The sequence below is a fragment of the Catharus ustulatus genome, chromosome 6 (genome assembly GCF_009819885.2).
Source record: "Catharus ustulatus isolate bCatUst1 chromosome 6, bCatUst1.pri.v2, whole genome shotgun sequence".
In the NCBI taxonomy this organism is placed as follows: Eukaryota; Metazoa; Chordata; class Aves; order Passeriformes; family Turdidae; genus Catharus; species Catharus ustulatus.
In genome coordinates this window covers 2,701,588-2,844,638 of record NC_046226.1, presented here as the reverse complement: position 1 = coordinate 2,844,638, position 143,051 = coordinate 2,701,588, and the positions used below count along the sequence as shown (strand labels likewise).

Sequence of the window (143,051 nt, the reverse complement as noted above, 5' to 3'; positions counted from 1 at the left end):
TCATTGTGGGCAACCAGAGGCTGCCTCATTACATCCATTTGCCCCCAGACATTCAAGCTGCTCCGCCATACAATCTCTTCCATCAGCTGGCAGAGGAACCGGCCGCCCACACCCAGGCCACATATGACTGCCGCATTCTGCTAAAGGGGCTCAAAAGAATCCTTCTCGGTGAGCAGTGAATGAACGTGCCAATGCACAGAGCTGTGCTTGTGCTGCTCACAACTGGCAGCAGAGAGCCGCCTCATAGCAGAAATTTTGTGCTTGAAGGAGAAGAGGCTGTGGGCAAAGTCTCAGGCCAAGGTCCCACAGACCCTGCTGCCACCTCAGCAGGTGGAGGGTCACGGGAGGGTTTATTCCAGCTCCTTCTATCATTTCCTTTTCCAAAGAAGGCACCCGGATCTGCAGAAAACCCTGCTGGAATTTCCACAGCCTTAGAATATGCATGAAGAGAGAACAAGCCGTACATGCAGGGCCAAAATCACCAAACCCCACTTTTAATATGGACTTGTGCTCGGCCATTGAGAAGTGCCAAAATTTAGAGCATGAAAGAAGCGGGAATGTGGGTCAGAAAAAGAAAAAAGGAACAGGGCGAAAAAGAGCAAGAGGAAAAGTCAGCGCTGCTTGGTTGGCATCACCCAATGGACGGTGTCTCTCCTTCTCCCTACAAGGGACACTTTTATTGCAGCATTGGACAAACTGTCTTGGAGCTGACCTGAAATTGTCTCTGCCCCTCCTCACTGCGTCTGTTACCTCCATCTGCATGAACTGCATCTATCAATGCTTCTCCATGCAGAGGCTTTGTGCTTCCTTGAGGATGGACCCATTTGAAGGAGGATTGGGCCAGATAGCTGGACATTGCTTTAATTCCTTGATTAGTTTAGAAATATTTAAATATTTAAGTTATTGTATCTAAAAATTACAGTAATGCATAATAATACTTTTGTACGATATTATAATTCTAATAGAAAAAAATACTGATTTCATTAGAACAGTTATGCATTCTATTACATACAAATTATCACTCTTAGTAATAATTACTATGAATTACATTTATAATCCGCAATTTAAATGTGTTATATTTTTACCATAACCAAATAATTTTATGTAATTTTTAATGTTAAATTAAACTTCTTCTTTTTATTAATTTATAGATAATAAGTAACATTAAGGAAAATAATTGTAATATAAGAATGGTTATAATTACTACTTGTCATTGAAAATGTACAAAATACAATATTTTTTGTTCAAAATGACACTGACTGCCCTCCCATCTTGGAAGAGTTTCTTCCCTCTGGGAGCTGCAGTCAGTGCAAAATTCCAATAAAGGCGGTGCTTAAATAAACCTTCTGTCTGTGAGTGTCCAGAGTGACTTCCAAAGTCATCCAGTGTGGGCTATGTGCCATGGGCTGGGACAACTCAGGTTAGACCAGGTTGCTCCAAGGCCCATCCAGCCTGGCCTGGAACACTTGCACGGATGGGGCACCCACAGATTCCCTCGGGAAACTGTGCCAGGGCCTCACAGCCCTCACAGCCAAACCTTCCTTCCCCATGGCCCATCTCAGCCCTGGCTGTGGCACTGGGAAGCCACTGGGCCTGGTGCTGTCCCTGCAGGCCCTTGCAAACAGCCCCTGTGCAAGTCTGTGCAGGCCCGGGCAGGCACTGAAAGGCTGCAGGAAGGTGTCCCTGGAGAAGCCCTGGCAGAGCCCTGGGGCCAGGAGTGCCACCATGAGGGCAGCAAGCGGGGCCTGGCACGGCCGGCGGGGCGGGAGGGCACAGGGCGGGCGCCGAGGCCCTGCCAGCTGGAGCAGGAGCTCTGCAGTGCGGGCGGCACAGAGCCGTGGGCTCCCGCAGCTCTGCATCCCTCACGGCTGAGGCAGCTGCCCAGGCACAGCCGGCTGGGGACACGCGGCCACCCCGGGGCCACCCGCAGGGGGACCCTGCTCTGGGGCCAGGCCAGGCCGCAGCAGGGAGCGCCCATGGGGCTGTGCCCGGGGAGGGAACGGCTCTGCCCAGGGACAGGGCTCTGCCAGCAGGGACAGCAGGGACAGCAGTGCCGGGCACAGGGACAGGGGGACACGGGGCTGCAGTCACTGTCAGCAGCACACAGGAACCTTCTCACTCTCTGCAACTCCCACACAGGACACTTGGGCTGCTGCAGGTCAGGCTCTGCTCCCAGGGAACAAGGGAGTAGACGAGAGGGAATGGCCTCAAATTCTGCCACAGGAGGCTTAGATTGGGTGTTTCTCCTCTGGAAGGGTCAGCAAGCACTGCAGAGACTGTCCATGGAATTGTTGCAATTGTCATTGCTTGAGGCACTTGGGGAATGTGTGGATGAGGCACTTGGGGACATGGTTATGAGGTGGACTTGCAAGGGTCAGGTCTGTGCCCTCTGCCTTGATGGCCGGGCCTGTGTGGGGTGGGACACAGCCCAGGTGCTGGCAGCTGTGAGCTGACTCCAGCCATACAGATGAGCCTTCCATGTGGGCCAGCACCGGTGCTGGCAGCTGAGCCACTGGCAACAGGCCCCCTTTACCCTGCTGCAGAACACTTTTAGGGTCAAACTGGGGTTGGGGCAAGGGAGGGAGGTCAGCGACTCTCCCAGATCCTGAGCACAAGGTGAGAAAAGAGAAACCCTGTTACCCATCAAGCCCTTGCACTGACACCTGGTAACAGAGGAAAGAGAGGGGCAAAGGCACAATTCTGAGTTCCATCTAGGCAGCACCAAAAGGGCACCACTCTAATCCAGGTCACCAGCATTGAAAATGTCACAGGTTTCCCTGGGGGGTAAAAGTCTGCACACCAAAGACAACACAAACCCCAAACCCAAAGAATAATGTTTCAATTTTCTGTGATTTATGGCTGACAGGAGCTGCTGTGCAGTGCTGATGGTCTCTTCTCTGCACACTCCTCCTCTTTGCTCGTCTCAGGGTCTACAAAGCCAGGTGAGGGTTTCTGCCTGCTCTTGCCTGTGCTTAGACCAAACAGCCTTGGGGTGCCCAGTGCTGTTAGCAGGAGAGCTGCTGAAGGTCTCTACAAGCCACGCAGCTTTCCCCGCCAAGGCTCCAGAGATACAAGGGCACAAAGCTGTAGCCTGAACTGGATTGCTGTAGCACTTTGTTGAGCTTGTCTATCCTGTGGCATCCCTCCTTCAGGCTGGGCAGTGTCAGTCCGAGCTGCTTTCATAGGGAATTCAGGGTTTGTCCAAACTGGGGCCTTGCTGCAGGTACCATGAAGGACGGAGAGCAAGAGGCCATTTCTTGTCTGCCAGAATCCCCTCTTCACAGTCTGGCCTTGCAGCTTCTCGAAATCCACATGGACATGTGGGGGGATACCAGCACTGACTTTCACTCCAAACCTTTCCCTTTTCTATTAGGAAAATTCGGATTTTTCCTTCTGCGTGGAAAGGAATGGATTCCCTCGGTTGATGAATTTGAAAAAAAGGTTCTCTTCACGTGCAAATGCTTCCGGGCAGAATGAAACTCTCCTGCCCTCTGACAACCCATTTTGTCCCACTGGATCATGGGAATCACAGTGCAAAAGCACCACCTTTCACTCCTGTGAGAGGAGATGGATTCACAGCCCAAGGGCCTGACAGCCTAAGGGCATATGGTCCCTCAACAGGTATTGTAGATCTCTGGGGATCATTATATTACCCCCAGGAACAAACAAAATGACCAGAGGAAAATGACATCAAGTGGAGCCATGGGAGTTTTCAATTGGATCTCTGGGAAACATTCCTTCACCTAAAAGAATACAAAGCTTGCCAAGAGGTTGCCTAGGGACATGGCAGAGTTACCATCCTCAGAAAGGTTTCAAAGTCATGTGGATGTGGCATCTGGGGATTGGTGCAGCAGGCAGGGTTACGTTTGCTGTTGGTCTGTGTGATCTTCAGGGACTGTATCAACCTCACTGACTATGAGATTGACGTGTAGCTCAAGCAGTGAGGAGTCAAAGTTTAGATTCAATGATCCTCAAGGCTGCCTTCCAACATGAATATCGCTGAGATTGCCAATGGAGGGCAGATGAATACCAATCCAAAGAAAGAGCCTTGGGAGATCTTTAAAATGATTCATTCAAAGGCAGTCTTAACCAGTACACCAGGGCCAATATGAGAGCCTGAGTCAAGGTAGGAAAAAAGGGTGGGGTTGGTTGGGTTCTGACATGCTGTGACACCTGTGACATCACGGGGGACATGTCACAATGGGGACAGTTATGCAAGGCCCCAGCAGGTAACGCTGGCCCAGTGTTGCTTGGGCAAGCGGTGAGTGCACACGTGGTGGGGAGGCTGGGCTGGGGACAAGGGTCGGGGCAGAAACGCTGCAACCAGGGCTGGGTTCTCCCTCTGCATGCAGGGAGAGCCCCCATGGGAGAGCCTTGGGCAGGGCACCATTCTACTCCTGCTGCTGTTGCTGCTGTTGGGGCAGCAGGACAGGCGTTGCTGCCTGCCAGCTGTCTGGGGCCCTGTCCTTCCTGCCCTCAGAGCCCTCAGCATTCCCATCCCTGCTGCCCCCACTGCTCGCTGCCTCCCTCACAGCCCCACTCAAGGCCTTCTCTCCATCTTCCTGCAGACCATGAATTCCATTGTGCTCCTTTTTGTGCTTTTGAAAAGCCTCATCCACTACCCACAGCTCGTGGGCGATGCTTGGGATGAGGAAACACGTTTTCGCATGGAAGTGCGTGCGAAGCAGTTGGAATGGGAGAGGATTCGGCAGGAGCTGGAGGCGGAGCAGCTCACCCCAAAGCAGGTGCAGCTCTTGCAGCTCTTAGCTGTTGCTGTGCTCCTGGTTCTTGTCTTCATCCTATGGTTGCTGGGGTGCAAAAGGAGCCTGAGGAGAGAAGGCCATGAAGAAGAGAACAATGGTGCCAATGAAGAAGAAGTGAGAAACGGGGATGCAAATGAAGGCGCAGATGTTGGAAATGCAGAAGAAGGTGATGCCAATCAGGAGGAAGATGGCAACGATGATGGCAATGTACAGGAAGATGGCCATGTCGCTGCAAACGGAGAAGATAATATTGAAAATGAAGGTGTCAATGAGGCTGCAAATGCAGGAAACAATGATCTTGCACTTGTAGTCTATGAAACCGGCACTGTTTTTGATGATAACATTGGTAGAGTTCTCATGGAACGCATACAGTGGCCGGTCCAGGAGCTGCAGGCAGGCTGCCAGTGGACACAGAACCTCATGGACAATTATGGGCTGTACTTTGGACACGTCTTAGCAAACAGCTTCTACCCAGGCCTGCAACGAGCCATCGGGGTGGGCAGCGCCTTTGAAGGTTGGAGTCCACGTGAGCAGGATGTTGTCTACCAGGTGCTCATTCCCATGACTCCTCCCCGAGGCCACAGCTTCCACCTGGAGCTGGACTCTGCAGAGCAGAGGCACGTGAGGAACTTCCGTGTCCGCGTGCAGCTGGAGTGCACCTGCACCAAGGAGCAGCAGGCTGAGGGCATGCTGTGCTTCCTGCACCACCCCGAGGAGGAGCTCAGGAGCAATCAGGATCCCAGCCTCCTCGACACCGTCTGCACCGACTCCTACCTGGATGTGCAGAAAACTGCCCGCTGGTTCTACCAGCTGGTGAGAGCCATCTGGCCAGCACTGCCCCAATCACACAACTGGCATTTAAAGCTGCTGCCCTCCACACGCTCCTGCCAATTCCAGGTGACCAATGGCAGAAAAAGCTTCCGGATTGAGATGCTGTTTGGGGTGCGCAGAGGTGACTCAGACATCTTTGTCAGCAGCCAGCCTAGAGAGGCTCACACCCAAAGCACAGCCTGGCCTGAGACTTATGCTGTGGCAGAGGCCAAGTTCTTCAAGCACATCGCCAAGCAGGCTCCCCAGGACAGTTTGCACCTCAAATGCCTGCAGTTCTTCACCCGTCTTCTCCTGGGCTTCACCTTTTCCACCTATAGTATGAAGACCATTGTCATGCACATGCTCAATGTGGGGCCCGTGTCACAGTGGCGCAGGAGACATTTCCTGAACCGACTGCTGGATATCAGCAGGTGCCTGCGCGTATCTGTGCTGGTAAAACGCCTCAACCATTTCATTGTGGGCAACCAGAGGCTGCCTCATTACATCCATTTGCCCCCAGACATTCAAGCTGCTCCACCATACAATCTCTTCCATCAGCTGGCAGAGGAACCGGCCACCCACACCCAGGCCACATATGACTGCCAGATTCTGCTAAAGGGGTTCAAAAGAATCCTTCTTGGTGAGCAGTGAATGAAGGCGCCAATGCACAGAGCTGTGCTTGTGCTGCTCACAGCTGGCAGCAGAGAGACACCTCATAGCAGAAATTTTGTGCTTGAAGGAGAAGAGGGTGTGAGCAAAGTCTCAGGCCAATGTCCCACAGACCCTGCTGCCACCTCAGCAGGTGGAAGGGCACCAGGAGGATTTTTTCCAGCTCCTTGTATCATTTCATTTTCCAAAGAAGACACCCGGATCTGCAGAAAACCCTGCTGGAATTTCCCCACTCCTGAGAATATGCATGAAGAGAGAACAAGCCGTACATGCAGGGCCAAAATCACCAAACCCCACTTTTGATATGCACTTGTGCTCGGTCATTGAGAAGCGCCAAAATTTAGAGCATGAAAGAAGCGGGAATGTGGGTCAGAAGAAGAAAACAGGAACAGGGCAAAAAAGTCCAAGAGGAAAAGTCAGCGCTGCTTGGTTGGCATCACCCAATGGACAGTGTCTCTCCTTCTCCCTGTCAGGGACACCTTTAGGTCAGCATTGGACAAACTGTCTTGGAGCTGACCTGAAATTGTCTCTGCCCCTCCTCACTGCATCTCTTACCTCCATCTGCATGAACTGCATCTATCAATGCATCTCCATGCGGAGACTTTGTGCTTCCTCGAGGATGGACCCATTTGAAGGAGGGACATTGATTTAACTCCTTGATTAGTTTAGAAATATTTAGATATTTAACTTATTTTATCTAATAATCACTGTAATGCATAGTAATAATTCTGTACAATATTATAATTCTAATAGGAAAACATACTCATTTCATTAGAACAGTTATGCATTCTATTACATACAACTTATCACTCTTAGTAATAATTACTATGAATTACATTTATAATCCACATTTGAAATAGGTTATATTTTTACCATAACCAAAAAATGTTATGTAATTTTTAGTGTTAAATTAAACTTCTTCTTTTAATTAATTTATAGATAATATGTAACAGTATGGAAAAGAATTGTAATATAAGAATGGTTCTAATTATTACTTGTCTTTGAAAATGTATAAAATACACTATTTTTTGTTCAAAATGACACTGACTGCCCTCCCATCTTGGAAGAGTTTCTTCCCTCTGGGAGCTGCAGTCAGTGCAAAATTCCAATAAAGGCGGTGCTTAAATAAACCCTCTGTCTGTGAGTGTCCAGTGACTTCCAATGCCATCCAGTGTGGGCTATGTGCCATGGGCTGGGACAACTCAGGTTAGACCAGGTTGCTCCAAGGCCCATCCAGTCAGGCCTGGAACACTTGCACGGATGGGGCAGCCACAGATTCCCTCAACAAACTGTGCCAGGGCCTCACAGCCCTCACACCCTAAACTTCCTCCCCCATGGCCCATCTCAGCCCTCGCTGTGGCACTGGGAAGCCACTGGGCCTGGCGCTGTCCCTGCAGGCCCTTGCAAACAGCCCCTGTGCAGGTCTGTGCAGGCCCGGGCAGGCACTGAAAAGCTGCAGGAAGGTGTCCCTGGAGAAGCCCTGGCAGAGCCCTGGGGCCAGGAGTGCCACCATGAGGGCAGCAAGCGGGGCCTGGCACGGCCGGCGGGGCGGGAGGGCACAGGGCGGGCGCCGAGGCCCTGCCAGCTGGAGCAGGAGCTCTGCAGTGCGGGCGGCACAGAGCCGTGGGCTCCCGCAGCTCTGCATCCCTCACGGCTGAGGCAGCTGCCCAGGCACAGCCGGCTGGGGACACGCGGCCACCCCGGGGCCACCCGCAGGGGGACCCTGCTCTGGGACCAGGCCAGGCCGCAGCAGGGAGCGCCCATGGGGCTGTGCCCGGGGAGGGAACGGCTCTGCCCAGGGACAGGGCTCTGGCAGCAGGGACAGCAGGGACAGCAGGGACAGCAGTGCCGGGCACAGGGACAGGGGGACACGGGGCTGCAGTCACTGTCAGCAGCACACAGGAACCTTCTCACTCTCTGCAACTCCCAGACAGGACGGTTAAGCTGGTGCAGGTCAGACTCTGCTCGCAGGAAACAAGAGAGAGGACACAGGGAATGGCCTCAAGTTCTGCCACAAGAGGCTTAGATTGGGTGTTTCTCCTCTGGAAGGGTCAGCAAGCACTGACACAGACTGCCCATGGAATTGGTGCAATTGTCATTGCTTGAGGCACTTGGGGAATGTGTGGATGTGGCACTTGGGGACATGGTTATGAGGTGGACTTGCCAGGGTCAGGTCTGTGCCCTCTGCCTTGATGGCCGGGCCTGTGTGGGGTGGGACACAGCCCAGGTGCTGGCAGCTGTGAGCTGACTCCAGCCATACAGATGAGCCTTCCATGTGGGCCAGCACCGGTGCTGGTAGCTGAGCCACTGGCAACAGGCCCTCTTACCCAGCTGCAGAACACTTTTAGGGTCAAGCTGGGGCTGGGCAGGGGAGGGAGGTCAGCGACTCTCCCAGATCCTGAGCACAATGTAAGAAAAGAGAAACCCTGTTACCCATCAAGCCCTTGCACTGACACATGGTAACAGAGGAAAGAGAGGGGCAAAGGCACAATTCTGAGTTCCATCTAGGCAGTACCAAAACGGCACCACTCTAATCCAGGTCACCAGCATTGAAAATGTCACAGGTTTCCCTGGGGGGAGAAAAGGCTGCACACCAAAGACAACACAAACCCCAAACCCAAAGAGTAATGTTTGAATTTTCTGTGATTTATGGCTGACAGGAGCTGCTGTGCAGTGCTGATGGTCTCTTCTCTGCAAAATCCTCCTCTTCGCTCGTCTCAGGGTCTACAAAGCCAGGTGAGGGTTTGTGCCTGCTTGTGCCTGTGCTGAGACCAAACAGCCTTGGGGTGCCCAGTGCTGTTAGCAGGAGAGCTTCTGAAGGTCACTGCAAGCCACACAGCTTTCCCCTCCAAGGCTCCAGAGACACAAGGGCACAAAGCTGTAGCCCAAGCTGGATTGCTGTAGCACTTTGTTGAGCTTGTTTGTCCTCTGGCACCCCTCCTTCAGGCTGGGCAGTGACAATCTGAGCTGCTTTCATTGGGAATTAAGGGTTTGCCCAAACTGGGGCCTTGCTGAAGGCAAAGGCCAAGGAAGGGCTCTCACTTGTGCTGCAGGTGCCATGGAAGGCCAGAGAGCAAGAGGTCATTTCTTGTCTTCCAGAATCCACTCTTCACAGTCTGGCCTTGCAGCTTCTCAAAATCCACACGGACATGTGGGGTCGCACCAGCCCTGACTTTTATTTCAAACCTTTCCATTTTCTATTAGAAAAATTCCGATTTTTCCTTCTGCTTGGAATGGGATGGATTTCCTCATTTGATGAATTTGACACAATTATTCTCTTCAAGTGCAAATGCTTCTGGGCAGAATGAAACTCTTCTGCCCACCAAAAATCCATTTTGTCCCACTAAATGAAGGGAATCACAGTGCAAAAGCACCAACTTTCACTCCTGTGAGAGGAGATGGATTCACAGCCCAAGGGCCTGACAGCCTAAGGGCATATGGCCCCTCAACTGGTATTGTAGATCTCTGGGGATCATTATATTACCCCCGGGAACAAACAAAATGACCAGAGGAAAATGACATCAAGTGGAGACATGGGAGTTTTCAATTGGATCTCTGGGAAACATTCCTTCACCTACAAGAATACAAAGCTTGCCAACAGGCTGCCTAGGGACATGGCAGAGTTACCAGACTCAGAAAGGTTTCAAAGTCATGTGGATGTGGCATCTGGGGATTGGTGGAGCAGGCAGGGTTACGTTTGGTGTTGATCTGTGTGATCTTCAGGGACTTTATCAACCTCACTGACTATGAGATTGAAGTGTAGCTCAAGCAGTGAGGAGTCAAAGCTCAGATTCAATGTTCCTCAAGGCTGATCACTGAGATTGCCAGTACAAAGCAGAAGAATATCAATCCAAAAGAAAGAGCCTTGGGAGATCTTCAAAATGATTCATTCAAAGGCAGCCATAACCAATACACCAGGGCCAATATGAGAGCCTGAGTCAAGGTAGAAAAAAAGGGTGGGGTTGGTTGGGTTCTGACGTGCTGTGACACCTGTGACATCACAGGGGACATGTCACAATGGGGACAGCTATGCAAGGCCCCAGCAGGTAACGCTGGCCCAGTGTTGCTTGGGCAAGCGGTGAGTGCACACGTGGTGGGGAGGCTGGGCTGGGGACAAGGGCTGGGGCAGAAAAGCTGCCCCCAGGGCTGGGTTCTCCCCCTGCATGCAGGGACAGACCCCATGGGAGAGCCTTGGGCAGGGCACCATTCTACTCCTGCTGCTGTTGCTGCTGCTGGGGCAGCAGGACAGGTGTTGCTGCCTGCCAGCTGTCTGGGGCCCTGTCCTTCCTGCCCTCAGAGCCCTCAGCATTCCCATCCCTGCTGCCCCCACTGCTCGCTGCCTCCCTCACAGCCCCACTCAAGGCCTTCTCTCCATCTTCCTGCAGACCATGAATTCCATTGTGCTGCTTTTTGTGCTTTTGAAAAGCCTCATCCACTACCCACAGCTCGTGGGTGATGCTTGGGATGAGGAAACACGTTTTCGCATGGAAGTGCGAGCAAAGCAGCTGGAATGGGAGAGGATTCAGCAGGAGCTGCAGGCGGAGCAGCTCACCCCAAAGCAGGTGCAGCTCTTGCAGCTCTTAGCTGTTGCTGTGCTCCTGGTTCTAGTCTTGATCCTATGGTTGATGGGGTGCAAAAGGAGCCTGAGGAGAGAAGGCCATGAAGAAGAGAACAATGGTGCAGATGAAGAAGAAGTGAGAAACGGGGATGCAAATGAAGGCGCAGATGTTGGAAATGCCGAAGAAGGTGATGCCAATCAGGAGGAAGACGGCAACGATGATGGCAATGTACAGGAAGATGGCAATTTCGCTGCAAATGGAGAAGATAATATTGAAAATGAAGATGTCAATGAGGCTGCAAATGCAAGAAACAATGATCTTGCACTTGTAGTCTATGAAACCGGCACTGTTTTTGACGATAACATTGGTAGAGTTCTCATGGAACGCATACAGTGGCCGGTCCAGGAGCTGCAGGCAGGCTGCCAGTGGACACAGAACCTCATGGACAATTATGGGCTGTACTTTGGACACGTCTTAGCAAACAGCTTCTACCCAGGCCTGCAACGAGCCATCGGGGTGGGCAGTGCCTTCGAAGGTTGGAGTCCACGTGAGCAGGATGTTGTCTACCAGGTGCTCATTCCCATGACTCCTCCCCGAGGCCACAGCTTCCACCTGGAGCTGGACTCTGCAGAGCAGAGGCACCTGAGGAACTTCCGTGTCCGCGTGCAGCTGGAGTGCACCTGCACCAAGGAGCAGCAGGCTGACAGCATGCTGTGCTTCCTGCACCACCCCAAGGAGGAGCTGAGGAGCAATCAGGATCCCAGCCTCCTCGACACCCTCTGCACCGACTCCTACCTGGATGTGCAGAAAACTGCCCGCTGGTTCTACCAGCTGGTGAGAGCCATCTGGCCAGCACTGCCCCAATCACACAACTGGCATTTAAAGCTGCTGCCCTCCACACGCTCCTGCCAATTCCAGGTGACCAATGGCAGAAAAAGCTTCCGGATTGAGATGCTGTTTGGGGTGCGCAGAGGTGACTCAGACATCTTTGTCAGCAGCCAGCCTAGAGAGGCTCACACCCAAAGCACAGCCTGGCCTGAGACTTATGCTGTGGCAGAGGCCAAGTTCTTCAAGCACATCGCCGAGCAGGCTCCCCGGGACAGTTTGCACCTCAAATGCCTGCAGTTCTTCACTCGTCTTCTCCTGGGCTTCACCTTTTCCACCTATACTGTGAAGACCATTGTCATGCACATGCTCAATGTGGGGCCCGTGTCACAGTGGCGCAGGAGACATTTCCTGAACCGACTGCTGGATATCAGCAGGTGTCTGCGCGTATGTGTGCTGGTAAAACGTCTCAACCATTTCATTGTGGGCAACCAGAGGCTGCCTCATTACATCCATTTGCCCCCAGACATTCAAGCTCCTCCGCCATACAATCTCTTCCATCAGCTGGCAGAGGAACCGGTCGCCCACACCCAGGCCACATATGACTGCCAGATTCTGCTAAAGGGGCTCAAAAGAATCCTTCTCGGTGAGCAGTGAATGAAGGCACCAATGCACAGAGCTGTGCTTGTGCTGCTCACAGCTGGCAGCAGAGAGACACCTCATAGCAGAAATTTTGTGCTTGAAGGAGAAGAGGCTGTGGCAAAGTCTCAGGCCAAGGTCCCACAGACCCTGCTGCCACCTCAGCAGGTGGAAGGGCACCGGGAGGATTTATTCCAGCTTCTTGTATCATTTCATTTTCCAAACAAGGCACCGGGATCTGCAGAAAACCCTGCTGGAATTTCCCCACTCCTGAGAATATGCATGAAGAGACAACAAGCTGTACATGCAGGGCCAAAATCACCAAACCCCACTTTTAATATGCACCTGTGCTCGGCCATTGAGAAGTGACAAAATTTAGAGCATGAAAGAAGCGGGAATGTTGGTCAGAAGAAGAAAACAGGAACCAGGAAAAAAAGTCCAAGAGGAAAAGTCAGCGCTGCTTGGTTGGCATCACCCAATGGACGGTGTCTCTCCTTCTCCCTGTCAGGGACACCTTTAGGTCAGCATTGGACAAACTGTCTTGGAGCTGACCTGAAATTGTCTCTGCCCCTCCTCACTGCAACTCTTACCTCATCTGCATGAACTGCATCTATCAATGCTTCTCCATGCAGAGGCTTTGTGCTTCCTCGAGGATGGACCCATTTAAAGGAGGATCGGGCCACATAGCTGGACATGGATTTAACTCCTTGATTAGTTTAGAAATATTTAGATATTTAACTTATTTTATCTAATAATCACTGTAATGCATAGTAATACTTCTGTACAATATTATAATTCTAATAGGAAAAAATACTCATTTCATTAGAACAGTTATGCATTCTATTACATACAACTTATCACTCTTAGTAATAATTACTATGAATTACATTTATAATCCACAATTGAAATAGGTTATATTTTTACCATAACCAAAAAATGTTATGTAATTTTTAGTGTTAAATTAAACTTCTTCTTTTTATTAAATAATAGATAATATGCAACAGTATGGAAAAGAATTGTAATATAAGAATGGTTCTAATTATTACTTGTCATTGAAAATGTATAAAATACACTATTTTTTGTTCAAAATGACACTGACTGCCCTCCCATCTTGGAAGAGTTTCTTCCCTCTGGGAGCTGTAGTCAGTGCAAAATTCCAATAAAGACGGTACTTAAATAAACCCTCTGTCTGTGAGTGTCCAGAGTGACTTCCAAACCCATCCCGTGTGGGCTATGTGCCATGGGCTGGGACAACTCAGGTTAGACCAGGTTGCTCCAAGGCCCATCCAGCCTGGACTGGAGCACTGCCAGGGACGAGGCACCCACAGATTCCCTCAACAAACTGTGCCAGGGCCTCACAGCCCTCACAGCCAAAACTTCCTCCCCCATGACCCATCTCAGCCCTGGCTGTGGCACTGGGAAGCCACTGGGCCTGGCGCTGTCCCTGCAGGCCCTTGCAAACAGCCACTGTGCAGGTGTGTGCTGGGCCCGGGCAGGCACTGAAAGGCTGCAGGAAGGTGTCCCTGGAGAAGCCCTGGCAGAGCCCTGGGGCCAGGAGTGCCACCATGAGGGCAGCAAGCGGGGCCTGGCACGGCCGGCGGGGCGGGAGGGCACAGGGCGGGCGCCGAGGCCCTGCCAGCTGGAGCAGGAGCTCTGCAGTGCGGGCGGCACAGAGCCGTGGGCTCCCGCAGCTCTGCATCCCTCACGGCTGAGGCAGCTGCCCAGGCACAGCCGGCTGGGGACACGCGGCCACCCCGGGGCCACCCGCAGGGGGACCCTGCTCTGGGGCCAGGCCAGGCCGCAGCAGGGAGCGCCCATGGGGCTGTGCCCAGGGAGGGAACGGCTCTGCCCAGGGACAGGGCTCTGCCAGCAGGGACAGCAGGGACAGCAGGGACAGCAGTGCCGGGCACAGGGACAGGGGGACACGGGACTAGAGTCACTGCCAGCAGCACACAGGAACCTTCTCACTCTCTGCAACTCCCAGACAGGACACTTGGTCTGCTGCGGGTCAGGCTCTGCTCCCAGGAAACAAGGGAGAGGACACAGGGAATGGCCTCAAGTTCTGCCACAGGAGGCTTAGATTGGGTGTTTCTCCTCTGGAAGGGTCAGCAAGCACTGCACAGACTGCCCATGGAATTGGTGCGATTGTCATTGCTTGAGACACTTGGGGAATGTGTGGATGAGGCACCTGGGGACATGGTTATGAGGTGGACTTGCCAGGGTCAGGTCTGTGCCCTCTGCCTTGATGACCGGACCTGTGTGGGGTGGGACACAGCCCAGGTGCTGGCAGCTGTGAGCTGACTCCAGCCATACAGATGAGCCTTCCATGTGGGCCAGCACCGGTGCTGGCAGCTGAGCCACTGGCAACAGGCCCCCTTACCCTGCTGCAGAACACTTTTAGGGTCAAGCTGGGGCTGGGCAGGGAGGTCAGCGACTCTCCCAGATCCTGAACACAAGGTGAGAAAAGAGAAACCCTGTTACCCATCAAGCCCTTGCACTGACACATGGTAACAGAGGAAAGAGAGGGGCAAAGGCACAATTCTGAGTTCCATCTAGGCAGCACCAAAAGGGCACCACTCTAATCCAGGTCACCAGCATTGAAAATGTCACAGGTTTCCCTGGGGGGAGAAAAGGCTGCACACCAAAGACAACACAAACCCCAAACCCAAACAGTAATATTTCAATTTTCTGTGATTTATGGCTGACAGGAGCTACTGTGTAGTGCTGATGATCTCTTCTGCGCACACTCCTCCTCTTTGCTCGTCTCAGGGGTCTACAAAGCCAGGTGAGGGGTTCTTCCTACTCTTGCCTGTGCTGAGACCAAACAGCCTTGGGGTGCCCAGTGCTGTTAGCAGGAGAGCTGCTGAAGGTCACTGCAAGCCACGCAGCTTTCCCCTCCAAGGCTCCAGAGACACAAGGGCACAAAGCTGTAGCCTAAGCTGCATTGCTGTAGCACTTTGTTGAGCTTGTCTATCCTGTGGCATCCCTCCTTCAGGCTGGGCAGTGACAATCTGAGCTGCTTTCTCAGGGAATTCCGAGTTTGTCCAAACTGGGGCCTTGCTGCAGGTACAATGGAAGGACGGAGAGCAAGAGGCCATTTCTTGTCTGCCAGAATCCCCTCTTCACAATCTAGCCTTGCAGCTTCTCGAAATCCACATGGACATGTGGGGGCATACCAGCACTGACTTTCACTCCAAATCTTTCCCTTTTCTATTAGGAAAATTCGGATTTTTCCTTCTGCGTGGAAAGGAATGGATTCACTTGTTTGATGAATTTGACACAAAGGTTCTCTTCACATGCAAATGCTTCCGGGCAGAATGAAACTCTCCTGCCCTCTGACAACCCATTTTGTCCCACTGGATCATGGGAAGCACAGTGCAAAAGCACCACCTTTCACTCCTGTGAGAGGAGATGGATTCACAGCCCAAGGGTCTGACAGCCTAAGGGCATATGGTCCCTCAACAGGTATTGTAGATCTCTGGGGATCATTATATTACCCTCAGGAACAAACAAAATGACCAGAGGAAAATGACCTCAAGTTGAGCCATGGGAGGTTTCAATTGGATCTCTAGGAAACATTCCTTCACCTACAAGAATACAAAGCTTGCCAACAGGCTGCCTAGGGACATGGCAGAGTTACCACCCTCAGAAAGGTTTCAAAGTCATGTGGATGTGGCATCTGGGGATTGGTGCAGTAGGCAGGGTGACGTTTGGTGTTGGTCTGTGTGATCTTCAGGGACTTTATCAACCTCACTGACTGTGAGATTGAAGTGTAGCTCAAGCAGTGAGGAGTCAAAGCTTAGATTCAATGATCCTCAAGGCTGCCTTCCAACATCAATATCGCTGAGATTGCCAATGGAGGGCAGATGAATACCAATCCAAAAGAAAGAGCCTTTGGAGATCTTTAAAATGATTCTTTAAAAGGCAGTCTTAACCAGTACAACAGGGCCAATCTGAGAGGCTGAACCAGGGTAGGAAAAAAGTGTGGGGTTGGTTGGGCTCTGACGTGCTGTGACACCTGTGACATCACAGGGGCATGTCACAATGGGGACAGCTATGCAAGGCCCCAGCAGGTAACGCTGGTCCAGTGTTGCTTGGGCAAGCGGTGAGTGCACACGTGGTGGGGAGGCTGGGCTGGGGACAAGGGTTGGGGCAGAAACGCTGCCCCCAGGGCTGGGTTCTCCCCCTGCATGCAGGGACAGCCCCCATGGGAGAGCCTTGGGCAGGGCACCATTCTACTCCTGCTGCTGTTGCTGCTGCTGGGACAGCGGGACAGGTGTTGCTGCCTGCCAGCTGTCTGGGGCCCTGTCCTTCCTGCCCTCAGAGCCCGCAGCATTCCCATCCCTGCTGCACCCACTGCTCGCTGACTCCCTCACAGCCCCACTCAAGGCCTTCTCTCCATCTTCCTGCAGACCATGAATTCCATTGTGCTGCTTTTTGTGCTTTTGAAAAGCCTCATCCACTGCCCACAGCTCGTGGGTGATGCTTGGGATGAGGAAACACGTTTTCGCATGGAAGTGCGAGCAAAGCAGCTGGAATGGGAGAGGATTCAGCAGGAGCTGCAGGCGGAGCAGCTCACCCCAAAGCAGGTGCAGCTCTTGCAGCTCTTAGCTGTTGCTGTGCTCCTGGTTCTTGTCTTGATCCTATGGTTGATGGGGTGCAAAAGGAGCCTGAGGAGAGAAGGCCATGAAGAAGAGAACAATGGTGCAGATGAAGAAGAAGTGAGAAACGGGGATGCAAATGAAGGCGCAGATGTTGGAAATGCCGAAGAAGGTGATGCCAATCAGGAGGAAGACGGAAACGATGATGGCAATGTACAGGAAGACGGCCATGTCACTGCAAACGGAGAAGATATTATTGAAAATGACGGTTTCAATGAGGTTGCAAATGCAGGAAACAATGATCTTGCACTTGCAGTCTATGAAGCAGGCACTGTTTTTGATGATAACATTGGCAGAGTTCTCATGGAACGCATACAGTGGCCGGTCCAGGAGCTGCAGGCAGGCTGCCAGTGGACACAGAACCTCATGGACAATTATGGGCTGTACTTTGGACACGTCTTAGCAAACAGCTTCTACCCAGGCCTGCAACGAGCCATCGGGGTGGGCAGCGCCTTCGAAGGTTGGAGTCCACGTGAGCAGGATGTTGTCTACCAGGTGCTCATTCCCATGACTCCTCCCCGAGGCCACAGCTTCCACCTGGAGCTGGACTCTGCAGAGCAGAGGCACGTGAGGAACTTCCGTGTCCGCGTGCAGCTGGAGTGCACCTGCACCAAGGAGCAGCAGGCTGAGGGCATGCTGTGCTTCCTGCACCACCCCGAGGAGGAGCTGAGGAGCAATCAGGATCCCAGCCTCCTAGACACCCTGTGCACCGACTCCTACCTGGATGTGCAGAAAACTGCCCGCTGGTTCTACCAGCTGGTGAGAGCCATCTGGCCAGCACTGCCTCAGTCACACAACTGGCATTTAAAGCTGCTGCCCTCCACACGCTCCTGCCAGTTCCAGGTGACCAATGGCAGAAAAAGCTTCCGGATTGAGATGCTGTTTGGGTTGCGCAGAGGTGACTCAGACATCTTTGTCAGCAGCCAGCCTAGAGAGGCTCACACCCAAAGCACAGCCTGGCCTGAGACTTATGCTGTGGTAGAGGCTAAGTTCTTCAAGCACATCGCCAAGCAGACTCCCCGGGACAGTTTGCACCTCAAATGCCTGCAGTTCTTCACTCGTCTTCTCCTGGGCTTCACCTTTTCCACCTATACTGTGAAGACCATTGTCATGCACATGCTCAATGTGGGGCCCGTGTCACAGTGGCGCAGGAGACATTTCCTGAACCGACTGCTGGATATCAGCAGGTGCCTGCGCGTATCTGTGCTGGTAAAACGCCTCAACCATTTCATTGTGGGCAACCAGAGGCTGCCTCATTACATCCATTTGCCCCCAGACATTCAAGCTGCTCCGCCATACAATCTCTTCCATCAGCTGGCAGAGGAACCGGTCGCCCACACCCAGGCCACATATGACTGCCAGATTCTGCTAAAGGGGCTCAAAAGAATCCTTCTCGGTGAGCAGTGAATGAAGGCGCCAATGCACAGAGCTGTGCTTGTGCTGCTCACAGCTGGCAGCAGAGAGACACCTCATAGCAGAAATTTTGTGCTTGAAGGAGAAGAGGCTGTGGCAAAGTCTCAGGCCAGGGTCCCACAGACCCTACTGCCACCTCAGCAGGTGGAGGGTCACGGGAGGATTTATTCCAGCTCCTTGTATCATTTCATTTTCCAAAGAAGGCACCCGGATCTGCAGAAAACCCTGCTGGAATTTCCCCACTCCTGAGAATATGCCTGAAGAGAGAACAAGCCTGTACAAGCAGGGCCAAAATCACCAAACCCCACTTTTAATATGCCCTTGTGCTCGGCCATTGAGAAGTGACAAAATTTAGAGCATGAAAGAAGCGGGAATGTACGTCAGAAAAGTAAAAAGGAGCAGGGCAAAAAAGTACCAAGAGCAAAAGTCAGCGCTGCTTGGTTGGCATCACCCAATGGACAGGTGTCTCTCCTTGTCCCTGCAAGGGACACCTTTAGGTCAGCATTGGACAAACTGTCTTGGAGCTGACCTGAAATTGTCTCTGCCCCTCCTCACTGCAATCTGTTACCTCATCTGCATGAACTGCATCTATCAATGCTTCTCCATGCAGAGGCCTTGTGCTTCCTTGAGGATGGACCCATTTGAAGGAGGATTGGGCCAGATAACTGGACATTGATTTAACTCCTTGATTAGTTTAGAAATATTTAAATATTTAAGTTATTTTATCTAATAATCACTGTAAAGCATAGTAATACTTCTGTACAATATTATAATTATAATAGAAAAAAATACTAATTTAATAAGAACAGTTATGAATTCTATTACATACAAATTATCACTCTTAGTAATAATTACGATGAATTACATTTATAATCCACAATTGAAATATGTTATATTTTTACCATAACCAAATAATTTTATGTAATCTTTAGTGTTAAATTAAACTTCTTCTTTTGGTTAATTAATAGATACTATGTAAGAGTATGGAAAAGAATTGTAATATAAGAATGGTTATAATTATTACTTGTCATTGAAAATGTATAAAATACATGATTGGTTGTTCAAAATGACACTGACTGCCCTCCCATCTTGGAAGAGTTTCTTCCCTCTGGGAGCTGCTAGTCAGTGCAAAATTCCAATAAAGACGGTGCTTAAATAAACCCTCTGTCTGTGAGTGTCCAGAGTGACTTCCAAACCCATCCCAGTGTCAGGCTATGTGCCATGGGCTGGGACAACTCAGGTTAGACCAGGTTGCTCCAAGGCCCATCCAGCCTGGACTGGAAGCACTGCCAGGGATGAGGGCAGCCCACAGATTCCCTCGGAACAACTCTGCCAGGGCCTCACAACCCTCACAGCCAAAACTTCCTTCCCCCATGGACCCATCTCAGCCCTGGCTGTGGCACTGGGAAGCCACTGGGCCTGGCGCTGTCCCTGCAGGCCCTTGCAAACAGCCACTGTGCAGGTCTGTGCAGGGCCCGGGCAGGCACTGAAAGGCTGCAGGAAGGTGTCCCTGGAGAAGCCCTGGCAGAGCCCTGGGGCCAGGAGTGCCACCATGAGGGCAGCAAGCGGGGCCTGGCACGGCCGGCGGGGCGGGAGGGCACAGGGCGGGCAGCCGAGGCCCTGCCAGCTGGAGCAGGAGCTCTGCAGTGCGGGCGGCACAGAGCCGTGGGCTCCCGCAGCTCTGCATCCCTCACGGCTGAGGCAGCTGCCCAGGCACAGCCGGCTGGGGACACGCGGCCACCCCGGGGCCACCCGCAGGGGGACCCTGCTCTGGGGCCAGGCCAGGCCGCAGCAGGGAGCGCCCATGGGGCTGTGCCCAGGGAGGGAACGGCTCTGCCCAGGGACAGGGCTCTGCCAGCAGGGACAGCAGGGACAGCAGGGACAGCAGTGCCGGGCACAGGGACAGGGGGACACGGGACTAGCAGTCACTGTCAGCAGCACACAGGAACCTTCTCACTCTCTGCAACTCCCAGACAGGACACTTGGTCTGCTGCAGGTCAGACTCTGCTGCCAGGAAACAAGGGAGAGGACACAGGGAATGGCCTCAAGTTCTGCCACAGGAGGCTTAGATTGGGTGTTTCTCCTCTGGAAGGGTCTGCAAGCACGGCACAGACGTGCCCATGGGATTGGTGCAGATTGTCATTGCTTGAGGACAGCTTCAGGGAATGTGTGGCATGTAGGCCCTTGGGGACATGGTTATGAGGTGGACTTGCCAGGGTCAGGTCTGTGCCCTCTGCCTTCGATGGCCGGGCCAATATGGGGTGGGACACACAGCACCGGTGCTGGCAGCTGTGAGCTGACTCCAGCCATACAGATGAGCCTTCCATGTGGGCCAGCACCGGTGCTGGCAGCTGAGCCACTGGCAACAGGCCCCCTTACCCAGCTGCAGAACACTTTTAGGGTCAAGCTGGGGCTGGGGCAGGGAGGTCGAGCGACTCTCCCAGATCCTGAGCACAAGGTGAGAAAAGTGAAACCCTGTTACCCATCAAGCCCTTGCACTGACACATGGTAACAGAGGAAAGAGAGGGGCAAAGGCACAATTCTGAGTTCCATCTAGGCAGCACCAAAAGGGCACCACTCTAATCCAGGTCACCAGCATTGAAAATGTCACAGGTTTCCCTGGGGGGAGAAAAGGCTGCCCACCAAAGACAACACAAACCCCAAACCCAACGAGTAATAGTTTGAATTTTCTGTGATTTATGGCTGACAGGAGCTACTGTGTAGTGCTGATGGATCTCTTCTGCTGCACACTCCTCCTCTTTGCTCGTCTCAGGGTCTACAAAGCCAGTTGAGGGGTTCTTCCTACTCTTGCCTGTGCTGAGACCAAACAGCCTTGGGGTGCCCAGTGCTGTAGCAGGAGAAGCTGCTGAAGGTCACTGCAAGCCACGCAGCTTTCCCCTTCCAAGGCTCCAGAGACACAAGGGCACAAAGCTGTAGCCTAAGCTGCATTAGCTGTAGCACTTTGTTGAGCTTGTCTATCCTCTGGCATCCCTCCTTCAGGCTGGGCAGTGACAATCTGAGCTGCTTTCATCAGGGAATTCCGAGGTTTGTCCAAACTGGGACCTTGCTGCAGGTACAATGGAAGGACGGAGAGCAAGAGGCCATTTCTTGTCTGCCAGAATCCCCTCTTCACAATCTAGCCTTGCAAGCTTCTCGAAATCCACATGGACATGTGGGGGCATACCAGCACTGACTTTCACTCCAAATCTTTCCCTTTTCTATTAGGAAAATTCGGATTTTTCCTTCTACGTGGAAAGGAATGGATTCACTTGTTTGATGAATTTGACACAAAGGTTCTCTTCACATGCAAATGCTTCCGGGCAGAATGAAACTCTCCTGCCCCTCTGACAACCCATTTTGTCCCACTGGATCATGGGAAGCACAGTGCAAAAGCACCACCTTTCACTCCTGTGAGAGGAGATGGATTCACAGCCCAAGGGTCCTGACAGCCTAAGGGCATATGGTCCCTCAACAGGTATTGTAGATCTCTGGGGATCATTATATTACCCTCAGGAACAAACAAATATGACCAGAGGAAAATGACCTCAAGTTGAGCCATGGGAGGTTTCAATTGGATCTCTAGGAAACATTCCTTCACCTAAAAGAATACAAAGCTTGCCAACAGGCTGCCTAGGGACATGGCAGAGTTACCATCCTCAGAAAGGTTTCAAAGTCATGTGGATGTGGCATCTGGGGATTGGTGCAGTAGGCAGGGTGACGTTTGGTGTTGGTCTGTGTGATCTTCAGGGACTTTATCAACCTCACTGACTAGTGAGATTGAAGTGTAGCTCAAGCAGTGAGGAGTCAAAGCTTAGATTCAATGATCCTCAAGGCTGCCTTCCAACATGCAATATCGCTGAGATTGCCAATGGAGGGCAGATGAATACCAATCCAAAAGAAAGAGCCTTTGGAGATCTTTAAAATGATTCATTTAAAAGGCAGTCCTTAACCAGTACAACAGGGCCAATCTGAGAGGCTGAACCAGGGTAGGAAAAAAGTGTGGGGTTGGTTGGGCTCTGACGTGCTGTGACACCTGTGACATCACAGGGGACATGTCACAATGGGGACAGCTATGCAAGGCCCCAGCAGGTAACGCTGGTCCAGTGTTGCTTGGGCAAGCGGTGAGTGCACACGTGGTGGGGAGGCTGGGCTGGGGACAAGGGTTGGGGCAGAAACGCTGCCCCCAGGGCTGGGTTCTCCCCCTGCATGCAGGGACAGCCCCCATGGGAGAGCCTTGGGCAGGGCACCATTCTACTCCTGCTGCTGTTGCTGCTGCTGGGACAGCGGGACAGGTGTTGCTGCCTGCCAGCTGTCTGGGGCCCTGTCCTTCCTGCCCTCAGAGCCCGCAGCATTCCCATCCCTGCTGCACCCACTGCTCGCTGACTCCCTCACAGCCCCACTCAAGGCCTTCTCTCCATCTTCCTGCAGACCATGAATTCCATTGTGCTGCTTTTTGTGCTTTTGAAAAGCCTCATCCACTGCCCACAGCTCGTGGGTGATGCTTGGGATGAGGAAACACGTTTTCGCATGGAAGTGCGAGCAAAGCAGCTGGAATGGGAGAGGATTCAGCAGGAGCTGCAGGCGGAGCAGCTCACCCCAAAGCAGGTGCAGCTCTTGCAGCTCTTAGCTGTTGCTGTGCTCCTGGTTCTTGTCTTGATCCTATGGTTGATGGGGTGCAAAAGGAGCCTGAGGAGAGAAGGCCATGAAGAAGAGAACAATGGTGCAGATGAAGAAGAAGTGAGAAACGGGGATGCAAATGAAGGCGCAGATGTTGGGAAATGCCGAAGAAGGTGATGCCAATCAGGAGGAAGACGGAAACGATGATGGCAATGTACAGGAAGACGGCCATGTCACTGCAAACGGAGAAGATATTATTGAAAATGACGGTTTCAATGAGGTTGCAAATGCAGGAAACAATGATCTTGCACTTGCAGTCTATGAAGCAGGCACTGTTTTTGATGATAACATTGGCAGAGTTCTCATGGAACGCATACAGTGGCCGGTCCAGGAGCTGCAGGCAGGCTGCCAGTGGACACAGAACCTCATGGACAATTATGGGCTGTACTTTGGACACGTCTTAGCAAACAGCTTCTACCCAGGCCTGCAACGAGCCATCGGGGTGGGCAGCGCCTTCGAAGGTTGGAGTCCACGTGAGCAGGATGTTGTCTACCAGGTGCTCATTCCCATGACTCCTCCCCGAGGCCACAGCTTCCACCTGGAGCTGGACTCTGCAGAGCAGAGGCACGTGAGGAACTTCCGTGTCCGCGTGCAGCTGGAGTGCACCTGCACCAAGGAGCAGCAGGCTGAGGGCATGCTGTGCTTCCTGCACCACCCCGAGGAGGAGCTGAGGAGCAATCAGGATCCCAGCCTCCTAGACACCCTGTGCACCGACTCCTACCTGGATGTGCAGAAAACTGCCCGCTGGTTCTACCAGCTGGTGAGAGCCATCTGGCCAGCACTGCCTCAGTCACACAACTGGCATTTAAAGCTGCTGCCCTCCACACGCTCCTGCCAGTTCCAGGTGACCAATGGCAGAAAAAGCTTCCGGATTGAGATGCTGTTTGGGTTGCGCAGAGGTGACTCAGACATCTTTGTCAGCAGCCAGCCTAGAGAGGCTCACACCCAAAGCACAGCCTGGCCTGAGACTTATGCTGTGGTAGAGGCTAAGTTCTTCAAGCACATCGCCAAGCAGACTCCCCGGGACAGTTTGCACCTCAAATGCCTGCAGTTCTTCACTCGTCTTCTCCTGGGCTTCACCTTTTCCACCTATACTGTGAAGACCATTGTCATGCACATGCTCAATGTGGGGCCCGTGTCACAGTGGCGCAGGAGACATTTCCTGAACCGACTGCTGGATATCAGCAGGTGCCTGCGCGTATCTGTGCTGGTAAAACGCCTCAACCATTTCATTGTGGGCAACCAGAGGCTGCCTCATTACATCCATTTGCCCCCAGACATTCAAGCTGCTCCGCCATACAATCTCTTCCATCAGCTGGCAGAGGAACCGGTCGCCCACACCCAGGCCACATATGACTGCCAGATTCTGCTAAAGGGGCTCAAAAGAATCCTTCTCGGTGAGCAGTGAATGAAGGCGCCAATGCACAGAGCTGTGCTTGTGCTGCTCACAGCTGGCAGCAGAGAGACACCTCATAGCAGAAATTTTGTGCTTGAAGGAGAAGAGGCTGTGGCAAAGTCTCAGGCCAGGGTCCCACAGACCCTACTGCCACCTCAGCAGGTGGAGGGTCACGGGAGGATTTATTCCAGCTCCTTGTATCATTTCATTTTCCAAAGAAGGCACCCGGATCTGCAGAAAACCCTGCTGGAATTTCCCCACTCCTGAGAATATGCCTGAAGAGAGAACAAGCCGTACAAGCAGGGCCAAAATCACCAAACCCCACTTTTAATATGCCCTTGTGCTCGGCCATTGAGAAGTGACAAAATTTAGAGCATGAAAGAAGCGGGAATGTACGTCAGAAAAAGTAAAAAGGAGCAGGGCAAAAAAGACCAAGAGCAAAAGTCAGCGCTGCTTGGTTGGCATCACCCAATGGACAGTGTCTCTCCTTGTCCCTGCAAGGGACACCTTTAGGTCAGCATTGGACAAAATGTCTTGGAGCTGACCTGAAATTGTCTCTGCCCCTCCTCACTGCATCTGTTACCTCATCTGCATGAACTGCATCTATCAATGCTTCTCCATGCAGAGGCCTTGTGCTTCCTTGAGGATGGACCCATTTGAAGGAGGATTGGGCCAGATAACTGGACATTGATTTAACTCCTTGATTAGTTTAGAAATATTTAAATATTTAAGTTATTTTATCTAATAATCACTGTAAAGCATAGTAATACTTCTGTACAATATTATAATTATAATAGAAAAAAATACTAATTTAATAAGAACAGTTATGAATTCTATTACATACAAATTATCACTCTTAGTAATAATTACGATGAATTACATTTATAATCCACAATTGAAATATGTTATATTTTTACCATAACCAAATAATTTTATGTAATCTTTAGTGTTAAATTAAACTTCTTCTTTTGGTTAATTAATAGATACTATGTAAGAGTATGGAAAAGAATTGTAATATAAGAATGGTTATAATTATTACTTGTCATTGAAAATGTATAAAATACATGATTGGTTGTTCAAAATGACACTGACTGCCCTCCCATCTTGGAAGAGTTTCTTCCCTCTGGGAGCTGCAGTCAGTGCAAAATTCCAATAAAGGCGGTGCTTAAATAAACCCTCTGTCTGTGAGTGTCCAGTGACTTCCAAACCCATCCAGTGTCAGCTATGTGCCATGGGCTGGGACAACTCAGGTTAGACCAGGTTGCTCCAAGGCCCATCCAGCCTGGCCTGGAACACTTGCAGGGATGGGGCAGCCACAGATTCCCTCGGGAAACTCTGCCAGGGCCTCACAACCCTCGCAGCCAAAACTTCCTTCCCCATGGCCCATCTCAGCCCTGGCTGTGGCACTGGGAAGCCACTGGGCCTGGCGCTGTCCCTGCAGGCCCTTGCAAACAGCCCCTGTGCAGGTCTGTGCAGGCCCGGGCAGGCACTGAAAGGCTGCAGGAAGGTGTCCCTGGAGAAGCCCTGGCAGAGCCCTGGGGCCAGGAGTGCCACCATGAGGGCAGCAAGCGGGGCCTGGCACGGCCGGCGGGGCGGGAGGGCACAGGGCGGGCACCGAGGCCCTGCCAGCTGGAGCAGGAGCTCTGCAGTGCGGGCGGCACAGAGCCGTGGGCTCCCGCAGCTCTGCATCCCTCACGGCTGAGGCAGCTGCCCAGGCACAGCCGGCTGGGGACACGCGGCCACCCCGGGGCCACCCGCAGGGGGACCCTGCTCTGGGGCCAGGCCAGGCCGCAGCAGGGAGCGCCCATGGGGCTGTGCCCGGGGAGGGAACGGCTCTGCCCAGGGACAGGGCTCTGCCAGCAGGGACAGCAGGGACAGCAGGGACAGCAGTGCCGGGCACAGGGACAGGGGGACACGGGGCTGCAGTCACTGTCAGCAGCACACAGGAACCTTCTCACTCTCTGCAACTCCCAGACAGGACGCTTGGGCTGCTGCAGGTCAGACTCTGCTTGCAGGAAACAAGGGAGAGGACACAGGGAATGGCCTCAAGTTCTACCACAGGAGGCTTAGATTGGGTGTTTCTCCTCTGAAAGGGCTGTCAAGCACGGGCACAGAGTGCCCATGGGATTGGTGCAATTGTCATTGCTTGAGGCAGTTCAGGAATGTGTGCATGTGGCCCTTGGGGACATGGTTATGAGGTGGACTTGCCAGGGTCAGGTCTGTGCCCTCTGCCTCGATGGCCGGGCCAATATGGGGTGGGACACACAGCACCGGTGCTGGCAGCTGTGAGCTGACTCCAGCCATACAGATGAGCCTTCCATGTGGGCCAGCACCGGTGCTGGCAGCTGAGCCACTGGCAACAGGCCCCCTTACCCAGCTGCAGAACACTTTTAGGGTCAAGCTGGGGCTGGGGCAGGGAGGTGAGCGACTCTCCCAGATCCTGAGCACAAGGTGAGAAAAGTGAAACCCTGTTACCCATCAAGCCCTTGCACTGACACATGGTAACAGAGGAAAGAGAGGGGCAAAGGCACAATTCTGAGTTCCATCTAGGCAGCACCAAAAGGGCACCACTCTAATCCAGGTCACCAGCATTGAAAATGTCACAGGTTTCCCTGGGGGGGAAAGGCTGCCCACCAAAGACAACAAAAACCCCAAACCCAAAGAGTAATGTTTGGATTTTCTGTGATTTATGGCTGACAGGAGCTGCTGTGCAGTGCTGATGGTCTCTTCTCTGCACACTCCTCCTCTTTGCTCGTCTCAGGGTCTACAAAGCCAGTTGAGGGTTTCTGCCTGCTCTTGCCTGTGCTGAGAACAAACAGCCTTGGGGTGCCCAGTGCTGTCAGCAGGAGAACTGCTGAAGGTCACTGCAAGCCACGCAGCTTTCCCCTTCAAGGCTCCAGAGACACAAGGGCACAAAGCTGTAGCCTGAGCTGGATTACTGTAGCACTTTGTTGAGCTTGTTTATCCTCTGGCACCCCTCCTTCAGGCCGGGCAGTGTCAATCTGAGCTGCTTTCACAGGGAATTCAGGGTTTGTCCAAACTGGGACCTTGCTGCAGGTACCATGGATGGACGGAGAGCAAGAGGCCATTTCTTGTCTGCCAGAATCCCCTCTTCACAGTCTGGCCTTGCAACTTCTCAAAATACACATGGACATGTGGGGTCATACCAGCACTGATTTTCACTCCAAACCTTTCCCCTTTATACTAGGAAAATTCTTATTTTTCCTTCTACTTGGAAGGGAATGGATTCCCTCGGTTGATGAATTTGACACAATTTTTCTCTTCACGCGCGAATGCTTCTGGGCAGAATGTAACTCTCCTGCCCACCAAAAGTCCAGTTTGTCTCACTGGATCATGGGAAGCACAGTGCAAAAGCACCACCTTTCACTCCTGTGAGAGGAGATGGATTCACATCCCAAAGGCCTGACACAATGCAGATGGTCCCTCAACAGGTATTGTAGATCTCTGGGGATCATTATATTACCCCCGGGTACAAAGAAAATATGAGAGGAGGAAAATGACCTCAAGTTCAGCCATGGGAGGTTTCAATTGGATCTCTAGGAAACATTCCTTCGCCTAAAAGAATACAAAGCTTGCCAACAGGCTGCCTAGGGACATGGCAGAGTTACCATCCTCAGAAAGGTTTCAAAGTCATGTGGATGTGGCATCTGGGGATTGGTGCAGCAGGCAGGGTTACGTTTGCTGTTGGTCTGTGTGATCTTCAGGGACTTTATCAACCTCACTGACTATGAGATTGAAGTGTAGCTCAAGCAGTGAGGAGTCAAAGCTCAGATTCAATGATCCTCAAGGCTGCCTTCCAACATGAATATCGCTGAGATTGCCAATGGAGGGCAGATGAATACCAATCCAAAAGAAAGAGCCTTGGGAGATCTTTAAAATGATTCATTCAAAGGCAGCCATAACCAGTACACCAGGGCCAATCTGAGAGGCTGAGTCAGGGTAGGAAAAAAGGGTGGGGTTGGTTGGGTTCTGACGTGCTGTGACACCTGTGACATCACAGGGGACATGTCACAATGGGGACAGCTATGCAAGGCCCCAGCAGGTAACGCTGGCCCAGTGTTGCTTGGGCAAGCGGTGAGTGCACACGTGATGGGGAGGCTGGGCTGGGGACAAGGGCTGGGGCAGAAACACTGCACCCAGGGCTGGGTTCTCCCCATGCATGCAGGGACAGCCCCCATGGGAGAGCCTTGGGCAGGGCACCATTCTACTCCTGCTGCTGTTGCTGCTGCTGGGGCAGTGGGACAGGCGTTGCTGCCTGCCAGCTGTCTGGGGCCCTGTCCTTCCTGCCCTCAGAGCCCTCAGCATTCCCATTCCTGCTGCCCCCACTGCTCGCTGCCTCCCTCACAGCCCCACTCAAGGCCTTATCTCCATCTTCCTGCAGACCATGAATTCCATTGTGCTCCTTTTTGTGCTTTTGAAAAGCCTCATCCACTACCCACAGTTCGTGGGTGATGCTTGGGATGAGGAAACACGTTTTCGCATGGAAGTGCGAGCAAAGCAGCTGGAATGGGAGAGGATTCAGCAGGAGCTGGAGGCGGAGCAGCTCACCCCAAAGCAGATGCAGCTCTTGCAGCTCTTAGCTGTTGCTGTGCTCCTGGTTCTTGTCTTCATCCTATGGTTGATGGGGTGCAAAAGGAGCCTGAGGAGAGAAGGCCATGAAGAAGAGAACAATGGTGCCAATGAAGAGGAAGCCGGAAACGGGGATGCAAATGAAGACGCAGATGTGGGAAATGCAGAAGAAGGTGATGCCAATCAGGAGGAAGACGGCAACGATGATGGCAATGTACAGGAAGACGGCAATGTTGCTGCAAATGGAGAAGATAATATTGAAAATGGAGATGTCAATGAGGCTGCAAATGCAGGAAACAATGATCTTGCACTTGCAGTCTATGAAGCAGGCACTGTTTTTGACGATAACATTGGCAGAGTTCTCATGGAACGCATACAGTGGCCGGTCCAGGAGCTGCAGGCAGGCTGCCAGTGGACACAGAACCTCATGGACAATTATGGGCTGTACTTTGGACACGTCTTAGCAAACAGCTTCTACCCAGGCCTGCAACGAGCCATCGGGGTGGGCAGCGCCTTCGAAGGTTGGAGTCCACGTGAGCAGGATGTTGTCTACCAGGTGCTCATTCCCATGACTCCTCCCCGAGGCCACAGCTTCCACCTGGAGCTGGACTCTGCAGAGCAGAGGCACGTGAGGAACTTCCGTGTCCGCGTGCAGCTGGAGTGCACCTGCACCAAGGAGCAGCAGGCTGAGGGCATGCTGTGCTTCCTGCACCACCCCGAGGAGGAGCTGACGAGCAATCAGGATCCCAGCCTCCTCGACACCCTCTGCACCGACTCCTACCTGGATGTGCAGAAAACTGCCCGCTGGTTCTACCAGCTGGTGAGAGCCATCTGGCCAGCACTGCCCCAATCACACAACTGGCATTTAAAGCTGCTGCCCTCCACACGCTCCTGCCAGTTCCAGGTGACCAATGGCAGAAAAAGCTTCAGGATTGAGATGCTGTTTGGGGTGCGCAGAGGTGACTCAGACATCTTTGCCAACAGCCAGCCTCGAGAGGCTCACACCCAAAGCACAGCCTGGTCTGAGACTTATGCTGTGGCAGAGGCCAAGTTCTTCAAGCACATCGCCAAGCAGGCTCCCCGGGACAGTTTGCACCTCAAATGCCTGCAGTTCTTCACTCGTCTTCTCCTGGGCTTCACCTTTTCCACCTATACTGTGAAGACCATTGTCATGCACATGCTCAATGTGGGGCCCGTGTCACAGTGGCGCAGGAGACATTTCCTGAACCGACTGCTGGATATCAGCAGGTGCCTGCGCGTATCTGTGCTGGTAAAACGCCTCAACCATTTCATTGTGGGCAACCAGAGGCTGCCTCATTACATCCATTTGCCCCCAGACATTCAAGCTGCTCCGCCATACAATCTCTTCCATCAGCTGGCAGAGGAACCGGCCGCCCACACCCAGGCCACATATGACTGCCACATTCTGCTAAAGGGGCTCAAAAGAATCCTTCTCGGTGAGCAGTGAATGAAGGCGCCAATGCACAGAGCTGTGCTTGTGCTGCTCACAACTGGCAACAGAGAGACACCTCATAGCAGAAATTTAGTTCTTAAAGGAGAAGAGGGTGTGAGCAAAGTCTCTGACCAAGGTCCCACAGCCCCTGCTGCCGCCTCAGCAGGTGGAGGGCCACAGGAGAGTTTATTCCAGCTCCTTGTATCATTTCATTTTCCAAAGAAGGAAACGGGATCTTCATAAAACTCTGCTGGAATCACCCCACTCCAGAGAATACGCCTGAAGAGAGAACAAGCCGTACATGCAGGACCAAAATCACCAAACCCCACTTTTAATATGCACTTGTCCTCGGCCATTGAGAAGTGCCAAAATTTAGAGCATGAAAGAAGCAGGAATGTGGGTCAGAAAAAGAAAAAATGAACAGGGCGAAAAAGACCAAGAGGAAAACTCAGCGCTGCTTGATTGGCATCACCCAATGGACGGTGTCTCTCCTTGTCCCTGTCAGGGACACCTTTAGGTCAGCATTGGACAAACTGTCTTGGAGCTGACCTGAAATTGTCTCTGCACCTCCTCACTGCATCTTTAACGTCCATCTGCATGAACTGCATCAATGCTTCTCCATGCAGAGGCTTTGTGCTTCCTCGAGGATGGACCCATTTGAAGGAGGATTGGGCCACATAGCTGGGCATTGATTTAACTCCATGATTAGTTTAGAAATATTTAAATATTTAAGTAATTTTATCTAAAAATCACTGTAATGCATAGTAATACTTCTGTACATTATTATAATTATAATAGAAATACTAATTTCATTAGAACAGTTATGCATTCGATTACATACAAATTATCACTCTTAGTAATAATTACTATGAATTACATTTATAATCCACAATTGAAAGAGGTTATATTTTTACCATAACCAAGAAATTTTATGTAATCTTTAGTGCTAAATTAAATTCCTTCTTTTTGTTAATTAATAGATAATATGTAACAGTATGGAAAAGAATTGTAATATAAGAATGGTTCTAATTATTACTTGTCTTTGAAAATGTATAAAATACACTATTTTTTGTTCAAAATGACACTGACTGCCCTCCCATCTTGGAAGAGTTTCTTCCCTCTGGGAGCTGCAGTCCGTGCAAAATTCCAATAAAGGCGGTACTTAAATAAACCTTCTGTCTGTGAGTGTCCAGAGTGACTTCCAAAGTCATCCAGTGTCAGCTATGTGCCATGGGCTGGGACAACTCAGGTTAGACCAGGTTGCTCCAAGGCCCATCCAGCCTGGCCTGGAACACTGGCAGGGATGGGGCACCCACAGATTCCCTCGGCAACCTGTGCCAGGGCCTCACAGACCTCACAGCCAAAACTTCCTCCCCCATGGCCCATCTCAGCCCTGACTGTGGCACTGGGAAGCCACTGGGCCTGGCGCTGTCCCTGCAGGCCCTTGCAAACAGCCCCTGTGCAGGTCTGTGCAGGCCCAGGCAGGCACTGAAAGGCTGCAGGAAGGTGTCCCTGGAGAAGCCCTGGCAGAGCCCTGGGGCCAGGAGTGCCACCATGAGGGCAGCAAGCGGGGCCTGGCACAGCCGGCGGGGCGGGAGGGCACAGGGCGGGCGCCGAGGCCCTGGCAGCTGGAGCCGGAGTTCTGCAGTGCGGGCGGCACAGAGCCGTGGGCTCCCGCAGCTCTGCATCCCTCACGGCTGAGGCAGCTGCCCAGGCACAGCCGGCTGGGGACACGTGGCCACCCCGGGACCACCCGCAGGGGGACCCTGCTCTGGGGCCAGGCCAGGCCGCAGCAGGGAGCGCCCATGGGGCTGTGCCTGGGGAGGGAACGGCCCTGCCCAGGGACAGGGCTCTGCCAGCAGGGACAGCAGGGACAGCAGGGACAGCAGGGACAGCAGGGACAGCAGTGCCTGGCACAGGGACAGGGAACACGTGTCTGCAGTCACTGTCAGCAGCACACAGGAACCTTCTCACTCTCTGCAACTCCCAGACAGGTCGGTTAAGCTTGTGCAGGTCAGGCTGTGCTCCCGGGGAACAAGGGAGAGGACACAGGGAATGGCCTCAAGTTCTGCCACAGGAGGCTTAGATTGTGTGTTTCTCCTCTGGAAGGGTCAGCAAGCACAGGCACAGAGTGCCCATGGGATTGGTGTAATTGTCATTGCTTGAGGCATTCAGGAATGTGTGGATGAGGCACTTGGGGACATGGTTATGAGGTGGACTTGCCAGGGTCACGTCTGTGCCCTCTGCCTTGATGGCCGGGCCTGTGTGGGGTGGGACACAGCCCAGGTGCTGGCAGCTGTGAGCTGACTCCAGCCATACAGATGAGCCTTCCATGTGGGTCAGCATCGGTGCTGACAGCTGAGCCACTGGCAACAGGCCCCCTTACCCTGCTGCAGAACACTTTTAGGGTCAAGCTGGGGCAGGGGAGGGAGGTCAGCGACTCTCCCAGATCCTGAGCACAAGGTGAGAAAAGAGAAACCCTGTTACCCATCAAGCCCTTGCACTGACACATGGTAACAGAGGAAAGAGAGGAGCAAAGGCAGTATTCTGAGTTCCATCTAGGCAGCACCAAAAGGGCACCACTCTAATCCAGGTCATCTGAATTGAAAATGTCACAGGTTTCCCTGGGGGGAGAAAAGGCTGCACACCAAAGACAAGACAAACCCCAAACCCAAAGAGTAATGTTTGAATTTTCTGTGATTTATGGCTGACAGGAGCTGCTGTGCAGTGCTGATGGTCTCTTCTCTGCACACTCCTCCTCTTTACTCGTCTCAGGGGTCTACAAAGCCAGGTGAGGGGTTCTACCTGCCTGTGCTGAGACCAAACAGCCTTGGGGTGCCCAGTGCTGTTAGCAGGAGAGCTGCTGAAGGTCACTGCAAGTCACGCAGCTTTCCCATCCAAGGCTCCAGAGACACAAGGGCACAAAGCTGTAGCCTAAGTTGGATTGCTGTAGCACTTTGTTGAGCTTGTCTGTCCTGTGGCATCCCTCCTTCAGGCTGGGCAGTGCCAATCTGAGCTGCTTTCACAGGGAATTCAGGGTTTGTCCAAACTGGGGCCTTGCTGCAGGTGCCATGGAAGGCTGGAGAGCAAGAGGCCATTTCTTGTCTGCCAGAATCCCCTCTTCACAGTCTGGCCATGCAGCTTCTCAAAATCCATACGGACATGTGGGGTCACACCAGCCCTGACTTTTATTTCAAAGCTTTCCATTTTCTAAGAGAAAAATTCAAATTTTTCCTTCTGCTTGGAATGGGATGGATTTCCACATTTGATGAATTTGACACAAAGGTTCTCTTCACGTGCAAATACTTCTGGGCAGAATGAAACTCTCCTGCCCACCAAAAATCCATTTTGTCCCACTAGATGAAGGGAATCACAGTGCAAAGGCACCACCTTTCACTCCTGTGAGAGGAGATGGATTCACAGCCCAAGGGCCTGACACAACGCAGATGGTCCCTCAACTGATATTGTAGCTCTGTAGGGATCGTTATATTACCCCCGGGAACAAACAAAATATGACCAGAGGAAAATGAACTCAAATTCAGCCATGGGAGGTTTCAATTGGATCTCTAGGAAACATTCCTTCACCTACAAGAATACGAAGCTTGCCAACAGGCTACCTAGGGACATGGCAGAGTTACCATCCTCAGAAAGGTTTCAAAGTCATGTGGATGTGGCATCTGGGGATTGGTGCAGCAGGCAGGTTTACGTTTGGTGTTCGTCTGTGTGATCTTCAGGGACTTTATCAACCTCACTGACTATGAGATTGAAGTGTAGCTCAAGCAGTGAGGAGTCAAAGCTCAGATTCAATGATCCTCAAGGCTGCCTTCCAACATGAATATCACTGAGATTGCCAATGGAGGGCAGATGAATACCAATCCAAAAGAAAGAGCCTTGGGAGATCTTTAAAATGATTCATTCAAAGGCAGCCATAACCAGTACACCAGGGTCAATATGAGAGGCTGCGTCAGGGTAGGAAAAAAGGGTGGGGTTAGTTGTGTTCTGACGTGCTGTGACACCTGTGACATCACAGGGGACATGTCACAATGGGGGCAGCTATGCAAGGCCCCAGCAGGTAACGCTGGCCCAGTGTTGCTTGGGCAAGCGGTGAGTGCACACGTGGTGGGGAGGCTGGGCTGGGGACAAAGGTTGGGGCAGAAACGCTGCCCCCAGGGCTGGTTTCTCCCCCTGCATGCAGGGACAGACCCCATGGGAGAGCCTTGGGCAGGGCACCATTCTACTCCTGCTGCTGTTGCTGCTGCTGGGGCAGCGGGACAGGCGTTGGTGGCTGCCAGCTGTCTGGGGCCCTGTCCTTCCGGCCCTCAGAGCCCTCAGCATTCCCATCCCTGCTGCCCCCACTGCTCCCTGCCTCCCTCACAGCCCCACTCAAGGCCTTCTCTCCATCTTCCTGCAGACCATGAATTCCATTGTGCTCCTTTTTGTGCTTTTGAAAAGCCTCATCCACTACCCACAGCTCGTGGGTGATGCTTGGGATGAGGAAACACGTTTTCGCATGGAAGTGCGTGCGAAGCAGCTGGAATGGGAGAGGATTCAGCAGGAGCTGGAGGCGGAGCAGCTCACCCCAAAGCAGGTGCAGCTCTTGCAGCTCTTAGCTGTTGCTGTGCTCCTGGTTCTTGTCTTCATCCTATGGTTGATGGGGTGCAAAAGGAGCCTGAGAAGAGAAGGCCATGAAGAAGAGAACAATGGTGCAAATGAAGAGGAAGTCGGAAACGGGGATGCAAATGAAGACGCAGATGTTGGAAATGCAGAAGAAGGTGATGCCAATCAGGAGGAAGACGGCAACGATGATGGCAATGTACAGGAAGACGGCAATGTCGCTGCAAATGGAGAAGATAATATTGAAAATGGAGATGTCAATGAGGCTGCAAATGCAGGAAACAATGATCTTGCACTTGCAGTCTATGAAACCGGCACTGTTTTTGACGATAACATTGGCAGAGTTCTCATGGAACGCATACAGTGGCCGGTCCAGGAGCTGCAGGCAGGCTGCCAGTGGACACAGAACCTCATGGACAATTATGGGCTGTACTTTGGACACGTCTTAGCAAACAGCTTCTACCCAGGCCTGCAACGAGCCATCGGGGTGGGCAGCGCCTTCGAAGGTTGGAGTCCACGTGAGCAGGATGTTGTCTACCAGGTGCTCATTCCCATGACTCCTCCCCGAGGCCACAGCTTCCACCTGGAGCTGGACTCTGCAGAGCAGAGGCACGTGAGGAACTTCCGTGTCCGCGTGCAGCTGGAGTGCACCTGCACCAAGGAGCAGCAGGCTGAGGGCATGCTGTGCTTCCTGCACCACCCCGAGGAGGAGCTGAGGAGCAATCAGGATCCCAGCCTCCTCAACACCCTCTGCACCGACTCCTACCTGGATGTGCAGAAAACCGCCCGCTGGTTCTACCAGCTGGTGAGAGCCATCTGGCCAGCACTGCCCCAATCACACAACTGGCATTTAAAGCTGCTGCCCTCCACACGCTCCTGCCATTTCCAGGTGACCAATGGCAGAAAAAGCTTCAGGATTGAGATGCTGTTTGGGGTGCGCAGAGGTGACTCAGACATCTTTGTCAGCAGCCAGCCTAGAGAGGCTCACACCCAAAGCACAGCCTGGCCTGAGACTTATGCTGTGGCAGAGGCCAAGTTCTTCAAGCACATTGCCAAGCAGGCTCCCCGGGACAGTTTGCACCTCAAATGCCTGCAGTTCTTCACTCGTCTTCTCCTGGGCTTCACCTTTTCCACCTATACTGTGAAGACCATTGTCATGCACATGCTCAATGTGGGGCCCGTGTCACAGTGGCGCAGGAGACATTTCCTGAACCGACTGCTGGATATCAGCAGGTGCCTGCGCGTATCTGTGCTGGTAAAACGCCTCAACCATTTCATTGTGGGCAACCAGAGGCTGCCTCATTACATCCATTTGCCCCCAGACATTCAAGCTGCTCCGCCATACAATCTCTTCCATCAGCTGGCAGAGGAACCGGCCGCCCACACCCAGGCCACATATGACTGCCGCATTCTGCTAAAGGGGCTCAAAAGAATCCTTCTCGGTGAGCCGTGAATGAAGGCGCCAATGCACAGAGCTGTGCTTGTGCTGCTCACAGCTGGTAGCAGAGAGACACCTCATAGACCATATTTTGTGCTTGAAGGAGAAGAGGGTGTGAGCAAAGCCTCAGGCCAATGTCCCACAGACCCTGCTGCCGCCTCAGCAGGTGGAGGGTCATGGGAGGATTTATTCCAGCTCCTTGTATCATTTCATTTTCCAATGAAGGCACCCAGATCTGCGTAAAACCCTGCTGGAATTTCCCCACGCCTTAGAATATGGATGAAGAGAGAACAAGCAGTACATGTTGGGCCAAAATCACGAAACCCCACTTTTAATATGCACTTGTGCTCGGCCGTTGAGAAGTGCCAAAATTTAGAGCATGAAAGAGGCAAGAATGTGGGTCAGAAGAAGAAAACAGGAGCAGGGCAAAAAAGACCAAGAGGAAAAGTCAGCGCTTCTTCGCTGGCATCACCCAATGGACAGTGTCTCTCCTTGTCCCTGCAAGGGACACCTTTAGGTCAGCACTGAACAAACTGTCTTGGAGCTGACCTGAAATTGTCTCTGCCCCTCCTCACTGCATCTATTACCTCATCTGCATGAACTGCATCTATCAATGCTTCTCCATGCAGAGGCTATGTGCTTCCTCGAGGATGGACACATTTGAAGGAGGATCGGGCCAGATAGTTGGACATTGATTTAATTCCTTGATTAGTTTAGAAATATTTAGATATTTAACTTATTTTATCTAAAAATCACTGTAATGCACAGGAATAATTCCGTACAATATTATAATTATAATACAAACAAATACTACTTTCATTAGAACAGTTATGCATTTTATTACATACAACTTATCACTCTTAGTAATAATTACTATTAATTACATTTATAATCCGCAATTTAAATATGTTATATTTTTACCATAACCAAAAAATTTTATCTAATATTTAGTGTTTAATTAAACTTCTTATTTTAGTTAATTAATAGATAATATGTAAGAGTAGGGAAATGAATTGTAATATAAGAATGATTATAATTATTACTTGTCATTGAAAATGTATAAAATACACTATTTTTTGTTCAAAATGACACTGACTGCCCTCCCATCTTGGAAGAGTTTCTTCCCTCTGGGAGCTGCAGTCAGTGCAAAATTCCAATAAAGACGGTGCTTAAATAAACCTTCTGTCTGTGAGTGTCCAGTGACTTCCAAAACCATCCAGTGTGGGCTATGTGCCATGGGCTGGGACAACTCAGGTTAGACCAGGTTGCTCCAAGGCCCATCCAGCCTGGCCTGGAACACTTGCAGGGATGGGGCACCCACAGATTCCCTCGGCAACCTGTGCCAGGGCCTCACAGCCCTCACAGCCAAAACTTCCTCCCCCATGGCCCATCTCAGCCCTGGCTGTGGCACTGGGAAGCCACTGGGCCTGGCGCTGTCCCTGCAGGCCCTTGCAAACAGCCCCTGGGCAGGTCTGTGCAGGCCCGGGCAGGCACTGAAAGGCTGCAGGAAGGTGTCCCTGGAGAAGCCCTGGCAGAGCCCTGGGGCCAGGAGTGCCACCATGAGGGCAGCAAGCGGGGCCTGGCACGGTCGGCGGGGCGGGAGGGCACAGGGCGGGCACCGAGGCCCTGCCAGCTGGAGCAGGAGCTCTGCAGTGCGGGCGGCACAGAGCCGTGGGCTCCCGCAGCTCTGCATCCCTCACGGCTGAGGCAGCTGCCCAGGCACAGCCGGCTGGGGACACGCGGCCACCCCGGGGCCACCCGCAGGGGGACCCTGCTCTGGGGCCAGGCCAGGCCGCAGCAGGGAGCGCCCATGGGGCTGTGCCCGGGGAGGGAACGGCTCTGCCCAGGGACAGGGCTCTGCCAGCAGGGACAGCAGGGACAGCAGTGCCGGGCACAGGGACAGGGGGACACGGGGCTAGAGTCACTGTCAGCAGCACACAGGAACCTTCTCACTCTCTGCAGTTCCCAGACAGGACGCTTGGGCTGCTGCAGGTCAGGCTGTGCTCCCAGGAAACAAGGGAGTAGACGAGAGGGAATGGCCTCAAGTTCTGCCACAGGAGGCTTAGATTGGATGTTTCTCCTCTGGAAGGGTCAGCAAGCACAGGCACAGAGTGCCCATGGGATTGGTGCAATTGTCATTGCTTGAGGCACTTGGGGAATGTGTGCATGTGGCACTTGGGGACATGGTTATGAGGTGGACTTGCCAGGGTCAGGTCTGTGCCCTCTGCCTTGATGACCGGGCCTGTGTGGGGTGGGACACAGCCCAGTTGCTGGCAGCTGTGAGCTGACTCCAGCCATACAGATGAGCCTTCCATGTGGGCCAGCACCGGTGCTGGCAGCTGAGCCACTGGCAACAGGCCCCCTTACCCTGCTGCAGAACACTTTTAGGGTCAAGCTGGGCCAGAGGAGGGAGGTCAGCGACTCTCCCAGATCCTGAGCACAAGGTGAGAAAAGAGAAACCCTGTTACCCATCAAGCCCTTGCACTGACACATGGTAACAGAGGAAAGAGAGGGGCAAAGGCACAATTCTGAGTTCCATCTAGGCAGCACCAAAAGGGCACCACTCTAATCCAGGTCACCAGCATTGAAAATGTCACATGTTTCCCTGGGGGGAGAAAAGGCTGCACACCAAAGACAACACAAGCCCCAAACACAAAGAGTAATGTTTGAATTTTCTGTGATTTATGGCTGAAAGGAGCTGCTGTGCAGTGCTGATGATCTCTTCTCTGCACACTCCTCCTCTTTGCTTCTCCCAGGGGTCTACAAAGCCAGGTGAGGGTTTCTGCCTGCTCTTGCCTGTGCTGAGACCAAACAGCCTTGGGGTGCCCAGTGCTGTTAGCAGGAGAGCTGCTGAAGGTCACTGCAAGCCACGCAGCTTTCCCCTCCAAGGCTCCAGAGACACAAGGGCACAAAGCTGTAGCCTAAGCTGGATTGCTGTAGCACTTTGTTGAGCTTGTCTATCCTGTGGCATCCCTCCTTCAGGCCGGGCAGTGACAATCTGAGCTGCTATCACAGGGAATTCAGGGTTTGCCCAAACCTGGGCCTTCCTGAAGGCAAAGGCCAAGGAAGGGCTATCACTTGTGCTGCAGGTGCCATGGAAGGCCAGAGAGCAAGAGACCATTTCTTGTCTGCCAGGATCCCCTCTTCACAATCTGACCTTGCAGCTTCTCGAAATCCACATGGACATGTGGGGACATTCCAGCACTGACTTTCACTCCAAACCTTTCCCTTTTCTATTAGGAAAATTCGGATTTTTCCTTCTGCGTGGAAGGGAACAGATACCCTCGGTTGATGAATTTGAAAAAAAGGTTCTCTTCACGTGCAAATGCTTCCGGGAGAATGAAACTCTCCTGCCCTCTGAAAACCCATTTTGTCCCACTGGATCATGGGAAGCACGGTGCAAAAGCTCGACCTTTCACTCCTGTGGGAGGAGATGGATTCACAGTCCAAGGGCCTGACAGCCTAAGGGCATATGGTCCCTCAACAGGTATTGTAGATCTCTGGGGATCATTATATTACCCCCAGGAACAAACAAAATGACCAGAGGAAAATGACATCAAGTGGAGACATGGGAGTTTTCAATTGGATCTCTAGGAAACATTCCTTCACCTAAAAGAATACAAAGCTTGCCAACAGGCTGCCTAGCGACATGGCACAGTTGCCATCCTCAGAAAGGTTTCAAAGTCATGTGGATGTGGCATCTGGGGATTGGTGCAGCAGGCAGGTTTACGTTTGGTGTTCGTCTGTGTGATCTTCAGGGACTTTATCAACCTCACTGACTATGAGATTTACGTGTAGCTCAAGCAGTGAGGAGTCAAAGCTTAGATTCAATGATCCTCAAGGCTACCTTCCAACATGGATATCACTGAGATTGCCAATGGAGGGCAGATGAATACCAATCCAAAGAAAGAGCCTTGGGAGATCTTTAAAACTATTCATTCAAAGGCAGCCATAACCAGTACACCAGGGCCAATATGAGAGCCTGAGTCAAGGTAGGAAAAAAGGGTGGGGTTGGTTGTGTTCTGACGTGCTGTGACACCTGTGACATCACAGGGGACATGTCACAATGGGGGCAGCTATGCAAGGCCCCAGCAGGTAACGCTGGCCCAGTGTTGCTTGGGCAAGCGGTGAGTGCACACGTGGTGGGGAGGCTGGGCTGGGGACAAGAGTTGGGGCAGAAACGCTGCCCCCAGGGCTGGGTTCTCCCCCTGCATGCAGGGACAGCCCCCATGACAGAGCCTTGGGCAGGGCACCATTCTACTCCTGCTGCTGTTGCTGCTGCTGGGGCAGCGGGACAGGCGTTGCTGCCTGCCAGTTGTCTGGGGCCCTGTCCTTCCTGCCCTCAGAGCCCTCAGCATTCCCATCCCTGCTGCCCCCACTGCTCGCTGCCTCTCTCACAGCCCCACTCAAGGCCTTCTCTCCATCTTCCTGCAGACCATGAATTCCATTGTATTGCTGTTTGTGCTTTTGAAAAGCCTCATCCACTACCCACAGCTCGTGGGTGATGCTTGGGATGAGGAAACACGTTTTCGCATGGAAGTGCGAGCGAAGCAGCTGGAATGGGAGAGGATTCAGCAGGAGCTGGAGGCGGAGCAGCTCACCCCAAAGCAGGTGCAGCTCTTGCAGCTCTTAGCTGTTGCTGTGCTCCTGGTTCTAGTCTTGATCCTATGGTTTATGGGGTGCAAAAGGAGCCTGAGGAGAGAAGGCCATGAAGAAGAGAACAACGGTGCAGATGAAGAGGAAGCCAGAAACGGGGATGTAAATGAAGGCGCAGGTGTTGGAAATGCAGAAGAAGATGATGCCAATCAGGAGGAAGACGGCAACGATGATGGCAATGTACAGGAAGACGGCCATGTCGCTGCAAACGGAGAAGATAATATTGAAAATGGAGATGTCAATGAGGTTGCAAATGCAGGAAACAATGATCTTGCACTTGTAGTCTATGAAACCGGCACTGTTTTTGATGATAACATTGGCAGAGTTCTCATGGAACGCATACAGTGGCCGGTCCAGGAGCTGCAGGCAGGCTGCCAGTGGACACAGAACCTCATGGACAATTATGGGCTGTACTTTGGACACGTCTTAGCAAACAGCTTCTACCCAGGCCTGCAACGAGCCATCGGGGTGGGCAGCGCCTTTGAAGGTTGGAGTCCACGTGAGCAGGATGTTGTCTACCAGGTGCTCATTCCCATGACTCCTCCCCGAGGCCACAGCTTCCACCTGGAGCTGGACTCTGCAGAGCAGAGGCACGTGAGGAACTTCCGTGTCCGCGTGCAGCTGGAGTGCACCTGCACCAAGGAGCAGCAGGCTGAGGGCATGCTGTGCTTCCTGCACCACCCCGAGGAGGAGCTCAGGAGCAATCAGGATCCCAGCCTCCTCGACACCCTCTGCACCGACTCCTACCTGGATGTGCAGAAAACCGCCCGCTGGTTCTACCAGCTGGTGAGAGCCATCTGGCCAGCACTGCCCCAATCACACAACTGGCATTTAAAACTGCTGCCCTCCACACGCTCCTGCCAATTCCAGGTGACCAATGGCAGAAAAAGCTTCAGGATTGAGATGCTGTTTGGGGTGCGCAGAGGTGACTCAGACATCTTTGTCAGCAGCCAGCCTAGAGAGGCTCACACCCAAAGCACAGCCTGGCCTGAGACTTATGCTGTGGCAGAGGCCAAGTTCTTCAAGCACATTGCCAAGCAGGCTCCCCTGGACAGTTTGCACCTCAAATGCCTGCAGCTCTTCACTCGCCTTCTCCTGGGCTTCACCTTTTCCACCTATACTGTGAAGACCATTGTCATGCACATGCTCAATGTGGGGCCCGTGTCACAGTGGCGCAGGAGACATTTCCTGAACCGACTGCTGGATATCAGCAGGTGCCTGCGCGTATCTGTGCTGGTAAAACGCCTCAACCATTTCATTGTGGGCAACCAGAGGCTGCCTCATTACATCCATTTGCCCCCAGACATTCAAGCTGCTCCGCCATACAATCTCTTCCATCAACTGGCAGAGGAACCGGCCGCCCACACCCAGGCCACATATGACTGCCGCATTCTGCTAAAGGGGCTCAAAAGAATCCTTCTCAGTGAGCAGTGAATGAAGGCGCCAATGCACAGAGCTGTGCTTGTGCTGCTCACAACTGGCAGCAGAGAGCCACCTCATAGCAGAAATTTTGTTCTTGAAGGAGAAGAGGGTGTGAGCAAAGTCTCAGGCCAAGGTCCCACAGACCCTGCTGCCGCCTCAGCAGGTGGAGGGCCACAGGAGAGTTTATTCCAGCTCCTTGTATCATTTCATTTTCCAAAGAAGGCACCCGGATCTGCAGAAAACCCTGCTGGAATTTCCCCACTCCTGAGAATATGCCTGAAGAGAGAACAAGCCGTACATGCAGGACCAAAATCACCAAACCCCACTTTTAATATGCCCTTGTGCTAGGTCATTGAGAAGTGACAAAATTTAGAGCATGAAAGAAGTGGGAATGTACGTCAGAAAAAGAAAAAAGGAGCAGGGCAAAAAAGTCCAAGAGGTAAAGTCAGCGCTGCTTGGTTGGCATCACCCAATGGACAGTGTCTCTCCTTGTCCCTGCAAGGGACACCTTTAGGTCAGCATTGGACAAACTGTCTTGGAGCTGACCTGAAATTTTCTCTGCACCTCCTCACTGCATCTCTTAGCTCATCTGCATGAACTGCATCTATCAATGCTTCTCCATGCAGAGGCTTTGTGCTTCCTCGAGGATGGACCCATTTGAAGGAGGAACGGGCCACATAGCTGGACATTGATTTAACTCCTTGATTAGTTTAGAAATATTTAAATATTTAAGTAATTTTATGTAAAAATCACTGTAATGCATAGTAATACTACTGTACAATATTATAATTATAGTACAAACATATACTAATTTCATTAGAACAGTTATGCATTCTATTACAGGCAAATTATCACTCTTATTAATAATGACTACTAATTACATTTATAATCCACAATTGAAATATGTTATATTTTTGCCAAAACCAAAAGATTTTATGTAATCTTTAGTGTTAAATTAAACTTCTTCTTTTTGTTAATTAATAGATAATATGTAATATTATGGAAAAGAATTGTAATATAAGAATGGTTCTAATTATTACTTGTCATTGAAAATGTATAAAATATACTATTTTTTGTTCAAAATGACACTGACTGCCATCCCATCTTGGAAGATTTTCTTCCCTCTGGGAGCTGCAGTCAGTGCAAAATTCCAATAAAGGCGGTGCTTAAATAAACCCTCTGTCTGTGAGTCTCGAGTGATTTCCAAAGCCATCCAGTGTAGGCTATGTGCCATGGGCTGGGACAACTCAGGTTAGACCAGGTTGCTCCAAGGCCCATCCAGCCTGGCCTGGAACACTTGCAGGGATGGGGCAGCCACAGATTCCCTCGGCAACCTGTGCCAGGGCCTCACAGACCTCACAGCCAAAACTTCCTCCCCCATGGCCCATCTCAGCCCTGGCTGTGGCACTGGGAAGCCACTGGGCCTGGCGCTGTCCCTGCAGGCCCTTGCAAACAGCCCCTGTGCAGGTCTGTGCAGGCCCGGGCAGGCACTGAAAGGCTGCAGGAAGGTGTCCCTGGAGAAGCCCTGGCAGAGCCCTGGGGCCAGGAGTGCCACCATGAGGGCAGCAAGCGGGGCCTGGCACGGCCGGCGGGGCGGGAGGGCACAGGGCGGGCACCGAGGCCCTGGCAGCTGGAGCAGGAGCTCTGCAGTGCGGGCGGCACAGAGCCGTGGGCTCCCGCAGCTCTGCATCCCTCACGGCTGAGGCAGCTGCCCAGGCACAGCCGGCTGGGGACACGCGGCCACCCCGGGGCCACCCGCAGGGGGACCCTGCTCTGGGGCCAGGCCAGGCCGCAGCAGGGAGCGCCCATGGGGCTGTGCCCGGGGAGGGAACGGCTCTGCCCAGGGACAGGGCTCTGCCAGCAGGGACAGCAGGGACAGCAGTGCCGGGCACAGGGACAGGGGGACACGGGGCTGCAGTCACTGTCAGCAGCACACAGGAATCTTCTCACTCACTGCAACTCCCAGACAGGACGCTTGGGCTGCTGCAGGTCAGGCTCTGCTCCCAGGAAACAAGGGAGAGGACACAGGGAATGGTCTCAAGTTCTGCCACAGGAGGCTTAGATTGGATGTTTCTTCTCTGGAAGGGTCAGCAAGCACTGCACAGACTGCCCATGGAATTGGCGCATTTGTCATTGCTTGAGGGAATTCAGGAATGTGTGGATGAGGCACTTGGGGACATGGTTATGAGGTGGACTTGCCAGGGTCACGTCTGTGCCCTCTGCCTTGATGGTCGGGCCTGTGTGGGGTGGGACACAGTCCAGGTGCTGGCAGCTGTGAGCTGACTCCAGCCATACAGATGAGCCTTCCATGTGGGCCAGCACCGGTGCTGGCAGCTGAGCCACTGGCAACAGGCCCCCTTACCCTGCTGCAGAACACTTTTAGGGTCAAGCTGGGCCAGGGCAGGGAGGTCAGCGACTCTCCCAGATCCTGAGCACAAGGTGAGAAAAGAGAAACCCTGTTACCCATCAAGCCCTTGCAGTGACACATGGTAACAGAGGAAAGAGAGGGGCAAAGGCACAATTCTGAGTTCCATCTAGGCAGCACCAAAAGGGCACCACTCTAATCCAGGTCACCAGCATTGAAAATGTCACAGGTTTCCCTGGGGGGAGAAAAGGTTGCACACCAAAGACAACACAAACCCAAACCCAAACAGTAATATTTCAATTTTCTGTGATTTATGGCTGACAGGAGTTGTTGTGCAGTGCTGATGATCTCTTCTCTGCACACTCCCCCTCTTTGCTCGTCTCAGGGGTCTACAAAGCCAGGTGAGGGGTTCTTCCTGCTTTTGCCTGTGCTGAGAACAAACAGCCTTGGGGTGCCCAGTGCTGTTAGCAGGAGAGCTGCTGAAGGTCACTACAAGCCATGCAGCTTTCCCCTTCAAGGCTCCAGAGACACAAGGGCACAAAGCTGTAGCCTAAGCTGGATTGCTGTAGCACTTTGTTGAGCTTGTTTATCCTCTGGCACCCCTCCTTCAGGCCGGGCAGTGACAATCTGAGCTGCTTTCACAGGGAATTCAGAGTTTGTCCAAACTGGGGCCTTGCTGCAGGTACCATGGAAGGACGGAGAGTAAGAGGCCATTTCTTGTCTGCCAGAATCCCCTCTTCACAGTCTGGCCTTGCAGCTTCTCGAAATCCACATGGACATGTGGGGTCATACCAGCACTGACTTTCACTCCAAACCTTTCCCTTTTCTATTAGGAAAACTCGGTTTTTTCTTCTGCGTGGAAGGGAATGGATTCCCTTGTTTGATGAATTTGACACAAAGGTTCTCTTCACATGCAAATGCTTCCGGGCAGAATGAAACTCTCCTGCCCACCAAAAATCCATTTTGTCCCACTGGATCATGGGAAGCACAGTGCAAAAGCACCACCTTTCACTCCTGTGAGAGGAGATGGATTCACAGCACAAGGGCCTGACAGCCTAAGGGCATATGGTCCCTCAACAGGTATTGTAGATCTCTGGGGATCATTATATTACCCCCAGGAACAAACAAAATGACCAGAGGAAAATGACATCAAGTGGAGACATGGGAGTTTTCAATTGGATCTCTAGGAAACATTCCTTCACCTAAAAGAATACAAAGCTTGCCAACAGGCTGCCTAGCGACATGGCAGAGTTACCATCCTCAGAAAGGTTTCAAAGTCATGTGGATGTGGCATCTGGGGATTGGTGCAGCAGGCAGGGTTACGTTTGGTGTTCGTCTGTGTGATCTTCAGGGACTTTATCAACCTCACTGACTATGAGATTGACGTGTAGCTCAAGCAGTGAGGAGTCAAAGCTCAGATTCAATGATCCTCAAGGCTGCCTTCCAACATGAATATCACTCAGATTGTCCATGGAGGGCAGATGAATACCAATCCAAAAGAAAGAGCCTTGGGAGATCTTTAAAATGATTCATTCAAACGCAGTCTTAACCAGTACACCAGGGCCAATATGAGAGGCTGAGCCAGGGTAGGAAAAAAGGGTGGGGTTGGTTGGGTTCTGATGTGCTGTGACACCTGCGACATCACAGGGGACATGTCACAATGGGGACAGCTATGCAAGGCCCCAGCAGGTAACGCTGGCCCAGTGTTGCTTGGGCAAGCGGTGAGTGCACACGTGGTGGGGAGGCTGGGCTGGGGACAAGGGTTGGGGCAGAAACGCTGCCCCCAGGGATGGGTTCTCCCCCTGCATGCAGGGACAGACCCCATGGGAGAGCCTTGGGCAGGGCACCATTCTACTCCTGTGGCTGTTGCTGCTGCTGGGGCAGCAGGACAGGCGTTGGTGGCTGCCAGTTGTCTGGGGCCCTGTCCTTCCTGCCCTCAGAGCCCTCAGCATTCCCATCCCTGCTGCCCCCACTGCTCCCTGCCTCCCTCACGGCCCCACTCAAGGCCTTCTCTCCATCTTCCTGCAGACCATGAATTCCATTGTGCTACTGTTTGTGCTTTTGAAAAGCCTCATCCACTACCCACAGCTCGTGGGTGATGCTTGGGATGAGGAAACACGTTTTCGCATGGAAGTGCGTGCAAAGCAGCTGGAATGGGAGAGGATTCAGCAGGAGCTGGAGGCGGAGCAGCTCACCCCAAAGCAGGTGCAGCTCTTGCAGCTCTTAGCTGTTGCTGTGCTCCTGGTTCTTGTCTTCATCCTATGGCTGATGGGGTGCAAAAGGAGCCTGAGGAGAGAAGGCCATGAAGAAGAGAACAATGGTGCAAATGAAGAGGAAGCCGGAAACGGGGATGCAAATGAAGACGCAGGTGTTGGAAATGCAGAAGAAGATGATGCCAATCAGGAGGAAGACGGCAACGATGATGGCAATGTACAGGAAGACGGCCATGTCGCTGCAAACGGAGAAGATAATATTGAAAATGACGATGTCAATGAGGCTGCAAATGCAGGAAACAATGATCTTGCACTTGTAGTCTATGAAACTGGCACTGTGTTTGACGATAACATTGGCAGAGTTCTCATGGAACGCATACAGTGGCCGGTCCAGGAGCTGCAGGCAGGCTGCCAGTGGACACAGAACCTCATGGACAATTATGGGCTGTACTTTGGACACGTCTTAGCAAACAGCTTCTACCCAGGCCTGCAACGAGCCATCGGGGTGGGCAGCGCCTTTGAAGGTTGGAGTCCACGTGAGCAGGATGTTGTCTACCAGGTGCTCATTCCCATGACTCCTCCCCGAGGCCACAGCTTCCACCTGGAGCTGGACTCTGCAGAGCAGAGGCACGTGAGGAACTTCCGTGTCCGCGTGCAGCTGGAGTGCACCTGCACCAAGGAGCAGCAGGCAGAGGGCATGCTGTGCTTTCTGCACCACCCCGAGGAGGAGCTCAGGAGCAATCAGGATCCCAGCCTCCTCAACACCCTCTGCACCGACTCCTACCTGGATGTGCAGAAAACCGCCCGCTGGTTCTACCAGCTGGTGAGAGCCATCTGGCCAGCACTGCCCCAATCACACAACTGGCATTTAAAACTGCTGCCCTCCACACGCTCCTGCCAATTCCAGGTGACCAATGGCAGAAAAAGCTTCAGGATTGAGATGCTGTTTGGGGTGCGCAGAGGTGACTCAGACATCTTTGTCAGCAGCCAGCCTAGAGAGGCTCACACCCAAAGCACAGCCTGGCCTGAGACTTATGCTGTGGCAGAGGCCAAGTTCTTCAAGCACATCGCCAAGCAGGCTCCCCGGGACAGTTTGCACCTCAAATGCCTGCAGTTCTTCACTCGTCTCCTCCTGGGCTTCACCTTTTCCACCTATACTGTGAAGACCATTGTCATGCACATGCTCAATGTGGGGCCCGTGTCACAGTGGCGCAGGAGACATTTCCTGAACCGACTGCTGGATATCAGCAGGTGCCTGCGCGTATCTGTGCTGGTAAAACGCCTCAACCATTTCATTGTGGGCAACCAGAGGCTGCCTCATTACATCCATTTGCCCCCAGACATTCAAGCTGCTCCGCCATACAATCTCTTCCATCAGCTGGCAGAGGAACCGGCCGCCCACACTCAGGCCACATATGACTGCCAGATTCTGCTAAAGGGGCTCAAAAGAATCCTTCTTGGTGAGCAGTGAATGAAGGCGCCAATGCACAGAGCTGTGCTTGTGCTGCTCACAGCTGGCAGCAGAGAACCACCTCATAGCAGAAATTTTGTTCTTGAAGGAGAAGAGGGTGTGAGCAAAGTCTCTGGCCAAGGTCCCACAGACCCTGCTGCCGCCTCAGCAGGTGGAGGGCACCGGGAGTGTTTATTCCAACTTCTTGTATCATTTCAATTTCCAAAGAAGGCACCCGGATCTGCAGAAAACCCTGCTGGAATTTCCCCACCCCTGAGAATACGCCTGAAGCAGAACAAGCCGTACATGCAGGGCCAAAATCACCAAACCCCACTTTTAATATGCCCTTGTGCTCGGCCATTGAGAAGTGACAAAATTTAGAGCATGAAAGAAGTGGGAATGTGGGTCAGAAAAAGAAAAAAGGAACAGGACAAAAAAGACCAAGAGGAAAAGTCAGCGCTGCTTGGTTGGCATCACCCAATGGACAGTGTCTCTCCTTGTCCCTGCAAGGGACACCTTTAGGTCAGCATTGGACAAACTGTCTTGGAGCTGACCTGAAATTGTCTCTGCCCATCCTCACTGCATCTGTTACCTCATCTGCATGAACTGCATCTATCAATGCTTCTCCATGCAGAGGCTTTGTGCTTCCTTGAGGATGGACCCATTTGAAGGAGGATCGGGCCACATAGCTGGACATTGATTTAACTCCTTGATTAGTTTAGAAATATTTAAATATTTAAGTTATTTTATCTAATAATCACTGTAATGAATAGTAATACTACTGTATAATATTATAATTATAATACAAACAAATACTAATTTCATTAGAACAGTTATGCATTCTATTACATGCAAATTATCACTCTTAGTAATAATTACTATGAATTACATTTATAATCCACAATTGAAATATGTTATATTTTTACCATAACCAAATAATTTTATGTAATCTTTAGTGTTAAATTAAGCTTCTTTTTTTTTAATTTATAGATAATATGTAACAGTATGGAAAAGAATTGTAATATAAGAATGCTTATAATTATTACTTGTCTCTGAAAATGTGTAAAATACATGATTGTTTGTTCAAAATGACACTGACTGCCCTCCCATCTTGGAAGATTTTCTTCCCTCTGGGAGCTGCAGTCAGTGCAAAGTTCCAATAAAGGCGGTGCTTAAATAAACCCTCTGTCTGTGAGTGTCCAGTGATTTCCAAAGCCATCCAGTGTCAGCTATGTGCCATGGGCTGGGACAACTCAGGTTAGACCAGGTTGCTCCAAGGCCCATCCAGCCTGGACTGGAACACTTGCAGGGATGGGGCAGCCACAGATTCCCTTGACAACCTGTGCCAGGGCCTCACAGCCCTCACAGCCAAAACTTCCTTCCCCATGGCCCATCTCAGCCCTGGCTGTGGCACTGGGAAGCCACTGGGCCTGGCGCTGTCCCTGCAGGCCCTTGCAAACAGCCCCTGTGCAGGTCTGTGCTGGGCCCGGGCAGGCACTGAAAGGCTGCAGGAAGGTGTCCCTGGAGAAGCCCTGGCAGAGCCCTGGGGCCAGGAGTGCCACCATGAGGGCAGCAAGCGGGGCCTGGCACGGCCGGCGGGGCGGGAGGGCACAGGGCGGGCGCCGAGGCCCTGCCAGCTGGAGCAGGAGCTCTGCAGTGCGGGCGGCACAGAGCCGTGGGCTCCCGCAGCTCTGCATCCCTCACGGCTGAGGCAGCTGCCCAGGCACAGCCGGCTGGGGACACGCGGCCACCCCGGGGCCACCCGCAGGGGGACCCTGCTCTGGGGCCAGGCCAGGCCGCAACAGGGAGCGCCCATGGGGCTGTGCCCTGGGACAGGACTCTGGGAGCAGGACAGCAGGGCTTTGGGGACACAGGACTGGAATCACAGCCCAGTTGGCCTGGGACAGGCCCCACAGACAGGATGTGGGGCAGGCAGGAGTGCCCATCCTCTCTGTGCACACCTGAACACAGGGACATAAGGCACAGGGGAATGGGGACCCAGCAGGTGCCTCTCCTTTGGGAACATATCCCCTTCCCAGAGGCCCTGACAGAATGCAGGGGCTGAGACTCTGCAAGGGGAACCCAAGGATGGATGAGGAGGACGATGCCAAGGTTGCATCAACCCACACTGTGCATCCAAACTGCTCCATGGAGGAGAAACCAGAGGGCTCCTTGCCTCAGCAGATCCCATCTGAGGGAAAGGTGTTTTGTGTTCCTGCACGTGGGTGTCCCTTCTGGACTACTACTGAAGAGCTGATCCTGCTCTTGGGGCTGTGGATTATCTACACAACAGAAGCAATGAAGCAGGGAGCAAAGGCCAGAGGAGAGCTTGAGCTGAGGCCAGGAGAGCTGAAGCAGAGGACATGAGAACTCAAGCGGAGACTTACCAGGGGAAGCATGAAAGAGAAGCAGGAGGAATTTTGCTAAATAATAACTAACTAGACAGGGTGTAAATGTGGGAGTATATGCCAGAAATCAGGAAGAAGGCAGCAAACTTTTGGCAAATGCTGAAGAAAAAGACCACAAAGAGGAAGAAAACCATCTTTCCTGCTCTTTGTATAACATGTTCTTCCAGAATCTAGATTTTGCAAGTTCTTCTTGAACTGAACCAGACCTACAGTGCTGAAATGGTTCTGATTTGAAATTAAGCCAATTTACACGCAGTCCTTTTGCTCCCCGAAGAGCAGAAAAACAGTTGGGCAAAGGGAGGTGGAAGTGAGACCATGCTGTCACTCTTCTGAAAAGTAGGAGAAGGTCTTTCAGGAAGAATTCCTGAAGTCAGCACACTGTGCTCTCTCTGGTGACAGCGAGACCAGCAAAAAGCAAGTGTAACCTGAGCAAAGCACTTTAGTTCTGTGACACCTGGAAGGCGACTTGTGAGACGTTATCACTGAGCAATACTTTGATCTACCAGGTGGGAGCAAAATGAAGTGATGCCACTTGTTTTTCAGGAGACTTCTTCACTCCAAGCTCTCCTGGCCCACCCGAGCCCACCTGTGACATCCAGCTCTGTCTCAGATTCCCATCCCTGCCAAGCAGCTGTGGAGCTGAAATCTACCTTGAAAAACAACTGAAATAAACTCAAGCTGAAGAAGAAACTTTCTTTTGTGGCAGACAGAGAGGTTTGGCCAGGCAGCAGAGCCCTCTTCAGTCCAGCGAGGGGTAGTGAAGAGATGGTTGAACCAAAGTGACCTTGCAGACACTGGCAAGCTCCCAGTTGAACCAAACTGGGGTTTATCTGGGTATAAACTGGGTACAGCAGGCACCAAGGTCTTCATGACAAATGCACCCAGTCATTGCAGCTCTCACTGTAGGTAGAAGACAAGGATCAGTCAAAGCCAGAGGGTGGGAAATGCAGAAATGCATCGTATAATTACAGATAGCGATTCTTGGAACAAGGATTTTTGCATGGAGAAATTTGGGGTGGGGAGGAAAAAGAGGGAGGAAAGGGATGGAACTTACATTCTAAAGCTAACAAATAAATAAAAAAAATTTAAAGTGTTTTGGCAAAACATGTCATCATGTGACAAGGTAGTTTCTCTTGCAAACAGGTGCACCACAGTTTTAGAAATATGAAATCTTCAGAGGTTTGCATTTCACAATAGATGGCAGCCAGAAAGCATGTTGATGTTTTTTGGCAGTATTTCAGATGTCATGGTATTTTTTTTTCTTTAAAGCTTCCATCAGCAGGAGGCAAAGCCGTGCCAAGGAAAAGGAATCAAATCTGGATGCAGCAAGTCTCGCATTCAGACAGAGGCTCCCTGCCAGATGCTACGGGGCCAAATCGGAAACAACCACACTGAGTTTATTATGAAAACTGCATAATCAAAAGCCTGCAAAAAGGCAAAAAGAAAAAAAATTAATCTGTTTAATACTTAGCTAAATTCTCAACTGTTGAAGTAGATTTGAAGAAAAATTCATCATAATCCCCTCTTCCTTTTGAAGAATTCCTCCCTGTTCATGAGGTGTCCATGAGATGGCAGGAGTGCACTGTCCTCCGGAGGTTGAAGGACTGTCACAATGGTGACATTTCCACACCCAGAATCTCACTCTGCCTGTGGGCACTGCAGACAAAACATTGGTTTATCTTTCTATATATTGCTCATGGAAAGAGAGAAGGAAGTGGCATCAATGGGCACATCTTCAGAGGAGAAATTGCCTGGTGCAATTTCTTGTTTGGTTGACAGAGCTCTGCTCAGTGCAGACCCTGGATCTGCAAACTCATCCCATGCCGTGCACAGGAATTTGTGACCAGGCACTGCAAAACTGAAAGAGTGCAATGAGAAAAGGATCCAGACATCTGCCAGAAAGAAATCTGGAGGATGGGATTTAGAAATCACAGCCCTCATATTTATGGCCGGGGATGACTGTGGAAACAAACCCTCAGGGGTGTCCCAGTTTTCAGCTCTTTTTATGATCCCGAGTTCTCCACACAACTGGGGCACAGCTGTGAGCCTGCCCCTGGTCAGACAGGATCCATGGCAGCCCAAGTTCTGTGAGCTGGGCCAAGGGATGGGCTGGCAAGTTGTGCAAGTGCTTCCCTGAGCCAGGCTGCAGAAGCAACATCCCAACAAGAGATGGATGCTCGTGTCTGAAGAGATCTCAGCTGCCTCAAGAGCAGGTTGAATGATGGAGCTACTCTTTTCATGCTCCTGGTCTTCAGCCAGGACATCTCCCAAGTGTTTTGTCCACACTAACTGGACAAGAAAGCAAAAAGAATCAGAATGGTTTGGGTTGGAAGAGATGTTAAAGATCACTAAGTTCCAACCCCACTTCCATGGAGCACTCCATCAGTCTCATGACGGATCTTTAGCAGAGGGTATAACTAGGATCTTACCGCCCACAGCTCTTCCCACTGATCCTCTCACTGCATCTGCCCTGTGGGAGCAGAACTGGAGCAGTTTTGCTGTGCTGGGAGCTTCCTGTGCACCTGTGAGTGCTCACCTACAGGCACTGCTGTGATGGAACAGGTCTGCCTTGGACTGAGCAGGGGAGGGGGGCTTGGGAGCTGCTGAGGGACACCCCAAAGTGTCACTTGCTCTCTATGTTTTAGCACTGCACAGGCCCATTCCCTTCCCAGTGTCCCATCCCACAGCAAGCCAGGCATTCCCAGTGACATCACTGGAGCCTGCAAACAGCTCTGCTGCAGGAAGACACTGCCCTCTGCAATGACCAAGAGACAACGTTGGTTAACTTTTCTCAATGCATCCTTTCAGTTTCTTGTAGATGTGGCACTTGGGGACATGGGTTAGTGGTGGTGTTGGCAGTGCTGGGGGAACCATGGGACTCAATGATCTTAGAGGGCTTTTCAAACTTTAATGATTCTGTGATTCCTTACTTTAAAATTTTCAAAGCTTTCCTGGTTTCCAATTATGTGATCTGTGAGATCCACTTCCCACTTTTTCATTCCCTCTTTCTTCTGCACGGGACATTAAGTGGTGTCCCAGCTCCTGCTGCAAAACCAGTCTCACATCAAGACACACAGGCCCTGTGCATTCTGTTGCACACGTGAATCATCTCCAGAAGCTGAAGTTTCTCTGCATCCATGGGCAGTTGATGGTTATGGACAATGCTCTGAAAGCAGTGGGACAGGAACACTATGAATCCCTCAGTGTGAGACCTGATTAGGAAAAAATTCTTCCCTGTGGTTGTGGTTTTTCACCTGGCACAGGGTGCCCAGAGAAGCTGTGGTTGCCCATCCCAGGAAATGCTCAATGCCAGGTTGGAACAACCTGGACAGGTGTCCCTGCCCATGGCACAGGGATGGAATGAGATGGTTTTTAAAGTCTCTTCCAACTCAAAACATCCCATGATTCTATGATCTGCCTCCTGAAAGTCCACAGAGCCCCAAGGACAGCAAGGGGATGTCATTAGGATACAGAAGCTTTGAAGATTAGGGGAGAATGGGGTGGGAATCATCCCTTCCTCCTGAGTCCTCCTGAGGACTGTACCATTCCCAAGGTTAACGCCCCATTTCCAAACTACAAGAAAATCCACAGGTCTTGGCACTCTTCTTGAGTGCTAATCTTGAACCCTCAGCCTGACTTGAATCACTGCTTCTCTCTCCAGTGTTTAAATAAATTATTAGAAAACCTCTCTCAAATGCATAAATTCCATCCTAATGCCCTCTGATGTCAGAGGGAAGGTGCCTGGTAACGTTGCTGGTCCTTGGATCAGGTCTCAGAAAAGCAGCTGCAAAATATAAACCCACAGGCTCTGAAATTCATCTTTGCTTTAACTTGGTCTAAACCTTTGTAAATGACTCACAATGGGTCAGGAAAAAGAGAATTGAACAGCTCTGATCTGGCTGTGTTCCCCTGTTCTATAAAATCAGCTTACACCCTTCAGAAAGAGGAAAGCTCACTAAAATTCACCCACAGCAGTGGCAACTCCCATCCCACAAACCAAACTGTTGGAGAAGTGCAGAAATCATTGTGATGTTTCTTCACCTTTTCCAGGGCCTGTAACAATTTCCTCCTTGTTCTGTTCAGCATTCCCCCTGCAACTCCTTCCTCCCGCCTCCCAATTGCCAAGAAATCCCTCCTGCTGCTGTGAGAAACATGAGAGTTCCTAGGGGATATCTCCTCGTGGCATGTGAAAGCAAGGGGGGAGAGGAGCAGGGATGTTTTCTTCTAGCAGGAGATACCATGGGTAACTTGTGGGATACCAGGCTTTAGGGGCTGGGTCTGTCCTAGCTTGGGGTGTGGGTAAACCATTCCATCTTCCTCTAGTTCCAGTTGTGCCAACCAGCACAGTAACAGGAATTACAAACTGAATACCATTTTCCTTTGTTCTTTAAGGTGGTTCTGAAGTGGCAGGTGCTGTTACCTGGCTCAGCTGAGAAATTGCTCAGCTTTTGTTATGATTATCAACTCAACAGGGAATTACAGAGCTGGAAGGGAGTAAAGATGGGCAGTGATGGCTGAACACCATGTGAAGATCTCCCACAGGTAGAAATACGGAATTTTTAGCATGTTTTCCATTATGCAAAGGGCAGAATTCCCGTGCAGCATTGGCATATGCAGAACAGCTGGGGAAGGTGGGGATGGAGTGTACCAAGCTGTCACTTCTGGGGAAAGCAGCCAAGTGCATTGACACTTCTCATGTAGGCTGGCTCCAAACCAAATGGCTTCACAGCAGGATTTCCAAATTACTACCTTGACCACTCCACGTGCTTCTTTCACAGTCTTAAAATCCACCTATGTAAATGATCATTCTTTCCTCCAGGTTAATTAATTTCTGCCCTAAAGCACCATTTTCCAGTTCACATTTCTCTAGTCCCTGTGAGGACCTTAACAAGGCTGAGAAACCTCAGGCCTCTCACTGCCTTCAAAAAGGTGTTGTTCAACTCCTTGTGAATATTCTCTCAAATCTTGGTGGGGTATGTCCAGCAGAGCTTTGCAAAGCCCAAGAAAATTGCACTGCAGGGATGAAGGGCATCCATGCTTAAACTGCTGCTGAGATGTGGTCACACAAAATCAGCCATTTAAAGTCCAGTTCCAGAAGAAATTGCAGAAAGGAGTGGTGGTGGCACGAGGTGGGCAGAGCATCTGGCTCTGTTGAATTGGGTGTGAGGGCAGACTGGATCCTAACAGCAGTGTTAGACCAGTGTTTTCATATCAGCAGGGATTACATTGCTTAAAACCATTTATTTGATACTGACTAATCGAGGAAGGCTCAGAGGAGCAGGGAAATGAAAGGGGTAATCAGATATTCCAGAGCTCAGAGCACACACACAAAATGTTCAAAGCCAGCACGGTGCAGGTGCGTATTCCCAAATGTGGGCTGGGTTGGCAAATGGCTTGGTTTTCCATAGGAGCTACTGTGTCTGCAAAGGACTTCCCAGGCTCCAGCTGCCATCTCGTGGCCATACAAGAAATCTGCCTTTTCTTTTTTCCCCTCTACCACCATTCATGGCTCAAGCAGTACTTTTCCAAGATTGGTAACGTTAAAAAATTCTGGGAAATGTTTTTCCCAGGAAAGCCCTGGTCGGAAGCATTATATTCCCAAATTGCAGCGGGTTTGACCTTTTCACCACACATTACAGAGGATACTTTATTTTCCATTGTGTGGAAAATAATGACGTTTGGAAAAGGGAGATTTCAAGGATGGGGGGTGTGTTTAACATCCCTCATCATCCTTGAAATCTCCTGGGAATTTTAAGCACTGTTCAGGTTTGAATGTTGCTGCTGTCTTCCCCTGCTGGGATGCTCTGGAGGGATGTAAGATCTGCAAAGCCACAGCAGCCCCTCTGAGCTGGAGTTGCTGTTTGTTGGCTCCTTCCTCTGAGCACTTGCTCCAGCCCTGCTCCAGCAGCAGATCCCAAAGCCATCTGCAGCCCCAGGAAAACCAGCAGAGCTTTGAAGAAGATCAGAGGTGCATCTGCATGGAACAGCTTGTGGTACAGAGAGTCCCAGGGTAACATCCTGGCTCTGGGGAAGATGATGGGAGTTTGGCTGGGTTTACAGCAGGATCAATATTTTTATTTTTTTTTCCAGCCTTGTTTAGTGTGACTCAGAGTGTCAGCAGGACTTACAGCTGCTCTGGGCATAAAGCAAGGCACGTTCCAAAAGCTGCTCTGGTCCAGAAATTACCTAGTGTGAGTAAACACCACGTGGTACTCTGTTCCCTTGTCATGGAATCACAGAATGGCTTGGATTACAAGGAACCTTTAAAACCCGTCTCATCTCACCCCTGCCATGAGTAGGGACACCTTCCACTGTCCCAGGCTGCTCCAAGCCCTGTCCAACCTGGCCTGGAACACTTCCAGGGATCCAGGAGCAGCCACAGCTTCTCTGGGCAATCTGTACCAGGGCCTCAGAGCCAAGAATTCCTTCTCAAAAGCCAAGCCAGGATCATGTCCTGGCAGGACCCCTGGGCCAGCTGTTGTTACAAAACGTTCATGGCTTGTTGTGCAAGGTCCTCAGATCAGAAAAGGCCACTTTCTTTTTCTACAGTGTTCCTGGTTAGAGTAGATTTTGGGTCAAACCTTCACAGCTTATGATAACAATAAAATCCAAACATTTTCCCCTGTAAAACTGAGCTCTGAAAGCAATGAAATGAATGGGACCTACTGGCTGAAATGGGGAAGTAAATGTGTAAGGAGAGAAGAGGCCACTTAAACTGACTTCTAATGCCCCAGAGAGCTGGACTAGGTTACATGTCTTCAGAATTGGGTCAAATTTCTTCACACAGCGGTGGTTGGGCACTGAACAGGCTCCCCAGGGAAGTGCTCATGGCCCCAAGGCTGCCAGAGTTCCAGGATTATTTGGAGAACACTCTCAGGCACATGATGTGGCACTTGGTGTGCCCTGTGCAGGGCCAGGAGTTGGACTCAGTGACCCTTGTGTGTCCCTTCTGAGTCAGAACATTCTGTGGTTCTAGGAAATTTCATTGTCCAGCTCATGGGGGCCGGAGTAGGGCAGATAATGGGGTATTTTTGTTGATTTTATTTTGGTATATTGTGTATAATCAAAGCATACAAAAACATGCACATCAGGTGCACCAGATATTCTGGGGTGAGCCCTGATCATTGCTTCTCACAGGCTTCATCAGCCACCTTGTTTGTGTAGGAGTGATGCAAAGTTCCTGTAATCTCCTTTGCATCTCACGCTGGCCAACCAGTTCCTTCTTATCTCTTCTTATCCTTCTTACCTGCATCCTCAGCAGATGAAATCATATTTCATGTGCTTTGCTCAACTCAGAGATAAGAATCACTGCTCAGAAAGGAGGTCAGATGCCAGATGAGCAAGATTTGCTGCAGGAATGGCTGAAAAAACCCTCATGACAACACCAGTGAATTTGGTTTCAGGAAAATGCCTGCAGGGATGAGCTTCAAAACACAAAATATCAGCAAAAATATTTCGCAGGCCATTTCTGCCCTTTGGTTTTTTTTGTTCTGCCATTGATCTTGGCCATGAGACCTCATCCTCTCCTGGTGATTTCCAGGCACTACAACAGTTCCAGAAATCTCTGAGCTACCCTCCTGCAGAGCTGAGGGGCTGGTGAGCTGTGAGGAACCTCTTGGAAGACAGAATCATGGACTTACTAGGCTTGGAAAAGCCCTCTGAGGTCATGGAGTCCAACCATTCCCCCAGCACTGCCAAGGCCACCACTGACCCCGTCCCCAAGTGCCACATCCACACAGCTTTTAAATCCCTCCAGGAATGGGGACTCCACCACTGCTCTGGGCAGTGAAATTTTTCCTAATATTGAATCTAAACCTCCCTTGGTGCAATTGGGGATCATTTCCCTTTGTCCTGTCCCTGTTCCCTGGGAGCAGATCCCAAATCCCCCCAGTGTCCCCTCTTGGCAGGGATTTGTGCAGAGCCACAAGGGCCCCCTGAGCCTCCTTTTCTCCAGGCTGAGCCCTCCCAGCTCCCTCAGCCTCTCCTGGTGCTCCAGCCCCTTCCCAGCTCCATTCCCCTCTCCAGACACGCTCCAGCCCCTCAGTGTCCTGCCATGAGGGACCCAAAGCTGCCCCCAGGACTGGAGGTACCTCAGCAGTGCCAGCACAGTGGGAATATGTGGGTGCACACCTCATCAGCATGTTTGGCTTTGTGCATTTTGACTTTGGAGCTTGAACAGGTGGCAGAGGGAAAATCTGCCTTTTTCCATTCTCTGTCTGGGCTTGGTGTGAAGGTTTAACCGAGTTCAACTCTCTTGCAGTGCTCTCCAAGCCAGTGCCAAGCCTGGGCACTGCCTCAGCAGCTGCTGGGAACCTCTGCCCATTTCCCAGCAGCAAAGGCACTGATGTTTTCCAGCACCAGTGGTGGGGAATCTCCTCCTTTCTCCAGGCTAAGTAGATCTTCCTGTGACATGACATAAAACTTTGTTGTACAACCATGGAAGAGCGAGCCATGTGATTGGGGATGTGTGAATGAAATTCCAGCCTGTAAAAGCTCAGGCTGCACACTCCCCACACTGCTTTATGAGCTTCCCTACACCGTGATCCCTCGTGCTGGCTGAGGCCACAGCCAGTTTACTGCACCAGGCCCTGGGATGCAATCCCTTTCCTTTCCAAAGAGGTTTTTTTACAGCAAGCTGGGGCTTGCCAGGTGCCACACACCCCCAGTTCCCATGAATTTCAGAGGCAGCTCTTGGCAGCCTGCAGGGCTTGGCTCATGCCCTATTAAAGGAATGTTTCAGCATCTCTGGCACTCGGATTAACGGGCTCTGTGCTGCCAAGCAGAGCCAAAGCCGACTCCTCACACCTTTGATTAGACCAGCCTCAGTCTGATTAGTGTTGCCTAATATAATAATTTCTATCTGTACTCATTGACCTTCAAGAAATCCCAATTTTTGCACTGAAATTCATCAACACGCCCTTTGCAGAGCAAGGATTCAGGTGCAATTCCAATTCCTCAGGGCTTCAATGTATTTCTCATTATTTTATGCTGCACATGATGTGTTTAGGATGGATTATTTTAGGAAAAAGCCTCCACAAAAATAAGGGCTCTAATTGCTTGTATATTTATTTTCTTTCATTTAAAGAGTCAGACTCCTGCAGAGACAAAAGGCACATTTAAAAAGTGTAGATTTGTATGCTAGGCCCAGAAAAGTGACCATTTTTTATAATTAGTCCTACTATTAGAATTTCTATATGGATTTCTAAAAGCTGTAATATTTCCTGTTTCACAGAAGCTGCATGGCATGTAAAAAATCAGCATTTTACCAACAGTGATGCAGGACTGCCTTTCCATGAGCAGTTCTTTCTACCAAAGGGCAGATCTGGAAATGAAAAAGTGGAGATTGGATGAGAAAAAAAGCAGTGTCTCATCATCACAGGACACATTTGAAAAGCTTGCTTTTAATGACTCTTGTAAGGAGCCACAGGGGATAGGAAGTTTAAATCTCTGATCCCTCCATCACATCCTCTTGGACAATGTTGGATGTGCAGATGGGTTCCAAATGCTTGGGATGGTCTTGCTGCAGAAAAATTAACAAACTCCAACAAAAAAAAAAAAAAAAAAAAAAAAAAAAAAAATTAGCATGTACTCCTATGGCAGTCATTTAAACAGTTTTTTATCAATCACTGTTTATCTGCCATGGAAGTGCAGCCAGCTCTGCTGCACTGACACACGTCTGAGCGTGCCTGAGCATGGACACAGCTCCAACCAAAACCAACCAAGCCTCCAGCCTGAGCTGGGTGGGAGGTCTGTGCATCCATCTCCTGCCTCCCCAGCATTAATGTCCTCCTGCCCAGAGGGGACAGGACAGGCCAGGGCTGCAGGAGACACGAGCCCTTGCCCTCAGTCCTTTCTTGCAGTGGTGTTTTCACCACGGGGATTTTTCCCTAATCCTTCTCTAAGAGGGGCCCTGAAGACAGATGTGAGAGAGGGAGCAGCTGATATGTGGCTTGGGGATACCTTCTGATCTGGATTTACATCCAGACTCTGTCAGAGCCCCCTGTACCCTCCCACAGACCATTTGATCATTCAGTGTTTCACTCTGCTCTCTGCCAATATGTTTAAACACTTTCTTTTTCTTGATTTTTTTCCAGTTTGCACATTTTGGGGAGCAAACATGGTTGCATTTCTCTGTTTGGTACCACACCCAGGCCAGTGATCCTCTGTCTTGGTTAAGGCCTTTAAATCAAACATAATAATATTTATTAAGAGCTATTAAGGCCTTCTAAACATTCTAAATATGTTATAATTGGAGCAGGTATATCTGGATCACCAGCTATGTTGTTGCCAAAAAAGAGGGGGAAAGAATGATCTGCAATAAATAAACATCACCTGTACAAATCAAATTTGACATGAGGGCTATTTCAAATCTTAAAGAAGAGTTAATCCAGGCTGAAATCAAGCCAGGAGGAAGCTGAATTTCCAAAATTTACTGCCTTGAGATATCTTTGCAGTTGTGGTGGGTTGCTGTGGGGTTAAGGAGGAGGGGGCTGTATGGAGATGGTTTGGGTGATCTGTGCTGCTCTGCAGCATCAAGGGTGTTGTTTTCAGGGTGGCTGTGTTTGCTCTTTGCACTGCCATGTCCTTCTGATCCCTGGCTCCAAGGACCAGCTTGGTCCCTGCCAGCTCCCAGGGACCAGGAGCAGGGGCAGAAGAGGGCTGGGTGCCTGTGGGGCAATCCTTCCTCCACCAGGAGAGGGCTGGGTGCTCGTGGGGCAATCCTTCCTCCACCAGGAGAGGGCTGGGTGCCTGTGGGGCAATCCTTCCTCCACCAGGAGAGGGCTGGGTGCTTGTGGGGCAATCCTTCCTCCAGCAGGAGAGGGCTGGGTGCTTGTGGGGCAATCCTTCCCCCACCAGGAGAGGGCTGGGTGCTTGTGGGGCAATCCTTCCCCCACCAGGAGAGGGCTGGGTGCTTGTGGGGCAATCCTTCCTCCAGCAGGAGAGGGCTGGGTGCCTGTGGGGCAATCCTTCCTCAGCAGGAGAGGGTTGGGTGCTTGTGGGGCAATCCTTCCTCAGCAGTTTCATGCCTCCAGGGTGCTGGATGAAGGATGGCTGCAAAGGGCCAGCTCTGGTTTTTGTAGTGAGGGTGGAGGGAAACCCACAGGAAGATTGGAAGAAGGCAACATAAAAGACTCCCCCATGTCATCTTCCCAATCCTGGAAGTGTTCCAGACCAGGGTGGAGCAAGCTGGGCTATGGAAGGTGTCCCTGCCCATGGCAGGGGGTGGAATGAGGTGATTTTTAATGTCCCTTCCAGCCCAAACTATTCTGTGATTTTGTGGTTCTATGATTTTGTAATTCTAGAATTCTGTGATTTTCTCTTCAGGGTGCCAGAGGTACCAACAGCTGAGTAAAATAAAATAAAAAGAGCACATAGAAGCTCCTGGAGAGGCTCCTGCTTCCTTGGCTGAATCAAAACCTCAGAGAAGCTCACTAATGGATCCACCTCGAGCCAAAGCATCTTTCCACTCAAGTGCTGTCAACTGATTCATAACAGGCACAGGTGCTAACAAAGAGCTTCTCCTGTCTGCTGAGAGCAAAATATTTTCCGGCTGAGCTGATGGAGTGACCCCAGAGGGGATGAGCTTCTTGTCAGAGGATGTCACCCCCAAAGCCAGGAGCAGCAGAGCTGTGGGGGGAGACACAGAGATGGTTTTTGTCCTTCAGTCCATCCATGAAACATCCACAGACCATAGAGAGGAAAAGCTGGATGTGAGGGGAGAGGAGACAGCATGGCCCTTGGAGAAAGGACAAGGCAGAGGGATGTTTTCCCTAAGCATAGTGTTTGGTTTGGATGGAATAAATGAGCTTGAGCAGAGCAAGAAAATGAGGAAAAATTAATTTTGCACCAGTGTTTGCCATGAAGTGATCAATAAAGGAGGAGGGATGATGTGTTTGCAGTTTCCTTGTGTAACTAACAGAGAATCCATGGAAAAAAGCCCAGATCCCTGCCCTTCCCCAGGCAGTGCTTGCAATAGACTCTTCCTTTCTCTCTGCAAAAAGATTTGGTGAAAGCACAGCAAAGAGAAAACATGAATAAAAATAGAAATCACTGCTTGATTTCAACTGTCATTTATGATTTGGCTGCCAGGGAAACAGATCCTTTCCCCATCTTATCAGCAGCCCTGAAACTTGACACATTTCTGCTTTGGCCTCTTTCCTGGGGTATTGCTTTTCCAGCATCCAAAACAATCACAAAAGTTACAGCAGTTGCAAAATGTTGATTGTTGGCTGGCTTTGCCTAGGCCTTGAGAAAGGAGAGAAGGGAAGCATATGGAATTGATGGAGAATTAAAAAAAAATCACAAGACCAGTAGCAATCCTAGAATTTGAGAGTGGTTGGGATTAGAAGGGACCTTAAAGCACACCCAGTCCCACTCCTGCCAAGGGAAGGGACATGTTCCACTGTCCCAGGGTGCTCCAAACCCCATCCAGCCTGGCTTTGGACACTTCCAGGGATCCAGGGGCAGCCACAGCTTCTCTGGACACCCTGTGCCAGGGCCTGCCCACCCTCACAACCAAAAATTGCTTCCCAATATCCCATCCATCCCTGCCCTCTGGCAGTGGGAAGCCATTCCCTGTGTCCTGTCACCTCAGGCTCTTGTCCAAAGTTCCATCCCCAGCTCTCTTGGAAGTTGTGCCTCTCATTTTGAGCCTTGTTCAGGTCATAGAAAAGGCAGCAGAAAGGGCAGAACCTTTTTCTGGGTGACTCTTACTGGGGTCTGGCTCAGGTACTCAGCAGTGAAATCTTGTCTCCATTTTCTTGAGGACCTGAACAGAAAGTGGTGGACAAATATTTAATGGTGGGGGTGTTTTGCACCACTTAATTAGGGGTTTGTCTGGAGTCTCCTCTGTCTTCACTCAGAACCAGGATTAAAAAACACACAAAGGAAACTATTTTCTTATGTTTGGACTTGGTTGTTTATTAAATCTTATCAAAAGTACAGAAAGTTCAGCAACACTTCCAGCCACCAGATAAAAGTGAGCAAAATGGAGATGAATCCAGCTAGCTACAAGGTCTTTTAAAGCTAAACAGCCCAATAGAGAATTAATACCTCTATTATTTATCCTTTTAACCCAATAACTAAATTTCTGTGACCCTCAGTGTGACACTGACCAACCACAAACTGCTGCCTGAAACCATGAACAAGAAGGAAGATGAGCACCAAAAGAGACACCACCCAAAATCTTCCATCTTGTCCCATACCTATTACTGTACTATAAAAACCCCAAATTCCAAACCCTTCCCCATGTGAAATCATACACTTCTATTTAACTGCACACCCCTGATTTTAACTCATCACCCAAATTTGGAGCCTCAGGTCAGAAGCAGTGCTCTCCAGGGGGTCAGTGTCAGAAAGCTCAAAAATCCCCAGGTTTCTGGGATCCAACAAAACAGACACTCTGCTTGGGGCTTTCTGTGCCCACAGAGCTCTAACTGCACCACATCCACCTTGCCTGACTGTGCTTTACCTCCCCAAGCCACAACCTGTGATCCTGGCTGCCCACTGAGGCCAGGAGGGCTGGGAATACACAATGGAATCTTGCTTTTATTCTCCCCCCTTCAGGAACTGCTGAATTAAAATCAGAGTGAAAAGAGAGCAAGGCACAGGACACCATGGCCTGGGTAAGGATGTTCACCTCCCTAAAGCTGTCACTGCTGCTCATCAGGCTGGTGGCAGTGCTGACACCAGCTCTGGATGTGGCCACCAGAACCTCCCTGGTGAAACACAAATCCCAGGTAACAACACAGCGATAAAAGGCACAAACAAACCCTCAGATCAGGGTGTGAAATCAGCTGCAGTGAGAGTGACACCTCACCCACCCGAAATTCCACTCCTGGTCTGAGCCAATCTGACAGGACAGGTGCTTATTTTCCCTCTCTTTGGGGAGCAGGGGAATGATCATTCAAGACAACAGATCCACCCTGCTGTACAAACATGATCTACATGACTGAAAGCTTCTAACTCATCTATTGCCCTGCAGGGAGAGGGCTACTGTGACCTGGGGTTTAAATAAACAACCAGCCTTTCCTTGGAAGTCTTTGGGATGTTTTGAGGTATCATTTAACCCACTAAAGAAGGGAAAATACTCTGAAAATACTCTGCATTTATGCCAGCCCAGGGACAGATCCATGGGCCAGAAGCAGGAGGAACTCAGTCCTCTGAGTCCCCTTATAGACAGGAGGTGATGGAAATACTCTTGTATGTCACTATTAATCATATAAATGAGAAATTCTGGGATTGTACATGGATGGAAATGAATGCAAGTTGATGAGAAGCAAAAGGTTTGTTTCATGATGAGATTATTGTCTGCCTCTGCAAAGAAACAGAGAGGAAATCTCCTCAAGTGGCCTTTTCCACAGTCTGAGTTCTTGGAAGTTTTCCACCACAGTCAGGTTTCCTACCAGAGTCAGATTTTCTACCACAGGAGGATTTTCCACATCAGATGCTTGTTCTTTCTCTCTCTTTTTTTTTTTTTTTTTTCTTTTGATCCCTCTGTACCATATGAGCACAGACTGCCTCAATTCAGCCCACAGGATCCTGGAAAATGTGAAAGTTAAATAAGCTTAACTGGAAGGAGCTTGCCTCTCCTGGCTTTCCTTGCCAGGCTCTTCACTACTTGCTAAAATAGAACTTCCACTATAAATAGAAAGGAGCTGCCTGCCCCAGTGGCCTGGCTGAAGGTACAGTTGGCCTTCAGTCCCCCTCAAAACTACAGCTCAATTTATCTTCCAGCTATGACATAAAAGAGGGGACCTTCAAACAGTGGAAGAGAAGTGAATAAATTGGCACTGGAGGCAGAACAAAGCAGCTGGAATATTCATCAAAGAGCAAAAGTGGAGTGTCCTGTAGGAGTTGGAGGCTTTTGATGGAAGCACTTCCATGTAACAGATATAATATTAATAGCTGGGATGTGCTCCCAGCCAGCAGCTGACCATCCAGCAGCTCAGCACAGAGGGCTTTGGCTGCACAGTGACAAACTGCAGCCACAGGCAGCAAAGGTCCCACTCTGCTGGGAAGGATGAACAGGAAAACCTTATAAATAACCTGGCAAAAGATTTTGAGAATATGAAAACTATAAGCGAGATTGAAATGAAAGCCATCTTTGAGATACCAAACCTTAGTTACTAAATAACTAGAAAACAATAGGATGGCCAGCTGAAAGGAATCCCCTCTGGATTGAACAATTCCCTCTGCTTGCAGACAGTCCAAAGGTCAGAGAAGACCCTGTTGCCTTGGCAGAAGGGCCCAAAGAGAAGTTTTTAGGGTTTAAAGTGTAACACAGTATGGGAATGCAATGATTCTTATAGGCTGTATGTAAATGCTATAGGATTTGTATCTGGTATTAGATTGGTTAGTGAAAATTAGAATATTCAGCACAGAAGAAGATTTATTGTATTGTAATTGGAAACCTCACTCTCTGAGCTTTCCCTCTTAGCTCTCTGTACTTTTTCTCTTACCCCCCACTCCCTTACTGCCCTCCAGCTCCAGGCAGGGCCCTTTTGCAATAAACACAAGTTCCAAGCCCTGACTTTAGGGATGTCTCCATCTATCCCAACCTGAACACTGTCACTCCTACAGCTCCGACACCACTCCAGCTCCGACACCCGGAGCCACCAGGACATCCCAGGGGAGGGTGACAGTGTCAGACCATCCATGTCACTCACCTGCTGTCAGGTGACACCTCACACACACTGCAACGTCTTCAGCTCTGCAGATCCGTGCAGGCTTAAAGGTCTTCTCAGTCAGGGGCTATTTCAGTCGGTATTTGAGTCATACCTGGATTTATGGGAGTATTTCCAGTGCTGGTCTCATGCTGGGAGATATTTCCCTGGTGGTTCCATGGAGGATGGGATGATGAGCATTGCTGTCATGCTTTCCTAGAACAGAGTGTGCCACGAGGGCTGGGTGATACATTTAATATCTCTTATGATTCATTGAGCACAACAGTGGTGGCAGGTTTGAGCCAGAAATACATCCCAAGTGCATTGGGATCAATTGATAATAATAAATATTTGGGAAGGGAAAGGGTGAACCCCGGAGAGCAGGTGAATTTTTAACCTCCCTGAAATCTAAGGAGATTCTCCCACCAGGGGCAGCAAAGCCAGGATTTCACACATGATCACGCTGACAGTGACCTCAAAGTCACTTTTAGTGCCAAGTGTTCCCAGGGTCCTGCAGCTCCAGCACGGCTTTTGGGGGTTACTGTGACACAAACCACTTGTGTGTAGCCTTCAGACCTTGTGACTCTGGCCCTGAGGGCATTAAAATGTCATTTTTCCTCATCTGACCCCGCTCTCAAGAGCCTCACTGTGAACTCTGGCACAGCCCCACACCCCTGCAAAACCTTCCTCACCCTGGCTCTGCGTATTCCAACCCTGTTCCAAGGGAATGAGGGAGTAATTTTCATCTGTTCCTTGTTTAATCTCTGTGTGCAGGAGCTTTTCACAACTTGTAACCATGTCTTGCTCTTGGCTTCTCAGCCACCCATCAGACAGAGGGTTTTGTGCAGAATAAAAAGGGTTTTGTTTTTCCTCGTGGTGCTCCCAGCTCTTGCTCTGTGTGTTGTGTCCTTTTATTTCCCCACCAAGTAACGTGTGTGGGAGACACAGTGACCTCTTACTCTTCAACATTCACAGAAAGGAGCCAGCTTCCCATTTTCCCAAAGTTCTGGGATGGTTTTCTCTGGAGGATCTCCTGGCTTAGTGGTTGGCACTGTGAAAATACAGAGCCTTTGTTTCCAGCTTTGATCTCTTCAAGTCCACAGGCAACACTGACTGGAATGTTACACAGCACCTCTCCCTTTGTCCTTAAAAAGTATCTGTGTCACCTTCATTTATTGTTCTTGGACCTACAGAACTAATTATTTGCCCCCTTTGTGCCTAAACTCTCCATATCTCCTCTGGAAAAAATAAAAATAACAAAAAGAAAAACAACAAAAAAAACCAAAGAAATAATTTTACTCTCAGATTGTACTTTAAGGGTTTTGGCTAAATGAAAGACCTGAAGAAAGTGAAGCTTTGAGGAATTTCTACACCCTGTTTCAGCTGGTTGAAAACACCAGAACCACGTTTTCTTCATTATTTTCATCCATCTTTTCACTATCTCTAGCAAGGAGAACAAATCAGTGATAACAGCCCCTCTAACACTGGCACCTACCCCAATCACAGGGCCAAAAGTGACAAAAGTGACAAAGCTCTCCTGGAAGTTTGGAAAGAGGGGACAGATCCTAGGAGTGAGGGAGCATCACTTTACCCTGTTCACAATTGGCATCCTTGGACATGGGACACCCCAATGCTCTGTGAGAATGGGGAGGGGGGAAATGATGCCTTGGGTTTTAGCTTTTATATTTTTCAGAGTCTCTGCTGCTTGGTGTGTAACTCTGAAACTTCCTGTTAGGTGTCATTGAGTTCTCTTCACAGGGCAGTGACAAAACAATCCCTTCCCAGCTGGAGATTCAAGGACACCCAAAAAGCAGAAACAAACCAAAGGAAAGGGGGCAAGGCAGGGGCTGAGACTCCATAGCCTGGGGCTGGGGTTGGACAATTGACCCCAAGATGAACCAAAACTTATAAAAGTGTGAAACTCCTGACCGGGATCCATCCTGGATTTGATTTGAGTGCAGCCCCAGCCAGGCTCTTGCACTGCCCAAGGTGAATCCTTTCAATAAATTCCAATTTTATCCCTTTTGCTCTGTCCAGTCTCTGTTCCAGGTCAGCCTTTCCAGGCAACAAGAACTGGAGAGGTGCCTGGGTTTGAAGGGCTGCAAGTGTCTGAAGGAGGGATTAGAGATGGACCAGGCTCATCTCAGTGGTGCTGAACAACAGGACAAGAGGCTGAGGAGAATGGAACACTTCAAATTCCATCTGAATATGAGGAAGAATTTTATTGTGCAGTGACAGAGCACTGAACAGAAAGGATCTGGAGTCTCCCTCATGGAGATCTCAAAGAGCCACCTGGACACAATCCTAAGAGGTTCTGGGGGTCCTGCTTGAGCAGGGTCTTGCCCCAGGTGATTTCCAGTGGTCCCTTCCAACCTGAACCAGTCTGGGATTCTGTGACCCCTTGGTGCAGGACCTGCATCTGGATTGCAATCCCATTTATGGGAGAATTATTTTAAACCCTGTGACCCTTCCTTGCAACCAACTTTTCTGTAGCAATCCTCAGAAAAATGCTCAAGGGGTCCTGGCTAGGAGATTGAGTGCAGCCCCACTTTTGAAGCTTTTATACTTTGCACATCCTTGTCCCCTTCTTTCCAGTGGGACATTGCAGGAAATTTTTTTTTTTTTTGGAAAAGAAAGGGAGCAATAATTCACACCTCTCTGACAATATTATTTCCAGGTTCATGGTCAAAACTCTTCGTTTATCCCATCAACTTTGTCATGTTGACCAGGTTACCTCACTCCAAGGACAAAATCCACAACCCTGGAGATCCAGGATGAGGTAGGGAGGAGCCTGGAGTGGTGGCTGAGCCCACAGCAGCAGCACATCTCCAGTTCAGCCCTTCCTTTGCCAGGAATCTCTCTGTGCCTGGCTTTCCATGAGCCTCACCTGCACCAAGGTGAACTCTCAGCACCAGGATTTCAGCAGATCAAAGCCTGGGAGGGTAAATATTATTCTCTGTCAAGGATCACTGCTTTCTTCCTTGGTTTGCCCTGGAACAATGGGGGTGGGAAGAAGGAAGAAAAAGCCTGTAGAATTCAACAAAGCTGCATTGAGAGGGACAGGATTTGATATTCCAGGAATGACCCTCTCCTCACCCCCTAATCCTTGTCTTTAAAGCAAGGGGGATGTTCTGCTGCTGCTTGGAGCAGGAGTAAAGGAGTGTGGACCTGTGGCTTTGGAAGAACATTTCAGACCCAGCAAAAGGCACTTTGACCTTGGCCTAAGAACAGTGCCAACAGTGCTGGTGCTCAAGGAGAGGAAAAAAAGCAAACAGACAAACCACGTGTCTGGCAGCAGAGAAAACACTCACAAAGGGGATTTTTAAACCAGTTGACCAAGATCCCTTCTAAACCAGCCACACAGTTAATGTTCCCTGCGCAGAAATTATCACATTGTGTGCAAAGATTTCTTGGAACTGTGCTTAATTTGATGAACAATATTTTAGCAGAGTGCAGTTACCAATACTCTCTGTGTATCCAAATATGTTTGGATAGCTGTGAAACAAAACAAAACAAAACAAAAAAAAAAGCAGAAGTGTTTGATAAACATTTCCTGCCTGTATTTGGGACAAAGTTGAATGCCATTTCCACGTTATATAATGATGATGAAATTCTTCCTACCCAAGCAACTTAAAAAAGAACATCAAAAGCACAACTAACATTTCAAAGCCAGCGAGTCTAAAGGACATGTGTGTCATCATTTGCAGAGCTGGCTCTTGTTCTCACACCAGGTGGGAATGGGAGAGTTTATGAACAGCCCAGGAGACCATTTTGAAGAAGAAAAACAGCACTGAGTCAATATTTGAAGAGTGTGACTCAGGTAAGTCCACAAAGTTTCAGGCTGGCTCGTCCAGCACCGCTCCTGACCCTGGGATGATGAAGTGGTTTGTACCAGCTGAGGAGGAGATGGAGAGTGGGGATGTAATGGAACAGCAATCAGATTTCATGGCAAATGGTTCCTGTTGTCACAGAGCAAACTTCAGCTTGTTCTTTAATAAAATCACAAGCACAGTTGTTATCAGGAATGGTGTTGACTCAGTGCTGTGCAATACCCTGATTTGAGGAAAAAAAATAGACTAAATCAATGTGAGTGCATAACAAATGGTTTAAAAACAGCTAATGGAAAGATCTTAAAGTGGCTTGGAAATAAAGGATTCATCAATGAATAAAGGCAGTTTCTAATGGACTCTTGCAGGCACTTTCACTTGTGCTATTCATTGTGATTTACATAGGAGCTGCAGGAAAATGGAAGATGATCACATCATGAGAGTTTCCAAACTGTAAATAGCCTCACTTCTTAAAATTGCACTGATCAGAGCAGTGTGTTTGTAAACAAAGTGCTGTAAAATGAGTTCATGGGATCATTAAATTTGGAAAAGCCCTCTGTGGTCAGAGTCCAACTGTCCCCAGCACTGCCAAGGCCACCACTGACCCCTGTCCCCAAGTGCCACCACTGACCCCTGTCCCCAAGTGCCACATCCACATGGATTTCAAATCCCTCCAGGGAGGGTTTCTTGTACATTTTTTTAAAAGCAACATTACAAATTGGTGGATATTCAGAGATGATGTGCATTATTCTTTCAGTTACACACATTCTCACTACTTTTCCTTTTCCTCTTGGACAAAGGGAGATCCTCAGGAGCTTCTCATGGACCTCCTTGCCTCTTTCCCAGGAAATTCTCAACTGTGCAGAAAACATGGATACATATAAATATAAATACTTAATAAATAGATATAGATATAGATATATAGATATATAGATATAGATATAGATATAGATATAGAAATATAGATGATATAGATATAGATATAGATATAGATATAGATATAGATATATAGTTGTGCAAGTCTTCTGTGAAGATCTCCTTACAGAAGGATCCCAGTATCCACCACTCTTAATCATAGGATAGAATGTCCCGAGTTGGAAGGGACCAACTATGGAATTCACAGAGCTCTGTAAATGACTTTTCAAAATAAAAGTAACTTGGCTATAAGATTTCCACATTTATTCCACTCAAAGGGAAAATTCTTCCTCTGATAGTAAATGAAATTTATACTTTTGGTCTTATTTTTCATTTCATATAACTCTGCTGATGGAGCCTGAGTCCCATGTCATGCCAGAAAGTTTCAAGTTCCTCCACATCTGTGAGCTCAGAGCTGCCAGAAGTAAAAATGGGGAAATTGTTCATTTTTGAGCTCAAATGAGAGAAGTCTGGGTTTCCAACATCATTCATACAAGCCCACCCCAGCCAAGACCTCCCAAAATCAAAGTGAAATCCATCAGAAATCCTTCAGGAGGGGGTTCCAGGCTCTGGAAGTGTCCAAGGTCAGGTTGGACAGGGCTTGGAGCACCCAGGGACAGTGGAAGGTGTCCCTGCCATGGCAGGGGTGGGATTGGACGGGATTTCAGGTTCTTCCCAACCCAAACCATTCCATGATCTGAAAGAATACATAAGATAGGTAAAAAACATTTAGAGTGCCCCTTGTTCATTTGGAAAATCTTCCCTTGATCTCAGACAAGGAGAAAAAGGAAGGAGAATTGGAGTAGGGTGACATGAAGGGTGAAACATTTGTCAGAGGAGAAAAGATGCTGAAATCACACTGGCACTGATAGAAATGGGGATAAAAAGTGAGAATCCTACAACCTGTGTCTAAAAATCAATCTACAACATAATGAACATTCCCTTCTTCTTCCCTACTGTGGAGAAGAATCTGGGACAAGGTTTCAGGGTGAGGTTACCTCGTGCAGCTCATTAGAAATGCAAAAGATAAGTTAAACAAACAGATCATGCTAAAACAATGGGGCCAAGCACCACAGCCTCCTCCCTGGCTCCTTGCTTGCTCCTTGTTTGTCTCCTCTTTTCCCTCTTTCTCCATTTGAAAAGGCAGAAGAAGCAGGCTCAGAGCTCCTTGGGTTGAATTCACAATGTTCTTGGAGCTTTCAGGGTTGGAAAGCGCTGCTGATGCATCCAAGGATCCATGTGCAGCGTTTCAGCAGGATTTTAATGACTCAGGGAAACACCACGCCAGCAGTGAACATTTTTAAAAGCTTCACCTCCCCTTGCAGCCTGAACTCAGTCTGGCCTCTCTCTGGGTTTTAACACACTCCATTAACAGGATTCCCCAGCTGAAAGCAAACGTAGGAGGGTGAGCACAAGCCTATTTTTGGACATCCAGCACCATGCAATGCACAGAAGTTCCCTTGTCACTGCAGGCTGGAGGATGGGGATGAGCAGGGTGTGTGGGAGAAGGGGGAATTGGGGAACACATGCTCTGTACCCTGGGGGTTTTTCCCCCCACAACTGACAGTGGGGCTGTGAGAGAGATTTTGCTGAGAATTCTGAAGGAGAAGGGGCTGGAGAATTCCTGAGGGAGCTGGGAAGGGGCTGGAGAATCCCTGAGGGAGCTGGGAAGGGGCTGGAGAATCCCTGAGGGAGCTGGGAGGGCTCAGCCTGGAGAAAAGGAGGCTCAGGGGGCCCTTGTGGCTCTGCACAAGTCCCCGACAGGAGGGGACACCGGGGGGATTTGGGATCTGCTCCAGGAACAGGGACAGGAGCAGAGGGAACAGCCTCAAGTTGTGCCTGAGAGGGTTTAGGTTGGATAGGAGGAAGAATTTCTTCACAGAAAAGCTTGCCAGGCACTGGATGTTCTGTCCAGGGAGATGTTGGAGTCCCCATCCCTGGAGATGTCCAAGGAAGGACTGGACGTGGCACTCCAGGCTGGGTGACAAGGTGGGGACTCAATGGTTTTGGAGGTGTTTTCCAACCTAAATGATTCCATGGTTCTGTGGGGTGAATCTGGCACAGCGCAGCACCCTGTCCCAGCTGTGGTGAGTGTGTGGGGGGACACTGCACACAGAGAGGGGACACTGCACACAGAGAGGGGACACTGCACACACAGAGGGGACATTTCACACCCAGGGGTGGCAGAGGTGCAGGTATCAGCTCCCTGCCCATCCAGCTGTCCCCATCCAGCTGTCCCCATCCAGCAGTATCACCCTACCCTCCTCCCTCCCGGGCATGTTGCAAAAACGGGGGGGACTGTCCCATAAACAGGTGACCCCACCCCAGGAAGGCAGGGTGTGTTCCTGGGAGCCTCCCCTTCCCACCTCAGCCCACGGGAAGGGTGCTGGGGGACAGCTGGCACCTGGAGGTGATCCAGGCTGCCCCTCGTAGGCTGTGGGGTGTGTGTTGGGACGGGGAGCCGTCCCACACTTGGAAATCCTGGGAACCCTCCCTCCTTTCGGGCTGCCAGGTGTTTTATCACACAGATAAGCATTTCAACATCCCCTCCTGCTGATTACCAGGTGTGGATTGGGGGGGTGGAAGCAACTTTCACACACACAAACAAGCACAGGTGACCCCCTGTTCAGTTTTGGGGGGACACAGCGAGAATTTGGAGGAGTGGGGTTTGTGTCACCCACGGGTGACTGCAGGTTGTTGAGCCTGTGTTCCTGTGCAGAGTGACAGCAGGAGGGGTGCTGGGGTGTCAGGAGCCCCCCTTGGCACCAGGATGAGTTTGGGGGGGTTTGGGATTCCCACAAGGCAGCAGGGTGAGTTTGGGGGATCCCCCAAAAGGCAGCATCACAGAGGGCTGTGTGAGGAGCCATGGGCACACGGAGTGTCACTCTCAGTGTCACTGTCACACTCTCAGTGTCACACGCTATGTGACACTCTCAGTGTCACACACTAACATCCCAAACTGTTGATGTCACACAGTGTCACACTACGTCACACACTCAGTGTAACACTCAGTGTCACACACTCAGTGTCACACTCACATTGTCATATACTGTCCCACACTCTGTGTCACCTGATGCCCATGTCACACAGTGTCACACTCAGTGACCCACGCACGCAGTGTCACGCACTCAGTGTCACACTATGTCACACACTCTGTGTCATACACAGTCACACTGTCACACACACTGTGTCACATGTTACACACTATGTCACACACAGTGTCACACAGTGCCCCTTACTCTCAGTGTCACACACTGTCACACATTCAGTGTCACACTATCACACACCCTGTGTCACACTCTTACTGTCACACATCACACACTATGTCACACGCAGTGTGTCACGCACTGTGTCACACACTGTGTCACACACGCAGTGTCACACTGTGTCACACACTGTCACACATCACACATTATGTCACTCATTCCGTGCCACACTGTGTCACACACTATGTCACACACAGTGTGTTACACATCACACACTATGTCACACACACTGTGTCACACATCACACACTATGTCACACACGCAGTGTCACACTATGTCACACACTATGTCACACACACTGTGTCACACACTGTGTCACACGTCACACACTGTGTCACACACGCAGTGTCACACTATGTCACACACACTGTGTCACACATCAGACACTATGTCACACACACAGTGTCACACGTCACACACTATGTCACACACTGTGTCACACTGTGTCACACACTGTGTCACATGTCACACACTATGTCACACACGCAGTGTCACACTATGTCACACACTGTGTCACACATCACACACTATGTCACACACTATGACACACACACTGTGTCACACGTCACACACTATGTCACACACACTGTGTCACATGTCAAACATATGTCACACACGCAGTGTCACACTATGTCACACACTGTGTCACACACACTATGTCACACTATGTCACACACACTGTCACACTATGTCACACACTGTGTCACACACACTATGTCACACTATGTCACACACACTGTCACACATCACACACTATGTCACACACACAGTGTCACACGTCACACACTATGTCACACGCAGTGTCACACTGTGTCACACACTCTGTCACATGTCACACATTATGTCACACACGCAGTGTCACACTATGTCACACACTGTGTCACACATCAGACACTATGTCACACGCAGTGTCACACAGTGCCCTATACTCTCAGTGTCACACGTCACACACTATGTCACACATGCAGTGTCACACTATGTCACACACCCTGTGTCACACACTATGTCACACACAGTGTCACACATCACACACTATGTCACACACGCAGTGTCACACTGTGTCACACACTATGTCACACACAGTGTCACACTGTCAAACACAGTGTCACACATCACACATTTTGTCACACACGCAGTGTCACACTGTGTCACACACTGTCACACATCACACACTATGTCACACGCAGTGTCACACAGTGCCCTATACTCTCAGTGTCACACATCACACACTATGTCACACACGCAGTGTCACACTGTGTCACACACAGTGTCACACTATGTCACACACCGTGTCACACTGTTACTGTCACACTCAGTGTCACACACAATATCACGTCACACACTATGTCACACGCAGTGTCATACAGTGCCCTATACTCTCAGTGTCACACGTCACACACTATGTCACACACACTGTGTCACATGTCACACACTATGTCACACACGCAGTGTCACACTGTGTCACACACTATGTCACACACTATGTCACACACACTGTGTCACACACTGTGTCACACGTCACACACTATGTCACACACGCAGTGTCACACAGTGTCACACATCACATACTATGTCACACACACTCTGTCACACGTCACACACTATGTCACACACGCAGTGTCACACTGTGTCACACACTATGTCACACACTATGTCACACACACAGTGTCACACGTCATATACTATGTCACTCAAGCAGTGTCACACTGTGTCACACGATATCTCACACACTCTCAGTGTCGCACACAGTCAAGCTGTCACACTCTCTGTGTCACACACTCTGACTGTCACACTCGCAGTGCCAGTGTCACACACTCAGCGTCACACACTCTCAGTGCCACACACTCTCAGTGTCACACACTTTGCCCCACATCCTCAGTGTCACATACACAGTGTCACTCTCAGTGTCACTTTCAATGTCCCACACGTTCGGTGTCACTCGCGCTGTCCCCGTGCCGTGTCCGTGTGCCCGTGTGGCGGTGTGTCTGTTCCGTGTGCCCCCGTCCCTGTGCCGTGTCCCCATGTTCCCGTGCCGTGTGTCCGTGTACCCGTGCCGTACCCGTGTCCCCCACGCCGTGTGCCCGTGCCACGTGTCTGTGTGTCCGAGTGTCCCCGTGCCGTGTGTCCGTGTGCCCGTGTGTCCGTGTGCCCGTGTGTCCCCGTGCCGTGTGTCCCCGTGCCGTGTGTCCGCGTGTCCGTGTGTCCGTGTCCCGCTCCCTCCCCGCCGTCCCGCTCCGCTCCGCCCCCGCCCGCGTCGCGCCGCGCGTGACGAAGCGGCGGCGCCGCCCCCGCCCGCTCGGAGCCGGCGGCGGCTGCGGCAGCGCGGCCGGGCCGGGGCAGCGGCGCGGGGCGGGCGCGGGGCGGGCGCGGGCGGGGCGAGGCCGGGCGGCCCCGCCGGGCAGGGCGCGCTGCGGCATGGATTACCCCGAGCCCGGCTCGCCGCAGGGCGCTCGGCACCTGCCCGGCCAAGCCGGCGGCTACGGCAGCGGCGGCTACGAGCGGCCGAGCCGCGGCGAGGAGGAGGAAGCGGCGGAGCAGGAGGAGGAGGAGGAGGAGGAGGCGGCTGCCGCCCGCGCCCGCCCGCCCCGCCGCCCGCAGCCGCTCCGCGCCGCGCTCTCCACCTCCTCCTCCGAGGGCGACCCCGAGCCGGCTCCGCCGCGGGAGCGCAGCCTCAGCGACGAGGCCGCCGCGGGCGACTTCGACTCGGCCGAGTCCGGCGCGTCGCTGCGGTACTCGACGGGCACGGGCGGCGAGGGCAGCGAGGGCGAGGGCGCGGGGCTGGGCAGCAGCGACAGCGGCGGCAGCGGCTTCTCGCTGGCGGCCACCGCGCTGCCCGAGAGGCGGCGGCCGGGCGGCGGCCGGCCCCGCTATGAGGTGGTGCGGGAGCTGGGCGCCGAGGAGGTGCGCTGGTTCTACCGCGAGGACCGCAAGACCTGGAAGCCTTTCATCGGCTACGACTCGCTGCGCATCGAGCTGGCGTTCCGCGCCCTGGGAAGCGGCGGCGGAGCGGGGGAGCCGGCGGCCGTGGAGCCGGTGTGTGTGCGGAGCGGGCTCTACGAGGTGGATGTGGCCAGCGCTGAGAGCTACCCCGTCTATTGGAACCGTGAGTGCCGCCGTGCTGGCCGGGGGAGGCGGGGTGGTCCCGAGGAGGGATGCTGAGCATCCCCGGAGATGCGCTGGGGACAGCGAGTGGCCCTTGCTGCCCCGGCTGTGTTCCCTGCCGATGTGTTCGTGTATTAGCGATGTAGGACAAATTATCCAGGGAGAGAGGACAGCAGTGCCCATCTCCAGAAGGTAGGGCTGGGAATTCCCCTTGCGAGGCTCTGGGCATCGCACCCTGCCCAGCGACACTTGGAAGAGATTTGGGCATCCCTGAGAGAGGGGACGCTGAGCCATCCTCCTCCCCTCCACTCAGGGTGCTGTGAGCATCTTCATCCTCCTCGCCTCCCTGTGCACACAGACCTGGAGGAGATGGTCTGGGGCACGCACACCTGGCACCTGAGACTTGGGAAAGGGAGGTCTGGGCATCTGCTCCTTTCTTGGCATGTGTGGGAGAAAGTGGGAGGCTGAGAACCTTCTTAAGCTCTGCTTTTCCTAAGCAGAGGGTGAGTGAGGGTGGGTATTTGCCTTCAGCACCCCCCAATTCCCTCCCTGCACACCTTTAGAAGGAGCAGAGTAGAAACATGAGTTGTTTGTGCACTCCCTTCTCCCCACAGACATGTCTTTGATCCCTCATCTTCAGTGAGGATTCATGGAAGAGAGGGTTGTCCCTGGTTTCCCCTTTGTGACCCCTGTCCTCTCCACCAGGGAAATTACGATCTTGTCCTTTCTATTTTTCCCATCACCTCCCCACTGGGAGAAGGCACGAAGTGGGATTTCTCCTCCTTTCTCTTAGAGGAATTGCAACAGGCATCTCATACATACATAATCCTTAATTCCTACCCTTCCAATAGAGGGAAATTTGTTTCACCCCCTCAACTTCAAAATGAGGTGGGAATACACCCCCTCTGCACTCCTGTGTCCTCTGCAGGACTGGAGACCTTGTGGAGCAGAAGTGCAAGAGGGGCAGAGACCCCAAGTCCCTGCACTTTTCCTCTGCTGGGCAGGGCTCAGGGGTTTTTCTGGTGAACTCCTGCTTTCTGCTTTCCTGAGGCTGACAAGCTGTGCCACTGCTGTTCCTGAGGATTTGCAGCTCTCCAGCTGCATTCCCTCAAGGACAGGGGAGATGTTGTGCAGAGGAGCTGAGATGTCCTGGCATGTGCTTGGCAGAGGGGCAGGCGGGTTTCTCTCATCTTGAGACTCAGGTGGGAGTCTCAGAGGAACAGCAGAGCTGTTTCAGAGATGAAAACCAGGGCTTTCTGTTTTTTCCCCTCTTTATTTATCAGCCTCTTTACAGGAGGCAGCTCCATAAATGACAGTACTGTGTGGCACAGTTCACTCGTGTGACAATTTGTCTTTCAAATCACCACCCCAGCAGACAGGCAGTGAGCTCCAGGAGCGAGCAGAGGTCTCAGTCCCCAGGAATTCTGAGCTGGAGGAGCCTGGGCACAGCTTCTTGAGCAGAAACTGGAGCTGCTTCCCCCTGTCAGCACCCTGCAGCCCCTCACTGCTGGCACTGGCTGCATCTGCCACATGGTTCCTGGGACGAGAAAAGATGCAGGACAACCAGGGGAGGAGGAAACTGCTGCCAGCCCTGTAACTGTGCCATAGGAGAGAGGGGAAGGAGCGAGCAGAGCTGTCAGGTGAGGCAGGATTGCTCCTGGTAATGGGAGCAAGGCACTGCACTCGTCAGCAGCTTAAAGGTTTAATTTCTTGACACTGTGCCTTGTCCATTTTGGAAGCTGATTCAGTCTCATTAAGCTCGAGGAGCAGATGTTTCAGATGGCAGCAGAGGCTGTGCAGAGACGATTTCTGGTGCTGGAAGGAGAAATTCCCAGAGGTTAGCACCAGAGGCAGGGGAGGAATAAACTCCTGGGCCTGAGCAGACTAATGACGGGGATGATTTCTAGTCCTCGGAAAGCTGATTAAGGGGAGTGCTCAAGTCTTTTCTTATTAGCAGGTCTAGTCCTTTGCAAGGCTGAGATCAACTTTTGGTGTTTCAAGGGGCTTCTGGTGCCTTCTTTTTAACTTCTTCACTGCACATTGCCTCTATTCCCTGTGAGTGCTTTTCTCCCATTCTTCCTGACTGCTGCATGCAGATCTGAGAAAACAGCAAGGTCACATCCCAGGATTCAAGCCTGTGTTATCTGTGCCTTTGAAGGCCTTGGTGGAGCCATAATTCCCATTTTACTCCTGTTTGGTAGCATGTGTGTAATTCTGGATATCCAAAGGGTGGCTGCCCTGACGTGGAAGTGTCAATCCAGCTCTGAGTAAGGCAGGAGAATGCTCCTCTCTGACCACACAAGCATGAGGTATGATGAGCACAACTGACTTAAAATGTGCTGAGGTGCCTGGTGAAGAGCACAGAAACTGCTGGCTGGCTTTGCTGATTCACGGTTCAGCTCAGAGCAAAGGTCAAAAGCTTTTCTGTTTGTTATTTTGCCCTTTTTCCTGTGTGTGCTGGGCTCCAGGGGAGGCTGCTAGCACAGAGCTACCATGCTGAGCCATTGGTTCCTCAGCTGACAATTCCTGGGGCATCACAATGCCAGGGAAATGTTGATTATGTGCTGGGATATTATTTTTATATCTGTGTTTTGAGCTCACTGAAGGATTCATCAGTAGCATCAGGAATATCAGCCTGAGTTACAATTTGAGCAGATTAATTACTGAGAATTTTATCCTTACCTTGTGACCTCTGGGATTTATTTAATTAGTGCTGTAGAACCAGCAAAAAATGGTTCAAGAGGATGAAAATTATTAGTATAGGCTTTCAGAGAAGTCAGTAATTTGGAGCAGGGCTGCTTCTTGTTTTCTGTGGAGATGACAAGTGTGATATTTTATACAAGGATCTTCTGTTAAATCTTAAATTATGCAGCCCTTTTCAGCCCTGCCAGTTGAAGAGGTTTGCTTTACAACCATTTTGCTATGGAGTTTGTCAGTGGAGTTTTCAAAGTCCCATGTGAGTTTGTTATGTCTGTGGCCTGTGAACTTTTTGGGTGACTCTCCTGTTTCCTGGCTCCTGGGTTTGTCCCATGCCACTGTTGTCCTGTCAGGTATTTGCTTTTTCCAGGCCCTTATTTATAGGTACATTGTCAAGTTGCCAATATTTATTCAAATTCTCCACTCCCAGACACAAGTTTGGTAAAGCTGGGTTTTTTTTTTTTTTGTTTGTTTTCTTAATGTATATTATTTTTCTACCTAAGACTTGCTGAAGTCTATTAAGTAAAAAGCCTATTTTTGTATATATAAATTTTTTTTTCACTAGAACCATCCCTGAGTGAAGATGCACTGATAAAACAGATATTTTACTGACTTTAATCTGGAAATACCTGTGAATACAAAGTGACCTCTGGGTCTTAAGTTTAAGATCTCCCTGCTCAGACTGGAATTGGGCTGCTTGAAAAAAAACATTTTAGCTGCTTTCTTGATCAAGGTGAAAATTAAGGGTATGGAATCAAGAGTATATCATTGTTTGTGACTTTCATTTGGTTTAATCTGGGTTTAGAAGTGCTTTTAGTCATTTTTTAGCACACTTAGAACACTGGTTTTGGTGTGCTGGACAGTCTTTGAACTTGGTTGATAACAATTTCCTTAAAATAAAGGACCTTTTGACTGAAGGCTGAATTCCTCAGTACTATTTTATGGCTTTTTTTATCTCCAGGTGTGTAATTCTTTGGCAAATAAAACACTGGCAGTTTCCTTTGTGAAGGTGAAACATTGCTTTCACTACTCAAAATCTTTCTGGGTTCTCCTTTCTTGCATCTGTTTTTATTGCAGCATCCTTTCAAAAACATCTGGTAGCTTTGTTTTTGGCCAATTCCTTCCTGGCCAAAAGGCTGGAAGGGCTTGGAAAAACCTGGGATAGAGGAAAATATCCTTACCCATGGCAGGGGGTGGAATGAGATGGCTTTAAGGTTGGAAAGAACCTAAAACCACTCTGGGATTCTGTGACCTAACACACCTAGATGAAATAACTTTAAGATTTGAAGTGTTCCATGTATTAAATCACATTTGTTTGTGTGTTCAGGTTTTTTTTTTTTTGGCCTCTCAGTAGAGAAAGCTTGGGGCTTTTGGGATGCTTTCACTAAGCCAGGGTTGAGGTGGCAGCACTTGGGATGTTCCTTCCCTGCCCTCAGCTTTTATGTTTTAATTAAGCATATTTAATCAAAATGAATCTGTTGTCTTTCTCCTTTAAATGGGACCAAAATAATTCTCCAGTGGGTGGTTCAACTAAGGATGGACGTGGCTTAGAAAGATGTGCTTGTCCTTTGATGTGGTCCAGCACTTTTCCTGCTGGATTTGGTCCACAAGGACAGAGACAGAAATGCAGGGAACATTTGGATTACACTCTGTGGGTGAGAGGGGTGTTTTCTGCTGTAACTGTGGCAGCAGGAAATGTTTGTGGGATGAGGAGGATCAGGAGTTCTGCTCTGATTTCATTCAGGTTTGGACATGGGCTGGGCAGTGCTGAGATCAAAGGAATAGGATGGGATTTAATTTGGAGGTGACAGAGTTGGATTAAAGACCGATGAGAGGTGAAGTTTTGTGTTTTGAATTTTTCCTGTTTTAGGGGAAAGCCACACTGGAAGCAGAGACCTTGTGCAGAGCTCTTGGAGGAGCACAAGGATGTGTAAAAGCTGACACTGTGCCAGTCAGTGAGCAGAAGGCCTAGATGGGGAAAAAAATATGCAAAAGAGCAAGAAATGAAAATAAGAAGCATGAGCAGTTGTCTCAGAGATCTCTGTAAGGTTGGAAATAGTGAAGGGTGAAGGAGTGATTTGGGTGCTGGCCAGAGAAAAAGTCACTGGTGTGATGGGATCTGTTTTTGGAGTGGAGAGGAGAAACTCCACAGATAATAAATGCTGTAAACAGCAGGATTAGTGAGCACTGGGATGAATGGAACACCATCCCAGGCTGTGAGGTTTACAATGAAAGAAACTCAAAGTGTTGCCCAGAGAAACTTTGGCTATTCCTGGAATTGTCCAAGGCCAGGTTGGAGCAGCCTGGGATGGTGGAAGGTGTCCCTGCCCACCTGAGAGGTCTTCAAAGTCCCTCCCAAGAAAAACCATTCTGGGTTTCTGTGACAATCATACTGGTTTTCTGGAAGCCCTACAGATTTAGAAAAAATGGAAGGAAAACTCAAACATGGGGATGAAGAGGTAGGAAATTCTGGAGTAGACAAAGAAGGAAGTGAGTTCAGGAGGAGAGCACAGAAAAATAATGCCTGTGGTGGAGCAGGGAGGAGCTGAGGCCATCCAAGGGCATAATAACCTTTGCTGTCACCTTGTTCATTAGTGACAGATCTGAGCTGTGCTCTGGGACAATCTTGGGTTGTTTTTATTTTTTTTTTTTTTTTTTGGAAGATATTCCAGGAACCTGTTGTTCCAGCTGTTCTGTGCTGGTGGAGCTGGGGAGCACAGCTGGGTTTTCAGGAGAGCATACTGGGGGTGGGATTGTGCAAAAACCCCTGGCTGGGATGGGTTGAGAGCACACATTCATTTTTGGGAGGTGCTCATGTGTTGGTCATGTGGCACAGGAGTTGTTCTTTTGTGGTTTTAAAAAAATGCAGGAAGGGGGAAGAGCTGATAAGGGACAAGCTCAGTGGTTCCAGCAGCAAATGCCAGTGGTGGAAGTGCTTTAGAGCACTAGGATTGAACTGTTTTAATGGATAAGAATTCAATAAAAGTACAATTCTAAGTTCAAAACTGCAGCCTGTTTCATGTTTTGATAGTCCAAGGGGTTTGTGGGGTTTTTTTGATGAGTGCTTGCTGCTTGACATGGCTGTAAAGTGAGCTTTAGGATTTTGCCTTGGACCATCAGGATCAGGTCTGTGGAAAGAGCAATTGTAGATATGGTAATTAAACTGTTAAACCAGGAAAATCCTGGAAAACTTTTGTCCTGGAGCCAGGCTGGGAATGTTCACCTGGAGAGGAGAAGGATCCAGGGAGAGCTCAGAGCCTAAAGGGGCTCCAGGAGAGCTGGAGAGGGAATGGGGACAAGGGATGGAGGGACAGGACACAGGGAATGGCTTCACTGCCAGAGGGCAGGGATGGATGGGATGTTGGGAATTGGGAATTCCTGGCTGGGCTGGAATTCCCAGAGCAGCTGTGGCTGCCCCTGGATCCCTGGAAGTGTTTAAGGCCAGGCTGGACATTGGGGTTGGAGCACTTTGGGACAGTGGAAGGTGTCCCTGCCATGGCAGGGGTGGAACAAAATGATGTTGAATTTCCCTCCCAACCCAAACCAGGCTGTGTTTCTGTGTTTTGGGATGATTTATAGCATTGATGACTCAGAGCACATTCACCACTTTTTTGTGGGGTTCCTTCTGTGTTTGGCTGGAACCAGCCCCAAAGAGCAGCCTTCATTCCTGATTGCTCAATTCATAGTGTCAATGGATTAAAAACAGTTTTAGGCTGTTGCTGGAATACTTTAGGCAGGTAAATCAGAAGTAATTCAATGTTTGCAGCAGAGCAGAACATCTATTCCTGCCTCTGGGGTGCTGCACTGGAGCAAACACTGAGCTTTAGCTGGGCAGAAAATCCAACCTGTGCCAGTCAGATTGCTGAGAATGTGCTTAGTTCTCCATGAAACTCAAATGTGACTTGCACATTGGAATTACAAATTGCTTCAATGAAGCAATTGGGAGTTACTGGATGAACCAGCAAAAGGATGATTTTTACTGCTCAGTGAATGCAATCTTTTTTCAGCTCAGTCACAGCTTTAAGTTTGTGTCCCTCTGAAGCTTGAGGCTGAGGTTCCACCCTTGAACTGCTCTGCAGGACTTGTTCCTTTTGGAGGAGCAGGACAGGTCACACTGTTTGTGGTTGAACAAAGGGAGCTCACCAGGCTGGGGTCAAACAAGTGGTTCCATTTATTTCAAAGTCAGTCACCTGCTGTGCTCTGGAATAATGTGAAGGAGAGCTAGAAAGGTGTGCAATGTGAAGCTTTTTTTAAAAGAAAGAAAAAAGTTTAGGTGTGTTATGTTAGGTAGCAAACATGAAATAATGCAATTTTAGTGTGGGGCTATTTTATTACAACACCAGCATCCTCACAGAAAATAATTTCTTCCACATATCTAAATTAAATTCCAGTTCTTTCAGTTTGAACTCGTATTCCTTGTCCTGTCACTAAAGTTCCTGATGGAATATACCCAGAACATGATTTTAGGCTTGATGTAATAGCAATGGATAACAAATTAAAAAAAAAAAATCTCTAACAGCACCCTTCATGTTATTCTGGAATATATTTTTATTTATTCCTATTTATACAGTTAGTCACTGCCACAGGTTTCCCAGAGAAGTGTGGGTGCCCCATCCCTGGGAGTGTTTCAGGCCAGGTCCTTGGTAAATGTATGAGCATTTCATAACTAACTTTCAGTTTTAGATGTCACATTTGTAGCCTCAAACTTGCCTTCAGCTTGTGCAGATATTGTTCTCACATGCTGCAAATTGTTTGCCACTGTAGTAAGAACGAAATCAAATTTAAGGAAATGTTACAACACCAAAAAGCAGGAATCTGAAATTACTACACTCGACCTGGTAGTGTTTTATGAGCTTGTGTTTCTTGCTTAATTTCTTGACTTTGGGCTTGGAGAGCTGGGAATTGTCAATTTGAGCAAAGCACCAGCTTTAATTTAAATTTCTGAGCTTCTGAATATTCTATTAACCTTTTAGATCTCATTTGTGGGTAAATCATCATCAGTGTCTTGGGACTGATGGCTGCAGAGTGCCAGGAGTGCCTGGACTTGGCCAGTTGAGTTCTTATTTCTGTATTATCTCAGTTCTGTCACAGTTTCCTGGTCCTGAATGAAGTCAGGTGAAAAAGGGGTTGTTTGAGCTGTGCAAAATTGAAATTTAAGGCTGTGCCCTGTCCAGCAGTGTGGTGGCAGGAAATGAATGATGGAATTGATGTGTTAGAAGGGAAGTTAAGGCAAATTCTGCTCAGTTAGGACTTTGTTGTGATGGATTAGCCAGTTTTTTATTCCAATTTATATTAGATATAAAATTATAATTTATTCCAAATTGTATTAGATCACACAGTTTTAAAGATCTTCACGAAGGAGTAGCTGGGTTATGCACATACACTATACACACAATAGTTTATATGTTGTGTACAGTTTTTATTTTAACATAATTCTCGTGATTCAGAGGGTTTTGGTGATTATCATAATGCAAATCACTCGTGTCCTTATCACACCATTAATTACAGCACTTGTATTCTTCTGTTCTTTGGATTTTCAGGAGGGAAAAAAAGACCCATTTGTGCAAAAATAAATCCTTTTTGCAGAGTAAATCTCTTAAACTGATTTCCTCTGAAATGGTAAAATATGTGTGACTAATTAAAATAAGTGGTTTTCATCTACTTTTAATCTCCACCATTCAGATTTATTTAGAAATTCTTTTATAAATAAACCATGGAAGTACATAACCAGTCAAATATGCTGATATCTTTCAGTCTGAAGCAGTGCCAGCTGCAGATTACAAATGGTGTAAGACTTAAGGTAATAAAGAAATTAAAGCACATTCTTTCCTAGGGATTGAGATTGCAGGGATAAGGACAAATAACACTTCATGTTATAGATTTGGAATTCTGTATTTACAAAAAACAAATTAAATTACTACATGATGCAATTCCAGCGTCTTTAACTCTTCCATAAAACAAAAGTAACTGAAAGAATGTAGTTTAAGCTTTGTGGAAAATCCAAGTATGCAAGACATGAATGAATTTATTGAAGGTGGATAAGTGAATGCTAAAAAATTGGTGAAATTGGGTGCTGAAATGGCCATTCTGGTTCATCACTTTTTAATGCTCTTTACTGTCATAAGTTTCCATCAAGTCTTAAATTAAATCTGGAAGTTTTTCAGTGGCAGCCCCTATGCAGGATTGAACAGAGAAACTTTTAGGAACATTTTTTCTCAGTAAAAATCTGTGACTTTGGGAAAACTCTTGTGGGAAATTATTTCCCCACCCCATGCAGAGTATTCCATGGAATTACCACTGATGCTCTTCCCTGTCTTCATGAACTCAAGTGTCATTTGTTTTTGGAGCTGGTGACCTTTGGGATTTGGTGGTCACAGAATTGGAGTTTCTCAGAGTCATGGGATGGTTTGGGTTGGGAGGGACCTTAAAAATCATTTTGTTCCACCCCTTCCCTGGGCAGGGACACTTTCCACTATCCCAAGTTTCTCCAAGCCCCAAATTCCAGCCTGGCCTTGGACACTTCCAGGGATTTGAGGCAGCCACAGCTGCTCTGGGAATTCCATCCCAGTCCCTCCCCACTCTCACAGATGAGAATTTCTCCCTCATCTTCCCTCCTAATGTCCCTTATTTTAGTTTCAAGCCATTCCCTGTGTCCTGTCCCTCCATCCCTTGTCCCCAGTCCCTCTCCAGCTCTCCTGGAGCCCCTTCAGGCTCTGAGCTCTCCCTGGATCTTCTCCTCTCCAGGTGAGCACCCCCAGCCTGGCTCCTCAGGAAATGTTGTTTATTTTTTGTGTGTGTGCTGTGATCACAGATTTGATTATCTGGGTTCTGCAGGGCTGTGTTCAGTTTTCTGAGAGCCAAATCCTGCTGCTGATGGCAGGAAATGTCATTTTCTGGCTTCCTCTTCCTTCCAGGTGGTTTTCTCTTGAGGTTTCCCTGTAGCTCAGTGTTCAAACCTGCCCCCCAGCTTGTGATGGGAAATAAAAGCAGTTTGTGGTTCAGAAATAAAAGCAGTTTGGCTGCTCTGAGAGTGTGCAGTTGTTTAAAGGAGGTGATGGGGAGAAAAAAAGGGAATTTCTTGGTCCCCCCCAAAATCCCACAGAGCTGGAAACCAGAATTGCTTCACTCAGGTTTTTCAAACCTCCATAATTTTCTTTGGATGTGAAAATAATTTATATTTGTGTATGAACACCCTTTCCAGAGCAAGATATATTAATTTATTCCCAAACTCAACTGTTCTGCAGAGATTTTATGTTAAATTTTTTCTTGTTTCAAACAGTTTTTCCTGGCTGAGCCTTTCTGGGTAGGGCTCAAGTTATGTTTGAGAGCTGCTGTTGAGTGCTGTAGACTGCTCTTGTAAGGAACCACTCTGGGAAAGTTTCTCTCAGGCACAAAGAGCCTGAAAATGTTTGTTTTAATACTTGATGGTTAGAATTTTAAAAATCTGTAGGTGGAAATTCCCATGTGAAAAACTTGAAACCTTTCAAAACTGAAAAAAGGGGTGTCTTGTGTTCACTTATTGGAGTACAAAATAGCATTCATGTGATTATTATTTCAAAAAACATCTCTCTGCCTGTGGATTCAGTGAATGGAGCCTCATCAGGCTGCTTAGTCAAGAATTAAGGAATTGCTCCCAGATTTTCCCAGTGAGGATTAACATCTGACATAGCCCTGGCACTGCTGCAGCCACAATGGGAGCCTTTCTTTATCTCCCCTCACATGTTGTTTCTTCCTGCAGACAGAGCCTTGTTTGGGAGGGCAGCCTGACTGGATCTGTGTGCACTGGATGGGGTGAAAAATGTGGATTTCTGACAGGTGTAAAATGTCTGGGAATACTGCAGAGGTTAAGGAAGGAGGCTGCTGTGTGTGGTGACACTGCTGTGTTAACTCTCAGATCATGAAAACTGAATTCCCACCTTTCACCCTCCACTGATGGGATGTAGACTCCAAAGTTAGTCTGAATTTTCATGAAACATTGAATTTTCTGTGTAACTTACAGGCACTGTTGACTTCTGCCACTCAGAACTTTGGTTTTTCTGATATTTTTTGGGGGGAATTAATTTCCACTAAAGTTCCACACCCTTAGAACACTCCAACCTCTTTATTGAAGCTGATGGATCATGAACACCCAGAGCATCAAGAATTCAGCACACACCAACTGGCTCCCACCTGGAACAGCTATTTTAGGAGGGCAAGCAGCACCTGAATGGCACAACTGGGTCTTGCACTACTTTTGTGTTTTGGTCACACGAGCTGAGCTGTCTGTGTTCCACATGGGGGTGGAGGAGCTTTGGGGAGGGGTGAACCAGCATGACCAGTGCGTGGGGAGGGAACTGGGATCTGTGGGTGCCTTGGTTTGAAAGACTGCTAAGGAAGGCAGGAGCCTCTCTTAAAATGGAAAATGTAAACACCCTCCCTCCAAATTGTTCTAATTTTGAAATTAAGGAGCTCTCAGATATGGGAATAGGAGTGACAATTCCTTACTAGGAAAATTAAAATAAAAATACAATCATATAAAATAAACAAAACACTGACAGAGTCAGAATACAACCTGTTGGTCTGGGTGTTGGTAGGGTAGAAATTTGATTAAATGGTGGCTGCATCCTCCTGCAGTGACAGATGTGGCTCAGTTGGAGCAGTGCTCCTGTACAAGGTGCAGTTTCCTCCCAAGGCCCAGTGATGGTGTGGAAGGGTCTGGTTTTCCTCTGGGATCCAGTGGGAAAGGCTGCTCTGATGTTCCAAATCTTTTTTTATCTAGGTAGAAAATGCTTGGCTCCTCCCCCTGGGTGCAGCATCTCCCAATGGGATGATGGAATTTTATCAGTTGTGCACTGGGACTCAATGGCCAGGAACAGGAGATAGCTCCTGGAGGGAGGATGGGCTGTGAAAAGATAAAGAGCCCTGGTTCTAACCCTGTTCTAACCCTGCCCCACCTGGTTTTAATAAATGTCCCATTAACAGGAGATATCTCCCCTGCAGATAAAAATCACTGCCCCACCTGGTTTTAACATCTGTGATAGAATACACACTTCTGGTTCCATCCTGCGCTGCAGCCTGAGGCACTGGGGAGCTGGGATGAGGGAGCTGGTGATGCTCTGAGCTGCTCTTTTGGGATGTTGTCCTGCCAGATGTGCACACAGGGGCTGTTCTGTGGGATTCCCACTCAGGAGGGCTCAGGGAAGGCCAGGTGAGGGAATCTGAGGAATCTGAGCTCCTGATTGCCTCCTTTATTGAGTTTTCCTGCTGTCCACCTTTGCTTGCCAGCTGTGCTGTACCAATGTCAAGGTGCCATCACCTCCTTCTCTCACAAAGGTGAGAGCTGATTGTCACTGCCAGGGCTGTGCAAACACTGTTTTCCTGTGAATCTCTTACAGCAGAGGTTTCAAAATTGGCTTTGGAACCTTTGAACTGTTACTTGCCCCATAGGGAGATTATTTCGAGGTGATTTTCCTTTTATTTTCGTGGCTTGTACATTCTGTGGTCTGAGGGATGAAAAATTCAGAGTAGTTTAGAGGTTCTGAGTAAATTGTGGAGGTATTTGCAATTCTCTGTCCCATTCTCACCTGCCAGCAGTTGGTGTGGAAATGACTTTTGGGCACAGCCAGCATTCCTGGTGTGTCTGTAGTGGAGGGCAGCCCAGAACCAGGAGTTTTTGTGATCTGAGCCACTGCTTGTGCTCACAGAGAATTGGGGACCAGACTAAAATCCACTGCCTGTGGCTGGGTCACCCCACCCAGCTCTGGTGACAGATCTGAGAGTTCCCTTCTGTGCTCTCTAACTCTGGAATCTATTGTTTCATGTTTAATTTCCACCTGAATTTCATTTCCTGCGTGTTTGCATCTATTCTTTTTTCCCCAATTTGTCCTTACCAGCTTTTTTTCCACCTTCCAGGTCAGAACAAATCTTGGAGCAGTGAAGCCTATTTTTCCCTCCTTCATCTCCTTTTTTTTTTTTTTTAAACCTTTTTTTGTGGTTGAATTCTTATTTGCTTTGTAGAGCTAAACCTTTGTGGTCAGTATAACACAGGATATTTGTTTTTGGCTGAGTCAGTCTGTACAGACATACACACATATATACATATATATATATATATTTACATTTACACACTGCCAGTGTGCACTGGAGGTCACTGGTCCCACTCCTCTGTGCTCTCAGCAGACCCAAATCTGTGTCAATCCCATGAAAACTTGGATTTGGGATCTCTGAGGCTCACGGGGAACAGGCACACACTGTTTTTCTCCTTGATTTTCCAGATGTAGGAGGGGAGAATCAAAGCTGAGTTACAATGGATGTCTTTGTCTCAGATTGCTTGCAGGGATGGGTATGAGAGGGAAATTTTTGTTCCCTGTAGTTATAATGGGCAACAATTAAGCACAGTTTGATATAGAATAAGCACCAAGTTATATATATTTTTTTTAAGATTTCTTTCTACCACGTGCACAGCAAATGCTGAACCCCTGCTTTCCTCATTTGGAGAACTGAAACTGAAACAAGAACAGTAACCAAAACCAACCCTCAGTAAAACACTGATTTTAATTAAAAAAACCAAACTTGCATTTTTAAATACCACCATGTTAATTGATGTGTGATTTGGGTTGTTGGAAGTGTCCAAGGCCAGGTTGGACAGGGCTTGGAGCACCCTGGGATAGTGGAAGGTGTCCCTGCCCATGATAGAGGGTGGGGATTTTAAAGAGGTTTTAAGGTCTCTTCCAAGCCAAACCATTCTGGGTTTCTGTTTTTCTGTCCACCTCTCACATCCTCACACACAATTAGAAAATCTGACCTCGTTAGCTCAAATTTTCAGATTGCACTCCATTTCCTGCTCTCAGTCTGTGATTTGCTGCATTAAAAAACCCTCTTTTTTGTGTTGTTTTTTTTTTAGAAACAGAAAAGATCCCTGTGATGCGTGGACAGTGGTTTATTGATGGGACTTGGCAACCTCTGGAAGAGGAGGAAAGTAACTTAATAGAACAGGAGCATCTCAACCGCTTCAAAGGCCAGCAGCTGCAGGAGAGCCTTGATATGGAAATATCCAAACCTGTTGATGGCAAGGAGGGTAAGATTGTTCACATCACTATAATACATTTTTTTGGACACTTGGGGTCTGCTTTTCCTAAGTAAGAATGTGATCTGTGTTGGTTTTTCATCGTATAAAATGGAGAACATCAGTTTGTTTTCCCATTTTGCAGTGTAGGATTTCCTGCTGCAGTGTTTTTGGGGAATGCTGTCAAAATGAGAATCATGGAGAAACATCTTGTTCCCATTGTGTTTCCTATCTTTTAATTTGGTTTGAAATCTCACTTCAAGCTAAAATCTCTTGATGGGACAAGAGGAGTCAGTGTCCAAAGGCAAACTGGCTGATAGCTCTCTGGCCAGCATCCCTAATCCTGCCCTAAAGGGAGTGGGATCATTTTTACAAATCACATTCCATTTTCCTTTTTTTATTCAGGCTGGATTTATTAGTTTTCAGCTGCAGTAAATCTTGGGCATTCATTCTGCTGGGGGAGTCCTTACATTTTAATGGGCAGGCTGAGGAGGTTCAGGTAGTGGTGCTGGAAATCTTGCTCTGCTGCATGGAATGTTTATAAAAAGAGATTTCTGGAATTGCTGGTCAATTATTTAATGTACACAGCTTAATTGATTGCTCAGAGCAGGTATTGCACAACAAAATTTCAGTATTTTTGCCCTTCACACCTTTGACTGTCACTTGCATGAACAATCTACACACCACAAGCTGAAATACAAGATATTTTAGTAGAGATTTGGTTGTGTTATTCTTTATAAAGGAACTTTATTTTTGAAGTGCAAATTGTGGGAATGGCTGTGTTTTGGCCATGAGTTTTTATGTGTGAACTGCACAACCACACAAGTAAAACCTTGTTAATAAATTGGAAGCACAGCAATGCTCAGGGTAATTCTGTAATCACTGTAAGGAAAACCAAAGTGTCATTTGTTGATTCTGGGAGTTTTTTTCAGCATTACAGAGAGCTTCTAATTCCACTTTAAAACTAATGAGGAATTTATGATTTTTTTTTTTCCTCTATTCTTGCTACTTTAAAAGTTCTCTTCACTTGGGCAAGGCTGCAGAAACAATTTTCTGCTTTAACAGCTCTGTCAAAAAGGTGCATGGAGTGGGGTGACCCTGAGCCACAGCACAAACATCCTTCTGGAAGGCACTTTTACCTGTATTTCTGATTTATTGTCCCAGAGGCACAAAACTCAGAGTTGTTACTGGCAGGGATTTATATTTTTTTTTTACATGGAAAGCAAATATTTGTGGTTCCTGAGTGCTCCCAGCCTTTGGTAGTTTAATTTTTGGAGGAAGGAAGGAAGGATGGCTTCAGTGGTGCTTGGATTCTCCTTACAGAGTAAATAAGAGAGATCAGGGCTGGGGTTTTTTTCAGATAAAGTCTGGACTGTGGAACTGAAATTTTCAGATTTGATGTTGGATGGACTGGGGAGAATGATGAGAAAGATAGTTATACTTATATATAGTTATAAAATGTAAAAGAGCAGGAAAAGAAACTCCAAATTCAGGTGCCAGTGCCTTTTCTAAAACCAAAGTTAACAAAGAAAAAAAGGCAAAACAAAAAAAACCCCAAACAAACAACAACCAACAAAAAACCAAACAAACAAAAAAAATAAACAAAAAACCCCAAGCTATGTATGGCATCACTTTAATGGAATATATGTCAAGTCACCAGTAGGTTTCAATAGGTTTTTTGGGTAGTGATAGGAAAGTTGCAGGACAATTACAGCTGCCAGTGTGTGAAAAGTGTTTTTGTGATTCTGATTTTCCTCTCAATACCTCTTGGATCCTCTGGCACCACAGTTGCCATCTGCAGGGGCACTGGGAGAAGCTCTGCAGCTTGCATTATTGCTGGGGGAGTAAACATCATTAGCTGAATTCAGTAAATAAATTTCTTAAATGCATCCTGTATGGAGCAGGTTTTGGTGCCATCAAGGTTTACAGGCACCTGTTATTTATGATCAGTGAAAGTTGGAATAAATAAACATTGGGGAGCAAAGAGACTGTTCCCAGTGCTGTGTGAGGGATGAAAACCTGGCCACATCCTCTGATTCCTCAGCAAAAATTAATACAAGCTGCTGTAAAGTTCCTTTGTACTCAGAATTGCTGCAGTGATTAAATTAATGAATTCTGCTCCTGGATTGCAGTGTGTTAACAAGGAAATAACCAGGCTTCATCCAGGTGATAGGAGGGATAAATGGCCCATTATTAATCTCATAATCCAAGCAAATCTTCCTCTGGAAGTGCAGAATTATTCAGGAAAAGGCTCCCCAGCCATAATGCCCATGCTGGTGTTTGGTGATTTTTGGGAGCACAAGGAGCTTTGAATGCAGAAGGGCACAGAGGGCACAGATGAATGAGTCCCAAATTCCATGGGGCAGCTGGAGATCACCCCTTTGCTGCGCAAACTGTGGTTGCATTTTGATTTTCATCCTTACAAAGTATTTTAATTTTGTGCCTTGCAAAATGAACTTGGTTTATGGTGCCTGATCCCCTTCAGTGCATCAGATAAATGATTTTTATGGTGGCAGGGTGCAGAAATGGGGTATTTATGGTCAAAAAGAGCTTGGCCAGCAGCTCAAGGGAGGGAATTCTCTCCCTCTGCTCTGATGGGACCTCTCTGGAATTCTGTGTCCATGTAGAAGTGAATGAGCTTAAAATTTACAGAATGACAGATTTGGAAACTGCCTTTTCTTCCCACTTGGGCAGACAGGGAGTTCTGGAGCAGCCCATCAAAGGAGCAGCTTTATCCAGAGATTTCTGACATATCCAGGCTGTTGTAAGATAAATCAGGACCATTTAAGTTCCTATCATCCATTGCTCCATGATCTTTCTCAGGAATATTCATTTAGTGGTGATGAAGTGAAGCTGGAAGCTTTATTTATGTGGTAGGAAGGTAGGAACAGATCCAGTGCTTTGTATTTGCACAGAGAGATGCTCAAAATTCAGCTGGAAATCACCCAAGCAACCTGATTCAAGCCTGAAATTGGATCTGACTTTAAAGTTGATCCTGATCTGTGAAGAGGATTGGAACAGATGAACCCCAGCAGTCCCTCTGCCAGAAAATATTCTGTGATCAAGTCTGTGATTCTGTGATAGAAATACAGGAAAAAAAAAAATCCTGTCAGTCAGAATTAATATTTCAGTGCATTGATTTTGAGACAGCAGAACTCTATTGGATTTTTTCTTACTGAATTTCAGTGTGTGGTCAGGGCCACAAAACCTCTAAAAATTGTAATTGGAAGAGCTGATTTTTTATTTTTTTTAATCTTAGCTTTCAAGTAGTATTTTCTCACTGTGGAAGAAGCTCACACAGATTTGTGGCACAGCTAAATTAACCTGTGCATAGAACTGGAGAGCTGTGCAGGGCAGGAGGGATCTCTGAGGATGCTCAAACCCAACCTCCCTGCTCAGGTTGCTCAGGATGCTCCCTGTGGGATTTTTAATATCTCCAACAACAGACTCCACAACCTCTCTGGGCAGCCTGTTCACTTGTACCACCTTCACCATGAAAAACAATTTTTTTTCTGCTTTTCTAAAGTTCCCTGTGCTCGTTCTTGCTGTGGATTGCATTTCCACAGCCAGTAAAATATTGGGGATTAAATTATTCTGTGGAATCCCGAGTGCTGTAACTCTGAGCCTGATTTTCCTCCCCCCCCAGAGAAGTGATGTGCAACAATAAATTCATTTTATTTGCACCTGCACTCACAGAGCTGTTGGGATAACTGTGGCAGGTTTTTCCACAAATGTGGAATTTCCCTCACTTTGCTGGATCAGGGAGTGCTGAGTCCTGGGGCATTGCAGAACAGGGCAATTTTACTGGTTTAAAAAAAAAAAATTAACTTTAAACAGTTCATTCTTAAAACTAAATACCCCATGAGTTTAACATAACCCATAAGCAGAGTTTTAAAGAAAGACTGTAAAGATAGAAAAAGTTTGTAGAAAATAAATCCACCAAAAAAATCTGTTTTTTTTGTTCTTATACCCAAGTAAAATAAAATTCCTCTCCCTAAAATAAACTTAGAAATTATTTAAATTAATAACTAAATTATTTCTATATATTATTATTTAAAAGTATAAAAAAATCTGAAAATTTTATTCTAAATTTATTAGTTCTTTATATTATTAATAATAAATTTTTTCTTTACACCCTTTAAGATTTAAACCTGCCTTACTTTTGTTCCTAATTTTATCTCACAACAAAAAAGAAATACATTAAAATTAAAAAATCTGCACAAATCTGCCTCTTACTGATGCCTTTAGCTCTGTTGTGATGTCATAACTGGTTATAAAGAATGAAGAAATTTGAGTTTGACACCTGACACTTCTGCTACAAAATCTGTTTGGTTTTTTGTTTTGTTTTTTTTTTTAATATATACATTTTAGTTCTTTCTAGAAAATGTGATTTTTTTTCCTAAAAATGGTGATACTAATAAAAAAAAATAAATGACACCCCTTTTAAAAATTTTACTTTGAAGCTCAGTGTTTTTACTTTTAGTTCTCTACTACCTCCCTCCCTTCTCCCTCCCTTCTTTGTTCAAATGGAGAGGATATAAGGAGAAATCAGAGGCTGCATGTCTTAAGAGAAAGCATTCCCAAGGTACAGTAATTGGAGATTTCTTTTTTTTTTTATTTTTTTTGTAGTGCTCCTGGGTTAGGAAGCTTTAAATTCTAGTTTTGCTTGTCTCAGTTCAATGTTAGATTTCCATGCTTCAGTTTTTTTGAGCTGTGTCCTTGCAAGGGGAAGGATGGAGCATCCTAAAGCTTAGAGGAAAAGTAGAAGTGCTGTGAGTCCTAGAAAAGTAGATGCTTGCATTGCCACACAGTCATTGTTATTAGAATTTTTTTGAACTGATGAAAATGTAAATATTTGTTTTCTTGCACTCTTTTTGTGTGTGGTTTGGCTTTTTCAATAAAATAAAAGTGACTTTTTTCAGGATTGCAGCTGGCCTGGTATGAGAGTGATCCTGTCAGAGAAGGAACAAAGAGTTTCTACCAGATAATGTTTTGTTTGCTGCTTTCTTTTGAATAAAATACAATCTTTAATTTTATGTTATCATTCATTTTTGCTGCAGCTTTGGGATGAAATGAGTCCCTGGACATGGGACTGTGTGGAATATAGCTACAGGCTGCAGAAAACAACCTTGACCTTTGCAGCAGCTGATGTGGTGCAAATTTATCTCAGAAAGTGGGGGGAGATCTTACAGGAGCCATTAATGATTGCAGGAGGCTCCAAAGTTCTTGTCACTCTGCCACAATTAAAGCCAGGAGTGATTAAACTTTCACTGACTGCACTTATTGTGGAGCTGGGCTTCTAAAGCTTTAATTTCAGATGTAAATTTGAAATTTGCATTTGGTGGATTCAGAGCTATTCTTGCCACACTTTGTGTTCTTGTAGCTCCTGGGGGTGTTGTGAACTCTGAGAATTTATTTTGACATGCATAAATGTTTGCCTTTTGACTTCCTTGAATTATTTTTTTTAATGTGGTTGGGTCTAAATGGAAAATGCCTGAATTCAGAATGTCTTGTAGTCAAATTTTCCTGCCTCTTTTCACACATAAGGAACCCAAGTCTGTTCAAGGTGAATCAGTAACTTGAGCAATGAGAAAGGACTTCTGCGTTTTCTTTTGCAAATTGAAATTTTGAAATTATGCTGTGCTTTTTTTGCCCTCAAGTCATGTTCAGTTGTGATAATGAATGTGCTCGAATTTTAAAAAAATAAAGTTAAATTATGTAGTTGTGTGCCAAACAGTGACACTGATGAATTGAGAGGTGGTGAAGTGCAATGTAAAAAATGACAGCAATGTGAGACATTTCTAATTAAGAGCAATGGCCTTTATAATGACTCTTTAAAAAAAAAAAAAAAAAAAGTAAGACAAGGTTTTTAAATGCCCAGGTTTATGTCCCAGAAGCTGAGAATCATTTCAGAAAGAACAACAGCAGCCAAATTATGCTCTCAGCTCCGTGTACCATGTGTCAGGATTTTGTGTGGCACCTGCTGCTTGCCAGACAGATTAATTTAAAAATCCTTGAGGGGGAAAACAAAAAATAAGGCAGGAGAGGTTTTGAGACAGTGTGTACCTTCCTGTGCTCTGTCTCCTGACTGGAATGGCAGTGCTTTGTCCTTGGAGGCAGTGCCAGCCCTGAGCTTTTCCAGATGCTTTTCCCTGGATTGATTTTTGACTTGAGCACCATCAGACTCAAGGATCCACCCCGTGCTTTGTTCTTGGCAGGTGGATGAAAGCATCAAGTAGAAAAGATGCTGAGCTAAAAAAAGGAGTTTCACTGTGAGCAGTTGGCCCCAGGAGGTTTGAGCTCCTCCAGCTGGGGGATGTTCCCATGTGCACATCCCTGGGTTCTCCACAGTTCCTGGCCATGAGCACAAACACAGCTCAGGGTTTCTGCTCTCAGTTATTCTCCAGTTCTTGGACTCAAGATGAGTCAAAAGCCTCATTGAGATCAGGTCCTGCAAGGCTTTGGGGGTATCTGTTCTGTGTTTTATGGCTCATATTTCAACTTTTTAGGGGATTTTTTCCCCTCAGTGTTCATCTTGGTGAAACTGGAGGTTTTTGTGATAGTGACCATTGATTTTTTCAGCTGAAAGAAATTCCTTCTTGATCCCACCTTCCATCTCCAGCAGGGCTGAGCTTTTCTTGTGCTCACACTGCAGCTCTGTCTTGCTTGGTATTCCTGAGAAATGTTTCATTACCAAGTTCTGGCTACAGAAGAACCCAAAATTTGGCTTCATCTCCAAGGACTTGCCCTTGAATCCCAAACTAAAATCCTGGAAAGGGTTTGGGTTGGAAAGGACTTTTAAATCCCATCTCACTCCACCCCTGCCAGGTCAGGGACACCTTCCCCTATCCCAGGGCTCCAATCCCCATCCAGCCTGGCTTGGACATTTCCAGGGACAGCCACAGCTCTGGGAAACCTCAGAACCTCACCACCCTCAGTAAGGAATTTTTTCTTTATATCTCTTCCTTTAATTTAAAACCCTTCCCCATTGTCCTGTCTATCTCCCCATGTAAAAAGTTGTTTCTCCCTTTTTTTAAAAGCCCTCTCCAGGTTCTGGGAGTCACTGGAACGTCTCTCCAGAGCTTCTCCTCTGCAGGAGAGTGTGCAGGGCTTTTCTGCACCTGGGGAATCTCACAGAGGTGAGATTCTCTGCAGAGAGGTGTCTGTGGGGATGTTCCCAGTGCCAGGGAAGTGCCAGCATGGAAACAAATCCAGGGCAAGTCTGGTCCAGAGGGAGGTTGATGGGAGAGATTGTCCTGGGCACTCAGATCTCAGTGAAGCTCAGCAGGATCCCAGCCTGGTGCCCTGGAGAGACTCCTCAGGTGGGGAATTTGTGCTCCTGGAGGATGCAGCAGGCAGAGAGATGAGCAAGAAGAGATTTCCCCTGAGCCTGTCCTGGTGCCTCATCTGGATTCTGTGCCTGGGCTGCCTCAGCCAGGCTGGGACATGCCCTGGTGGCTCTGTGACACATCCTGGTGGCTCTGTGACACTCTAGGACATGCCCTGGTGGCTCTGTGTCACTCTAGGACATGCCCTGGTGGCTCTGTGTCACCCTGGGACACCCAGAGCTGTCAGTGTGAGCCCCTCTGCAGCCTCACAGGACACACAGAATGTCAATCCTGTTTTCATCCTCAGCTAACATCACTTTCCCTTCCTCAGGTCCATTTTAAACCAGCAGGGTCAGTCTGTGAAATCCCATCCCTGCAAAGTTTGAATGGTTTTGGGTTTTTTTTTTTTAGGATGTTTCTTTTCAGACTGCTGTCAAATCCTCCCCAAAGACATTTTTGTGTTCCCTGACTCACTATTAACACCCCCTGGGGCTGTCAGCAGCAAAAACTGCTTTTGGTTGAACTCTCAAAGGTTTTAATAATCTCTCCACTGTCAATAATCAGAGAATCAAATCCCAGAAATATTTATATTGGAAGGGTCCTTAAAGCCCATCCCATTCCAAATCCCATCCAGCCTGAGGCCAAAGGTTTGTAGAATCACATCCAGGGTTTGAGGATGGACAGACATCACAGTTTTATGGAAATTAAAAAGTGAAGACAAGAATCTTGGGTTAAAAAAAAAAGCTCCAAAGCAAAGCAGGGAATGTGTTGGTAAGCAAAATTTACTGCTAGAATCAAAAGGAAATGTAAATGTGTCAATTAAAATTGCAGAATGTGTTACCTTCCTGGCAAATTGGTAGCTTCTCTGGGAGGCAGTGTCCCTGTGCCTCTTCTGGATCCTGCCACTTCCCTAAAAAACTCCTGATATTTTGTGGCTGAAGAAAAACTGGGAAGCAAGGACCAACACGTGATTTTTGGTTTTGGTTGGTTTTTTTTCTGTTTCAGTGTAGAAAGGAAGAGTTCACAGTGCAAGTGCTGTAACTGATCTGAGCCTGGATGCAATGTGTGCATTAATGGCACATCTCAGAGAAGTCAAGGGCCAAGCTTGGTCCTGCTGAAGGCCACTGCCACTTTCCTGTGGTGTTTTGTTAACAGTGGACCCAGTTTTAAAGGATGTCTTTTGAAAGTGTTGCTAAATATGCAGAAAACAGTGCTGAGTAGTGCCTGGAATCCCAGGATGGTTTGGGTTGGAGGGGACAGGGCAGGGACACCTTCCACTGTCCCAGGGTGCTCCAGCCTGGCCTTGGACACTTCCAGGGATCCAGGGGCAGCCACAGCTTCTCTGGGAATCTATTCCAGGGCTTCACCACCCTCCCAGCCAGGAATCCCTTCCCAATATCCAACCTAAATCTCCCATTTTCCAGTTTCAATCCATTCCCTGGGTCCTGTCCCTCCCTGCCTTGTCCCCAGTCCCTCTCCAGCTCTCCTGGAGCCCCTTTAGTCCCTGCAAGGGGCTCTGAGCTCTCCCTGGAGCCTTCTCCTCTCCAGATGAGCATTCCCAGCTCTCTGCTGGTGACATTTCTTTGGATGCAGCCCAGGACCCATTTGGGCTGCAGACTCAAGGCTGGGTTGGGTTCCTCCTCTCCTTGGGGCTGCTCTCAGTCCATTCTCCCTCCAGCCCAAATCTGTGCTGGGATTGCCCTGACCCAGCTGCAGGATCTCACACTTGGTCCTGCTGAGCTTCATTTGAAGCATTTTGGTGCTTCCACATCTGTAAATGTGGTGACTGCATCACCTATCAGTGCCCTGTCTTCATTTCCTTCTGTCTTCATTTTCTTCTGTCTTCACTCAGAGCCAGAATTAAAAACAGAAGGAGATTAATTTCTCATATTTGGGCTTGGTTGTTTATTAAATCTTATTTAAAGTACAGAGAGTTCTGCAGCACTTCCAGCTACCAGCTAAAAGTGAGCAGAATGGAGACAGATCCAGCTAGGTATAAGGTATTTTAAAGCTAAACAGTCCAATAAGGAATTAACACCTCTATTATTGATACTTTTACCCAATAACCAAACTCCTGTCACCCTCAGTGCAGCACCAACTGTCCAACCAAAAATTACACCCTTAAATCATGAAGGAAGAAGATAGAAAAAGACAACACCCAAAACCTTCCATCTTGTCCCATACCTATTGCTATATTCTAAAACCCCATATTCCAAACCCTTCCCCATGTGAAATCACACACTTCTATTTAACTGCACACCCCTGATTTTAACTCCATCACCCAAATCTGGAGCTTTCTCCAAGACCTCAGGTCACAGCAGTGTGCCAGGAAGCACAGAAAGCTCAAAAATCCCAGATTTCTGGGTTCCAACACCCATCTTGTGGTTGATGTTGATATTCCTTCCATATCCACAGGAAGAAAAAGCATCAAAGTGAGGAATTTGTTCTTCCCAAGTGGGAATAATTAGTGCAGGGTAGGGAAGAACTGCTTGTTCCTTTATGTTCCTTCCACTAGGTAGGCTGGCCTCCATTCCAGAAGGAATTTGAAGATCACTCCTCCACAAACTGCTGGGTTTGGAGTGTTAATAGAGATTCAACCACATCTCTTCCTCTTCTTTTTTTTTTGGATGTTGAACACAGCACCCTCCAAGGGCATCAAATCCCTCCCTCCTCTGCCAGCTTTCCCAGGATCATTCTCTGGAGGGATTTTGCAGAATGCACATGGAACAGTTCTTGAAGGCCATTTCTGCTCTTCAAAGCCAGGTTTATTTCTTTCCTCTTGTTGCTCTGTCAGTGTAAAACAACGTTGTAATTCCAGTTATTTTGGTGGATCAGTTGTTTGCCACAGCACAAAGGCTAATCCTCTAATCCCTGTGTTCCTTGAGGATTTTGCTTGGTTTTTCATCAGTCTGTCTGCTTTGGCAAAGAAACAAAAACTATTGCAGGAGAAAGGTCACAACATCTGGCTGAGCTGGTTTGTGCTGCAGAAGAAATAAAATTGGAAATTGTGATGGCTCAGGCTTTCTCAGAATGTTTTCAGAAGAGTATAAAAAATTCATTTGGGTGATGGAAGGAGGAGACAGGTTAGAGCTCTGCTCTATGGAAAAAAACAACCCCAGAACATCTTCTTTGGGTTTTCCATGATTTTGGGCTTTCCAGCTAAATCACCATTTCTTTGCTCACAGGGCTATTCCTGTTGTCCCTCTCCAAATGCTGTGCACCCCACATTTGACAAGACCTCAGCAGCAAATTTTGGTGAAATCCAAATTACTGTAACTCAGCTGTGGCACTGCTTGGCTCCTGCAAGCTCCAAGCCTAAGATGATTTTGATTTTTGCAGCACAACGTGCCTGTTGTTTAATCCTGACAGTCAGGCTGTGTGTCATGAGGTTGAGCCCAGAGCTCAATCAGTTCCAAATCTGGAAAAACACAATCAGCACACAGCAAAAAAAAAATAAAAAAACCCCAACCACTGGAGCTCTTAGTGGCTTTTGAAAGAGCTAAATTCTGTTCTGTGCCAGAAACTGCTCATTCAGAGGCTCATTGAGCTGCATTTCTGAGATATTTCTGAAAGGGAAGAAATGCAGCAAGAGCCTTCTAGCAAGGGAGAGCCTGTGTGTTAGAGCAGAACAGCTCAAAAATTCCATTTTTTTTAGTGATGAAAATACCTGGGCCAACCACCTGCTCATCACACCCACCTCTAGTGTTGCAGGATCCATTCCCTGCTGCATTTAAGGGAATATTTTGGGTACTTCCCACCCCAAAATGAGTGTGGGAAGAGAATGATGTGATCTTCAAACTGCTACTTGTCCTGCTCAGATTAAACCCAGCTGTAAAAATTCCTCAAGGTAAGAAATAACACAAATTTAGGCATAATGGACCTGTAGATTTTCACCTGTGTGTAAATCACCCTTTTCTCTCTCTCTGTCTTTGTTTAAAGATTTTTTTTTCCCCACCTAAATTCAATGTTTTTCCCTTTGCTGCAGCTATTCACAGTCTCAAGCTGAGCCGTAACCACGTGGACTGGCACAGTGTGGATGAAGTTTATCTGTACAGTGATGCCACCACATCCAAAATTGCAAGGACTGTTACACAAAAGTTGGGGTTTTCCAAAGGTAATCCTTCCCAGACTTTGTAAAGAATATTGAAAGTGCAATTTGAGGTTTGTTGCTTTAACCCCAAAAGGATATTTCAGATTTTAATATGAGTAGCCCACTTTTGGCCATTGCATTTTTTACTTCATGAGAGTGTTCAGAGTCCTTAGGTTGTGTAAATAATTGTAATTAGATGTGAATATTTTAATTTTTTAAAATTTACATTACATATTTAATTTATTTTAATTTTATTCCATATTTTGATGGGTTTGGATGCAGCAGTTAGCACTGCATAACAAATACATGAAAATATTACAGTGGTAGAGTCCAGAAGGTACTGTAAAATTAGAATTATTCCTGTAATAATGTAAGCATTACAGTTCCTTTTGCCTTCATTTTAATTAAGGCAAAATTTAAAATTTTCTTTTTAAAACCTTAATTTTACTGCTGGGTACTTACATATTGGGATGCATTTCTTAAATACATGACCATACCTTCCCTCTCCCCACCTTTTTTTCTGTTCATGAAACAGAAGCATGAGCTGACAGGAAAGGGCATTTAGACAGAAATTATTTCCAGGAGGAATTCAGGTTTGTTTAAGCTCAAAACTCCCAGTTAGAAAAGCAGCAAAGCTGAAATGGTTGGAAGAGAGGGTGGTGACTCTCAAGGAAAAATCAAATTATTGCCAGCTTAGAAAATGGGAGCTTGTCCTGTGCGGGACAGCAGAACAAGAACCTGCACATCTGCTTTGACAAGGTCAGGTCCCAGGTCTGACTTTAATCTGCATCCCTCTGCCCTGGAATTAATGCCCTCTTACCCCTCAGGATTCCTGGGTGAACACTTAATTAATGTTTCCTAAAAAAAATAACATAATTGAGTGCTTCAGTTGCAGAAGAAATGAAGTAATTTAGCCAGAACACCATTGGGATAATGTGTAATAAATAATATCTGTCCTAAATGGTTTGTGGGGGAGAAATAACAAAGAGAAGCTCACTTGTTAAATAAAACCTCAGGTGAAAAATGCCCTTAGTGGGTTTGGGGTGTTTCACTCCTCTTTAAATCCACAATAAGTTGTCAGTTCCAGTTTTTGAGGGCAGCTCTGGTGCCTGGTGTGGTCCCCTGCATGTCACTAGAGGGGGATGGAGGCACATTGTGCCCATGGCTTTGTCAGCACAGCAGGGAGAAAATGCCCTCACTCACCCTGGGGAATTGATTTTGAATTTGGCCACAGAGCTGGAGAATGAGGGGGGAAATTTCAGGTTGGATCAGCTCAAAATAAAACAAGTTATCCCTATCAAAATGATAAATTTTAAAGGTTTCCAACCAGCTCTCTTGATTGGGGTGGATAAATTGACAACATTTAATGTGGCCAAGTCATTTCCATGGTCCTTCCATGCTGTGGGAGACAGAGGGAATTCCATTGATTGAGACACCCAGGAGAAGGGTTTTGTGTTGTAAAAGTGTGTGCACATTTACACAACTGCTTTCTGAAGAGCTGATGTCCAAAACAGACCTGAAATCAATTCCCTGTGCTGTGGAAATGGATCTAGATATCACCTGGCTGCCCAAACCTTTCAGGCTTTTAAAAGTGCCTGTGTTTAAAAATAGGTGCTAATCCTTTAATTTTGTGATTCTGTATTATATAATCTGATTTTCAATGTGTTGGCCTGAGAAAAGCCAAGCTTCTGTCAGCAGAGGAGAGCCCTGCACTTGGCAGGATGTCACTGATGTGGGATAATGTTCCTCCTGCAGCTTCCAGCAGTGGCACAAGGCTACATAGAGGCTATGTAGAAGAAGCCACATTAGAAGACAAGCCACCCCAGACCAGTCACATCGTGTTTGTTGTGCATGGCATTGGGCAGAAGATGGACCAAGGAAGGATCATCAAAAACACAGCCATGTGAGTGCCTTGGAATGTTGGAAGGCTGTTGTTGTGAGTGGCAGCAGAGCCTTTGGGTTGGATCTTTTCCTTGTTTTCCTTCTCCTCCTCTTGTCCTGAGCCATTAATTTGTGTTGTGGGTACACTGGTTTTTATGTGAATTGGGATGAGAGCAGCTGTGAGCCAGAGGAGCAAAGGTTTATTCTGATTTTATCACCATTTTATCACTGGTTTTGTGACTTTTTGAGGAACTGGTCAAGAGGACACAGCCTCAGGTTGTACCAGAGCAGGTTCAACTTGGGCATCAGGAGGAATTTCTCCATGGAAAGGGTTGGAAGGGGCTGCCCAGGGAGGTTTGGATTCCCCATCCCTGCAGGTGCCCAAGGAATTCCTGGATGTGGCACTCAGAGCTCTGGGCTGGGGATTGGGCACAGCTTGGACTTGTTGACCTCAGAGATCTTTTCCAGCCCAAAGGAATCTGTGAAATTCTGGCTCCTGCTGAGCAGGGAGAGGTTTCTCATTTGGTCAAAGTTGAGGGGAATGTTATTTCTGAGTGAGACCTGGGTGAATGAAGTGCCTGACAGAATAACTGAGCAGAACATTTTTGATGAAGTGGAATGGGAAAGTAATTCCAGACTGGAAACTCTCAGAGCTCAGAATTGGGATAGTGGGCAAACAAACTGCATCCTGTGCAAGAGGGGGAGTGGGGAGGTGCAGGAATGTTGTCATTCCTGACAGGACAGAGCCCTTCATGGATGGGAGGCTGCTGATGGAGCTGTGCACAGAGCCTGGCTGAAAAGCAAAATGTGACCAAAATGCTGTGAAATCTTCACTGAGTGTCTTCTGTGGTTTGGGAATGATGTTTGCCAGAGCTGTGCTCCATTCCTGGGAGTGCTCAAGGTTCCCTGGTCTAGTGAGTGCCAGGGGTTGGAACTTCATGATCTGTCAGTCCTTTCCATGCCAAAGCAATCTGGGATTTTGTGCACCTGAAAAGATGGGTTTGAATCTTAGAAAAATATTATAAATTCCTGATGACAGGAATGAGGGGTGAGGTGGCACTGAGGAATCCTTCATTAGCTGAGAAGGTGTTAATTACAGATCTGGCTGGTTCAGTAGGTGTGTCCCAAACAGCTCCAGGTGCCATCAGCACTGACAAACCCTGTGAGGAGAGCTGGGATTTTGTGCTGGGAGCTTTGTCACCCTCTGCTTGCCTCCAGAATGTCACTGCAGGTCAGGGCAGTGTGCTCTGTGCCATCCTGTCACCAGCCTCTCGTGTCCCCACAGCTCTTTGTGCCACTCCAGTGTCCTCTGTGGGGCCAGGGTGAACCTTTTGATGTCACTTGTGTGTCATTTGTCACCTGAAATCACCAGCCTGCAGCTCCCCACCCCCTTTCCTGCTCTGCTCTTCACCTTGTTTAAGAGCCAGCAATCCAAAGCAGAGAGAAAAAGCCCTTGGTTCAAAGTTAGTCACAAAATGAATGTAAACACTTCAGTTTTTGTGATGGAATTACACTGGGAATGTAAATAGCCTCAGTATGAGCTGCTGTTCTAACAGTGACCAGAAATAAAACTTCAGCCTTGCAATCATTAAATATTTCTTCTTTATCTTTCTCCCTCCTCCGTTTTTCCATGGATACAGGGGTTACATGGATGGATTAACTCCAGCTCAGGTCACAGTGCAGAGATGTTCATTCCATAGGTCCTGCTCTAATTGACAGCCCAGCATATCAAATATTTTCTCAAAAAGGGACACAAGACTTTATGTGCTTCAGTAAATCTCACTCAGATCCTCAAGAAATACCAGACAGCATTGCATAGCCTTTTAAAATGCTAATTATTGGCATAAATTCTGCGTTCTGCACAGAATTTGCAAATTAAAGCATCATTTTAGATTGAAGTATCTTTTTTTCTTTTCCTTTTTTTTTTTTAATAACCACTTAAATCTTTACCAGTGAGGAATGTCCCATATGTTCCAGGGAGAGGTTTCAGAAGGAATGTCTGCCAAGCTCTCACACTTTCTGTTAGCACCTTCATCCCTGATATTTGTGTGGTGTTTGGCTTTTGGGGTGGTTTTTTTACATGCTTTTCCATTAGGCACACGGTGGTGCCTTTTGAAAAGGAAAATTATTATTTCTGACCATTCACACTTTGAAGTCAGACTGTGGAGAGGAGATGTCAGTGGGGTTATTTTGCCTTTTGAATGCACATTTTTTAGCAGGAAACCTGTGGCTGGACCCCACCAGAGCTCATTTGACACCTTCTGTCCTCAGGTTCCCACCTTGAGCAAATGCTGCTGCATCATTAGACAGATCCTGCTGTTACAGAGATGAAAACAGAACCCTTGTCCAGGGAAATTCCAAATTATCCACACTAATTTCGTTAAGGACTGCAGCTCAATCTCCTTATTAGTGTGGCTGGATGCTGTGGTTGCAGGGTGTCCTGTGAGTAGGTAAATGGAAAAGATGCATTTATGGATGCTTGGATGAGCAGGCCTGTGCTGGATGTGACATAATTTTTGTTTTTTCTCTGTGTAGTTAAACACATTTATTATCTAAATGTAGCTCAGCAGCTGGTGCAACAAGCTGCTCCTGTCAGCACTGATATTCTCTGGGAGCTGTCTGGGAAGATTCAGTCCCTCCTCCAGGCTGGAGCAGTGATTCAGCTGCCCCAGCATGAGCAGGATGATGTGTGCTGAGCTGAGGTGGTACCACAGGGATGGGCATTTGAGGGAGAAAGCTTTGCAGTCTGCATTTCTTCCTAACCAGGGTGTTTTGGCAGAATGTTCCTTAGTTGGAGGGCTTTTATTTGCCATCAGGTGCAGAATCCTGGAATTCCTTGGTTTGTGATAAGGCAGGGTGTTAGCTTCAAAATAAATCTCTTTTGATGTGTTTTTGCTGTGCACTCTCACACATTCTTCTTTGGAGTGTATTTTTTCATTCTTTCAGAAGGTCATCTGTGGTTCTGTTGGATTTGTGGGTGAATGTTGTTACACAAATAGAGTATAATTCAGAATCATGGGATGGTTTGGGTTGGAAGGGAGTTTAAAACTCATCCCATTCCTTTGGCAGGGACAACTTCCTCTGTCCCAGGCTGCTCCAAGCCCTGTCCAACCTGGCCTGGGACACTTCCCAGGGGCAGCCACACCTTCTCTGGGTGCCTTGTGCCAGGGCCTCACCCTCCCAGGGAACAATTCCCAATTCCCAATCTCCCACCCATCCCTGCCCTCTGGCAGTGAAGCCATTCCCTGTGTCCTGTCCCTCCATCCCTTGTCCCCAGTCCCTCCCCAGCTCTCCTGAAGGTTCTGCCACATTTTGTCACCCCTAACACCCCATGCAATTCTCTTCTCCAGGCTGAACATTCCCAACTTTCCCATCCTTCCCTCCTAGGAGAGATGCTCCATCCCTCTGGTGATCTTGCAGCTCCCCTCTGGACATCTAGGAATGTTTTTATCCAACCTCCTTTGCAAAGCTCTTGTTGTTTCACCTGACCCAGCTGAAAACCTTCAGACCTTTCACCTGCCTTAGGCTGGGCTCAGAGCTTTAGGCTGAGCTAAATTTCATCAGCTCCTGTGCCTGGGGGATGAGGGAAGTGACTCTCCTGTGTTTTTCCATCCCAGCTGCAGTGTTGTGTCACTTCTGGGCTGCTCTCAGCCTGAAGCTGGGCTCTGCCTCTGTCTGAATCTCCTGTTTGGATTCCAAAATCCCATTTGTGCTGCTGCTCATAGCTCAAGAATTGCTGCCTGCACAAGCACAGCATCTTGGCCTAATCACCAATTACATTTTTATTGCAAGACCCATTAGAAAGAATTTTAATTGTGGATTATCATTAGGATAATTACTTTGGAATAGCTATTTTGGTACATTTCCATTGATATGCAAGCCTGGGCAGAGCCTCTCAGAAGCTTTTCACTGCATTAATGTGTGCTGCTGGAATCTCAAATGAAGATTTTCCTGTAAAATCTTTTCTGTAATTTTAGCTCTTCAGGTATTTGGTAGCTTTGCATTCCATTTAAATGCTTGCATTGCATTAAATACATACCAGATACTTGTTTTTCATCCTTTGGTGCAGGTATTAATTCTGAATTAAGCACCCAACTGGTAAATATTGGCTTACAGGTTTCAACTTGAGCCTGTCTTGCAAGAGAAGTTCAGGCCAAGAGGTAAAAGGTGATGGTTAGGGCATGAAGTGCTTTTGGAACAGCTTGTTTTGTGTAAATTCATTACCTAACACATAAGTTGTGTTAGGTAATAAATATAATAAGGTAATAAAGCTGCATGTTGAACAGCCTGTTCAGGATTTGGGTGTATCCCCAGGGCTGCTCCCATTCCCAGCCTCCCCCCATCCCTTGTTTGTGCCTTTTCCCTGCCCACACCATCCCAGCTGGAAACTGGATCACTCCAGGTGCTGTGAAAATGTGGGATTCCCTCTGGAAGATGGGGGTGAGGAGTTGGCAGGGGGGACAGGGAGTGCCTGCAGTGCTCTGTGCCAGCTCCTCCCTGCAGGGCAAACCTTCCTGCCCCTTGGAGAGCAGTGCTGGAAGAGCCTGGATCTCCCAGGATTGTCCCAGGATCCTGTGATCAACCAACAAAGCAGCTTCAGTCCCTCTGGTCATGAAGAATTATCCTTCAAAAGGATGGAATGTGAATCCCAAAAGGATGGAGGGTGAATCCCAAAGGGATGGAGGGTGAATCCCAAAAGGATGGAGGGTGAATCCCAAAAAGATGGAGGGTGAATCCCAAAAGGATGGAGAGTGAATCCCAAAAGGATGGAGGGTGAATCCCAAAAGGAGGGAGGGTGAATCCCAAAAGGATATGTGAATCCCAAAAGGATGGAGGGTGAATCCCAATGGGATGGAGGATGAATCCCAATAGGAGGGAGTGTGAATCCCAAAAGGAGGGAATGTGAATCCCAAAAGGGTGGAATGTGAATCCCAAAAGGATGGAGGGTGAATCCCAACAGGATGGAGTGTGAATCCCAAAAGGATGGAGGGTGAATCCCAAAAGGAGGGAGGGTGAATCCCAAATGGATGGAATGTGAATCCTAATAGGATGGAGGGTGAATCCCAAAAGGAGGGAGAGTGAATCCCAAAAGGATGGAATGTGAATCCCAAAAGGATGGAGGGTGAATCCCAATGGGATGGAGGATGAATCCCAATAGGATGGAGTGTGAATCCCAAAAGGAGGGAATGTGAATCCCAAAAAAATGGAGGGTGAATCCCAAAAGGATGGAGGGTGAATCCCAAAAGGATGGAGGGTGAATCCCAAAAGGATGGAATGTGAATCCCAGAAGGAAGGAGGGTGAATCCCTGTCGTGCTTCCTTTGTTTGCATCCTGGAGTTTCCATCTCTGCTGTGCAGGAGGATGAGTCTGGCTATGTCAGGGAGCACCAATTTTCCCAGCAGTTTCCTGGGAGCAGCAGTGGCAGGACATGACTTGTGTGTTGCTCTTTGGCATTTCTGAGCTCAGTTTGGGAGCAGCCACCCTCCCATTTCCTCATCTCTCAGCACATCCCCGTTTTTCTTACTCGTGCCTGCTGCTCTCACTTCAGCTTAGCAAACTCAGCCCAAGCCAGCCCTGAATTTCCTCAATAAAGTGGAATTATTTCCTCAAGGAGGCAGTGAGGGCTGGTTTGAGGGAACTCCAGCGGGATGAGAGCAGCTGGGGAATGATTTAGAACCCCAGTCACCAGTTGTGGCACCAAAATCCAGGAATGGATCCACATGCTGTGCAGGGAACAGTGAGAACTGTGGTGGGTTTTTCTGGGAATATCCCATTGCCCTTTCTTTCAGCATCAGGGATAAAGGGTATGACTTTAAACTGGCACATAGGGCAGGTTTAGAGGAAATAATAGGAAAAAATTCCTCACTGAGAGGATGGAACTGAGGAAGAGGTTGCCCAGGTGGCTGCCCCATCCCTGGAATGCCCAAGGCCAGGTTGGAGAGGGTTTGGAGCACCCTGGGACAGGGGAAGGTGTCCCTGCCCTGGCAGGGATGGGACTGGATGAGCTTTAAGGTTCCTTCCAACCCAAACCATTCTGGGATTCTGTGATTTTATGAAATCAAGAGTTTAGAGTAAGAAGCTGGCATGTTTAAGGTTTAAATTAAAGCCCATTCCCTCTTTCTCTCTCATGGACCATCTGACTGAATAGAGTCTGCAAAGATGACTTGAAAGTAAAATGAATTGTTTCTTCAAGCTTTCAGGCATTTTGCTCTGTTAACATCAGCATCATTCTGCAAAATTTGGGAAGTAGCTGAAGTTAACTCAGTTTGCAGCTCCCTATTTTTAATGGAATATTTGCAAATCACAGAACTAGTAGCATGAGATGTAAAAAACCCTGCAGTAATAATTCTAAATATGTTAAATATCTCTGGAATATACTCAATTTAAGCAAGGACGTATATCTGTGAAAATATGGGGTTGTTATTTATTATTTTAATCAGGGAAAGGCAGCCAGGCACATTTTATTTATGGTGAATCTCAAAGTACCTATTTTCAGGCCATTACTTCTTGCATGGAAAATAGCAATATGTCAGAATTCTTTCTAAGGTGTGCATTGCATCTGTGCATGAGTGGGGGTTTTTTTCTTAGAAAAATCATAAATTAGAGTTGTTTCCTTGTGTTTCAATGCATAGCTTCAAATAATGTTGCTCTGGAGTCAGTATTTCAGCAGGCATTTGTATCAGGTGAATTCTCTGCCTGTTTAGATGAGGATTTATGACTTCTGTTGGTGCTGATTTAACAAGAGAGTAGAGAGATTTACCATCTAATAACATTTTGAACAGAAATTTATTTTTAGGAACAAGAAGAAGAAAAAAATCCTAACCCCATCTTTGTAGCAGAGCAGATAAGCAGGTGTGTGTGCTGGGGGGCTGCAGGTGTCTGCAGCTGCATTGCCTGGAAATTGCACCCAGTTTTCCTCAGGATTTCTGTCTGATCAGGATGAGTGGGGGTGCACTGGGAATTGCAGTGATTCCTGTGAGCAGGAGATGGATGTGCATTGCTGCTGGGAGATAATGAGAGGGTGAGTGCAGCTCTGACAGCCTGGGACACCCATGGGGTGACAGGTGACAAAAATGGGGTGGAACAGAGATTTTTGTGCACTGGTACCAGGATGAGCCTGCTGAGAAAGGGTGGATCCTCTATTTGAAATGGAGAATGTAAACCCCCTCCCTCCAAATTATTACAATTTTGAAATCAAGGGGCTCTCAGGCAAAGATATGGGAATTAGGAATAACAGTTCTTTACTAGGGAAATTAAAATAGAAATACAGTACTACAAAGAACAAACCCCAAACCCTGACACAGTCAGAGTACAGCCTGACACCCGTCAGGCAGGGTGTTGGCAGCAGTCCCATTCCATGGTGGCTGCATCCTCCTGCAGTGACAGATGTGGCTCAGCTGGAGCAGTGCTCCTGTACAAGGTGCAGTTTCCCTCCGGAGCTCCAGTGGGGATGTGGAGAAATCCGGTTTTCCTCTGGAGTCCAGTGGAGAAAGGGGCTCCCTTAGTGTCCCAAAACCTCTGTTTTTATCTTGGTAAGAAATGTTGGGCTCTTCCCCCTGGCTGGAGCAACTCCCAATGGGATGCAGTAATTTTATCAGTGCCACAGTGGGACTCAATGGCCATGAGCAGAAAATGACTGGCTGGAGGAAGGATGGGGTGTGAAAAGATAAAGAACACTGCCCTGCCTGGTTTATAAACCATGGCCATGAACAGGAGATATCCCATGGAGATAAAGAACACTGCCCCAGCTGGTTTATAAACCATGGCCATGAACAGGAGATATCCCATGAGATAAAGAACACTGCCCCAGCTGGTTTATAAACCATGGCCATGAACAGGAGATATCCCATGGAGATAAAGAACACTGCCCCAGCTGGTTTCAATGGATGCCCATTAGCAGAATATCTCCCACAGAGATCAGGATCACTGCCCCACCCTCAACAGATGGTGACAGAACAGACACCTTTGATCACACCCTGGATTGTAACCCAAGAAAAAAGTCCCTTCCAAATCAAACCCTTCTGGGATTTTCCAGGCTGAGGATGATTGTGCTGGAGGCAGGAGCTCAGCTGGGCAGCCCTGAGCTGAACCCACATCTGAGAAAAATGAAGCTTTGCATTTCCAAAGGTCTGGATCAGGACACAGAGCCAGCACAGTTTTTAGGAGGGGAGATCTGAAGCTTTTCCCAAAAGGTTTGGCAGAACTGCAAGGCCACATTGTTTTCTCCAAATTCCCATTTCTTGCTTTGACTTTTATATTAAAAAAACCTCTGAGTCAGTTTATGAACAGCTTTAATAAGAACTGGACCCTTTCAGGCAGCAGAAAGCTCTGTAGGTTTTGTATTTAAAGATTTAAAGATATAGGGTTGTCTAATAGCACAATACTTCCAGCTGCTACTGTTGTATAAATTAAGTGGATGTTTTTTCCTGCTCTGATATTTACCATTATTTACCATTTCCTTCACCTCAAGTAGTTGCTGTGTAAAATTCTGTGCTTTGTTCATACAAATATTTCTATGCTTCTGCTTTTAAGCTGAGCAGCTTTAATTCACTGCCTGGCTAGTTTCCTCCTGAGTTGAATTCTGAATTCTTTTTTGCTGGTGTCGAGCTTTAACCCCAACCTGAAGCTGCAGTGGAGTGGGGAGGAGAATTGGGAAGAGGTAAAACCCATGGGTTGAGATGAGAACAGTTTAAAAAATAAAAATAAAAATAAAAATAAATTAAAATAATTATAATTATAATTATATGGAAAAAAATCCAGAAATAATTCTGGATCAGCTCTCCTGGCCGTGTTTCCCCCTCCCCCAGCTTCTTGTGCAGCTCCTTGTTGGCAGAGCCACTGAAATCCCTGATTTAGGGTAAGCACTCTAATTTTCTCATCTTTATAATCTAGAAATTAATTTATTAATAATTTTTATATTGATTTTCTATCCACTCGAATTTTCTCTTCTTTATCATCTAGAAATCAATTTCATTAATAAATTTTATATTCATTTTATACCCACTCAAATTTTCTCTTATCATCTAGAAATTGATTTTATTAATAAATTTTATATTTAATTTTATATTTAATCCACTCAAATTTTCTCTTCTTTATAATCTAGAAATTAATTTTATTAATAGATTTTATATAAATTTTACAGTTAATCCACTCGAATTTTCTCTTTTTTATATCTAGAAATTTTATTAATAAATTGTATATCCACTCAAATTTTCTTTATCATCTAGAAATTGATTTTATTAATAAATTTCATAGTGATTTTATATCCACTCGAATTTTCTCTTCTTTATCATGTAGAAATTTATTTCATTAATAAATTTTATATTCATTTTATACCCCCTCGAATTTTCTCTTGTCATCTAGAAATTGATTTTATTAATAGATTTTATATTCATTTTATATTTAATCCACTCAAATTCTCTCTTCTTTGTAATCTAGAAATTAATTTTATTAATAGATTTTATATTAATTTTACAGATAATCCACTTGAAATTTCTCTTCTTTATCATCTAGAAATTGATTCTATTAATAAATTTTATATTCATTTTATATTTAATCCACTCAAATTCTCTCTTCTTTATAATCTAGAAATTAATTTTATTAATAGATTTTATATAAATTTTACAGTTAATCCACTCGAATTTTCTCTTTTTTATATCTAGAAACTTTATTAATAAATTTTATATCCACTCAAATTTTCTTTATCATCTAGAAATTGATTTTATTAATAAATTTCATGTTAATTTTACATGCACTTGAATTTTCTCTTCTTTCTCACGTAGAAATTCCCTGCTGAAGTTGCCCTGCTGTGTGTGGGGGTGCCAGGGGGGGTTTTGTGCTTGGGTCAGCTCAGCCTTGAACCAACCCTGATTTGAGCAGATCCTCTTGCTGAATTTTTTCCCCTTTTCATGGAAGGATATTCTGCTTTATTTGAACCTTTGCCATCTCGTTGGACAGGACTCCAGGAGATTAGGGGTGCAATCACACCAGCCTTTAAAAATAGAGATGCTGAGCACTTGCATTTCTGTTTGCACAGCCCTGCAGTAACTGCTTTGGAAAAAAAAAATGGATGTAAAGGATGTCAAGGATGCTGCTTCCCTTTCCCCATTTTTTTCTCCCTTTCCCCCATTTTTTCCTTTCCCTGCTTTTTTCCCTTCCCCCATTTTCCCCTTTTTTCCTTCCCCCCTTTTCTTCCCCCTTTTTCACCCTTTCCCCCTTTTTTCCTTTCTCTGCTTTTTTTCCCTTTATTCCTTCCCCCTTTCTCTTCCTCCTTTTTTTCTCACTTTCCCCCTTTTTTCCTCTGCTTTTTTCCCCATCCCCATTTTTCCCTTTCCCTTTTTTCTCCCCTCTTTTTTCTTCCTCCTTTTTTTCTCACTTTCTCCCTTTTTTCCTTTCTCTGCTTTTTTCCCCTTTTTTCCTTCCCCCTTTTTCTGCCTTTCCCCTTTTTTCCTTTCTCTGCTTTTTTCCCCATCTCCCATTTTCCCCTTTCCCTTTTTCCTTCCCCTCATTCTTCTTCCTCCATTTTTTCTCACTTTCTCCCTTTTTTCCTTCCCCTCTTTTTTCCTTTCTCTGCTTTTTTCCCTTCCCCCATTTCCCCCTTTTTCTCCCTTTCCCCTTTTTTCCTTCCTCTGCTTTTTTTCCCTCCCCCATTTTTCCCTTTCTCTTTTTTTCCTTCCCCTCTATTTTCTTCCCTCTTTTTTTCTCAGTTTTTTCCTTTTCCCCTTTTTTCCTTTCCCTGCTCTTTTCTCTTCCCTGTTTTCTCTTTTTTCCTTCCCCTTTTTTATTCACTTTCCCCTTTTTTCCTTCCCCCTTTTACTTTTTCTCCCTTTTCCCCCTTTTCTCTCCTTTTTCTCCTTCCCCCTCTCATTCCTTTCTCCTTTTTTCCCCTTTCCCAACTTTTCTTTCACCCTTTCCCCATTTCATTTCCCTTCCCCCTTTTTTCCTCCCCATTCCTCCTTTTTCCTTACATCAGAAAATCAGTGTCAGTGATGGAAAAATGTTTTCACTGCCTCTCTCAAAAATGTGGTACAGAATTAATCTGCTTTTTTTAGTAGCATAATGAATATTTCCTGGGGAAAAATAAAATAAAACAAAACAAAAAAACACGAAAAACAAAACAACAACAACAAATTGTGGGGGTTTTGTTGTTATTTTTGTTTGGTTGTGGGGTTTTTTTTGGTTTTGTTTTGTTTTGGGGGTTTTTTTGTTTGTTTTTTGTTTTTCCAAACCATTGACTTTCATACTTCTTCCCCATCCTCCTCCTTTCCAAGACAGAGTTTTGGCAGAGTTATCCAGATAAGGTTTTTTTTGGGTAGTGCAGGAATGCCCAGAATGGAGCAGCTGAAACCTGAATTCCTGTCCCAGGTGTTGGAAATGATTTATCCTGAACTGTCTCATTTCTCCTGGAGCATTTAATGCATCCAAGGAAAATGCCTCAGCTCAGGGATTAAACTCTCTAAAAAGCATTTGGACAAGTGGAAGATTAATGGCATTGTGCCTTTGGTTGTAGAATTAACTAAAAGAGAGTTGCTTTGAAAATAGGGGGGGAAAAGGCATTGAAAACACTGAAATAAATAAAAAACTTGATGCTTGGAACTGGGAACCAAGTGCTGGAAACCCAGCACTGAAGTTGGATTTGGTTTGTTGTGCTCAGCTTCAAAACTGGGAATTTTTGGGCCAGGATTCAGGTAAAGGAAAGAAAGGAAAATAAAACATTTCCTGGCTTTGGATGCTGAGTGGTGTTGATAGAATGCCTGGATATTTAATATTTTGTCTGATTTCATGCTGGTTTTCCTTTTTCAGTGATGGGATTTTCACACAACACAAAGTGATGTTTTTAAAAGAACATAATTTACCATTATTCCCATTTTCCCCAAACAACAGAGAGGGTCAGAGATACTTTGGGGTTGAGGTATTTTAAGTTTTTCTCATCCCTTTAGAGAGGTGCAGCAATGTTCATGTTCAGATATGCTGTAAAAATGAAAAGCCTTTTAAAAGCCTCTCCATCTGCTCCTGCAAGTTAAAATACTCATAAGTGATTTTGTTTCTCACCCTTGGAGCTCTCAAGCCTTCCAGTTCAGTGTGTAAAATTAAAGTAAAATTCTGCTCTTTCAAACCACGTTTTTAAGAGTTTTCTTTGTGTTTAAAAGCACTGAATTGTCCTCCTTCTGTACAGATCAAATGGTTGATTTCAGTGGATTCTAGATTTCAAAGCAGACGTGAAATTTCTATTTTCTGATTTTCCAGTTCTTTTCTAATTTTCTAATCCTTGCCTTTCACATTCAGCCCCAAACCCACCAGAATTAAGATCCCTTTGAACTGAATGTGGGTGGATTATGTTAAACCCATGCTGTGATGCATTCACACTCCTTTGAGCATGCAATGCACAGAATTTTTTTTTCATTATGTCAGAGTGTAAGTATTTCATAATAAAAACTTGAAAATTGAGGAAATTACAGTAATTTCACGATGATAAGCCGCACCATTTTGACTAAAATTTTGGTCCAAACCCAAAGTGCGGCTTAAACAGGTGTGGCTTATATATGGACAAAGAAGGAAAAGTTGCTGTTTTAGTTTGGAGGACAGGTGTCTGCTGAGAAAGGCAGGAGCTTCTCTTTGAAATGGAGAATGTAAACCCCCTCCCTCCAAATTATTATAATTTTGAAATCAAGGGGCTCTCAGGCAAAGATATGGGAATTAGGAATAACAGTTCTTTACTAGGGAAATTAAAATAGAAATACAGCACTACAAAGAACAAACCCCAAACCCTGACACAGTCAGAGTACAGCCTGACACCCGTCAGGCAGGGTGTTGGCAGCAGTCCCATCCCATGGTGGCTGCATCCTCCTGCAGTGACAGATGTGGCTCAGCTGGAGCAGTGCTCCTGTACAAGGTGCAGTTTCCCTCTAAAGCTCCAGTGGGGATGTGGAGAAATCCAGTTTTCCTCTGGAGTCCAGTGGAGAAAGGGGCTCCCTTAGTGTCCCAAAACCTCTGTTTTTATCTTGGTAAGAAATGTTGGGCTCTTCCCCCTGGCTGGAGCAACTCCCAATGGGATGCACTAATTTTATAAGTCCCACAGTGGGACTCAATGGCCATGAGCAGAAAATGACTGGCTGGAGGAAGGATGGGCTGTGAAAAGATAAAGAACACTGCCCCAGCTGGTTTATAAACCATGGCCATGAACAGGAGATATCCCATGAGATAAAGAACACTGCCCCAGCTGGTTTATAAACCATGGCCATGAACAGGAGATATCCCATGAGATAAAGAACACTGCCCCAGCTGGTTTCAATGGATGCCCATTAACAGAATATCTCCCACAGAGATCAGGATCACTGCCCCACCCTCAACAGATGGTGACAGAACAGACACCTTTGATCACACTCTGTGTTGTAATGTGCGGAAATGGGTTGTTCCAGGACTAGTCTTTACAGGAAAACACGAATTTCTTTTTTGCAGGATGCGAGACACTGCAAGGAAAGTGGAAGAAAAGTATTTTTCCAATCTTGCAACGCACGTGGAATTCCTTCCAGTGGAGTGGAGATCAAAGCTGACCCTGGATGGAGGTACAGCACTGGATTCTTTAGCTCTTCCAGCAGCTGCAGATTCTCCCCAGAGCTCTCACCTGTGTTCTCTTTGTGCCTTGCTTGGATTTTTTTTGGTTTTGTTTGCACAACTTTGATCGTTTCCATCCCTGGAAGTGCCCAAGGCCAGGCTGGAGCCTCCTGGGACAGTGGAAGGGAGTGGAACTAAACCATCCTTAAGGTCCCTTCCAACCCAAACCATTCCATGACTGTATTTGATCACTCTGGGTGGAATTTGAGTGTCCTTTTTGATTTTTTTGGCAGACACTGTGGACTCCATCACCCCGGATAAAGTGCGGGGTTTGCGGGACATGCTCAACAGCAGCGCCATGGACATCATGTACTACACCAGCCCCCTCTACAGGGATGAGGTCAGTCTGCAAAACCTGCTTTTGGGGGCAAAAACCTGCATTTGGGATTGTCAGGAAAGCTCCTTCCAAGGAAAAGCTGCATAAAGGGCATTAACACTTTGTAGGTGTGTCGTGATCACCCACAGTAATCAGAGTTTTAAGAGTGAGAGGGGAAAAAGGGCAGCAAAAAATAACATTTAAAATTTATTTAGAGCAGAAATGGTTCTGTATCAACAGCTGAAAATGAGAAGGGGTTTAATGTTGTTGTTCTTCATTTCTGCATGTTTAAAGCAATGAGAGTCCATAGAGCTGAGGTTCTTTTTACCTCTGACAAGCCCATGGGTTTTTGTCACTTCGTTTTTGCTGTTTCTGAAGACAGGTGGGATGGCAGCACGAGCAAACCCAGTCTGAATTTGTCTGAATGCAGGGAAACCAAACTGACTCCAGTTTCTCAGTTTGTTCATATCCTGGATGCTCCCATCCTGCCTTGACCCAGCTGTGTAGCTGCTGAGTGACCCCATTAATCAGAGGAGAAAAGCCAGGAATATGATCATAAATTACAGTGGCCTGGAAATAATGATAAGCCTTGAACAAATGATAATAACCCTGAATAAATGAAGTAACCCATAAAATATGAAGAGTGCTTCACCCCAGCAGCATCCCTTGTGTGTCACACTTTCTGGAAATGCCCTGTGGGGCAGTTTTAGGATAAATTTCTGTCAGAATTGCAGCTTTTTCCTGTTATGTATGGAGTAGTGCTAATCCTTTTGCAGCCTTGAGCATGTTTGGACTGGGGCAGGATGAGATTTTAAATCTTACCTGGGTATTTGGTGCTGCCTTTCAGTCAAATTGGGTGTGTTTGCATCCTTTAGAATGACAATTTTCCAACTGAAATCTGTGCCTCTCTTCCTGCTCAGTAATGCAGAATTCATTGATCAGAGCTCTCCACTGCCTCTCAGCTTTCCCTGTCTGTTGTGTGCCTGAAGCCAACATGAACTTGTGTGGCAAGTTTTGTGGAAATTTCTCTGGCAGCTTGAGAACAGATATTTTTAAACTGCATTAGAGGCTTGGCATGTGCATGGACATCTTATGGGAAATGGGTTAGTGAGTGAAGTTGAGGTGTGCTGGCCAGCAGTGTGTGAAAATTTAATTCATTGCTCAGTAGAACTGCAGTTTTACAGGTTTATCACCATTCCCTGGGTGTGAGAACTGACATAGGAACGTGCCTAGATCTGATTACAAAATACCAAGTTGTTTCTCATCCAATCAAATTAATTTCCTTGAATTGTTTGCAGCAATACACACAGGTTAGTCTTCCTTGTCCCATTTTATTTTCTGTGAGCTGACTTTGCAGAGTTGAACACTCAAATGGAGCATTCTTCTGGATGGTTCTCCCATCTTCAGTGTGCTTTTCTTGTGGCACTTTGCTCCTTCCAGCTCAACAATGAGCCTTGGCTTTGAGGATTCCCATGGTCACACATTGCTCAGAGTTCATCTCCCTGCTCACTGCTTCATCACCCCAACACAATTCTCTGTATAGCCCAGGCACTTCCAGTGCCTTCCACCCAGAAATCCTCAAAGGACCTCAAAAGGAGATTATTAAACTTCCCTTTGCCCCTGGGAAATTAATTGAGGAATGTGGTGAGCTCAGCCTAGAGAAGAGTGAGGCTGATTCTGAGCAGCCACAGAATCCCAGCCTGGCTTGGATTGGATCTGAAAAATCCATCCAGTGCCACCCCTGCTGTGGCAGGGACACCTTCCCCTGTCCCAGGCTGCTCCAATCCCATCCAGCCTGGCCTTGGGCACTGCCAGGGATCTAGGGGCAGCCACAGCTTCTCTGGCAATTCCAGCCCAGCCAGGAATTCCCAATATTCCACCCATCCCTGCCCTCTGGCAGTGAAGCCATTCCCTGTGTCCTGTCCCTCCATCCCTGTCCCCAGTCCCTCTCCAGCTCTCCTGGAGCCCCTTCAGGCTCTGAGCTCTCCCTGGATCCTTCTCCTCTCCAGGTGAACATTCCCAGCTCTCCCAGCCTGGCTCCAGCCCTTGCAGCATCTCCATGGCCTCTCTGGGCTCTCTCCAGCTCCTTCTGCTGTTGGGAGCCCCAGAGCTGGCAGAGCATTCCAGGAGGGCTCTCCTGTGTCCCAGGACAGAATCCTGCCCCTCTCCCTGCTCCCCTCCATGCCAGGGCTGCATTTTGGGCTGGGAGCACCCAGGGCACGATGCTTGGATAGGAATTTTCTTCCCCCTTTTTCAAGGATTTTCCCTACTCAGAAATATCACAACTCCTTTAGAACTCCTGATCACTCTCTGGGCAGCTGATTGAGGGGTTTGCAATGGCAGAATTCCCCTCTCTCCTGCCAGGCTTTGTCCTGTTGGTACCTCAGGAGAGCACAGAGCTCTGGGTTGCTCATTTGAGCTGGGTGAGCCCCTCTCTGATTTCAGGTATTGTTTCTTCTCCAGTGAGGCAGGAGAATATCCAAGAGGTGCCTCTGACTTGTGTATGTGATGTGATACCAGGCAGGCATCAATTAATAATTCAGCACAGCCCCCTGAACATCCCAGGCTGCTCTTAGACTGCAGCCAACAGATTCAGCTGGGCTGGTTTTGTGGGAGAGAACTGTGCTGTGTCCTCCTCTGTGCCAAATCCCTCCTTTATTTATTACCCAGATGTAAGAAGAAGCAATAAATTGATATTCTGATGCACACAGGCCTTTTTCTAAATGAGCAGTCATTTCCCATTCTGCCCCTGACCTTGCTGGTCCATCTGTGGTAATGTAATCTTGGGTTTTAGTGTCCTCAGTGGGTGACTCTGTTTCACATCTGTGTCACTGTAGCTTCATATTTCTTTAATAATAAATGGTTGCAGCAGAGATCCAAAGGACTCAGTGTTGCATAGTAAATTCAGAGTTGTCACCTTCCTTATACTGTTAAGTGCCTTTTTTTTAACTGATCTTCTCTGTACTTACTTGCAGGCTAATTGTAATTCTGTAAATTATTAATAAATGTCTTGGCAGAAAATGCCTTTAGTGCAGGATAAATATAATTTGCTTCCATCATTCCAAGATTTCTAAGGATTTAGTACAAATATTGCACTGTAAAAGTGGGAAAACTTCACTGTCCATTTTAGAATCATGGAATAGTTTCTGCTGGAAGGGACATTAAGGATAATCTCATTCCAATCCCTGCCATGGGCACTAGAACAGGTTACTCAGAGTCCTGACCTTGGAATGGCTTCATGGTTTGCCCTTTTACACCTATTTTAAAAGGAGAATTAATGGCTAACCTCTAAAATTTTGGGACAAGCATTATCTTTTACCAGAGTTCTCACTCCCCTTGGATTGTTCTGCAATGGAAATACCATTTTCCTGTGCACTCCTTTCAGCAATAAGGTGTGTTGGAAAACAAGATGAAAAATTTTAAGCTGAGACTATTTCAGGACTGGTTTTGCATATCTTGAACCTAATAGTGAAGGAGCTGCTTAATTAAACCTTGGCTTGTTTAATTAATTTGATTGCCCTTGAATGTATTCTCAGCTTTATGAAGTGATTGGTTAGTGGCTCTGCCTGGACTAAACTTCATCTTGAGCACAGTGACTTGTTAGAAATGGGCTGGACTCAGCTTTTCTGCAGCAAGAGAGACTCAGGCAGATCCACAGATCCTTTTTCTGTCTCATCCCCAAGAGACAGAGCCCTTCTGTTCCCACAGCCTCAGCTCATTCTGGCCTCTCATCTGTTGTTGTGACACTGCTCTGGCACCCATCAGTGATTCCATCAGGGAATGTGACAGCTCCTGTCTCCTGGGGGTCAGCAGCCTCACCAGCTCTGCTGGCACCTTCTCCTGAGCAAAAACTCCTCATCTTTGCTTTTCCAATCCCTCACAATCCACCCTGGAGCTGCTGCTCCTCCCTTGCCTTTCAAGGACCCTCTCCCCCCTCCAGCTGGCTCACACTCCCTGGTGCCTGCTGGCTGAGTTTCAAATTTGCACTTTCTCCTCAAGTTCTCTTGACATTTGGAAGGAGCTGCCTGCAGAGCTCACCATTCCTCCTTCACATTCCTTCCCCACAAAACCTGCAGGAGCAGAGGGTGCAGAGTTCAGGTGTCCTGCACTCCCTTGCCTTTGTTTTATTTTTCATGGGCTTCACACTGTTCATGTGGGAAGATTGTCCAGTGGCTGAGCATCCTGTGGAGCCAGCTCAGAAAAAGGAGCAGCACTCAAACTCAGTGTTACTGCTGGGCTCAGGTGCCACCAGGACTTTTCTGCTCCTTGTTTGCTTGAAATAAAACCTCATTTCCTGGATATTGAGAGGGAAATGGCATTTTCTACACTGTGCACTGAAAAGCCTCTTCAGCCACAGTGAACTGCTCACAAAATGGATCAGGGGATGGAGTTCTGGATCTCCCAGGTGCTGTTTGTCCATACACACATCCCAATTCCCTTCTGCTTTGCCAGGAACATGCTATCCATGCTTATTTATGCTGGTGTCTTCAAGGCTGCTTTACCTCACAGGAGGGTGAACAGCTGTTTGGGGTACTGGAATGAAGAGGTTAAAGAGCTGTTTGGGATGCTGGTGCTGGAATTTAGAGGTTGAAGAGCTGTTTGGGATGCTGGAATTAAGAGGTGGAAGAGCTGTTTGGGTGCTGGAATTTAGAGGTTGAGCAGATGTTTGGGATGCTGATGCTGAAATTTAGAGGTTGAAGAGTTATTTGGGTGCTGGAATTTAGAGGTTGGACAGATGTTTGGGATGCTGGTGCTGGAATTTAGAGGTTGGACAGATGTTTGGGATGCTGGAATTAAGAGGTGGAAGAGCTGTTTGGGTGCTGGAATTTAGAGGTTGAGCAGATGTTTGGGGTGCTGGTGCTGGAATTTAGAGGTTGGACAGATGTTTGGGATGCTGGTGCTGGAATTTAGAGGTTTGGATTTTCCCAGCCTGGCACAGGGTGCTGTTAATGCTCTGCACAAAAGGGCAGCAGCTCTGGATGTCTCACTCCTTCCCCAATTCCTTGTTCCCATCATGATCCAGCAATTCAGGCTTGCCCAACACCCAGGAGGTGATAAGAGATGATTCTGCTGCCCTTTTTATCCTTTTTGCTCTTCAGCCTGAGGTGACAGGGATGTGTCACCTGACCCAGATTCCCCATCTTGGCTTTCCAGAACCCAGGGCTGTGCCACCAGGATTCCTGAAGGGATGGGATAGGTTATTTTTGACTTCCTGGAAGCCATGGAAGACAGGCACATAGCTGGGAAAGCAAAGGGCATTTTTGGCCTCATCAAGTCCAGCCTCCTGCTCCTTGCTCAGCACTCTGGATTTTGGCTTCCCCCTGGAATTGCATGACCCTCAAGCCAGCTTTCCATGAATGTGCAGGATGATCATTCCTTCCTCTGCCTTTAATTTGGTTTCTGAGGGGCAGAGAGCTTTTAACCTCAGTTAGTGTGAATATGAGCTGCTGCCTTCTGAGCAACTTGATCCTGCAGGTTTGAGTTTCCTGCCAGGAGGATTTATTGGCAAAACTTCAGCTGATAAAGGGAGATGATAATCCCAGAATGGTTTGTGTTGGAAGGGATCTTAAAGCCCATCTCATTCTAAACCTCTGCCATGGCAGGGGCACCTTCCACTGTCCCAGGTTGTTCCAAGCCCCATCCATCCTGGCCTTGGACACTTCCAGGGATCCAGGGGCAGCCACAGCTGCTCTGGGCACCCTGTGCCAGGGCTTCCCCACCCTCACAGCCAAAAATTCCTTCCCAATATCCCATCTATATTCCCCTCTGTCAATGGGAAGCCATTCTCCCTTGTCCTATCACACACCCTTTCTTTGATATATTTCAGTCACACCCTTTCTTTGAAATATTTCAGTGTCCTCAGGCTAAATGAGGCAGGAGGGCCAGCAGGGAGGATGGGATTTGATGCAGCTTTTCTGGAAGAAATAGGAATTGTTCCATTTGCTGCAGTGTTTGTTCTGCTCAGAAACAGGCAGGTAAAGGTGCTGCATTCCCCTGCTCCCTTTGGAAGATGGAGCAGAGCAGATGGCAGGGAAAAACATCAACTCAGTCCACTGCTGCCTCATTTATTCTTTAGTGAGCTATTTGAGCTTGTATAGTCTGTGGGAGAAGCTTAGGAGGTGGGCAGAAACCTTTAAAATGGACTGGGCAGAAACTCAAGGAGTCTCTGGGCTTTTTGTAAGGAGAACTGGGATGGACAAACAGCTCCCAGTGTCCCCAAAACCAGCTGGGAACTGAGAGGGAGGATGGAAGAGGGGAGTTGGAAAGAGAGAGAGGAGTCTGGTCATGCTGCATTCCACTATTCCCACCATCCCTGGGATTTTTTGGGGTGATTCCTGCTCTGCTGTTTTCAGGCAGAACCAGCAGGTCCTTCCCAAGCACATAATAGATCCCATGGCCCAGCAGGTGCTGAGGTTTGGGGCTGGCAGGAGCAGCAGGGGGAAGATTCCTGATTTCAGCAGGAATTCCTTGGATGGAGGTGCAGTGAGAGCAGGAGGAGCTGAAATGAGGAACCCATCACCTGTAACCCAACCATGAGATGCAGAAATGGAGCAGCCTTTGAATGTCCTGGCTCTGAGAGGCTGAGGAGGGAGTTGTAATTTTATTATTTTTAATTAAGACCCTTTAGAGGGAGTAGAAAGACAAGCTGTGCATAAAAAGATCAGCTGTTAAAAAATTTATTGTAGTGATACCATTTAGGAGAGAAAATTTGATAGGCAGTCATATTTTTCATGTTTAAATCCAACAAAAAAATTCACTGATTTTAGGCAATGCAAAGCCACTTAGTGGTTTTAGGAGTGTTTTTGTATGGATTGTTAGGAAATACCAAGCTGTAACTACAAAAGGTTTGAAAGCAGTTCATGTTGCATTTGCTGGACTAAAACCCCGTTCAAACCAAACTTTTATTTCACAAGTTGGAATATTTTATGAAGACCAAAAAGCAAATCAGGATTAAATCATAGAATGGCTTGGATTGGAAGGGAAAAATATCATCTAGTTCTATGCCTAACTTAATTTCATATACTGTATAACCAAACAGGTTTTTAGCTGGAACTTTAAATGAATATTTGTTTTCTTTTGGTTCCTTTTGTTTCTCCTTTTTTTTTTTTTTTTTCTTTACTCTGCACCACAAAGGTTCAGTTTCTAATTTAGGACTGGCACAGGGCTGTTGGCAGCACACCAACATGCAAAAGTGCTCCCTGCAGGTGGAGGGCTCCTGGTTTTGGCAGAGCAGCAAACCAGCCCATTCACAGTGCCTGGAAATGTGGAAATCCCACAGCAGACCTTCCATTCCACAATTACCTTGGGCATTTGGAGTTTAGGAATGATCTCCATCAGATGATTTGGTTGGGCTCTGGTCTGCAAAATTACAAACCTGCACCTGTTTGGAAATCCAGGAACCATTTCTTTGTTATGTTCATGTTTGTGCTTGGCTTCCCAATAACAGCAAGTTTTTTAAGGAGGAGGAGGATTAAAAACAGGGCTGGACTCAGTGCCCAACCAGGATTTTCCAAAATATTCTGGTTTGTGCCCTCAGATTGCAAAATCAGATCTTTATAATGATGCCAGAAGATTATTTACCCATTCCTGGCAGGAATCCCCAAACACTTGGATTTTAACTGATTCTTGCTGTTATTCTGGATTTTAATCCAAACCTTTTTAAAAGGAGAAAACACCAGCCAGCCACAGCTCATCCTGATTGACATTTTCATCTCTTGCTGAAACCTCTGCCTGTTTTTATGTGAAAGTTTGTACCCACAGTCTGTGTAGACCCAAATGGAAAAAGAGGCAGCATCACAGTCAAAAATACTTGAAAATGGGAGTTCTCATGGTCCTTTCTCCAAGCTGCTGCAAGGCTCTGTTAATCATTTCACAGTGCTTCGGGCAGAGGGTTTGTTGTGTGGATTCTCACTCAGTAAAATGTGTATCAAACACTGGCACTTCTGGTGCTGTTCATATTTATATTCAGTAATGAGTCAGGCTCTTGAAAAATCATGTTGAAATTATATGTTCCATGGCTTTAATTTCCCCTTGCTAACAAGGGAATGATTTGCACTGTCTTGTTTGTCCTCCTTCCTGCCACAGCCTGGAAGCATTGCTCAGTTTCCATGCTGGGATTCACAGGCAAAGCTGCTTCTTTTTTTTTTCATTTCTTTTTTTTTCCTTTTTCTTTTTTCTTTTTTTTTATTTTTTTGCATTGGCCAGTTTCCAAATCTCATGGTTTCCAGTGTTTCTCTCTAAAATACTTCCTGGGAAGCTGCACCTTTTTATCCTACAGTGTAGGGTTTGGAGCAGATAAGCTTCTCATAGACTCCTTGAACACTGGACCAACATTTATTTATTTATTTATTGCTGTAGCACTGTAGGATTAGTCTGTGATGTTCAAGAACCATGTTGCACTCTTGTTTTTCCCCCAAAATCCCTGCTGAAAAACTATACCCAGAAAACTGGTTTTTTAAGCATTGTTTATATCAAATGTTCAAATTGTTCAAATTCTAGCTCTCTTTGTCTCTTTTTTGCCTTTTTTCCTCCTGTATCATCCTCTTAGCTGAGATGAGGGTTTTTATTTTTTAGCAGCATCATTTCATTCTGATTCCTTGGGAATCCTTTCCAGTGGTGCAGGTGTAGGAAGGGAAGGAGGGCAGGGAGCTGCCTCACCTTTCAGCCAGGCAGTGGGGAGGAGGATGAAAATTGATGAGTTCAATCCTGCTTTGCTGACATCCAAAAGCAATTTGGGGATGTGTTCCCAGAACCCATCCAGGCTCTCACTGCAGTGTGAGCACATCCATTTGAGGGGATTTCTCTCTTCTCAGGACAGAGGGAGAAGGGGTGTGAGCTGTTGGTAGGGTGATGCCAAAGTTGTGGCAGAGATGTGAGCTGATTCCAGGTCATGTGTGGCTCAGGCTCCTTCCATCCTCCTTAAATTAAAAAAGGAGCTAAACCTCTTGATACAATGCTCAATGCAGTGCTGCAGAAAATGGAAAATAATCCAACAAGAAGGGAAATAATTACCAACAATTCTGCCAACAAACACTGTTGTGCCAGTGAAAACCAGGTGTTGCTCACCTCAGAGGGTGCTGTTCAGTACTTTGAGCCCAGCTGCCATTTATTGAGGTGTTTATTTCAATTTGATGCTTTGGGCTGTGCATTGCAGCTGTTTTAGGGTCACCTCGTGTCCTGTGTGGTGGCTGCTGGTGGCTCTGGAGGGATGAACCTCTGGAGCCAGTGACCACCAGCCAGGCAGCTGCTGCTGGCCATGGGATTGAGCTCATCTTCCCAACCTGATTTAATGGGTCAGTGTGGGGTGGGAACATTCCTGAACATCAGCTGGAGCAGCAAAATGTTGATACTTGTAATGGTTTTGAAAGCAAAACCAGTGAGAGACTCCAGGTCAGAAATACAATTTAATAGGAAAAAAGAGAAAAATAAAATACATGCAGTAGTACAAAAGAAAACAACTGACAGAGTTCAGAATACAACCTGACACCCTGCTGGTTAGGGGGGTGGTAGCAGCACAGATGAAATGCTCTTGTTGAAGTGGTGATGCTGTAGAAAGGTCTGGGAGCTCTTGTCCTCTGGAAACCAATGGGTAAGGGCAGCTTTGGTGCTCCAAATCTCAGATTTTATCCAGGTAGGAAAGGTTTGGCTCCTCCCCCTGGGTGCAGCATCTCCCAATGGGATGATGGAATTTTATCAGTCCTGCACTGGGACTCCATGGCCATGAACAGGAGAGATCTCCTGGAGGGAGGATGGGTTGGGGAAAAGGATAAAGAACACTGCCCCAGCTGGTTCAACAGATGACCCATTAACAGGAGATACCTCCTGCAGGAAGGATGGGTCCTGGAAAAGAAAAAGAACACTGTCCCACCTGGTGTGACACATGGCCCATTAACAGGAGATATCTCCTGGAGGAAGGATGGGTTGTGGAAAAAATAAATAACACTGCCCACCTGTTCTTAACAGCTGGCCCATGAACAGGAGATATCCCATGGAGGAAGGATGGGTCCTGGAAAAGATAAATTACACTGCCCCACCTGGTTTTTAACAGCTGGCCCATTAACAGGAGATATCTCCCACACAGATCAGGATCACTGCCCCAGCTGGTTTCAGCAGATGGTGATAGAATCCACACTTTTGGGCACATCTTCACATTATAACCTAGGACAATACTAAAGCTTCTCTCCTCACTCTCCTGTCCCAGCTGGTGAAGGGGCTGCAGCAGGAGCTGAACCGGCTCTACTCGCTCTTCTGCTCCCGCAACCCCGAGTTTGAGGAGAAGGGAGGGAAGGTCTCCATCGTGTCCCACTCCCTGGGCTGTGTCATCACCTACGACATCATGACTGGCTGGAATCCAGTCAGGCTCTATGAGCAGCTGCTGCAGAAGGAGGAGGAGGAGCTGGAGGAGAGCTGGATGAGCTACGAGGAGCGGCGTCTGCTGGAGGAGCTGTACCTAACCAAACAACGGTAATGCCCCTCTGGCAGGGGTCAGAGGAGATAACCAACCCCTGATAACACCCTCTGGGTGTTGCCAGCACCCACCAGGGCTGTTATCTTTGGTGGCTGCTGTTCTGCTGCTGGGGCTGGGGTAAATGCTAAGCACAGCACAGGGAGCTCGTGGAATGGTTTGGGTTGGAAGGGAACTTCAAGATCATCCAGTTCCAACCCCATCCAGTTCCAACACCTTCCACCATCCCAGGTTGCTGCCAAGTCTCATCCAACCTGGCCTGGAACACTTCCAGGGGTGGGGATGTTGTGGTGCTGTGAGACACCTACTAGGGAATCTAAAATTAGCAACTTCAGTCTCTCAAGTGGGACATGACAAATGATGAATCACAAGTTTTTGGTTCCTTCCTGAAACCAATCTGAGTATTGGTGAATTGGGAAGCATTAAAATAGCAGCAGCCCTGCTGTGGTAGGAATCAGGATGTGTCTCACTCAGGATATCTGTGTCATCTACAGAGCTGGACTAAGATCAGGATTTCTGAGAAGAGGGAAGTTTAGAAACCTAATGAAGTGTTGCAGTGATAAGATGCCCCTTCAGGCATGTCACAAACATGTAATCAAGGAGAAAAGGCCATTTTCACACTCATACTCCAGCTCCTTAGGCATCCTCTGAAGTGCTTCCACATAAAAATCCCAAGTATCATTTGACACTGGCACTTGTGCACAGAAAGAGTGGCTCTCCCTTCTGTGAGCAATTCAGTGTGAAATGATGGAGAATAGACTCCTGACATCCTGTAACCTCTGCAATTTATTTGGACTGGGAGCAGCTTTACCCACCCATATGTGTGCTTTGTATTTGTAGCTGCTTTTTTTAAATTCAGGCCAAGTAGAAAAGCAGGTGAACAACCTTTATTCATGGGAGTTGAAAGGGTAGGACACCATCCTTTAAAAATTCCACCTCCACACAGAATTTCTTGTGGTTTTGTTGTTGTTTTGGGGGCTTTAAAACAAAATTTGGCTGCAAAATCACCAAGGAAACAGGAGGTGAGTCAGCTGCTCCTGAGGAAGGAGGGTGGGCAGATGCTTGGGGTGGTGAACAGGGGAATTGTCATGGATTGATTGATTCCTTCTGTGGCCAGAGAAACAGGATTTGACAGGCATTGATTCTTAATGAGTTGAGCTGCTGCAGGAAATACTGACACCATCACTCTCTCTTCCCAGCAGACAGAACTGTTGGACCCCACAGGAATGCCTGTTTGCATCAGAGAGGTTAAAGCTGCATTTTTTATTGGATCTCAGAAAGATCTCTATTTTCCAGGTTGAGAGAGATAGAAGAGAGGTTGCATGAGTTAAAGGCATCCACCATATCAAAACCACCTGTCTTAAAATTTAAGGTATGTATATTTAAGAGGTTTCTACTGAATTTTTCCTGCTTGCTGTAAAAATACACCTGCAGTGTGAGTCATTCTGCTCACTTTTATTTTTCCCATGTCCCTAGACATGATTTTGGCAGAATAATTTGGATGTTGGATGAAGTGTGTGTACACATATATGTGAAAATGTTGTTGTATTCATAGATTATTGTTATTTGTAATAAATTTTGAGCAGCCTGGTCTGGTGGGAGATGTCCCTGCTCATGGCAGGGGGTTGGAATGAGCTGAGCTTTAAGGTCCCTTCCAACCCAAACCATTCTGGGATTCTGTTATATATGTTTGTATGAAATTATATGTAAATATATAGATTTTAAATGCATTTAATACATGTTAAACCTAGTTGGTTTATTATACACACACACAATTCTGTGGGAAGGTAAAAACCATTTGGCAGATTGCATCAATCACATATTTTAAACAGTTTCACTTCCACTCCATTGAATAATCCATCTTCCTTGGGGACTCCTTCTAGCATGTCACATCTCTGAGCAAATCTGATTGAATTTCCTCCAGGAGTGGATTTTCCTTCCAAATTATTCTGCTCTGACAGCTAGCACACTTTCAATCTCATGAAGCAGATTGCTTGCTAATCAGCTGTGCAAATTGCTAGAATTCCTTATCTTTGGGAAAAGGCATTTTCCAGCGCTTGGGTGGGATGTGCAACAACTTTCTCCTTGCTCAACTCCATCCTGAAGTGTTAAACCATAAAAATGTGACATGATAGATGGGAATAAAATGGATTATTGCTTCTTAACTTGCCATTTTTCTTTCCTTATGAGTTCAGAAGGGCTCCTGGAAGCCAAGGTCAATGTTGAGCCATAAAAAAAGAGGAAACCAGCCATAATTCATGTTGTCACAGCCTTTTTTTTTCATCACTGTTTGAAAGCCTGTGTCAGGCTATTATCTCTCCCATCAAGGAAGCTGGAGTCAGGCTGGTCCTCCCCCAGCTGTGGGAAAGATTATTCTTCACTCAGTTTAAACTGAAGGGTTTTGGACAATTGCTTTTTAGATGGAGAGGAGAAAAGTGGAAAGAAACTTTAGATAAACTTTATCTGCCTAAATAGATGGGGCAGATCTGTAATCTTCAGGTGACATTTCCACTGCAGTTCATCCTTTTTCTTGCCCTTACTGACAGGGAGATGTTTTGTTTCTGTCAAGCCTCATGCTGGTGACTCCCATGGCTTGAGACAGAGCTCCAGGGGGAGAAGCTTTCCATGGAAATGATGGCAAGGGAGGATTTCAGCAGTGTCTGAAATAGGATTGCTCACTGAGGGTGACTCTTCATGTCAGCTCTTCTGTGGACTCAAAAAAAATCAGAGTTCCCAGGATGGGACAGAGTCACTGGTGCCACATGAAGGAGAGTTGAGCTTGATGTTGAGCAAACACAAAAGTTGCTTTTGGCAAGACAAATGCAAGAAGAAATAGAGCAGCTTGCTTGGTTTGTGCTTAATATTAGAGGAAATGAAATTATTGACTCCATGGGGAGGAAAAACCCCACAAAACATGAAGATATGGGGGTGTTGTACCCTAATAAAATATTGGACAAGGCACCAGAGTGGGAACTTGAGGGGGAGGGATCTTTGTCCCTTTTGCTCTGGTTCTCAGATGAGATAATGGAATTATTGCCTGCTCAACCAGCAGGAGCTGTGGGGGTTAAAAGCAGAGCCAGCACCCCATTGTAAATTTAAGATTCAGAATCACAGCCCTCTCCCCACCAGCCTTGGAAGAGGAGTTGAAGGATGAAAAGCTGAAGAACATGGGGACATGGGGAATAGTGTGACACCAACCCCTCCCTGCCTCTGGTGTGTGAAAATAGGAAATTTTTTATTGCAGGATGGGAAGATTTTTATTTCAGTCATGGGAAGAGGAGAGCTGGATGTGCCTCAGTTGCTCCTTAGCACTGACATGGAAATCCATTTAAATCTGGCCCTGCAATGTCCTGGCCCAAAAGACCTCAGGGCTCCTCAGCAGCTCCTGCAGGAAGGTCCAGCCTGCTCCTCACATTCCTCTGTGCCCAGCACAGAAGGGCTCTGCTGCCTCCCTTCTGTTGACTCATTCAGCTTTTTTTTTTCACTTATTTATGAAAATGCTGCAGTGCTAAGTTGAATGGATGAGTACTTGGCTGAGCTTCTGCTTAAAATACAAATAAATTCATTAAGTCTTGTGTTTATGAATCATAACCAGGAGAGGAGTTCTGCTCTCAAAGGGCATTTTGTAAACATGTCTCCTGTGTTGTTGAACATTCTCCTCACTCCAGGAGAAACACCAAAATTTACAAATATTTTCTAGAAAGATTTAGATCTTCTATTCCCAGTAGATTTTATAATACAGCAGCCTGATTTTCAGCCACCTTGCACCAGCACTGACAGTTTAATTAAAGGATTTGGGCTTTAGAATGGAAGAATTAAGGTTGGAAAAGATCTGTCCACCACTAAACCACGTCCCCAAGTGCCACATCCACATTAAATCCCTGCAGGGATGGGGACTCCAGCACTTTATCCATAGAAATGATGGGACAGCAGTGGGACAAAAGCCACACACTGTGTAACCACTGGAACCAGTCACCTTTTGAGGCTTTTCCCAGTCTCTTTTGAGTGCTCTCCAAGCTGGCAGGCACTGTCTGATTCCTCCCTAAAGCAGAAAAACCATAATTGTGCCTTTCAGATGCTTGGCAGGGACATATCAGGTGGGCAGGGTTAGGGGTTACTTATTCAATTTCTAAAGGATTGCACTGGGAATGTCTCTTTCTGTTGTGTTTGAAGATGAAAAAGCTTTTTGTCCAAGCTGCCAAAACACAAGATCTGTGTAAAACTGAAGGAAGGAAAGGAGCCTTGCACCAGGTGACAATTTTAATGACAGACCATGCAATAACCATGCTGAAAGTCTAGTTTTTTATCTTTTTCCATCGAGTTGGGACTTCTTTTGGAAGGGAGGGATGTGGTACCAGTGCCAAGACAGAGGAGGAGGAGGAATGTTTTGTGCAGCACTGGAATCCAAATGATGAAAAGGACCATTATTCCTCATTCCATGTGCTGACATACAGAGAAGGCACATGGCATTCCAAGGATCTCACATTTACCAAGAATTCAGTAATTTCTCTTGCTGGCTGAGCATCTGACAATGGCAACATTAATTTTCCAAGTAAGAAGATAAAGGTTGAAAGGTGATTTTGGCTTAGGGAAATGTCTTTTTCCATTTGATGGTTTAGGAGGTGATGTCTGAGGGTTGCTGGTGGGGGGTCAGTGTTGAATCCTGACCTTGGATGGTTGTAATGACCCCAAAATGCAGGTTCAGGTTCAGGATGTGGTGGCACTGGTGACAAACACCGTGCTGTTCACTTAACACCAGCAGGAAAATCATGGACAGCTTGGTCAGGATCAGAATGGGGAGGTGTGGCAGGTTTGGGAAAATCAGGAAAAGTCAGACTCATTTCTTTAGTGTCTCCCAAACTCTTCCTGCTCCATCCTTTCCATCACTGGAAAGGATTGCAAACACCCAGCTTGATTTTTGGTTTAACACCCCAACATGCAGCCAAGTTTAATTTATTGATGTCATGATGTTCAGAAGAACCCACCAAAACTTTGAGTTAAAAAAAGGTGCAGAGAGCATCCAAACCCATGCTGGGAAGCATCATTTCCATCCTTATTTACCCAGGATGAAATCTCTCCCCAGGTTGAGAATTTCTTCTGTATGGGGTCCCCCCTGGCAGTGTTCCTGGCCTTGCGTGGGATCCGCCCTGGAACCAGCGGCAGCCAGGACCACATCCTGCCCAGAACCATCTGCAACAGGTTATTAAACATCTTCCACCCCACAGATCCCGTGGTGAGTCTTCAATTGCGGCCTCAAGATCCTACCTTGCCTGGTTTTAAGCTCTGGGATAGTGTGGGATCTTCAAAGAGTGTGAGTCAACACACAGCAGAGGGTTGTTTGTTAATGGTTCTTGTACAATGGGTTTGGGGTTTGGAACTGTAGAATCAAATTTTCTGTAAATAATTGCTGTAAATAACAGGTATTTTGCTTCTCTTTTCGTAGTAATAAGCATAAAATTTGGGATTATTCTGATTTTTTTTCCCGAATAAATACTCCTTGCTCACAAAGATTTTGTGTTTAACTTCCCAGCTTCTATTAAAACATCATCTGTCCAAAGATGTTTTAAAAAGGCTTCACAAGCAGTTTACAAGATAAAATAGGAAAAAAAAGACTGGGGTTCTTTTCCCAAAGGACCCTAAAAGTAGAAGTTTGTTGGTGTTATTTGGGAGAGGATTATTTGTGTGGCTTTGCCTTTTCCTCACTCCACAGCAGCCAGTGTTGGTGTAACCAAATCAGATTCTGAACCTTTGATCTGCATCCCCTTGGTAACTTCTCTGATGCAAATTTGATTTGGAATTTGATATGGAACAGCAGTTTGGGGATACTTTGCTATTTAAAGTAGCTGAATTTAAGTATATTCAGACTTCAGTCCAAACATGGTCACGTTCAGCTGCAGCTACTCCAGAATTTTCCTGGATTGTCAGGGACAATTGGTTCCACTCTGCAAAAAGAAACTTCACTTGGTTCTAAAATAAAGAAGTGCAGGATGCTTTTCTACATCTAAGTGGACAAAGAGAAATAAATACTCAATAGGAAAAATATTTTGAAAATAAACATAACTCATGGTTTGCACAGGGATCAACAAAACGTTTGCACAGCCAATTCCTCTTTATTGTGTTAGAATTATCTTAACTTGACATGAAGTTTGTTCTCCAAGTAAAACCACCTGTGTGTTGGTAACAACATGTAGTGCCAGTGTTGTAACCCAGGTGTTGCAGGGATGTGCAAAAACGAGTTCACAAGGAAGTGTGAGCTGATAGATCTGCCAGGCTGCAAAACTAAAAGTGAAATTTAATTATTCACTAAAAGGGAATCACACCATAACACCACCACTGTGTCACCTTCCAGGCTTTGCTTAGGACAAATATTCTGCATTTGAGGTTGGAGAGAGTTCAGGATGGGAAGGAAAAGTGATTTGTTAAAATTTTTTGATGCTCACTCCAAATTCCCCTTTTCCAGGCCTACAGATTAGAACCCTTAATCCTGAAACACTACAGCAACATCTCACCCGTGCAGATCCACTGGTACAACACAGCCAATCCCCTCCCCTATGAACACATGAAGCCAAGTTTCCTGAACCCCAGCAAAGAAGCTACCTCAGCCCCCGAGCCCGAGAGCGCCTCGGCAGCGCCCAGCCCCACCACGTCCCCGGTGCTGGTGCGGCGCCACTACGGCGAGTCCATCACCAACATTGGCAAAGCCAGCATCCTGGGTAGGGGTTCTGGGCTGGGGATGGGAGATCCTGCATCCTGGGTAGGAGTTCTGGGGTCAGGATGGGGGATCCTGCATCCTGGGTAGGGTCCTTGGGGTCAGGATGGGGGATCCTGCATCCTGGGTAGGGTCCTTGGGGTCAGGATGGGGGATCCTGCATCCTGTGGGGTGGGGATGGGAGATTCTGCATCCTGGGCAATGTCCCCAGACTGGAAATGGGATATCCTGCATCCTGGGTGATGTCCCTGGGGTGGGGATGGGAGATCCTGCATCCTGGATAATGTCCCCAGACTGGAAATGAGATATCCTGCATCCTGGGTAGGGTTTCTGGGGAGGAGATGGGAGATCCTGCATCCTGTGGGGTGGGAATGGGGAATCCTGCATCCTGGGTAATGTCCTTGGGGTCAGGATGGGGGATCCTGCATCCTGGGTAGGGGTTCTGGGCTGGGGATGGGAGATCCTGCATCCTGGGTAGGGTCCTTGGGGTCAGGATGGGGGATGCAGCAATCCTGGGCAATGTCCCCAGACTGGAAATGAGATATCCTGCATCCTGGGTAGGGTTTCTGGGCTGGGGATGGGAGATCCAGCATTTTGAGCAATGTCCCCTCTGTCCCCAGGCTGGGATATCCAGCATTTGGGGTAATGTCCCCAAGCTGGGAATGGGATTTCAAGTATTTTGGGTAGGGTCCTTGGGCTTGGGATGAGTGATGCAGCATCCTGGGTAGGGTCCTTGGGGTGGGGATGGGAGATGCAGCAATCCTGGGCAATGTCCCCAGACTGGAAATGAGATATTCTGCATCCTGGGTAATGTCCTTGGGGTGAGGATGGGGGATCCTGCATCCTGGATAATGTCCCCAGACTGGAAATGAGATATCCTGCATCCTGGGTAGGGTTTCTGGGGTGGAGATGGGAGATCCTGCATCCTGTGGGGTGGGAATGGGGAATCCTGCATCCTGGGTAGGGGTTCTGGGGTGAGGATGAGGGATCCTGCATCCTGGGTGGGATTTCTGGACTGGGGATGGGGGATCCTGCATCCTGGGTAATGTCCTTGGGGTGGGGATTGGAGATCCTGCATCCTGAGCAATGTCCCCAGACTGGAAATGAGATATCCAGCATCCTGGTTAGGGTCCTTGGGGTGGGAATAGGAGATCCTGCATCCTGGGTAGGGTTTCTGGGCTGGGGATGGGGGATCCTGCATCCTGGGTAGGGTCCTTGGGGTGGGGATGGGGGATCCTGCATCCTGGGTAATATCCTTGGGCTGGGGATGGGAGATCCAACATCTTGGATAATGTCCCCTCTGTCCCCAGGCTGGGATATCCAGCATTATGGGTGTCCCCAGACTGGGAATGGGATATCCAGCATTTTGGTAATGTCCCCAGACTGGACATGGGCTATCCAGCATTTTAGGTAATGTCCCCAGACTGGGGATGGGAGATCCTTGGGGAGCTTTGCTGCTTCCTGGGATGGGGATACAGCCCTAAGGAAACTCAGCTCTGGAGATGGGATGGGAGAGCTGGGGGTGCTCACCTGGAGAAGGATCCAGGGAGAGCTCAGAGCCCCTTCCAGGACCTAAAGGGGCTCCAGGAGAGCTGGAGAGGGACTGGGGACAAGGGATGGAGGGACAGGACACAGGGAATGGCTTCACTGCCAGAGGGCAGGGATGGATGGGAGATTGGGAATTGGAAATTCTTTCCTGTGAGGGTGGGGAGGCTGTGGCACAGAGCAGCTGTGGCTGCCCCTGGATCCCTGGAAGTGTCCCAGGCCAGGCTGGACAGGGCTTGGAGCAGCCTGGGACAGTGAAAGGTGAATCTGCTCATGGCAGGGAATTGAAACTGGATGAGCTTTAAGATCCCTTCCAACCTGAACCAGTCCATGATTCCTGTCCCTTGCACAGAATCAGGGAGTGGCTGAGGTTGGAAGTGACCTCTGGAGATCATCCATCCTCACTGGCAGAGGGTGGTTTCAGTGAGTTCTGTAGGTGTGTGGCTTGGTTTAACCCCAGCTGACATTTACTTGGAAATAAAAATCAGTTTATGTGCATTGGAGTCAAAGCTTGGGGCAGATGATGCAGTTCATGCAATTGCTGCCTTATTTTTGTCTGCCTTATTGAAGTAACATCCCAGTGATTTAACAGTTTCCACTCTGCTTCATAGGAAAAAAAAATTAAATTGAAGCTTGTCTTTGATTCCATTTTCTGGTATTGGCAAATAGCAGAAAAATCACACCATATAACCCATTAGAATTACCTTTAACTCATGGTTCTACAATAGGAAATTCAGGCTGGTTTAATATAAAGTCTGCTCCTTTCTGGCTTTCTGAGTCAAAATAAGCCCTGGTTTAAGTGAGCTTAAATTCCCTTCACTGGAGCTTATACTTGATCATGCACTTGCAGTTTTTGTTGACTCAAGGCTTTTCTTTAGCTCTCTGTGTGGGATTTGGGAGAATCCTCATGCCAGGAGTCTTCCCAATCAAATAAGACTATAAAAGCAGTTTGTCCTCAAGTAGAGATATGTGGTATTTCAGAGCAGAGTGGCTTTTTGGGGGGGTTCTGGAGTAACTTTAATGTCTTGTCCATGAGGTGGCAGCAGAGTCGGGATAAAACATGACCAAACCACTCTTAACTTTTATATTCCTCTTCCTGAGCAGCCAAAATAGCCCTTTTAAAGGATGATGTAACAGTTTTAAAGGTCTGTTAGGGCAGTGGACCCTTAATAAAATAAATTAAAAGAAATGTCTTCAATGTGCTAATGGGATTTTTAAGTGCAGAAAGCACCAATGTTATTAGAAAGCTTTTTTGTCTTAGAATTGATGAAAGAGCAATCACAACATACCCTTCAAAGTAGCAGATTTCTCTCTGCAGATGCATTTCATGCTGCTTTTTTGTGTTTCCCTTAAAAACAGCTTCCAAATTACAGCTTTTGTCCATGAGATGAGTTTGGGGATAAACAGAGCCCACTCCAGTCAGATATTCCCACCCTTGGAAAGCACCAGAGTGTTTCCCATCCCTCAGCTCTAATTAACTGTGCTGCAGTGGCTTTAATTTGCAGGGACTTTAATTTGCAGTGGCTTTAATTTGCAGTGACTTTAATTTGCAGTTTGATTGATGCATCCTGGGCTGTTTTTTTTCCTCTCTGTGCTGGCTGCAGGAGCTGCAAGCATTGGGAAGGGCCTCGGTGGGATGCTCTTCTCCAGGTTTGGCCGGTCCAGTGCCACCCCCCAGACCATGGAGGCAGGAAAGGATGGATCTGAGGGGGATGACAAGAAGGCCACCACTGTTGGGACCCCACCTTTGCCCCACAGCAGCTCGGGGTTCCTCGAACCCACAGGTGAGTGATGGATCCCGTGGGTCCAGGGAAACAAGAGAGGGGTGGGAGGGCTGGAAATGCCAAAAGTGCTCATGAAAGGATTTGCTGTGGTGGGTTTGCCATAAAGTAATCAATGGTGGATGTCAAGGCCAACTTGGACAAGGCTTGGAACAGTCTGGGGTAGAGGAAGGTGTCCCTGGCCATGGCAGGGGTGGGACTGGGTGATTTTTAAAGTCCATTCCAACCCAAACCATTCTGGGATTTGTCAATCTGTTCCTGGGTTGGATTGGAAGGGACCTTAAAGCCCATCCCATCAATCCCATCCCATCAATCCCATCCCATCAATCCCATCCCATCAATCCCATCCCATCCATCCCATCCCATAAATCCCATCCCACCCCACCCCTGCCATGGCAGGGACACCTTCCACCATCCCAGGCTGCTCCAAGCCCTGTCCAGCCTGGCCTTGGACACTTCCAGGGATCCAGGGGCAGTCACAGCTTCTCTGGGAATTCCATCCCAGTCCCTCCCCACCCTCACAGCCAGGAATTCCTTCCCAGTATCCAACAAACCCTGCCCTCTGACAGTTCAAACCCTTTTTTTCCTCCCAAACTCCCAGCTCCCCCACACATTTCCCATTCTGGAGCACTCTGGATTTTAGGACACGTACAACTGGAAACAGAAGCTGCCGTTGTCCTGATCTGAACTGCTCAGAACAGAAAGTGCAATTTTAGCAGCTGGGTTTTTTTGAAAAGCATAGGTACATCCTGTCAGGAAATTCATCCTTGGATTTATTTCTGAGCTGCCCCTTGGCACTGCTGCAGGACACAGGGATTTTTTTTTAAATTTTTTTTTGCAATCCAAGGAGTCACAAGTGTCCTGTGACAGCATTCACATGATGGATTGCTGTGTGTTCATACTAATTGCAGCAGATAACCTGTCTGAGTCAGTGTTTGGGGGCAGGAAACTTGGGGTTAGACGTGAGGGAAGCAGAGAAGCAGCACAGGGAACATCACCCAGCTGCCAAGGGGGTCCTTCTGGGGGAGCTTCCTGCATGGATCCCACATCCCTCTGTGCTGCAAACCCATCCCTGCTCCATAGAAGGAGAAGGTGGAGCAGGGCTGGGAGCTGAATGATGCAATCCCCACCAAGGGCTGTGCTCACAGAGGGCTGTGCTGCCCTTTGGCTCCTGCCCAAGCTCCCGGAACGGCCTCTCAGAGAGCCCTTCCTGCACAGCCACCGGGGTTTTTTTGGATAAACTCTCCTTCTTGGAAATGACTCTGGTTGTCTGCTGGTGTTCCAAGGTTCCTGGCTGCCTGTGCTCGCTGCAGAGTGGGGCAGAGCTCCTGGGGAAGCAGGAGATCCGCGCCGCGTCTGCCGGAGCGATGCTCCCTCTCCCTCTTCTTCTGAGCCAAGAATTCAAATTCCTTCAAACTGCCTGTGATAAATGGCTGCATTTTTGACTCAGTCTGGGGGTTTGGCTTTTGTAGCTCAGCAGGCTTTTAGGGTTTTTTTGTCCTTTTTATTTTATTGCTCCTCGTGGAGGTTTTCTGCCCGCTGAAGTGCCCCAGCAATAGGTTAATGTTGGCCCAGTTAAAATGCAGTGGTGATTGCTTTGGATGTGGCATTAATCAAAGCAGCCATTGAAATAAAAGGGGAACTGCTGAAAAATACTTGGAATAATCAGGATATTGAAAGGGCAGAGCTGTGGAGGGACAACTGTGCAGGAAGGGTTTGTAGTATTGGGTGTAGCCTCCTTGTATAGACAATAAAAATGCAAAAAATCCATTTATTTCAGAAAGTTTCCTAGTGGGGCCTCAGCATTTGCTGGAAATTTCTCTGTAGTTATCATAACAAGTATAAATAAATATATTTATAGAGTTACAATAAGGCAAACAGCTGCTTGAAAAAAAAAACCTGTCTTTTCTCAAGCTGAGAATCACAGAATCATTCAGGTTGGGAAAAACCTTTGAGAAAAACCTCTCTAACCTTTTTTTTTTTTTTTTAACTGAACTCAGCACCACTCTTAGGTTTGTTCTAAATGCATGAGGTGCATTAAAATGTATTTCTATATTATTAAATCTTGTTGTAGTTGAGTGCCAGAAGCAGAACCCGAAGCTCTCTGGTGTTTTTTGCAGCTCTAACCCCCCTCTTGTTCCTCTCCTTGTCCTTTCCTTGTTGATTTTCCAGTGGAACTGGAGCACAGGATCGACTTTGAGCTCAGGGAAGGTCTGGTGGAGAGCAGATACTGGTCTGCAGTCACATCCCACACTGCTTACTGGTCATCTCTGGATATTGCCCTTTTCCTCCTCACCTTCATGTACAAACAAGACCAAGAAGAGACTGACAAATCCAATTTAGACACTCTGTGAATTTTTGGCTGGGGGCAGGAGAGGAAACTTTCCAAACCAATGGCACAAAGTGGATGTTTTGACTGCAGAGCTGCAGGACCTGTGGGCATGGAGGTTTCAGGTTTAAGTGCATGTTTGGGGGGGTTTTTTTCCTATTTCTAAAGAGAAGAGGTTATTTGTATTTCAAAGCACTTTATAGTTTTCAACGTTTTGCAGTGCTGAATTAGACCTGAAAGGATTCCAAATTGCTGTCAACATGGACTGTACAGAGAGCCAAGACAGAATTGTAGCATCCCGTGGGCAGTTGTGCTTGGGTGACATCCTTGTTAATGACCATAATTGCTGTTTAGTTCATTAAACTATTAAAAAAAAATTAGTGGATTTAAAAAAAAAAAAAAAAAACACAACAACAACAAACCAAACTTAATTTGATTTCCATTAACAAAAAAAAAAAAATACATGTTCAGTACAAACCTAAACCTGCCATGTGCTGATGTTTTATGTACCCTGTGTCATTTTTCCAGGACTTTATTCAGCTCCACATCCAATTATCCCCACACTGGAAGCCCATCCTGACTGCTGGCTTCTGAGGGCCTATCCTACCTGACACATTTAGAAACTAATGCTGAAGAGAAAAACAAAAAAAAAAAAGGAAAAAAAAGGCATGAGGCAAATATTTGAAATACTGTAATTATAATTTATTATTCTCTCTAATCGTTTCATTTTATTCCAGTGTATAAAACATTACTTTTTTACTGGTTTCTTTTGACATAATTTAAGAACCACGTTTATTTTCTACAGTGTTAAGACTTTTTTCTCAGAAATACATATCTTTGTACTACTATTCAAATGAATATATGGACACTGTGGCACACTTTAAGTATTTTTTCATTAAAAATAAATCTTTGTGGTTTCACACAAATGACATCAGTCAAGTTCTTCTCAGAGGTAAGTGCCTTTGCTTTTTCAGGCCCATTGGATTGGTTTGCAGAGGATCCAGCTGTCCTTTGTTTACCATAATGAAATCCATACATGTGTGTGTTTGTATAAAAACATATGGATGTGTATATTTATGTGCAGGGGGAGAGGAGACAGCACCATAAAATACACTTGGTGAGGCCTGAGAATACCAACATTTAGAGGAGGTTTGTATCTGAAACTAATGCAGAAGTCAAGAGGGAAGTTTTGGGATGAAAGGGAATCATCTCCAAATAAAACACTGGAGGGTCACTGTTGGATATTTGCCCTCAGAGCTGCCTCTGCCTGAGGTATTTGTGATCTGGATGGCACATGTGGGAGCTGCAGAGCCCAAATTTCAGTTAAAACAGCAGGAAAGGCTGTGCTGGTGCTGAGCTGTGTTCTCAATGTGCACAGATGTGGCAGCATCAGAGTTCCCTGTCTGGGGGGAGAGGGTGGCTCTTCTCCCAAATTATATTTATTTGGGCTGCTCCT

General features: G+C 47.8%; 4 protein-coding genes across 4 annotated transcripts; all 4 read left to right on the top strand.

The window, feature by feature from the left end:
* The first annotated feature begins 4,571 nt into the window (after positions 1 to 4,571).
* On the top strand, positions 4,572 to 6,224 carry LOC116997336 (inositol 1,4,5-trisphosphate receptor-interacting protein-like 1). The gene has a single exon (XM_033061877.1). It carries the CDS (start codon positions 4,572 to 4,574, stop codon positions 6,222 to 6,224), a length of 1,653 nt encoding a protein of 550 aa, XP_032917768.1.
* Positions 6,225 to 34,869: 28,645 nt separating this feature from the next.
* On the top strand, positions 34,870 to 36,522 carry LOC122149403 (inositol 1,4,5-trisphosphate receptor-interacting protein-like 1). Its single transcript, XM_042779373.1, has one exon. The coding sequence runs from the start codon at positions 34,870 to 34,872 to the stop codon at positions 36,520 to 36,522; it is 1,653 nt and encodes a 550-aa protein (XP_042635307.1).
* A 10,459-nt stretch (positions 36,523 to 46,981) lies between these two features.
* On the top strand, positions 46,982 to 48,634 carry LOC116997335 (inositol 1,4,5-trisphosphate receptor-interacting protein-like 1). The gene has a single exon (XM_033061876.1). It carries the CDS (start codon positions 46,982 to 46,984, stop codon positions 48,632 to 48,634), a length of 1,653 nt encoding a protein of 550 aa, XP_032917767.1.
* A 28,475-nt stretch (positions 48,635 to 77,109) lies between these two features.
* DDHD1 (DDHD domain containing 1) lies at positions 77,110 to 142,524 on the top strand. The gene is made up of 12 exons (XM_033063576.2): positions 77,110 to 77,797; positions 91,376 to 91,549; positions 102,851 to 102,979; positions 104,711 to 104,858; positions 118,295 to 118,401; positions 118,684 to 118,790; positions 128,968 to 129,230; positions 130,528 to 130,603; positions 134,315 to 134,464; positions 135,692 to 135,944; positions 139,090 to 139,269; positions 141,439 to 142,524. The coding sequence occupies exons 1-12, from the start codon at positions 77,110 to 77,112 to the stop codon at positions 141,618 to 141,620; spliced, it is 2,457 nt and encodes an 818-aa protein (XP_032919467.1). The 3' UTR covers positions 141,621 to 142,524.
* The last annotated feature ends 527 nt before the right edge of the window (positions 142,525 to 143,051 follow it).

Coding starts and splice junctions, on each gene's coding strand:
- LOC122149403 (XM_042779373.1), top strand. CDS start 34,870: ATGAATTCCATTGTGCTCCTTTTTGTGCTTTTGAAAAGCCTCATCCAC.
- LOC116997335 (XM_033061876.1), top strand. CDS start 46,982: ATGAATTCCATTGTGCTACTGTTTGTGCTTTTGAAAAGCCTCATCCAC.
- LOC116997336 (XM_033061877.1), top strand. CDS start 4,572: ATGAATTCCATTGTGCTCCTTTTTGTGCTTTTGAAAAGCCTCATCCAC.
- DDHD1 (XM_033063576.2), top strand. CDS start 77,110: ATGGATTACCCCGAGCCCGGCTCGCCGCAGGGCGCTCGGCACCTGCCC. Junction 118,402..118,683: donor AAAGCTGACCCTGGATGGAG/GTACAGCACTGG, acceptor TTTTTTTGGCAG/ACACTGTGGACTCCATCACC. Junction 130,604..134,314: donor CACCTGTCTTAAAATTTAAG/GTATGTATATTT, acceptor ATCTCTCCCCAG/GTTGAGAATTTCTTCTGTAT.